Source organism: Tenrec ecaudatus, chromosome 17, assembly GCF_050624435.1.
Source record: "Tenrec ecaudatus isolate mTenEca1 chromosome 17, mTenEca1.hap1, whole genome shotgun sequence".
Classification (NCBI taxonomy): Eukaryota; Metazoa; Chordata; class Mammalia; order Afrosoricida; family Tenrecidae; genus Tenrec; species Tenrec ecaudatus.
The window spans coordinates 84730739-84874917 of record NC_134546.1 but is presented as its reverse complement, the minus strand read 5'-3'; positions in this window follow the sequence as shown (position 1 = coordinate 84874917).

The following is a 144179-nucleotide window of genomic DNA, read 5'->3' as shown; positions in this document are numbered from 1 at the left end:
TTAAGTATATTAAACATGTGTTGAGAGATCAGTCCATCGTAAAGGACATCATGCTTAATAAAGCAAAAGATCATTGGAAAAAGGATGACCTTCAACAAGATAGAACATCACAGTAACTGCAACTGAGAGCTCAAACTTCACAACTGTGAGAATGAAGCAGGACCCATATGTGTTTCATTCTTTTTTTTTCTAACACTTCTATGAGACTGACACGATTTAATTTGACTTAAACAGCAAAATGCAATGAAAATGACAAACGATTCGGTCAATGGTGAGTTAATTAAAGTTTTCCCTTTACATATTGGAACCCGATAAGGATACAATTTAATACCACTTTTATTTAATAATGTGCTGCAAGTCTTTGTGGCAGTTATTGATCAACAAGTGTCTAATAAAGGCCCAAAATGGTAGCAAAGATGTAAAACTATAACTGGAGATGGTATCACTCTAAACATGGACAATCCAAGGCCCTACAAGAAAATCATTGCATCTAAATGAAATGTTCAGCAATTTTACAGGGCATAGGTCAATATAGAAAATTCCATTTGGATTCTTTGTACCAACAGAGAACACTCTGGAAAGGAAATCAAGAAAATAATACCATTTACAAGAGCCACCTATAAGATAAAATGGAAAAAAAAAACCTGGGCAGAAAAACAAACATCTATACAAAGAAAACTTAGAAACAAAACAAAACACTACTACAAGATACCACATGACAGAAATAAAAAAAATTAGCCATGCTCTTGAATAGGGAATTTAACTTTGTGAAAATATCAAACACACCACAAGTGATCTATAATTATAATGCAATTCTGATTCAGATCCCAGCATCTTTCTGAAAAGACATGGGAAATTTGCTCACCAAGCTGAAAAAGAAAGGGAAGAGATCCTATACCTAGAAGTTCTGATGGTGTAGTGGATTATACAATGGGCTACTAACTGCAAGGTCTGCAGTTAAAAACTACCAGCCACTCTTTCGGAGTAAGATGATCCTCAAATATTTTACAATCTCAGAAATTCAAAAGGGCCAGTTAGGCCTTGTCCAATAAGCAGTGGTTCTCAGCCTTTCAAATGCCATGACCCTTTAATACAGTTTCTCATGTTGTGTTGTGGTGAACCCACACCATAAAAATATTTTCTTTGCTACTTCATAAATGTAATTTCACTACTCTTATCAATCTTAATGTAAGTATCTAATATGCAGGACGTATTTTCTTTGTTACAAATTGAACATAATGAAAGCATAGTGATTAATCACAAAACAATATGTAATTATATATTGTGACATATTTATTTCTAATTACAAAATAAATGAAATTTTGTCTTGAAGCATGGTGTAACATGGTTAACAGTCTTTAATATAATGACAATAAACTGCATTGCTACATTTTGCGACTGTATGCATAAAAAGCCAGCATTTGTGCAAATGTTGAGAAAGCTTCTTTCTCACCAGATCAGAAATTCTCAGTCTTGGCAAGAGCACAACAAAGTTTACTTCTGTATTTAGACTTGATAACCAAAAATCTGGAAACCCCTGTTTCACAGATATGTTGTTGGGAATGGAAGAAAAAGATGCAACACAGTCTCAGATAGGTATATGACTGCCAACACTTGATCCAGAATTTTGTAACTGGCATTGTAGCAAAATCATTTTGTGCTGCCTCACTGTTAATGAGTTCAATGAATACCTCTTGAACTGTCTCGGGAGCATCTTTAAATTTACTGTGAATGGGTGTCTATCAAGTGCAAATGGAGTGTCAGGTAGAGTTGGAAAGTACAATGAAATTCCTATGAAAGAACACTTGCAAGCATGTGCAAGTGTTCTTTCATAGGAATGATCATTGTCATTCATTTGTCTGGTTCAATGTCATGTTCCTAAAAAAAAAAAAGCAGATAAGGTAGGCAACATATAAATTTTATTTTCATCTTTTATTTGCCAAAGCTAAAGTTTCATTTGGAATGATCAGATATTTTCAGACAAATCAAGGCATTTTGCATTTGTCCCTCACAGTGATCAATTTAACTCACTCAAGATGGAAAAGGTGTCAACCAAGTAAGTTATTTTCTGCAGTTCACTGTAATCGCTAAAAAGTGCTTTGAACTGTGGTCTTGCCTTCTGATTTAAAAATGTTTTGAGTTCATCACAAAGCTCAAAAACACGTTTTAAAACATGTACTCTTAACCATCTCATTTCACAACTAACTCGTTCTGCAGTTGCAAACAGTCAACTGTTTAAAGTGCTCGCCTTTACAAAATTGACAGAACTTATGACACTTTTCATTACTTCTTGTAACTCTTGTGGCAGCATCTTCATTGCTATTATTTTCCGATGAAACATACAGTGAGTTATGTTGACTTTTGGTGACTCATTCAGTACCAAACGTTGAAATGCAGGTAGGCATCCTAGCATAGCTGGAGCACAATCTGAGTAAACACCACTAACTTTTCCCCAAGAGATCTTATGCTCTTTCAGAAATGAACCAACTGTGTCAAATACATCACCTGCAGTAGTTGTTGTTTCAAGATGTTTGCAAAAAAGAAACTCTTCGTTGTGTGAGCCCCTAATAAAATGTTTTAAAAAAAGAAAAAGCCGTTCTTCCCCCTGAGGGTAGAGGCTGCTGAAAAAAGAAAGAAAGAAAGAAAGAAAGAAAGAAAGAAAGAAAGAAAGAAAGAAAGAAAGAAAGAAAGAAAGAAACTCTTCTTTAAAGTTGCCATCATTAATAAACCTCAGGTAAACCAGTAACTGGGAACAGTTTGTAATGTCTGTAGATTCATCAAACTGCTAAATATTGGAAGTGGAGCAGATTTAATTTCCGGTTTGACCTGATCCAGGATATCAGCACACTTGTCACCTATTCTTCTGTGGACAGTATCATTAGATAAGGAAATTGAACTCAATTTCATAACAAATCTGTCTCCAATCATAACTTAAACAATGACTTTGGTCACTTGCAACAATAAATCCTCAGCAATGGTGTGAGGTTTCATAGATCTGGCAATTCTGAGTGCCACCAAATATGAAGCTTCATTGGCTGTTACATTTTCTTTGTGGTACTTGCCACCAGTGTCAAGTCTGGCTTTCTTGAATCCATGAACTTTGCTTCTAAAAGAGTTGGTATCCTTGTTGGAAAAGCTGAGATGCTTGCTAACAAAATGGCATTTTAGTTTCCTTGGCTTCATAGATTCAGCTGATAGAACTTCACAATAAATAACACATTGTGATTCCTCAATTCCTGCTGTAATTATTGAGATAAATACATACTGTAAAAAAATCCTCACTATATTTTCTTTTCTTAATGTTCTTCTCTACATGATTCATTGTCATGGCATGGTTTGCTAATGAAAATAATATATAAAAATTGCTTTAATAATACAAAAGGTAATACATGGCACAGTTCAGTCAATAGAGTTCATTAAAGTTTCCTATGATTTACCATTCTGTGGTTTGTTTGTTTTTTTTTTGCATACCTGTTACTCTCACAAGGGGGTAGTATTCATATCAACCACAGCTGAATATAGCAAGACCAATCAGCATCAGGATTAAGTTGCCATGGTACAGATATATACACATTTTTGCAGTACTTGATGATTTCACGGTAAATGATTTTATATTTACCCAATAATTATAATTCATGAAGTGTCGTTTTTTTACCTCCAATATTGCTGCTTTCAACAAAGCAGCTGCTCTCTACAGAGTAGCTGCTCTCTACACATGTGTTACTGGTCCACTTAAACACATTATGGTGCCAACACTTTTCACATACACTTGTATTTGTATGGGGTAGACACGATGATGTCATCACACCAGTTACCCATATGTGGGTGTATCTGCATGTGGGCGGACCCGCCTGGAGATGGATGGAGGAGTGGTATCTTGGTTCCTAAGACCATCAGAAATATGTGATTTCTGATGGTCTTAAGTGATCACTGTGAAAGGGTTGTGTTAGTCTGGGCACTTTAGAGAAACAAATCCACAGAAACTCATGTATAAGAGAGAGTTTTTATAAAGGTTAAGTGCACAAAAGAAAACATCCCAACCCAGTGCTACCCAAGCCCACAAGTCCAAGATTAACCCATATGTCTGACACCAATCCATAAAGTCCTCCTATATCTCACAAAAGACACACAATGACACTGACTGAAAGAGGAAAGCCAAATCAGTGAACGTGTAAGCATCTCAGCACTGATGGGGGTAGCCACACGGCTGCTCCCACTTCCAGGGCTGCACTGGGGTAGGTCCATGTGGCTTCTACTTTGGGATGTCTTGCAGGAAGTGAGCCTTGCCGGCTGAAGCAGGGAACTGGCCAAGGCACCCTTGTCCGACTATCACAAAGCAAGAGACCCAAGAACTAGAAAGGCAAAGATCTCTGAGCCATTTATCCTTCAGTCCCTCATTTAACCCCACATGTGTTTACCGGCCAGGTTGGCACAAGTAAATACCTCAAGGGTCATTTGGCCCCAAAGTGGTCTCGACCCATAGGTTTAGAGCCAGTGACTTATAGGGTTTCTATGATTCGTAAGTGACTGGACAGCAGTGAGTTGGGTGTTTGGGGTTCAGCCTGTATACCTGCAACTGAGATAGACCCAAGGTAACAAGGACAATCACAGTGAGTCATGTGATCAAGAGGAGCATGTCCACACTATCATGTCTGAATCATTAAGGCACTCTCCTCTGAAAACGTCTCCCAGAATAGACTCACTGTGTTTTGATTTTTCTAAATTTAAATCAACCAGGTATTAGGGAAGAGGCTGGAAAGGATTTATTTCTATATAAACCAATGGCCACACAACATAATATGCTTTATAAAGCAAAAGCAGGTGAACCACTCTAGAGAGATTTGAAAACAGTTTCCCCTTGCAAATTAATGGATTGAAACCTGAGAGCACAGGCTTGAATGACCCAGCAAACTGTAGTGAAGAGAAATCATTGTGCACTCCAATGAGGCGATCCCTACACTTTACCACTGGTCTTTCCAGTTTTCCACCTGACCACTTTTTTAGCACTTATTTTATGGAATATATTTGTTTTCCTCTTTTCACACTGTTTTACGTTACTCTACTATTTCCTTTCTAAAGCTTTACAGAAATCTTCACTACTACTACTACTACTTCTGCTTCATTTTCCTCTTTTAAATTCAGAGAATGGTTTCTACTGGAACTCCCACTAAATGTGTTGTGGAAATCCAAATTTTGTTTAAACAAAATAAACTAAAAAACACAGCCGACCATCCTATTCGTGCTCTCACCTGCACCTGCTCCTGGATCCTGGGCCTGTGCTATTTGGGCCTGAGCACACCCATTGCCCCGAATTCCCTTCAGTCCAATCCCAACCTGTGCTGCAGAGTGGTTTGTGTGGGAATTCACATTGATTTCCCTCACTGTGTCTTCTTGCACAGTCGTACACACCTGGGCCCTCAGTGGTCACAGAGCTAAGGGAGAACTGGTTCTTGGATGTGTCTGGGTTGCTGACCAGATGATCTCTGAGGTTTGGTGTGTACTCGCTAAACCACTCTGACCTGTAGAAGCTCCTTCCCATCCACTCACCGCCTCTCTCAGGGCTGCCTGATCTGCTCCCATGTAGCATTGGTACTGGAGACTGTCCGCAGTAATGGTGCAGGTGAGAGTGAGGTACTGTGGTAGTCTCACCACCTCAGGACCTGACTACTGAAGCTGCACCTGGGACAGGACACCAGGAGGCTTATGAAACATCGTTGAATATCCTATCTATCCTTGAATCTGCTGTGACCTACTACATCTCCCTGCCACTGACCCGATGGGAGACCTAGGACCATCAAAATGAGGAAGCGGATGGAGGCAGACATTTCTGTATGAAAGTCTCCCTGGCTCAGCAGGCTCGGGGATTCTTCTGTTTCCAGAGGGGAATCTTGAGCGGAGTGGAGGTGGGTGTTCATATCATTTAAAAAATAAACCACAGCAGGCTTTTGCTTGTGCTAATGGACAGGGATCACAGCTCCACAAGGAAGCTTCTCCAGAGCTGGTCCTTGAAGCAAGTTGGATGGCAGAAATATGTCAGAAATTGGAGTGAGGTGGCCCACAGGCATACACTGAATTTTTACCCAGCCCAGACACCAATATTTGCAATCACAAAATTATCAGGGTTCCATTATATATGAATTGTTTGATTTGAACATATGCATCCACTAATGTATGCATTACTGTATTCATTGTGAGTTCTGAGAGCTATGAAGACACCAGACAGTCTTCTGCACTGAGGGAAAATGAGTAAACCAAGCAACTGAGCTAGGAAACAAATGATCTCGTCCTCAAAAACTAAGCCCACTGCAAGTGCACCTATCCTGACTCATGGGAACCTTACAAGACTGATTAGAACTGCTCCTGAGAACTTCTCTAACTAAATATTTACAGGAAAAGACAACCTCATCTTACTCAGGAGGAACAGTGGGCTGGTTTGTGGTGAGCAACCCAATACATATCCCACTGCATCACCACATCTCTTTATATCTCTATACCAAGAAGCCCGTATAATGGGCTTTTTAAATGTAACATTGAGAAGCCAAGTGGTGATTTTTTATACTATTTTATGACTATGAGCTTGGGACTATGAATAAGGGGTGCCATATCCAAAATTATGGCCATTCATTTACCTTTTGGATAAGAATGTTGAAATCACCATGAACCGGGCTATCAATATAACAAACAGATCTGTTTTGAGGGAAATGTAGCCAAGGATTACCTTGAAGGAAGGATGATGAGACTTTGTTCCATGTACTTTGGACATGCGATCATGACACCCGTCTGTTGAGAAAGACATCATCCATGATAAAGCATGTGATCAGTGAAGAAGAAAGCGATGGCTTGACACAGTGACTGTAACAATAAGCTCAAAAATATTCATTATGGTTATGGTACTGAACTAGGCATGATTTAGTTCAGCTTTACATTGAATCACTGAGCATTGCAATTGACTCTGGTACTTTATATCATCAGAATAAACGAAAAGAGAGTATTCTTCCCAGATTGAATGACAATGCTGGGGGAATGGGTATATGTTTTATTTTCCTTATCAAAAGGAAATATGTAACAGAATACACTCTATAATTGTTCTTATGTTGAAGTTCACTGTGCCTTGGTTAGTTATTGGTTGCAAAAGTCTTGTCTACATATTTATAGAATATCAAGCATACAAGGTTGTTTGGGTGCAGGAACATAGATTTTCTGTAATAATGATGGGATAACCTTATCAGGTCTATAACCAACTGAATTGCCAAGGGCTTTGAATTGCCAATCTTTTGGCTAGAAGTTGAGCATTTAATCGTGCTCACATAGTTTTGTGGTCCAGGTTCACCGATGTACAATTTATGTGCATCTACTTTTACTTTCTACAGGTGAACATTTCTGTGCATGATGACTGGTCTTAAAATATTATGTAGAGTTCTTCAATGCAAGTGCTGTTACTATTATGTGTTCCTTGAGTATCTACTATGGGATTCTGTCCTAGGAATTGTGTGATTTTAATAGTAACCTTAGGCACTATCTTCTGTGCCAGAAACACCTCCCAGAGTGACTCCAATAATAGCCAAATACCCCATAAGACATATCAAGGAATTGGTGCATTTGGGATATGGTGTGGCAGTTTCATAATCTCTTGTCAACTTGGGAAGGGATGGAGTCTAGCCTGTCAATCAGGTCCCAGCTTAATAACTTCATTTGGAGGTGCAAAGGAGATAAGTAGCTCACAGGAAGCCAAACTCAGAATCTCTACTTGTTGAAATATTCCTGTTTACAAAGCAACATGGAGCTACACTGATGCATCCAGAACCCTGGAACTAGGGGAAATGTGGAGACTCATGCCAGTGCTGAGATGCTTCCACCACTACCAGATCCACAAGACTTTCCACCCATTAGCCTGTGATCTTTGTCACTGCAAGTGTTGCATGAGTTTGAAGAAGAAATTATAGATTGATATCAGACATATGGGCTAATATTGCTCTTATGGACATGATCTGGGTTGGGATGTTTTCTTAATATACAATTACTGTTTGATATAAATCTCTTTCTTATACACATGTGAGTGTCTCCCTGGATTTGTTTCTCTAGTCTGCCCGGACTAACACATAATGTTAGAGAATAATGTTAAATCTGCCATGGGGTGCCTGAAGTTCTGTCTTGGAGTAAGCACATCTTGTTTAATTCTTGTACGTTTTCAAGTAAGATTTTATCTCCCTTATTTGGGCATGACATCAGGGGGAACAAGAACCCAGAGAATGGTCTTGTGCTTGGTAAAGTAGACTGTCAACGAAAAAGAGAGACTTTCAAGGAGGTGGATTGTCACAAAGGCTGCAACGATGAGTCCACATAGAGCTACCATAGTGGTCAGCACAGCAGTTCTACCTGACCGGGCACTGCAGTCCTTATCCAGGCTCCCGTGCTCACCTCTTTCTTCACTTGGTCCAGAGTGGGTGGGTCCCTTAGCATCCCTGCAAGTCAGCCCGCCCCCTGAGGTTAGTTTGATGTCTGGACTCCCACCGACTCTCCCTCACTATAAAACACTTTGGACATAGAGAGTGATAGAAGATGCAAACACTCTGAATTGGTTGCAGTGAAAGGAAGTATGATTTATACATGTAGATATTTATATAGATATTGGTATTGAGATATACACCACAATAAAATACTGATCAAGAAAGAAATTTTCCTGAAAACCAATCAAAGTATTGAACACAGGTTAGGCTTCATTCTTTCCACAGGAAAAGGAAATGTACTTAAAGAAGATTTCTATTCAAATTAATTAAAGCAAGAGAATTGTAGAATTATTTATCCCATGTTAAGGAGGAAATTGCCAAGTCAGAATTCTTTTTTAGGGGTTTCTGTGACATGTGTGATAGGAAATTTTTCAGCTGTTGGTAATTGTTGAACACAGTGATAATCTAATTTTACTTGTGTTAGTCTGGATATATTAGAGAAACAAATCCACAGAAACTCGTGTGAAAAAGAGAAAGTTTTATATAAATGGTAAGTTTGCATCAAGAAAATATCACAACCAAGTACTACCCAAGCCCACAAGTCCAACACTAGCCCATATGTCCAACACTAATGCAAAAAGTCCTCCTCCATGTCACAAAACACATGTAATGAGGCAGACTGCAGGAGGAAAATGGAATCAGTGAGCAGTATAAGCATCTCAGCGCTGGCAGGGGTCTCCACACAGCTATTCCAGCACCCAGGGCTGCACTGGGATAGGTACATGCGGTGTGTCCTTGGGGATGTTCTTGCAGGAAATGAACCTTGTCAAATGAAGCATGGAACTGGGTAAGGCAGCTGCAACCCGGTCCAACTATCAGAAAGCAAGAGACCCGAGAACTAGAAAAGCAAGGCTCACCGAATCATTTATCCCTCCGCCCTTCAATTGACCCCACATGTATTTATCTACCAGGTTGGCACAGTAAATTACCTCCCTCTCCATTGAATTATGCATGAGAAGAATGTTAAATATTAGTTTGTTGTACATGTATGAGAAAAATAACATAAAACATGACATAGTTTTCTTTTTCAACCACAATCAGAAGCTGATGGAAAGTATTGCTGGTACAGCAACACTTCAAAAAACTAGCTAAAACATTGAACCTGAAAAGAGATTATGATATAAGCCCAAAATTTGAATTTGTAAAACGTGTTAGCAATGGAATAGTATTTATTTGATATTTTATTTATTTTCTCACTTTTTTTCCCTCCAAAACCATTTTTGGGAACAAATACAGGCGTCATATCCATGAGTGGTTCAAGTGCATCAAGCAGTATTGTACAATTGTTACCACAATTAGCTTCAAAGCATCATCTTCCTTCTTCAACTAATGGCATCAGCTCCCTTTTTTCCACCCCTCTCTGTAGTCCCAGAAACCCTTATTCTACTTGCTGTCTCTTTATGTTCATCAGTCTCTTTATGTTCATCAGTTCTGGCTTTCATCTGCCGTCAAACAGAAAACATATCGCAGAAATTCAAGAATGTTACACCACAAATGAGAAAAATACATCAGAGATAAACCCCAAAAGGAGTTGGAAATTGAGGAAGCAGGCAGCCCAAGTGCAGTCTGTTGCCCTTCCCCGGATTCCATAACAGACCTAGGTGTGATTCAGATGTGTCAGTCTGGCTACTGGAATGTGAGGATCTTGCCAGTTGACTGCCTTTCCCAGGATTTTCTGGATCCAAAAGCACTCTTTAGTAGCTGGTGTCCTACAATACACCTGTTCCTTATGCTGAATACGCAAACAGATTGTCAAGAACATGGTTGTCCCGTCCCGCGGGACATTCACCGTGGGTCCTGGAGGAGAGAGTGGGAATTGGGGGGGTACAAGAGGCACGGAGAATGAGGACAAGACAATATCCTGATCAAGTCCTATTTATTGAGTGGAAAGTTATAGCTTATATAGGCCAGGGAAAGGGAAACAAGCCGCAGGTGTTTCCCTGAGAACAATAGTGGGGGAAACAAAATGCAGATGTATATATATAATCATTACACACATGTTTACCCAAGGTTGGAGCAGAGTTCATACCGGGAATAGTGACTGCAGAACAGAATCGTGCAGACAGATAGACTTCCTTATCTATGCCTGGCAAGATAAGTATGTCAAACACAGCTGCAGTGCTGTAGGCTGGCTCAGGCTAATGAATTCCAAGTAATGACCGGGCCTCATGGCTCTGGGAAGGTCCTAATAAATTCCAAGTAATGTCTGGGCCTTATGGCTCTGGACACATGATATGGAATATACCAGGCAACGACTCAACTCAACCGACTCCCTGCCTTCCAGAAGACTTCAGCTCACAGCACAATCCTATTTCTCGATATTTGCTGTTCATGAGGGAACACTATTCTTCAACTGCAGCACAAAGGAGGGATGTTTGCAAACCTCCATCCCGGAACTGGCCGCAGAGTGAAACCATTGGCTGTGGGGACTGGTGCCCACTTCTGATGATGAGACTGTTCTGTCTCTTCTCTGTGTAAGCAAACTACTGTTGCACACAGAGCCTGTGTGTAAGCGTATATTTTGTAAGTGACTTATGACATTGGTTTAACAGAAATCGACAATTGTATTGTGTGAACTACACAAGCAGGGGAGTAATTCAACTTGAAGGGAGCATAAAGTTATTTTTATAAAATGTACCTTGTAACCTGAAGCACAACCAGGAAAATATATGTAAAAGGGAAACCATTAACATGTTAAGAAAGATTTTATAAATAAGATATGTCACAGAAAAAGATGATATAATTAAAATGAAAACACGGTGTCAAAAGTTCTATGGAGAACAGGATGATGGAAAAATAGAACAATTCCTGATAAGAATATCAAATATGTTAAACAGAATGCAGAATACACAGAAAACAAACTAATGGAGATAAGCAACCAAAATAAGATACAAATCCAGAAATTCGATAACTATAACCCATTGGCACCAAATGAATCACAGTGACCCCCTAGGACAGAGTACAAGTGTCTACGTAGGGTTTCAGACACTGTTAACCTTTTGGGGGAACAAACAGCCTTATCTTTCTCCGTAGGAGGAACTGGTAATTTCAAACTGAGGACCTTGAATTTTACATCCTAGTGTAAATTAGACCAAAAAAAGTTGGCAAAATGAAAAACTGTCCCAGGGGAGGCTGAGAGCTAAGTGAGAAAGCCCTGATTCCAACAGGAAATCCTCCCTGTCATTCATCTGTGTCTGCCTAGGGCTGCGTGTCTGTGCTCAGTGGTTCTTGCGCGCCCCCTGCTGACCAGTGTCTTCCCTGCAGGGGGGTTTGTGTCTGGGCTCACACTGACTTCTCCTCACTGTGCTCCTTGCACAGTAGTACACGGCCGTGTCCTCAGCAGTCACGGAGCTCAGCTGCAGGGAGAACTGATTCTTCGATGTATCTCTGGTAACGGAGAGTCGGCTTTGGAAGGACGGGTTATAATATGTATTACCACTAGCACATATCTCTCCCAACCACTGCAGCCCCTTCCCCGAGGTCTGGCGGATCCAGTCCCAGCAGTAACCACTGGTGATGGAGTAACCAGAGACAGTGCAGGTGAGCGACAGCTTCTGGGAGGGCTTCACCAGCCCTGGACCTGCCTCCTGAAGCTGCACCTGTGACAGGACACCTGCAAACAAAAGCAATTGTTCCCTGTCAGCCACTTGAAGTCATAGCCATCCCCTCGACCCAGGCCAGATATCTGAATCTCTCACCTTCGGGAACTGTCACCAAGCACAGGAGAACACACAGCAATAGCATCTTTAGACCACAGCTCTGCTTTCCTAAGAGACCCACCACCCTGTCTGAAGAGAATTGATAGCTTTCCCACCCCAAGGGTGAAATTTTAGCCTAGTGCCTGAAAGATAATTTGCATATGAGGGACTCCTGTCCTTATAAACAGAAAGTGACAGAGACCAGACCCTCTCTTCTTTTCTGAGCCCATGGTAGGGTAACTCTTTGTTGAACTCATATGCATGTTAGTCTATAATGGAAGAAGGCTTTCTCAAGAGGTGTGTGGGAGTTGTCAAAGAATGCCCAGAATTTCTGAGCCCAGTGTTCTCTCCTTCCAGCCCCTCATTGCCCCTGCCCTGCCTTGGGCTCCTGTATGTCCTGTGCCCCAGAGAGTGGCCAGGATATAGTTTGTTGAAATCCTCAATTGGACCCCAAGTCATCTTCAGACCTCACAATCTCCATGGTCCATTTTTTTTCCTGAACACCCTGACGCCTCTTAATTAACCCTCTCACAGTCCTTAGTAGTTTTCCTTGTGTGGGAGTAACATCTTTGAGATGCATGAATATCAGATTGGTCCCAAAGAGTTGTCCCAAACTCCAACTCTTCTATGAAGCCATTCAGTTCCAATTTCCACCCCTTCCGACCTTGAGGATATCCCCTTATGCTTCTGGGTTCCACGAATCAGTGCAAGGTCCAACAGAAATTCATGAAAGCTTGAGGAAATGAATCACATGATGGTTGGTCCTGCTCAGTCCAAATTCCGAAGGTCAGAAAAGGATAAACCAGGCGCTGGGTCCAAAGACACGATCCATTCCTAACTTTGCAGTTTATTTATGCACATCTGACCCGAAGCCTCTGGCAGAATGCTTCCAGTCGGCATTTTCCTGCTGCTAATCTTATGCAGCCAGGATTTTTTCTGACCTTGAGCCATGCTCATCACCACCACTCTTACAAGTAATACCCACACTACATCCCAGAGACTGATGACTGAGGTCAACCTCGGTATAATTAAAGACATTCAAGTGTCATACGGTTTCAGGGAAAAACGTGTCACATAGAAAGTTTGGGGCCCAGATAAGACAGTATTTTAATTCAGTAGCCTCGAAGAAATGCAAGATTCTGAATAGAGAACACCCTCCCTTGTTTTATAGAATATCCAGAACAGTAAAAAATCAGTCGAGTCTTGATTTCAAGTACAAAGATGCAGAAAAACAGTAAATGGAAAATAATCATTTAAGAAAAGGCTCAGAGTCAGAGTAAGAGTTAAGTACAATATTTTAGACTTTGAATCCACAGAGGTTTTCTTGACACCCACAAGGAACTCGTCATTAAAATTAGGTCCATCCATCCAACTTACCCTCGACATTTAGAGACTAAACATAGACACGCTTGTAAATGTCCCTTACCCTGGGGCCTCTGGTTCAATTGAAATGTGAGCATCTCCAACCAAAGACAGCCTCTCCATTTGTGCTCTGGGCACAGTCCCATCACAACTGCTCATGGATCTCACCTTAAATTTATTCCCTAAACTCAAAGATGGTTTAATTTTGGAAAATGGTTCATATTATTGGCCATAGAAGCTGTGACACTATATATAAAAATGCAGTTTTAATGCTCAAACCCCTTCAGATTCTTTCCTCATAAAGTTTAAAATATTTTCCCCAGACTTAGGGTTGACAACACTCATTTACTGATTAATTAGAGTATCTATATATCTCCAAATTAATATATATTTTTACAATGGGGAAATCCAAGCACTAGGTGTTGGTCACCTGGACTTCTTTCTGCCAGATTTTGCTGAAGGGAATAAGCAATTGCTTTGAAATGAAGACACGTTGATTTCACTACAATCCAGGGGTTCAAGCACAAGATACTCTAGAATTTTTCATTTGAAGATCTTTGAGTCAGTTCCCTTTTCATATGCACCTCGAATAGCATCACTTGATCCTGTTCATTTCACTAACCCCATTTCACCATCTACTCTTGGTGCTTGTCTGAGCAATTTAAGCTTGAGACCATGATGTAGCTTGTGTTAGTCTGGGTCGACTAGAAAAACAAATCCATGGACATACATATGTGTATAAGAAAGAGATTTATATACAAGAGCAATTGGACATTGAGAAAACACCCCAGCCCAGTCCAGATCAAGTCCATAAGTCCGATATGCGCCCATATTTCCGATATCAATCTATAAAGTCCTCTTCAGACTCACAAAACACATGCAATGATGCCAGATGCAGATCACAGACCAGTGGGTAGAAAGTCTTTGGATTGAGTATCATTGGAAATATCTCAGCGCTGGCAGGGGTCTCTCTGTGGCTTCTCTGGCTTCCAAGAACTGGTTGTGTCCATGTGGTTTGTCTGCTGCAATGTCTCCCAGGGAGTAGCACAGAGAGAGAGGCGTCTTCTTCCTCCAAGGAGGAAGTATCAGATTTCCCAGAATTTTCACGGGAAGGCCATGCCCACAGAAGTCTCATTGGCTATCTCCAGATTGACAGCCTAGACTACACCCCTACACATTCAGTTCTTAAATTGACACCAGATTAGGAGACTACCACATAGCTACACACTAGTTCAGGTCACTTCCGTGATCATCTCAGATAATTTCATAGCAGTGATTAGTAGGGGTCTTCTAAAGTGTAAACTCTATTACATTATCCATGTACACATCACTTTTCTAACAGGTTTGGTACACATGTTCTGAATGAGCTCCTGAGTGCTCCCTACACTCTGAAGAAGCAACACATCGAGCTCTTCTAGACTCAGGTGTGTGGGTTTCTTTTTCAGTCCCCCATCTCCTGGGGTTGGGCTTGGTCGGTCTCTTAATCAAGGTGCACTGCATCTCTCAAAATTCTGAAAGGTGGAAATGATAGAAAATATGGCTTAAGGAAAATGCAATCATATTTATTCCAGTTGTCTATTGTACATGGAATAGACATATATTAAAGCTTAAAATTACAAAGTGCTTTTTGTTTTTGATTTGTTGCTTGATTTTCCTTTTAACTCTTTTGATGCACATAAATGTATGATTTTTAGAAGGTCACTCTCATCTATGTTGTCTTCTTTGTGTGTGCTTCCTTTGCTGTGTTTGACAGCATATGAACGCCCTGCATTGGGGCAAGTACATGTGTCCCTGCTTCCTTATAGCAGGGTCACATAGCTCTGGGATTTACATTAGGTCCCTGATCATCTTCTGTTCATTTTTTGTACATGAGCTGAGGTTTTGGTTGTCTTTCATTCTTCTAAGGGTGGCGATTCAATTGTGTCAGTACCATTGTTGGAGAAAATGTCTCTCTCTTTTATGTCCCTTGGGCCTTTGATGAAGATCAGTTGCCTATATGTTGATGGATTATTTATTAGTCTTCTATTCTGTTCTATTGGTCAACATACCTATCATTGTACAAGTGCTAGGCTGTTTTGACTGCTGTGGCTGTGTAATAGTTTTGAGGTTGATTTGTGTGAAGTCCCCTAACTTGATCTCAATATTTTTGGGTCCCTTGACTATCCCAGGATTCTCCATGTTAAATTAGTAATTATTTTTTTCCCATTTCTTTAAAGGTTTACGTTGGCATTTGTATCAGGATTGCATTATACCCTGTCCCACTTCTGTTCAATATCATTTTGGAGGTTCTGGCTAACAACATAAGACAGCAGAAAGACATCAAAGGGATCCAAATGGGAGAGGAGGAGGTGAAACTATCGCTATTTGCAAATGACATGATCCTGTACATTGAAGACCCCAAAAGCTCCACAGCTGGAGTACTTACAGCGATAGATGAATACAGAAGAGTAGCAGGATACAAGATCAATAAACAGAAGTCAGTAGGTTTTCTATATACATCAAACAGGGCCAGGGAAGAAGTGATTAAGAGGGAAATACCCTTCACAGTAGCTAAGAACAAACTGAAATACCTAGGAATATATTTAACAAAAAATACTAAAGACCTATATAAGCATAATTATAAAACCCTATTACAGGAAACCAAAAGCGACCTCCACAAATGGATGACCCTCCCATGCTCATGGATTGGTAGGCTAAACATAGTAAAGATGGCAGTACTACTTAAAGCACTTTACAAGTTCAATGCTATACCAATTCAAATACCATCAACCTTTTTCAAAGAATTCAAAAATTGACTACCAATTTCATATGGAGAGGGAAGAAAACCAGAAGTTGCAGAGAACTCCTCAAGAAGAAGGACACAGTTGGAGGACTCACCCTACCTGATTTGAATGCCTATTAGACACGCTGATCAAAACAGCATGGTACTGGCACAACGACAGACACTGAAACCCGTGGAAAAGAATAGAAAGCCCAAGAGTAAAATCATCAGCATATAGACAACTGATCTTCAACATGGGTCCCAAAAACATCAAGTGGGAAGCGGATGCCCTCTTTAACAAGTGGTGCTGGAAACAATGGATATCCACATGTAGAAAGATGAAACAAGATGTTTACCTCAGACCATGCACAAGAATAAACTCAAGGCGAATCACAGACCTAGAAGTTAAACTCCAAACCATCAGGACCATCAAGGAGGGAATCAGCACTAACCTCAGAGCACTGGACCAGGGAGCTCATAGGCTCACTGAAATAGGGAAGGGTACACACATAGGTGAACTGGAAATTGACAAATGGGATCTAATAAGAATAAAGCACCTGTGCACCTTGAAAGATTTCACCAAGAGGGTGACAAGACAACCCACAGACTGGGAGAAGATTTTTAGTAATGACACATCGGACAAAGGGCTCATTACTAAAATCTGCAACACCATTGTGACCTCCAAAAAGAGAAAAACAGTTGACCCCCTAAGGAAATGGGCAAAAGAACTGAAAAGAACTTTCACTAGAGAGGAGATCCATACGGCCAATAAGCATATGAGAAAGTGTTCCCGGTACCTAGTCATAAGATAAATGCAAATCAAAACAACCATGAGATACCACCTAACACCCCTGAGGCTAGCCCAGATCAGCAAATCAGAGAGCAACAGTGTTGGAGTGGCTGTGGTGAAGTAGGAACCCTCCTCCACTGCTGGCGGTCATGTAGATTTGTACAGCCACTGTGGAAAGCAATCTGGCGATACTTAAAGAAAATGGAAATTGATCTGCCTTATGACCCAGCCATCCCTCTACTGGGCATATACCCAGTGGAAGCAGCAAATAAAACACAACAAGTCATATGCGCTCCAATGTTTATTGTGGCACAATTCACAATCGCAAAGACTTGGAAACAGCCTAAGTTTCCATTGATAGACGAGTGGATTAGTAAACTTTGGCACATGCATACAATGGAGTACTATGCAGCACAGAAAAGCACGGATGAGCACATGAAACACGTTATTTCATGGGAAGAGCTGGAAGGAATTATGTTAAGCGAGGCAAGCCAGACTCAAAGGGACAGGTATAACATGAGTCCGCTGAGGTAAGTACAATCAGCATGCCAGAAATAGAATAAACATCTATCTCGGAAGAAACGGATGGAAGCATAGATAGTTAGGGGAGGACAGGCCACACTGATGGAGGCACATGAGAGCTCAGCATAAAGCAGGGGAAGTGGGACAGGGGGAGGGAGAACCGGGATGGGGAGAAACTGAGTGGATGGTATGGGGGGGAACAGGGCACTAACCCACCCAGCGGAGAGTATTGGTTGTGTCCCCACAGAACTAGAACATGCATGCGGACCCCACCATGACACAGCAAACAAGGAGGGCAACATAAAGGACGGAGGACCTCACAAAGAGACTGGACCATACGCTGGCCCAATCCAGAATTTGCCCGACCCCCACAATCGAAGGGAGTACCACAGAAAATGAAAATAGATCGTCTGGTGTTGGAAAGGAACTGACCCACCACACCACACCAAGAAGGAAGCTGAAACAAAGGAAGGAGGAATTGCAGAGTGTGTAGTATACCTGGGCTCGTCAAGCTCAGAAGACGATAGCCCGGCTCGAAGGGCCCATCGTAGAGAGAGGACCATACAGCTGGCCACACCGAGAGATGCAACATCCCACACCGCCCATGGCCCTACATGGGACAGCACTTGAGACACAGGGGGGGATGTGAGACTGAGCTGACCCCACCACACTGAGGCAAACACTGGGGGCGTGCAATGGAGCAGCAGGAGAAGCAGAGCAAAGAGATCCCGAGGGAGTATAAAGGATGGACTTTGGGGCCAGGACATGGCACCCCACCAGACTCATCCTGAAAACACTCCTAAAGGTCAACAAACAGACTTCGAACTACTAAGAATTTTTTTTTCTTTTTTTGTTGTTTTTATTTTTTGTTTCGTCTTTTTTTTTAACCTCATAAATTTTGTATCTTAATGGCTGTTTTGCTTATCACCGTGTCGGTATTGGTACTGTCTAAGCCATGTTCTTATGTGCCACTTGGGTGCTATCAAAGCCATCTGCATTTGTATGCACATATTATTATATCAGCAGGTCCATCTAAATAAGATAGGCTGGACAAACAATGGGAGAAGAAAATAACAGGACCAACGGTCCCGGAGGCACATGAGAGCGTGGGAGGTAGGGGAAGGGAGGAGGTACTGGACAACACAGGGAAAGGGAAAAATGAGTGGTTCAAAACCAGTGGAGGGAGGGGATGGTAGGACTGGTAGGGAGTGACCAAGGGCATGGTAACTGAGAGGAATCACTGAAACCAGAATGAAGGCTGAACATGGTAATGGGACAGGAGGAAAGCGTAAGGAAATAGAGGAAAGGAGTAGGAGGCAAAGGACATACAGAGAAGCCTAAATACAAACATGTACCTATATAAATATATTTATGATTATGGGGGAAATAGACCTTTGTGCATATATTTATAGGTTCAGTAGCAGGGTAACAGGTGGATATTGGGCCTCCTCACCCACACTTCCTCAATACAATAGCACCTTTCCCAGCTAAACGGTCATTCCATGATACCCACCTTCCTGACATGATCACTGAAGAGAGATGTGTGTATAAGCAAATGTGGTGAAGAAAGCTGATGGTGCTCGGCTATCAATAAGATATAGCATCGGTGGTCTCAAAGGCCTGAAGGCACACAAGTGGCCATCTAGCTCAGAAGCAACAAGGCCCACAGAGAAGATGCACACAGCCTAGGCGAATATATGGTTTTGAACAGACCAGGTAACAGACACCAAGGAACAAAAGCCATCATTATGTGATCACCTTCCTCACATAAATGCTGAAGATGAATGTGTGCATAAGCAAGTGTGGTGAAGAAGGCTGATGGTGCCCGGTTATTGAGAGATATAGCATCTGGGGACTTAAAGGCTTGAAAGTAAACAAACAGCCATCTAGCCCAGAAGCAACAAAGCCCACATGGAAGCAGCACACCAACATGTGTGATCGTGAAGGGCAGAGGGGAATAGGTCTCAAACAACAAAGGCAGGGGGGGAAAATCACATCACCATGAATGAGGGACAGTTGGACATCCCTTGCAGAGGGGTAGTGGGGAGCAGATAAGTCAATCAATGAAACTCAAAACCTGCCCCTAGTTCTTGAACATGTCCTCCCCTCCCCTCCCAATTATCATGATCCCAATTCTACCTTGCGGACCTGGTTAGACCAGAGGACGCATAGTGGTGCAGTAGGGATCTGGAAACACAGGGAATCTAGGACGGATGAACCCATTGGGACCAGCGGTGGGAGTGGAGACACCGGGAGTGAAGGGGGTGTAGAAAGGGAGAACCAATCTTGGCGATCTATGTGTAACCTCCTCTCTAGGAGATGGACAACAGTAAGGTTTGTGAGGGGAGACACCGGGCAGTGTAAGATAGGATAAAATAATTACTTATAAACTATTAAGGTGGAAGGGGAACGGAGAGGGAGGGGGGAAGGAAATTTAGCTGATTCCAGGAACACAAGTGGAATGCAAATTTTGAGAATGATGAGGGCAATGAATGTATAAGGGTGCTTTACTGAATTGATGTATGTATGGATTGTGATAAGAGTTGTATGAGCCCCAATAAAAAGATTTATTAAATTGAAAGTAAATAAATAAAATCTGCAAAAAATAAATAATAAAGATAGCTTTGGGTAGTATTGACATTGAGCTTCCCTGTCCTTAAACATGGCATATTGAGAATGTGAACAGACTTGCGCTGGGAAGGATAAACATTACAGAATCATGTCACCTTGCTGAACAAGAGCGACAGAAAATAGATAAAGACACAAAGAGACTGTGGACCAGTGCTGAGTCCGACCTGCACACTTCCTACTGAAGATGAGAGCCACATTCACATGGGAGCCATATTCTGTTTTCATGTGGTTTGTTTCCTCACTTACCGCCTGCATAACTCTAGCCTGGAACTCAATGACATAGTCAAGGAATTCCATGGAAGCCTCTGCTCTCAGTCTGTCCTTTCAGAAGTACATCACCAAGTCTTTCTCTTTTGGAGACTGAATAACCTGTCTTTCTGATCAAATTCAAACATTCAACCTCCCACAACCCCCAATTGCTCCACCATCCCTCAATCTCATTAGATCTGAACCTCCAAGTCTCCCTGAGTTTCATCTGGACCCTTATCCTGAAGACCAACTGGCAGAATCATTTTCCTCCACAAAAAAACCCGGCTGACTGAAGAATGTTTTCTTGTTATAATACAATTTTTTAAATGTAGGAAAAATCAGGAATATCTATAGCATGGTAATTTATATAGAGAGATTCTCTGAGGGAAAATGAGAGATGGAGAAGAATTCCAGTATCACAACAAGAACGCAGACCTGAACCTCCATCTGCTCCTGCTCCTGGACCTGAGGTCTGTGTTCTGTGGTTCCGGCGTGTCCCCTGGGGTTCCATTTCCTCCTTGCAGGGGAGGTTTGTGCCCTGGTTCAATCGGCTATCTCCTGGCTGTGATGGTAACAACACAGAAATGCAAAGGAGTCTCCTCGATTGCAGGCTGCTCATATGCAGATACAGCATGTTCTTGGAGTTTTCTTTGGAGATAGTGAATCGACCCTTCACAGAGTCTTTATAGCATGTACCACCACCCCCGGGACTAATACTTGAGACACACTCCAGTGCCTTCCCCGAAACTGGTGGACCCAGATCATGGAATATCTACTGAAGGGCAATCTAGGGGATGCAATGGAGAGTCTCAGAGACCCCTCGGGCTGCCTCAAGTCACCCCCATACTCCACTAGCTACATCTCACTCTGGACATCTGCAAGCATAGATATCCTGGGTGGGAAAACCATTGGACATATTCACTGTGTCTCTCACTCAATGCCCAAGCACACAAACTTGCTCTTGATTTTTAAAAAAAATCACCTATTAAAATAGCAACAAGGACAAACCCCTTTCAGCACAGACTCCCTGCTGTCTGTGTTGTGCTCAGTCCTGATCACTGAGTGCGGACTCCTGAGAATCCAGGAGCACTTCCAGAGCTGCAGGGTTGGGGCTGCGTTGGCTTTCATGATCAGAGGGAGGAGTGGATTTGCATGCCCTCCTATTACATAGCAATAAATGAAGTTACATGACTTCTGAGATATGCGTGTTCTGTTCCTAGAACAGATCTGAGTGTTTTAGGTGTGTTGTGAAGAGTACAAGGATAATAACCTTAGAAACATGTTTTATGCGACTGTTCTATGTTAAATTATTATCACACATTTATTCATTTTATTGTTCTATTAACAAACAATACACGAGATTATAGTTTTATATATTTCTGTTTTATAGGAATAATACTACATATAGAAATGTAAAAATGGTTTTTATATCTATAAGGAATTCACAGAATTTCCTTCTCAATATCCTTTGAGATTTTGGAAGAGGTAAGATCTGGTTGTCCTCAGGACCAATAATGAGAGTAGACATACCAGGACGGCAAGGAGAAGGTGGGGGAGAAAGGAGAACCGATCACAATGATCTACATATAACTGCCCCACCGGGTGATGGACAACAGAAAAGTGGGTGAAAGGAGACATTGGACAGTGTAAGATATGACAAAATAATAATTTATAAATTATCAAGGGTTTGTGAGGGAAGGGGTAGTGGGAAGAGAGGGGGGAAATGAGGAGCTGATACAAGGGCTCAAGTAGAAAGAAAATGTTCTGAGAATGATGATGGCAATGAATGTACAAATGTGCTTGACAAAATGAATGTATGTATAGATTGTGATAAGAGTTGTACAAGCTCACAATAAAGTGATTTTAAAAAGATCAGTGTTGTAGGATGGATGAGCAAAAGTTTCCAAAGTAAATTCTCAGGACAGCTCTTGCTACCCTGAAGAATAAGCAGGTAAAAGTCATAAAGAGTGATTACTGAATCCAGAATTAAGGCTAAACATGGTAATGGGTCGGGAGGAAAGTGAAAGGGTATAGAGGAAAGGAGTAGGAGGCAAAGTGCATACAGAGAAGCCTAAATACAGACATGTACATATGTAAATATATTTATAATTATGGGGGAAATAGATTTATATGCATATATTTGTAGGTTCAGTTGTAGGGTAGCAGATGGACATTAGGCCTCCTCATGCATAATCCCACAATACAATAGCACCTCGTCCTGCTAAACAGCCATTGCAGGATACCCATCTTCCCGACATGATCACTGAAGACAGACGTGTGTGTAAGCAAATGTGGTGAAGAAAGCTGATGGTGACCGGCTATCAAAAAGATATAGCATCTGGGGTCTTAAAGGCTTGAAGGCAAATAAGCGGCCATCTAGCTCAGAAGCAACAAAGCCCACAGAGAAGAAGCACACGGCCTAAGCGAACACAAGGTGTTGAGTGGACCATGTAGCAGACACCAAGGAACAAAAACAATCATTGTGTGATCACCTTCCTCACATAATTGTTGAAGACGAAAGTGTACATGAGCAAGTGTGGTGAAGAAAGCTGATGGTGCCCGGCTACTGAGAGATATAGCATCTGGGGACTTAAAGGCTTGAAAGCAAACAAGCGGCCATCTAGCCCAGAAGCAACCGAGCCCACACGGAAGCAGCACACCAACATTGGTGACCATGAAGGACAGAGGAGACCAGGTCTCCAACAACAAAGGTGGGGTGGTGGTGAGAATCACATCACCGTGAAAGAGGGGGAGTGCATGATGGGGACCCAATGCCCATCTGTAGACAGCAGGACACCCCTTCCAGAGGGGTAGTGAGGAGGAAATGGGCCACTCAGGGTTCAGTGTAGCAACAATGAAACTCAAAACCTTCCTCTAGTTCCTGAACGCTTCCTCCCCTCCCAATCATCATGACCCCAATTCTACCTTGCCTTGCGGACCTGGTTATACCAGAGGATGTACAGCGGTGCAGTGGGGATCTGGAGGCACAGGAAATCTAGGACAGACGAACCCCTCAACACCAGCGGTGGGAGTGGCGACACCAGGAGGGAAGGGGGTGTAGAAAGGGAGAACCGATCTCGGAGATCTATGTGTAACCTCCTCTATGGGAGATGGGCAATGGGGAGGCGGGTTAGGGGAGACGCCGGGGAGTGTAAGATAAGATATAATAATTATTTATAAACTATCAAGGGACCAGGGGTGGGATCGGGGAGGGAGGGGGATGGGGGGAAAAAAGGGAAACCGAGCTGATTCCAGGAACCCAAGCGGAAGGTGAATTATGAGAGTGACGAGTGCAACGAATGTATAAGGGTGCTTTGCTCAATTGATGTATGTACAGATTGTGATAAGAGCCTTATGAGCCCCAATAAAAAGATTTTTAAAAAGTCATAAAGAGTGTAAAAACAGAACAAAGAAACGTGGCATAAATTCTTTGTCCTTTTTCTCACCTGTGCAGTTTTCCATTTTCTTAAAACATTTTCATATGAGCCCTGGTAATCACTCTGAAGCCTTTAAAATTTTCTACAGGATAGGGGTCCCGACAGGACGTAGACCAGTTATTGGGCAGTTAGAATGTCTTCTTCCCATTAAAGCATCATGTCCTGAATGAAGGCAGGGTTGGAGTTCTGGGTCATGTGGTTGTTGTGGATAGGAGCTATGGAGTCAGATCTGACCTACAGGGATCCTGTGCACAGCAGAACAAAACAGTGTCTGGTATTGCACTATCTGTGCTCAAGATCCTATGCTTGATCTGTCTGGGGGACAGATACTTAAGGACAAATGAGGAAGAAATTTCTTCATAAGTTCTGAGTGGAAAACCTGGCATTTTAAAATTTATTATCTAGGAGAAATGGCAGAAAAAGTACAAACAATATAATGAAGCATTTCAAAATATTTTTATTTGTTCTTTGTTTGTTTGCTATTTACTTCTTAGGAGCTCAGGTTTTGCTTCTGCTTCTGATAATTTGCAAAGGAATACTTGTGTAAAAGAGAACTTTATATCAAGAAGTTACTATTCATCAATAAAACATCCCAGCCAGTCCATATCGTGTATAAGTTCAATATTAGCCCATTTGTTGAATATTAGTCCATGACTTCCTCTTCAGATTTACACAACACACACAATGATGCTGAATGCAGGATGATCACAGGCATTTGCGTGGAAAGTCCTGTGGATCCAATGACAGTGGACGCATCTCCAGAGTTTTTGCTGCCATCACCGTGGCTTCATGTGGCTGGCTTGTCCACAGAATGGTGAGAGAGAGAGAGAGAGAGAGAGAGAGAGAGAGAGAGAGAGAGAGAGAGAGAGAGAGCAGCCTCTTCTAATGGCAGAATCAAGAAACAGTTCCAAGGAGCCTCATAAGACGGCCACACCCACGAGGAGGGATCACCAGGCTGTGACTTGATTGATAGGCTAGACTCAACCCCTTTAGGTTTTTATCAGGTTAACATGAGATCTTACATCTACCACAGCATAAAATCTACAAATGTATGAACAGTGCAATATCTGTGGGGTTTTGCAATAAATTTTAGGGAGAAGGCATTTGCACGGGAACTGAAACCCTAGTTGCTAATAGGATGGTCCTTGCTTTCATGCCTCCCCCATTGCTATGTCCCCAGAATTCTTGTCCCTGTCCTTTCCACAACCCAAGTTATCCCTATAGACCAATGGCATCGTCACATGGACGTTTGTGTTTGAGATGGTAGTGAGTCCTCTGTTTCTCAGCCATGTCCATGCCATTGAGCTCAGATGCAGGGAGAACAGCTTTTGTTTCTGGATATTTTTCTGGAACTTGAGCATCAGCTCCTTAGAGATCGGAGGTTGTTTTCTGCTATTGAAATATATTGCTCACAGCTGCTCCAACCTCTTGGGAAGGTTTTTCAGCTCCAGCTGCGGCAGCATGAAGCCATCAGAGACAACAAAGCCTACGGAGAGGATCTGTGACGATTCCTCCCTCTTGGACCCAAATTTTGGAAAACTAGGAACAGGGAAAATAATCACTACGACAAGTAACGGAAGCCTCAGTAAGCCAGCCCATTTTTGAAATCTTGACACTGCTAGAGAGAAGTAACGGCTAGGTAGAGGAATCTCCACAGGACACTGATGTCCTATGGAGAAGTCTATGGATCCTAGAGAACCCTGTCCATGATGAAATGATTTTCACAAGGTTTGAGAATGTTCCTGGAAATTGATGAGGTGCTCTGCATATTAGAAGCCCAGGAATAAAGCAAAGAAGTTCCCCATCTTCACAGAAACTGAAAGTCTGACCTCATCATCTTGTTTGTGCTAACACCACACTCACTGACATCAGTGGATTCCGACTCACAGAGACTCTATAAGACAGAGTATACTATTGTGTTGAAAAGCACACTCGGCGAAAGGAACTGTGTTACCAACAGGACTCCTGCTAGCAACAAACACAGGGCTGAACGACAGTGAAAGAGGTCCGATTTCGTTGGATCAAACAAGGACTGAGCAAGAAGATTCCCCAAGGAAATCTTCTGAAAAAAATGGTGACCACGGTTTAAAGTTTAAAAAAGTATACTAATAAGTAAATGTATAGGATTATGGGTGTGAAACATATGTCACAGGGATGGTCACGAATATGCATTAGGGTGAGGTTAAGATTCTTAACAAGACACAGCTCTTTGTCCTTTTTTGTTCCAAATGTCTTCTTATTTGACCTTTTTGGTGACTTTTGGTTCCTTGACCAAAATTCTGTTCCATGTGACCTGTGACAAGAAGGTTGAGAATGTCTTGGTGGACATATTTCCCTGGCCAGTTTGGGTCAGAATGGGTACTCATTTGGTGTAGTGGGATATTTATTTTGTGAGGAAAGGGCTCAACAGAGACAGGATACCAGAAAGGGAATTACAGAATAATTATGGGCAATAAATGAGGCACGCCAACATCAAGTGGCAACATCTCATATCCTAAGGAGAGGTTCCTTGGACAAGCTGTGGAATTTACACTCTGACACAACGTTAAGCAGGTTGGGGAATAATCTCAAGCAGAATGTCCAATGTTCATCTTAAAATGTACTCAGAGTCCCCTTAGCTACTATATTCACAACAAATATAATCTTGCCACAAGAGATGTTTTTGAACATAACTTGTTCCCAGAAATGGTAAGTCTATTGTCATTTATTGTTTGTTTTCTTTATTTATTAGGAAATTGGCAGTGATTGATAGACATAGTTTGGCAAGAAATGTATATATTATTTCCTTTTTTGTTCCTCCTTCCAAAGATCGAACTGGAGCTTCAGTTAAAAATTGAAGAGTTTATTAAGGAACAACACAATCCAGGAATGGACAATAATAATTGTAAGGATTCACAAAGTCCCACAGTAAAAGTAAATTTTCAGAGTTTAAATGCAAAGTATCCCTGAACTTAAAAGAATGTTCCAATCCCTTGATCTTTACTATGCTTGGCTCAAATGGACAAGGCAATATCAAGAACACTATACAAAGATCGAGTCATGTACCAATTTTTATTTCTTTTGCTTTGACTTTAGATATTGGGATAGTGAATGATCTTCCTGGCATCTTGTTGTGGGAGGAGCTATGCTGACTTTTGAAAGTCAGTTCAAAATAAACAGTAATCATAAACAACAGAATTGGAATCTGGCTGCTTTGTTTGGTCGTCTTTACATTGACTCAGATCCATAATGAGCTCTTCAATCCTTGATCATCATCAGCAAGTGTTTCAAGTCCTCATCACTTTCAGGAAGCAATATTGCATCACCTTCATATCACAGGTGGTTAATAAGCCTTTCTCCAGGCCTGATGCCATATTCTTCTTCATATAAGCCAGCTTCTCTGATTATTTGCTCATCATGCAGCTTGGACAAGTATGATGAGAGGGTACTACCTGACACACACTTTTCTTGATTTGAAGTATTCCTTTGTTCTGTTCACACAACTACTTCTTGATTCGTGTACACATTCCTCATGAGCACTAAAAAGTGTTCTGGAATTCCAGTTCTTTCCAAGGTTATACGTAGTTTATTAAGAATATTTTGCTTTAATTAACTTTTACAATGGCAAAAGTCCAAATTCTATAGAACTTACTGTTTTTCTTTAGTGAAAGTTTTGTTTGTATCTAAAAATCTCACATTCATACAGCATACACACAAACACTAATATAATGTCCATTATTTTATTTTAGAATATTTTTGACTTTGCATTTTGTTGTAACATCTAAACACTTTTATATATAATTTTTCTTAATAGGAATAAATTCTGAATAAAGTTTCTTTGTTTTACACCTTTTTGTACTATTGATTGAATAGATTATCATTCTTCAAATTAATTTTTAAACAGTCAAAGAACTTTCCCTTAGAGCTGGCCTTGAATTTGGACTTCTAGTCTCTAGATATTCAATAAAACATATTTCTATTCTTAAACACTCTCTACTTGTGATATAAAGTTGCAGTAACTTTCACAAACAGCATTTATTTAAAAAATCACTATATGAAAAAGAGTCACAGTTCTCTAATTAAATGTCAAAATAAAATTAAACTAAATTGGTTTTGCCTGCATCATGACAGTAAAAGTTTAGAAAGTCATTCAATTTTTAGGTCATGAGGATATAATATTGTTAATAGACACCCCCGTGTACAGTGAATAAACATATAATGAATCTGGTGAGAGCAAAGACCCAGTGGGGCTGCCTGACAACCCTACACCCTCAGCCCACTGGACTCACAAATTTTCCACCATTGACAGGGTATAAGTTTACCACTTTCCGATCTCTTATTTTGTGGGTGATATTTATATTTTACTTTTGTGACAAGTTTTCACCTTCATAAGGCACCAACTTGTAGTGCTTTTACTGTCTTACATCCCTTTGTTAAGAGACATTCTTTCTGTTAGAATTTAAGAGACGATAGTAAAGTACCTGAGGGGAGGATGTTGGATTTCAACCAAGTGACCTTGTGGTTAGAACCCCAATACTTAACTTTCAACATCACCACTCCTCTTTGTATCTCTGCCCCACGGGGCCTATTTCACTGGCTATCATGGTGGTACTTTCATGAAAACTCCAGGTTTGTTTATTTAAATCACTCGTATTTTCTATACTTTCAACTAACTAAGTTGAAACCAAGAAGTAAAATCGCAGATCACAGCAGAATTTTGCAAGACCAACCACTTCTATGCAAATACCTTTTACAGGGGTAGTTCAAACCTTTGGTTTGCAATCAATTATATGACAGTGAGAGTTTCTTTGTTACCATTAAGTAGACACTAGTACACTCCTTACAATTGTAAACAGAGTTTCCACTGAACCAGTTTGAGAGCTGTGAGAACAAAACCAACTGAAGACCCCCGCAAAAAGCCCCGCCTGTGCTCATCTCTGAACCTGTTCCTGGATCCTGGGCCTGCGCTGTTTGTCTTGAGCGCCATCTGCTGGTCGGAATGATCCATGCAGTTCAGCCCCAGAGCAGTCCTACCGATTGTTTATGTGAGGGCTACGCTGACTGCCCTGTCTGTGTCCACATGCACAGTAATACACAGACTTGTCCTCAGTGCTCACAGAGGTCAGGGATAGGGAGAACTGTTTTAGGTAAGCGTCAAGGTCAGCATTGCAGTGACTTATAGTAGGAGATCCCTGTATACCATGGCCTCTCCCTGGGTGCTGCCTGACTCTAATCAACCCAAAATACCCTTCCTTGACACTGACCTCATGGTAGGACCAGGATCTTCATGAGAAACATGGGGATAAAGGAGGTAGACATTTCTGAACCAAGGTCGTCCTGGCTCAGGAGGGTCCAGAGTCTCCTCCGGGGGGAGGCCACTTTTAACCAGGAAACAATACCAACAATTTTACTGAGTGTAACTGACTGGCTGGCACAAGGTCTGGGATCCATGAAAAGTTTGCCAATGCCACAGCGACACCACTCCACCAGGAGGTTTCTACAAAACTGTTTCCTGAATCAAGTTGAATGCAGGCAACTGAATCCAGTTAGAAAGGAACAATGATCATTTGGAATACTTATTAGGAACAAGTTCTAGTAATACTGGGAATGGTCTTGGTGAGGAAAATAATGAGCTAAGGAATTTCTTTCCTATTATGACAATGCACCTGCTCATTCTTCAAGGGAAGCGAGGACTGAGCTCTGAGGATATAATGAAGAAACCTTACATCATCTGCTCTATAGCCCTGCGGTTATTCAGAAGTGATAGAGTGTGCCACTTCAGAGAACCCTGATGCTATAGTTTATTGTGCCAGCCTGGCCGATAAACACAAGTAGGATTAACTGAAGGCCAGAGGGATAAATGGCTCAGTGAGCCTCACCTTGGTTGTTCTGTGCCTCAGTTTAAAGAGGTACACTACCTGTGGGATGCCTAGCCTGTGGACTGTGTTGCTGTAAGTTGAGGTCCCTTTTACCCCACATGATTGGAATGTTCATCTCTGGAGCTGGGGACTGACAGTTGATGACAGTTGGGTACCTGCCTTGCTGTTTGCTGCCTGGGAATATATAGCCCAGCTCTCTCTACAGAAAAAAACTGGCTACTGGCAGCTCTCAAAACTTGAAGGCCTGCTAGTGTCTCACTGCTTTATAATTTAACTGTTAATTTCTTGTATTATCTATCTGTATATTATTTAACGGTTTATTTCTTGAATTATATATCTATCTCTATAAATATATTTATATATAATTACTAGCAATCTGGTTTGTATCTCTAGAGAACACTGTCCAATACATCCAGTAAGAAGCATGAGTGCCACCACGTGGGAAGATGTCTCCCTGTCATATTAGTGGCCTGTGTTCTTGTTCTCACTTTCTATGAGACAGCAGACTGTGTCCTCTGGTGCTGGACTGAGACACGCCTCTGAGACTCCTGCTCTGCAGCTGCAGCTGCCCCTCACAGGAAGGGATTTCTCTCACTGTGTCCCTTGCACTGTAATACATGGCCACGTCTGAATCCTTCAGGCTGCTCCCCTGCAGGGACATGGTGCTGATGGAGTTGTCTGTGCAGATGGTGACTTTTCCTTGGAAGGATGGGTTGGACCTGGTGTCAGCATCACTAGGCTCAATCAATCCTATCCATTCCAAGCCCTTTTCAGGTGTCTGCCTAATCCAGCCAATCCAGCTTCCAGTAAAGCTGAACCCATATGTCTTACAGATCCTCAAATATTTTCCGGGTCTCTTCACCTCTGCCCGAGACTGCACCAACTGCACCTGAGCACAGACACCTGTGGAGGTAGGATTCAGAGATCAGAGATTTCCTACACACACACACACACACACACACACACACACACACACACCTCCATTCACCTCAAACCCTGTGGCGATCCTGTCCTGGGAGAAAAGCAATGAGGAGGGCTATGGGGGCAGACCCACCTTGCAAGGAGGATGGAAAGGAATCACACTGTGGTCCCCAGCTGGGTGATGAGGGTGCTTTGCCTCTGGAGGTGGCCTGTGGGTCTAAAATAGATGTCTTCCACTTTGCATATTTCTGCCCTGCCCTCCATGTCAGACTCCTCCAGCCTTATAACCCTGGAAAGCCAAGGCAGGGGGAGGTGCGGATCTTGAGACTGCTGGGAGGGACAGAACCTGATCCTAGTAACATCCTGCAACACACACACACAGGCACTGGTACTGGCAGCTTGATCACGGAGAGTACTGAATGGTGGCTCTCCACTCAGTGCATCTCTCAGTTCACACCCGGAGAGGAGTGGTTTCAAACCCAGTGTGAATCTGCAGCTCATGAAGCCTGGGTCCCTCACAGACGGTACCTTGTTAATGTCTCCGGGGAATTAATTATGCCCAAGACAGATAGCACCTCAGTTTACTTAGTGAAGACTTTGAAGAATCTGCTCTCCTGAATGGCCCCTTCTCAATAGACTCTCAGGTGTAACCTAGCGCCCAGGTCTGCCCTGTGCTTCTTGCTGCCTGCGGAGAGGAAACAAAACTCAGGGAATGTAAGTTTTACTCAGAGTTGTCAGACAAATATGTGCAGATTAAAGCCAAAGATGAGTGTATTACTCTCTCAATACTCATGGTCAACCTTACCCTTGTCACCATCTCTCTGACAGTGGAGCTCTGTTCAGAAGAGAAGTTAAAAGTCCAATATGGAGAACATTTCACCTCCATCAATTTCATAATCTGTCCTGAACATTTCTCTGATCTAAACTAAAGAAAACCATCAGTTTGTTAACTTTTTCTCTCTGAGGAGGAGGCCTTGGGGTTCAAGGAACACCAAGAACCGCTGACATAACAGCCCACAAAGACAATGTCCTACGTCTGGGTTTTGAGAATAGTGACTGGGGACTTTAAACCACATGAGGTGTAGCTTATTGTTTCCCCCTTCCAAGAGTGATGATCATAGAAGGCACATGGAAACCATTCATCCAATGCTGTAATGAATCATGGATATGAGTTTTCTGAACTCTATGACTAGAAGAAGTAGGTGGTGCCGTGATATCAGTACCCAATTCTTTGGAAATGATAGCATTAGAAGGTCTTGGGTAGAGTGGGATAAAAAGTGAAACAATACACCCACACACACAGAAAAGAAAAATACAAAGACTAGGCTTACTGGTTAGGTAGACTTGTGGAAGTCCTGAGACTATGGCTATCAGCATCCCTTCAGGTGTGGGACTGGACTCACCCCTTGGAAGAACTTCCAGCCAAATAATTGACAAGCCTACCAGGTAGCAATAGTCCTGGGGAGATACAATTCCCTTAGAATGATCAAACTTCTGCGTTTAAAAGGGCATCATTTATCCAGGGAAAAATTCAGAAGGTTTGACAAGAAAACGTAATTGTAACAGGAGTTTGTGTATTGTAGTCAATGAAATGAATCAAAAGTGTATGAATTGTTGAATGAACACTAATCTTCTTGGTATACCTTCACACAATCCACAAGGAAAAGTAAAGAGAAAATAACATTAGAACACTTTCCTCTCAGGTCTCCTCTGGTGGGCAGAGAGCACCTCGGGTTGTGGTGTGTGCACTCGGGGTCTCCCAGCAAGCCAGGACCCAGAGAAGATGCCCTACTTCCATGCCTCGTTCCCCACTTCTGTACTCTGGGGTTGACAGTTATGCTAAAAACATCTAAATCTTGGTTCTCAGAGGCAGGACAAGGACTAAAAACCAAGGCACAGGGGAAAATGGGATAGGGGAGGCTCCAAATGCTGCTAGGAAACCTGTATCTTGCTCCCCGTGCATTGAGTCTTGAATGAGGGTCATGTGCCTATTTGGCCAGAGACCCTGTGCCATAGATCCAACCTTCTCTCCGTGGTGGTTACAATCTGGTCTCACATCACTTCACTTACCTACTTTTGTCTGGATCACCACATGCATCAAATATGTGATATATCCCTGTTGTGGGGACTCAGGTACTTGAGATAATCTCCTGAAGAGTGAGTCATTGTTTTATAAACCCCATGTACAACACCTTACTCCCGATGAAACACCTCATGTTGTAGTTCGTACATTTATTCTCCAATTTATGTCACGATACACAAGAGTGTTGTCTGGACACCATCTTCCTGGACCCAGCCCAAAGTCTTGAACCTGAATATTCAATGACACTGGAGTCTGTTTAACAAGTTTTTCTTTCTCTCTCTCATCTATAAATATATTTTTTCCTAACTCTGCTATATATCTATCATAAATCTATTAATTGGTCTACCAATCTACTGAACTATCGATTTAGCTATCATCTATTTTCTCTATATATCCTGTCCATATCTTGTAGCTGATGTCTATCTGTATCTATCTATCTATTTTTCTGATTCTATTTCCATCTATTTCATGCTTAACTTTATTTCTGAAATAAACCCCATCTTAATGGTAGCAAATATGTTTTGTTCTTGGTGGAGTAGGCTATATATTGGTCACTGATTCTAGTTTGTTAGACTTATTTGTTTATTTATTTAATTCTTGATGTCCTTATGGATCTTCTATTTCAATGTAAAGTCTATAATTGAAAATGTTGGAGACTTCCGGGAAGATGGCGACGGAGTGACACATACCAGAGGGACTCCGCAGAATCCAGCCCAGAAGAGTTGCTCAGAGTGAAATTCAATGCCACTGGATTGCAGGAGGCGCATCATAAAGATAAGTAGGCACAGATCCATGGGGTTTTGAGGAGCTGGGGGCTTTTGGCTTACCTCAGTGGAAGCCGGCTTGGGCTCGACCCTAGCCCAGCTGCCGGATCTGCCCAGGATCTGCCCAAGCCGGGACCATTTGGAGCCTGTAGCAGGGCTTGGTCTCAGCACAGCCACAGTTTTCCCCTACCTGCCTCAGGGCAGGGACAGGACGCTTGTGGCCCCACTGGCAGGGATCGGGGTTCAGCTACATTGTTGCTTCTGTTTGCTTCTCTGCTCTATATTCCCACACAGCCTTGGAGGGCTGCGCAGGGGCTTTTGCAAGGCACAGCCACAGCCGCGCCTTGTGGTCTGAGCAGGGACTAAACCCAAACCCCCACAGCTCCATAGGCAGGGATCAAGCTTCAGCTACGCTGCAGCATCTGTTAACATCTCTGCTCTCTGTCCCCCCATTTCTCTGGGGGCTGCTCAGCAGCTTTCTTGCGACTCTTCTTGGGGCTCAGTTGCGGACTACTACTGGGGCTTGGGGCAGGGAGTAAGCCCTTGCAGGTCCACAGGCAGGGAGTGGGACTCAGCTACATAGTTTCTTTTGCTTCCCTCCCTTCCCTGTAACCCTGCACAGTCTAGTCTTACTTATTGATTTTTCTCCCCCATTTGTCCCTGCCCTGCTCTCTCACACTCCATTGCAGACTTACAGGGCACACCCATTGCCCTAGGGCTTTTGTGCCTGGGTCACACCCAGCTAGGTGAGCTCCATCCGGCATAGATAGCCCAAGGCTAGGGTAAGGCCTGCTTGCTCTCCAGGGGATACTCCTAAGACTTCTCACCAGGGAGTTCCTGCCTGTGTACCTGGGGACATAAGGCAGCTCAGCCAACACTTATCAGTATTCAAACCAATAGCAGGAACTTCAGCCCAGCCTCTGCAACACTGGGGCAGGCAGTCCACCTGCCATCTGGGGCACTCCCCTGATAGGGAAGCCCCAGGAAGATAAAGTGGTAGGTTAATCCTGTAGCAAAATCAGCTGTAGGAAGTTCGAAGAAGCATTCCTATAAGTCTTCCAGAGAGAGACTAGAAAATGGCACCTGGTCCCTGAAAAACAACTCAAAGCAAAAAGCCATCACCCCCAAGGACGTGAACGAAAAAACAGGAGAAACAAAAGACAAAGGCAGAAGATGTCCTGAACATAGCAACATACATAGAAGAAGCAGACATTGAGATGCCATACAAAGAAACTCTCAGAATGCTGCTTGGAGCCATGCAGGATATGAGGGAAACAATACAGAAAAAGGATGAAATGATAGAGGAGATAAAAACCATACGCCAAAGGGAAATACAGGAGCGTAAGGAGTAGTTTATGAAAAACACTAGCAGAATCATGTTCCTTGAGAATCGTTTGGAGGAATCAGAGAACAGCATCAGTGTCGTGGAGGACAGCCAAGTAGACTTTAATAAATGTGAACAAAAATCTAATAAGAGCATCAGAGAAGCTGAAGAAAACCTAAGAGCTATGTCTGATGCTATGAAGCAGAACAACATAATAATTATTGGCCTCCTGGAGGAAGACACGACAAAGAAGTCATGTACAACAATAGCGAGAGAATTCTTGGAGGAAAACTTCCCCAGCCTAATGAATGAAAACCAAGCAACCAACCATCCAGGAGGTTCAAAGAACACCAGCACGACGGGACCCCAAGAAGAAATCACCAAGGCACATAATAGTCAAACTATCCAACTTTGAGGAAAAGGAGAAAATCATGAGAGCAGCTAAGGAAAAGCAAGCAATCACATATAAAGGTTTCCACATAAGGATGTGCTCAGACCTATCAGCAGAAACTATTTAAAAAAGGAGAGAGTGGAGTAACATATTCCAAAAATTGAAAGAAAACAACGCAAATCCAAGAATACTCTACCCAGCCAAATTATCGATCAAGATCGATGGAGAAGTAAAAGTCTTCCCAGACAAGGAAAACCTCAAAAAATATGTTACAACAAACCCAGCCTTACAAAAGATCCTCGCCGACTCAGTATGGGCAGAGAACAACACTCACCAAGGACAAATAAGAGACCAACACATAGAACAACCTCACCCAGAGCACAACAAACAGAAAACAGACCCCAAGATAGCAATGGCTTAAGGATGGAAAGAAGTCAAGAATGATACACACACAAAACAGATACTAATGAGAAAGGAAAGTAGGAAAACTCCCAACACAAAAGGTAAAAATGGCATCACAGAGTCCGCACATGGAGATAATAACCCTGAATATCAATGGCCTGAACTGAGGCATTAATAGACTGAGACTAGCAGAATGGCTTAGAAAACACAACCCATCAATTTGCTGCCTACAGGAGGCATATCTCAAGGCTACAGACAAAAATAGGCTGAGAATCAAAGGTTGGAGAAGGACCTACCAAGCAAATAGCAATACAAAAAAGCAGGGGTTGCATTCCTTCTCTCTGATAAAATTGACCTCAAAGTGCAAACCATAAAAAGAAATAAGGAGGGACACTATATAATGCTCAAGGGAATCATAGACAATGAACCAGTTAAGCATTGTAAACATATATTCCCCGAATGAGAGACCAGCTCAATACATCAACCAAACACTTCAAAAGATTAAGAAAGAAATCACAGACTCGACAATTATAGTGGGCAACTTCAACACACCACTCACTGAGAAAGATAGATCACAGGGAAAGAAACTCAACAAGGAGACTAGAGAGCTAAACTCCACAATTAGACAATTAGACCTAATAGATATTTACAGAGCTTTTCATTCAAATATAAAAAAATTAACATTCTTTTCAAGTCCCCATGGCACATATTCGAAGATAGACCACATGCTGGGGCATATGGCAAATCTACATAAATTTGAGCACATTGAAATAATACAGACCTCTCTCTCTGACCACTGTGCCATAAGACTGGAAATCAACAAAAAGAAGACAAAGAAAATAAGAGCAAATAATTGGAGGATGAATAACTCTCTACTGCAAAAGGAGTGCATACTGGTGCAGATCAGAGACGAAATCAGGAAATTTCTAGAAACCAACGAAAATGAGCACACGACGTACCAAAACTTATGGGACACAGCAAAGGCAGTCATCAGAGGAAGGTTCATAGCAATACAAGCACACCTAAGAAAGGAAGAGAGACTCATGATGGAGACGCTGACACAAAATTTACAAAAACTAGAGCAGAGTCAGCAGGACAACCCTACTAATAGCAAAAGAAAAGAAATTATAAAAATCAGGGCTGAGATTCAGGAGAGGCAAAATTAAAAAAACAGTGGAAAAAATTAATATCGCTAAAAGTTGGTTCTTTGAAAGGATAAACAGGATCGATAGACCATTGGCAAATGTAACCAAAGAAAGGAGGGAACAAATCTCAATAGCAAGAATAAGGGATGAAAGAGGGGTCATTACAACAGACCCTAATGAAATCAAAGGATAGTTACACAATACTATGAAGGATTGTACTCCAATGAATTCAACAATTTGGAAGACATCGACAAATTCCTGGAAAAACAATCCCTCCCTTGACTAACTTCGGTGGACATCAAGAATCACAACAGACCCATAGCAATAGAAGAAATAGAAAAGGTTATAAAGGGATTACCAACAAAAACAATCCCCTGGATCAGATGGCTACACTGGAGAATTCTACCAAGCATTCAGGGGAGAACTAATACCAATCCTACACAAACTTTTCCAGAACATAGAAAAAGATGGCAAACTCCCAAACTCCTTCTATGAAGCTAGTATAACTCTGATACCCAAACCGGGCAAGGATCCCACATGAATCGAAAACTACAGACCAATATCCCTAATGAACATTGATGCAAAAATCCTTAACAAAATACTAGCCAACAGAATACAAAAGTATATAAAACAAATAATTCACCATGACCAAGTGGGATTCATACCAGGGATGCAGGGATGGTTCAATATACGAAAGACCATTAGTATTATTCGTCACATTGACATGAAAAAGTATAAGAATCACATGATAATATCAATAGATGCAGAAAAAGCATTAGACAACATCCAACACCAATTCCTGTTTAAGACACTAGCAAAGATAGGAATGGAAGGAAAGTTCCTCAAGACAATACAAGCTATATATGAAAAACCAACAGCCAAAATGGTAGTCAATGGAGAAAAGACTAAGACAATCCCACTGAAAAAGGGGACCAGACAAGGATGCCCCTTGTCCCCACTCCTACTTAATATCGTGCTGGAAGTTTTAGCTAACAGCATAAGGCAAAGAAGTGACATCAAAGGTATTCGTCTGGGGAAGGAAGAGGTGAAACTATCGTTATTTGCAGATGATATGATTTTATATATGGAAAATCCCAAAAGTTCCACTGGAAGCAATAGAGAAGTTTAGCAGAGTGTTAGGATACAAGATCAACAAACAGAAGTCCATCAGACTGTTATACACATCAGATAAGACCACAGAAGAAGAGATAAAAAAGGTGGTACCCTTCACAATAGCCAAACACAAATTGAAATATCTAGGGAGACACCTGACTGAAAAAACAAAAGATCTATATAGGGAAAATTAAAGAACACTATTACAAGAAACGAAGAGCGACCTTAACAAATGGAAGAATATTCCATGCTCTTTGATTGGGAGACTTGATAGAGTTAAGATGTCAGTTCTGCCAAAAGCACTATATAAGTTTAATGCCATCCCGATACAATTACCATCATCTTTCTTCAATGAAATGGAAAAACTGATTACCAACTTCATATGGAGAGGGAAGAAGCCAAGAATTAGCAGAGAACTCCTCAAGAAGAAGGACACCGTGGGAGGGCTTGCTTTACCTGACTTTGGCACATACTATGTAGCCACAGTTCTCAAAACTGCATGGTATTGGTACAAAGACAGATACTCAGACCAATGGAAAAGAATTGAAAACCCAGAAATAAAAGCATCAGCATACACACAGCTGAACTTTGATAAGGGCCCCAAATATATCAAATGCGAAGCCGATGCCCTCTTTAACAAGTGGTGCTGAAAAAAATGGATATGAACATGCAGAAAAATGAAGCAAGATCCTTATCTCACTCCATGCACAAGAATAAACTCAAGGTGGATCACAGACCTTGAAGTTAAACCCCAAACTATTAGGGCCATCAATGAGGGAATTCAGACCAACTTGAAAACTTTGGTACAGGGAATACAATGGCTATCAGAAATAGGGAAGGACACAAACACAGAGGAGGCACAGATTGACAAATGGGATATACTGAAGATAACACACTTGTGTACATCTAAAGATTTCACCAAGAGAGTAATAAGAGAGTCCACAGACTGGGAAAACATCTTTAGCAATGACATATCAGACAAAGGCCTTATTACTAAAATTTACAATACTCTGCTAGATTCCAAAAAGAAAAAAAAAACCAATAGCCCACTTGAAAGGTGGGCAAAAGACTTGAACAGAAATTTTACAGGGACAGAAATCTGAATGGCCAACAAACATATGAGAAAATGTTCCTGATCTTTAGCCATAGAGAAATGCAAATTAAAACAACAATGAGGTACCACCTGACACCCTGAAAGGTAGCCCAATTAAAAAAATCAGAAAGCAACAAGTGTTGGAGGGGCTGTGGGGAGACAGGAACTCTCATCCACTGCTGGTGTGACTGTAAGTACGTACAGCCACTATGGAAATCAATCTGGCGATACCTAAAACAGATGGAAATAGAGTTACCATATGACCCAGCAATCCCCCTACTGGGTATATACCCAGAAGAGGCAAGAAACAAACCAAGACCAGACATCTGTGCTCCAAAGTTCATTGCGGCACAGTTCACAATTGCAAGGAGTTGGAAGCAACCCAAATTTCCATCAACTGATGATTGGATTAAAAAACTGTGGTATATACATACAATGGAGTACTACGCATCACTAAAAAGCAGTGATGAACGTATGAGGCACATAGCAGCATGGGAAGAACTGGAGGAAATCATGCTAAGCGAAGTAAGTCAGGCACAAAAGGACAAGTACAACATGAGTCCGCTGAGGTAAGAATTTAAAAAAAATTTTAAGAGCAAAAATGGCATAGGGAAAAAAGCTACTGTATACAAACATTTTAGGGGTGAACACTGTGTATTATGGAAGAGACCAGACCAAAACCAGGGATGTACATGGTAGACAATGGTGGAGGAGGTGGGGAAAGGAAAACAAAAGGATGAATACAAGGAAGAAAAGGGTAGTGGGGTCATGGGCCTTTAATCCACCCAAGGGGAGGGTATTGTTTATATCTCCACAGGGAAAGTGGGACCAGACTTCAACCCAGTGTCGCAAGGTGTGAATGCAATATCCCGGCGTGGAGGAGGGAACCAGTGGAGAGGTCTGGGAGGCTGGCCCCAGCACCATAAATTAAGTGGATTCCTGCACCTCCCCCGAAAAGAATTTGCTACAAAGGATGACATTGACTCTGCAGCTCTGGGAGATGAACATATCTGATCAGAGCACACGGGAAAAGATGAAGGGGCAGGAGGAGAGAGTGGAGCACAGCCTGGCCCACCAGGCCGTGATGATGATGTTCCTGAGTAGAGCAGCCAGTCCACAGAGAGAACAACATGGCTGACCCCACTATGAGACATGATGCCCCTCAGTGACTAAGGGCAATACAGGGGACAGCACCGGAGACACAGTGTGGGAATTGCACCTGACCTGATCCCACCACACCGAGGCAAATCACTGGGGGAGTGCAGCGGAACAGCAAGGGAATGGAGTGGCAAGGTCCCCAGGGAATGCTGAAAGCGGACTTTGGGGCCAGGGCGTGGTGCCCCAACAGACTGGACTGGAAAACACTCCTAAGGGCCAGCAAACGATCCCTGAACTAACTACAAGCTTTTCTCTTGTGAACTGTTTTGTTCTGTTCTTTGTCAGTGGTTTGTTTTTGTTGTCTAGTTGTATACTGTTGCTTTGTTTTCCTCTGTCTTGTTTTCGTGCATGTTAGTGTCTCCACAGGTCTCTCTGAATAGGACAGGCTGGATGAACTATCTGGAGGAAAAACAACGGGACCGACAGTTCCGGGGGGACTTGGGGTGGGGGGTAGGGGGGGTAAGGAAGTGGTGTTAACAAACCCAGGGTCAAGGGAAAAACATGGGACCCCAAATGGTAGAGAAGGGGGAGTGGCAAGCCTGGTGGGAAATTATCAAGGGTAAGGTTGCTTAGAGAAGAGGTATACTCTAGCCCAGGTGGCGATGAAACATGGTAGTAGGGCAGGAGGAAAGTCAAGGGAGATGGAGGAAAGAGCTAGGAGTCAAAGGGCATTCATGGAGGTCTAGACAAAGACACATACATGCAAATATATATAGGAGGATGGGGAAATAGATCTGTGTCTATATTTATAGGTCAAGTATTAAGGTGGCGGAAGGACCTTGGGCCTCTACTCAAACACTCCCTCAATGCATGAATACCTTCTTTTATTAAATTGGAACTCTATGATGCTCACTCTCCCGACACAACGGCTGGAGCCAAAGTGGGTGAACAAGTAAATGTGGTGAAGAAAGCTGATGGTGCCTGGCTATCAAAAGAGATAGTGACTGGGGTCTTAAAGGCTTGAAGATAAACAAGCGGCCATCTAGCTCAGAAGCAACAAAGTCCACATGGAAAAACACACCAGCCTGTGTGATCGAGTGGTCCCAAAGGGATCAGTTACCAGGCATCAAAGAACAAAAAATCATATAATTGACTGCACACCTCCATGATAGAATCGCTGAAGACAAATGGGTGCATAAGCAAATGTGGTGAAGAAAGCTGATGGTGCCCGGCTATCAAAAGAGATAGTGTCTGGGGTCTTAAAGGCTTGAAGGTGAACAAGTGGCCATCTAGCTCAGAAGCAAAAAAGCCCACATGGAAGAAGCACACCGGCCAGTGCGATCACGAGGTGCCAAGGGAGCAGGTTTAAGGTATCATGCAAAAAAAAAACAACAACAACGATATAAGTGTGTGTATGTATGTATATATATGTGTATATGTATATGTATATATATACCATATTAAATGAAGGGGGAAGTGCAGAGTGGAGACCCAAGGCCCAAGTGTCGGCCAATGGAGATCCCCTCATAGAGGCGTTTAGGAGAGGAGAGGGGTCAATTAGGGTGCGAGGTAGTACCGATGAAGAACACAGCTTTCCCCCAGATCCTGGATGCTTCCTCCCCCCAACTACCATGATCCGAATTCTACCTTGCAGGGCTGGAAAGGACAGAGGCTGTACACTGGTACATATGAGGGTTGGAGGTACAGGGAATCCAGGGTGGATGATACCTTCAGGACCAAGGGTGTGAGGGACGATGCTGGGAGAGTGGAGGGTGAGTGGGTTGGAAAGGGGGAACTGATTACAAGGATCCACATGTGACCTCTTCCCTGGGAGAGGGACAGCAGAGAAGGGGGGAAGGGAGATTCCGGATAGGGCAAGATTTGACAAAATAACGATGTATAAATTACCAAGAGCACATGAGGGAGGGGGGAAAGGGGAGGGAGGGGAAAAAAAAAAGAGGACCTGATGCAAGGGGCTTAAGTGGAGAGCAAATGCCTTGAGAATGATTGGGGCAGGGAATGTATGGATGTGCTTTATACAATTGATGTATGTATATGTATGGATGGTGATAAGAGTTGTATGAGTCCCTAATAAAATGTATAAAAAGAAAAGAGGAGAAAAAAATGATTAGGGCAAACACTGTACAGATGTGCTTTATACAATTGATGTATGCATATGTATGAACTGTGATAAGAATTGTATGAGCCCCAATAAATTGTTAAAATTAAAAAAATATATTAGAAAGTGGGATTACACGAAGTAGCAGTCTGTACGTGAGGTTAGAATGGACCCAATTCTAAGCTCACTGTAAAAGATGTGCAAGGGCAAGGACTGTGTTCTTTTTTTTTTTGCTGTATGAAAACTGTATTTTTTTCTTTTAATATAAATCTATTGTCACTGCCACAAAATAGAACAAGTTTCTGATTATTGTACAACAGCGGGGAGAGAGGGACGGAGGCAGGAGGTGTGCGGGGTAGGGGTTTGTGTCTGAGGAAGTGTCCAGACCATAGTCTCCCCTCCCTGCCCTGCCTGCTCCTCAGCTCAGGTCTGCTGCTCTTCCATGAAATGTTGAGTACCAATATATGTGCAAATGCCCCTAGAACTTGAGAAAAGAAAAAGGATCTTTAAAAAACAGTCAAAGTTTCTTCATTTCATGCAAAGATTGTAGTTGAAGGGTTTCTGGTGGAGTATAAAAAACCCAGGCTTGGTGTGTGTATATTTTTGCATTGCGAGAGTCTTGGGCTGGGCAAACAGGTGGGTGGCGGTTGGCCGCCAGCCCTAGGGAATGGAGTTGGAGTGCAGCACAGGGCCCTGGTGGGGCTTGAGGGAGAGCTTCTCGGCCAAGGCTCCATCCTGCAGCAAGTCGGCATCGCCTTTGGGCTGTTTCGTTGCAAACTCAGTGATGCTGAAGACAAACTGCAGATAGCCCAGCTTGATGTAGCTGCCATGGTGCAGTAAGGCCGTGCCCTCCCAGCCGGCCCCACTGCCCCCAATCAAGCTCGAGCTGCTGGCTTTACAGCTGCAGGGCTTCCGGTGCGGTCCCTGGGCCTGGGAGCTCATCATGGCGGCCTCCTCACTTGGATCTTCATCCTGTTTCTGGTGCCGGTGGCGCCTGATGACGCTCTGCACTTTGGCAACAATACTGCTTGGGGGGGTTGGCGGGGTCTTCTCAGAGAAGTCACACGAATACAACACATTGTCCACCGTCGTCCTGTGCTCACTGTAGTTCAACAGCTCATAATATTTGGTATTCTCATCGTAGAATATGCAGGCGTGTTTCCCGGACACGTATTTGCAGTGACCATAGTTTGTAAGGCACACATCCATATCAGCTCCTGTTCCAATGTAGAGGGTTCGATAGCACATGTTCACGGCTCCTCCCAATCCTAAGAGGGGGTAGAACACAGCTCGGGCCTGGACTGCCTTTCTTTGCACTTCTGTGTGGTGCCCTCCGGAAGCCAGCGGATGCGCCCCAACACTGCCCGGAAGGACTGTGTTCTTATTCGTGTAATTATCCCTTTAATATATCAAGATATTGAGATTTTTGCCTTCAAGTTCTTCCTATTGAATTAAACGTTGATCCTTATCTGTTATCTACTCCAAGGAGTACTTGCTTTACATGTTCCACAGGACTAACACCCTGTCTCTTTCCCCAGCAGACGTAGCCCAAGGGAACGTAAAGAAGGAAATGGATGTTCAGCAGGCTTGCAAGAATGACCAGAGCAGTTTTTGTTTAACTAAGAATGGCTAACCGCAATACCCTGCTTCTGTGCTCTGCTTGCTTGCACACCTGCACATTGCAAAAGTATAAAAATCTTTGGAAAATTAGACTGGGTCCGCTCAGTCTCCTCTCATGAGAGCTGACGGTCCCTGTGCAGGAAATGAAACCTGTTCTGTTGAACTTGCCGGCGGTCTGGGTGGTTTTCTTTCTGGAAACGGACAGTAGCTACAACAGACACAGGTTGCGCCATTCTGCCTGGGAGTGGAGTCATGTGGCTGGGAAAATGAAGGCCGCAAGTTGCGGCCTAGCTGAAAGCCAGCCTGGAGCCTGCCTCCCAGTCTGAGTCCTGCCCAAACCAACAGGGTGGCTTGCCGGAGCTGCGGCACACCACTGTGTCCGGTGTTGGCACAACAGACTCCATTTTGAGTCCTACAAGTCCATCTTAGCTCTCATGGCTGACCCCTAACCGACCTCCCTCCCCTGCTCAACCCCAAATTCCTGGAACCAGCTCGTCCCTACACCAGAATGTTTTCTGAAGATATGGTCACTCCACCCGTCCCTGACTTATAGATAAGATTAAGGAACTTCTCCCTTCTGAAGCACCTGTGTGCGCAGATCCTCCCCAGCTGTTCCTGCCAGCAGTTGGCATAAAAACGCTGCCGGGATGTTTCCCCTGGCGTGGCTTCAGTATCTCAATATCCTGAGTTGCTGAACCTGCCTGCAAGCTTCTCAATAAAGCCTGCTTCTAATACTTCGTTAATTCGCTCTTTGATTCTGCTTTCACATCCAAATAAACCTTATATTTTGGTGACAAAAACCTGGGATAGGTGTGTGGCTCCCCTCTTCTTTTGGGGTCCCCTGAGAGCCACCTCTCTTCCCCAAATCTCCAGGACCTTTAGGCACGGTGCTTGCCTTCAGCACTTGGACGCGTTCAAAAGCAGTCTACAGCTGCCCTGGTGAGTCTCTCCTTCTCCCACATTCCCTCTCCTTCTCTCCCTCTTACTCAGACCTTGCTAAAGAAAAGACTTGCTTTTCTCTCCCAAGTTGTCTGGCCCCAGTCTCAGCTTAACAACCAGGCACATTGGCCTCCGACTGGCACTTTCGATTTCAATGTTCTACAAGACCTGGACAATTTCTGCAGGAGAACTGATAAGGATTCTGAAGTCCCCTATGGGCAGGCTTTTTGGGACTTGCGTTCCAGCCCTGGCCTCTGTAGCCATAGTTCCACCTGCCAAATACTGTTAGCGCAATCCCCTCAGCAGAAGGAACCTGCCATTCAACCCCCTGAAGAGCCAGCTGAGCTCCTCAGAGAGCTGATCCTGCCGCCCTATCAGTCTCCCCCGCCCGTTCTCCCCTGTCCTCACCGGTTGCCTCTCATACCCACTCCCACAATCCTCCCACTGCTCTTTGTCCATTAAGAGAGATTGCAAGCCTATAGGGAATCGTTCGAGTCCACATCCCTTTTTCCTTACAGGACCCGTCACAGATAGAGACCCGCCTGGGCTCTTTCTCGGCAGACCCCTCTAAGTTTATTAAAGAATTTACCTACATTTCCCACACGTATGATTTAACCTGGCATGACATCCAAGTGATCCTTGCTTCCACCCTCACCTCCGAGGAAGGTACATGGACAAAGACGATGCTATCGACCCAAATGTCCCCTTGGGGGCGCATGCCATCCAAATAGAGGACCCCGGTTGGAATTATCAGCCCAGCCGGGGGCCTGATCTTCCTCATAGAAACCTCATGCTCAGGTACCTCATTAGAGGTCTGGAAACAGTCTCCAACAAGGTTGTCAACTATGAAAAACTTAGAGAAGTTACTCGAAAGGCAAATGAGAACCCTGCTCTTTTTCTTAACCGCCTCCAGGAGGCACTCACAAAGCACACTCGTTTAGACCCAGGGTCTAAAAAGCGGGGCCTCTACTTTGGCCTCTCACTTCACCTCCCAGTCAGCCCCTGACATCAGAAACAAAGCTAAAGAAGGCTGAGGAGGGCCATGAAACCCCTATACAGGATGTGGTAAAAATGGCATTTAAAGTTTTCAATGCTTGGGAGGAGCTGGCTGAGGCCACTCACCAGGCGAGGGTCCAACAGATGATTAGCCTCCATTCCCAAGCCCTGGTAGCAGCCCTAAGGCTGGAAGGTAATCCCATCGATCACCGCGCTCCCCAGTGGAGCCAGCACCTACCGCCAGGAGCCTGCTTTCAAATGTGGCTGGGTCAGCCACTGGGCAAAAGTTTTCCCAATCCCAAGCATCCTACCAAGCCCTGCCCGCAGGGCAGACAGCTGGGCCACTGGAAGTCGAACTGCCCAACCCTGGCTCTGCCCCCGGCTCCGCAAAGCCGAGGTGCAGAGATCCAGGTAACTCTAGGCAGAGTTGCAAGGTATAGAGCTGCTGGGGTTCATGGACTGAAGAGGCCCTGGATCCTCGACAATGGTAACCCTCCCCGATCCCAGGTTTGTGCTCCAGTTAGCGACTACCTTCTCCATTTCACCCTCTCACTCGGGTCCTACTACCCCTTCCCAGGTCTCGGTTATGGGAATAAATGGCCCCCCCCTCCACTCTGCAGATCCTGTTACTGACTTAGCCCAACAACTTTCCCACTCCTAGCTCAGTATGCTTTTAATCTCCCACTTACACTCCAACTTACACTGATCAGGAAAACACCCATTACTGCTCTCTTCCTCAACGAAAAGGGTGGGCATACAAATATAACTTACTCATTCTCCCAAAGTTACAACAGGAAACAATCATCACCAATATTCACAATTCTCTACACATCGGGCCAAATGCTCTCTACAAGTTTCTAACCCCATATTTCACCCTACTGGACTAGGGAGCACTACCAACACAGTACAGGCAAAAATGCAGCATTTTACCCTGCCCAATAGCTAGGGAGCTCAACACCCTCGTAAACAGCTCCACCAGATGTGAGGGCACCTCTGGGACAGGGCTGTCAGATAGACTTGACCCACATGCCAAAGCATAAGCGGTTTAAATATCTCCTCACTATGGTTGAAAATTTTCAGGATGGATCAAAGCCTTTCCCACCTCCTCTGAGAGTGCAAGTATTGTCACCACTCACCTTCTTCAAGACATCATTCCTCATTTTGGCCAGCCTGCTTCACTTCAGTCAGACAACGGCCCAGACTTCATATCCAAGGTGCAGCAGGCAGTTAGCGCCTCATTGGGCATCTGCTGGTAACTCAACGCAGCCTACCACCCCCAGTCTTCTGGTAAGGTTGAGCGAGCTAACAGTCTCATAAAACAACAGCTCACCAAACTCTCCCTAGAACTGCAACTTTCTTGGCCTCAACTATTACCTTTTGTTCTTACTTGCCTTCACGCAGCCACTCAGGAGCCGTCCAGCCGTTTCAAAATACTCTATGGACAACCTTTCCTTTCTCGCGTCTTCCTGAAACTGATTGCCCTCAGCTAGCTTCATACCTTCTATACTTCTCTTTGCTCCGCAAAACACGCCAACTCCGCCATCCCTGAACCCTCTCTGACCTCTGCTGATCACCAAAAACCAGTGCATCCTGGAGATGCTGTGTTAATTAAATCCCTAGCACCCAAACCCTTAGCACCCGGGTGGAAAGGCCCTTACAAGGTCATACTTACCACTCCCTCAGCAATCAAGGTTCTTAGAATAGATTTCTGGGTACATTTGTCCCAAGTCCAGACAGCAGTAAACTCTGACCATGGCTCCCAGTGGTCTGCTCAGTCTGCTGGTCCTATGTCTCTCCGCCTCACTCACCTCACCAAGCCAGCCAGCTAAACCTAGTACAGTTTCCCCTATTGCCTGGCGATTTTACTTGACTAAAAACTATACTAATTATGTCCGCACTAAGCGTTATGATTATTTGCTGACTACCACTAACTGCCCACCCACAAGATGCAGAACACCCATATACTTAAATCTCACTGATTTTAACCGGCATCCAAAAAATGCTGATCCCATCATTTGCTTCCTGTATGACCAGAAGCCAACTACCCAATGTGCAAAAAAGTGAATACAGAAAAATGTAGGGTGTCCTTGGTCTGACTGCCAGATACATTATCTTTCCCTTCATTCCCAGGGAAGATTCTACTGCCATCAATCTAAATACACTCTCACGACCCCAGGCCCCTTTGATAGCCGGTGGACGTCTCCGGTTCCAGGAGCCTGGTATACCACTCACCGGAAAACAATTTTCTGGACGCCAAACTATATGTATGGAGGTCGCTAGTACAGGTCCAATCCACCATCCACCGTAATATTCAAATCCAAGAACTTCAACTCACTAACCAAATTTCTAAACCATCCGAGTCTCCCTTCTCCTGGCTCACCCTGCTACAGCAGGGACTGGCCAGCGCCAACTTTGCTGGACTAGGCAACCTCTCCACCTGCTTCATGTGTGTGGCCCTATAACACCCTCCTCTGGTAGCAGTACCAGCTCCTGCCCTGTCATTTTCATCCAATGTCAATACCACAAAACCCATAACCATCCCCAATGTCCCTCTGTACATCCAAACAGAAAACTCTCAAGTGCCCTTTTGCTACTCCAATCGGCACAGGACACAGGACATGTAATGTCACCCGAATCCCCTCCAAACCACTCACAGCACCAGAAAAAAATTTCTTTGGGTGCAACCATACACTCACTAAGCACTTAAACATCAGTTCTACCTCTACCCTTTTGTTCCTGCTTGTCACTCTGGTTCCACAGCTCACTATATACACTCTGGCTGCGTTCCAGGACAAATACATCCAGGTACACAGTCGCCAAACTAAAAGAGCAGGTTTTCTCCCGTTAGCAGTGAGAATCTCCTTAGTCTCAACAGCAGTTGCAGTAGGACTCAGTGGCGGGGCCCTTAGACACTCTATCATCACAGCAGACAAGTTATCCGCACGCTTCCATCTGGCAGTCGATGCCTCTGCCAAGTCTCTAGCCCCCTTGCAAAGACAAATAACCTCTGTTGCCTAAGTTGCCTTGCAGAACTGCAGTGCTTTAGACCTCATCACGGCTGACAAAGAAGGAACATGCCTCTTCCTCCAGGAGGAATGCTGTTATTACATCAATAAGCTGGGAATTGTGGAAACTAGAGCCCAGACCCTCAACAAGCTAAACCGTGAGCTGCAAAACAACAGATTCAGAACAGACGGATCCTCTGCCTGGTGGAACTGTTCTCTGTACTCCTTCCTCGCCCCCATACTAGGCCCATAATTTTAATTATAATTTTGCTCTTAATTGCTCTTTGTCTCATCCAGCTCCTGCAAAGTCGACTCCGCGAAATCACCCGTGTAGCAGTTCACCAGCAATACCAACCTCTCCACCCTGTACCCAGCCGGAACACCCAGTACTCTGCCTGAAAAACCCCCTCCCCTTGCTCTTCACCCACTACCCACAGGAAGCAGTTACAGAAATGGACTAACATCATCCCTTTTCCCTATAGGGCCGAGTCTGATATATCCGGTCTTGGCACAACTACTCCATTTTGAGTCCTGCACCTCCATCTTAGCTCTCAAGAATGACCCCTATCCGACCTCCCCTTCCCTGCTCAACCCCAAATTCCTGGAACCAGTTCATCCCAACGCCAGAATGTTTTCTGAAAATATGGTCACTTCATGCGTCCCTGGCATATAGGTAATATTAATGACCTTCTCCCTTCTGAAGCACCTGTTTGCACAGATCCGCCCCAGCTATGATCCTCCCCAGCTGTGCCTGCCAGCAGTGGGCATAAAAACATGGCCAGGATTTTTTCCTGCCGCGGCTTCAATAGCTCAATACCCTGATTTGCTGAAATTTCCCGCAAGTTCGCAATAAAGCCCGCTTCTAAAACCTCGTTAATTGGGTCTTTGATTCTGTTTTTGCGTCCAAATAAACTTTATACACTGACCCTTGAGAAAGCTTTGGAAGTCGAAATCTCCCAGCCTCCAGGCAGCAGCATCCCAGGTTCCTCCCAAATGCAGCCTGGGAAGGCAGGCAAATTCCCGTAACAGCAAGCACAGAGAGGCATGTCAAGTCCGCACACCAGCAAGGAACGGCGCAAAGACAGACATCAAAGGCTGTGGCAATACGCTATGAGCATCCCCAGGGGCCTCCACCGTGTTGGGTGGGTGCGGCACTTGGATTGGATCACCTAGGCCAGGTGAATTCGACCCAAGAATTCTCCCAAGGGTGGTGAGGTGAAAGGAGCCCAGAGGGGCCCCAAACCCGTGAAACCAGCATGGGAGGGCCCACTCCTGGGGCCAGCTTACCTCATAGCTCCGAGTCACACAGCACTGCTTCTGTTAGACCTCTCCGGGGACAGGTATGCCTCGGTCCTTGGCTCCACGTGAGAAACAGCTCACGCCAAGGCCTGTTTTGGGATCCCTGTGAGTTTTAAGAGCATTAGGGAGGCATGGTCAATGACGTACGTCGACCCCATTGGCTGAATTGTTGAATTGTATTCATCTGGCTTAGGTGAGCCAATGCAGGTGCAGTGCCCACCCAGGCGTATCTTCACCTCCTGATTGGAAACCTGAACTTCTGAGCATGCAGTGAGCCACTACTTCCTGAGCCAGTAGCTCGGACCTCTGAGCATGTGTAATAGGCCTGCCAGTCCCTATGCTAACTCCCTAACAGGTTTTCCAGCCAAAGGTCTGCCTTCTGGAGCTTTTCTACAGAAAGCACTTAGTTCCTGACCCATACACATGTGGGGTGATGGATGCCCTTGCTTTTGTGCTTGCTTCTATGTAATTCTGGAATGGTCCTTGTTTCACAAGGTCGGCGAGGTCAGGAATTCTGGGTTGGTTGGCTACCAGGCACAAAATAAATAGCCAACAGATTGAAATCTCAACCCCTATATTGTTTTATTATGGACCACACAAACGTGTCTTCTGGAACTTCCCTACTGAATTTCTGAATCCTTGAACTCCTTGCCACATGTACGTGGAAAGCAAGGATTCCAAACTCTGATCACCACATCTGACTGCTCCCCCAGTCCCTCTGTGGCCCCCCTTGTCTTCCAGAGGTGCACTATCAACCAGCAAAGTTGGGCCTCTCTGTTTCTCAGAAGCTGCAGATTGTTATGTGAAAGCACCTTGTGTTTAAATGTTAGTGATTATGCTATTAAAAAACAAATCTGTGAGCCAACTGGGGGCATACAAAACATTTCAAACACCAGCTCTGTCTCCTATAAGGGCTCATGTACAACTGCTACAACACAGCAGTGGGTCCTGCTGGGTCCCCATTAGCATCTTGGAGGAAGGCTATTTATTACAGGGAATCCTACCATGGTCCCTTGTTGTAAATTGCAGACTCACTAGGTGACGGATGGTATCTGACATGCACCACATTTCCCACAGCAAACACCAACACTTTGTTAAACTCTGTTTTGTATTGCTCCATCCCTCCATCATTCTCCCTATCGACAAAAATAATTAACACATTCATATAAAAGCACAGGATAAGGAGAGCTTTAATTTATTCATCTATTTCAGGGTCATCCCTGTTATCAATATATGACAAGTTAATGAGACTTAATTAAAAAAGCAGCAGTAAAGCAATTTAGGAAACTAAGGGATTGTCACGAGTCCTGGTTGTGACAGCATGTTTTGTGCATCATGGAAGATAACAGATTTGCCTTCTGTGGTATCTTATATCCATCATCCCCAAACTACCTGCTCTTAGGGGTAGAGAGAGCGAGATTTTCTTTGCAAAAAGTGCCTGGGTTTGGTAGCTGCTCAGAGGATAGCAGGTGTAACGTATTATGGGAACTTAATAAGGCTCTGAGAAGATGGTTATTGGAAGGTCTGGCTGGAGGGCAAGGTCATGACTCCTGAAGAATTCAGGATCCAAAAGTCAAGTCAGAAGTGGATGCCAGAGATTTTCTCAATCCAGCCCTGTTTGCTCCTCTCCCAAGGCCAACACATTTCTAATGGTTATGCCTCTTTCCCAAACCCAGGACCCTCTTCACCACTATTGGTTAGATCTGCTCACCACTTGCCTTATATATAAAAATATGGGTTTATTGTGAGTCTGGGTCTGTTAGGTTTCTCGGGTGGGAAATATCTCAGTCCTTGGCTACACACTAGGAACAAGTTCACAGTGAAGCCTGGTTGGTGATCCAAGTGGGTTTATATGCAGGAGAGAAGGAGGTTCCGGTGTTACAGTAAACTGAACACGGGCACCCTCATGACACTGTACACCAGCCCTGCTGAATGGAAGGCAGAGAATCAGCTGAAGGGAAGGGGTAGTGGTCTCCAGGTTCCAGCCTTTTAAGGGTTTTCAGCTGGGAGGCGTCAATTAAGCTCTCCTGGCTTGGGTTTGAATTGGTGCATGCCCCTTAGCCTGCATTGGTTTCCAACCTCCTGTAGGGGGCCTGCTAAGCATGGAGAGGAACACCCCTTGCCTTGCTACCTAACAGGTCTACATTCCCATATGGCTACATTGAGATGGAACTAGCCCCTTTAGACCGCCTGTGTGGTTCACCAGGAGCCACAGGCCCCAGCGTTCCCTGTTACAACCTTAAACTACTGTTGGAGTTTATATTACCTGTGTGGGTCTATGGGCATGGGATGTTTCCATGCTAGAGACCTGAAGTTGCACAAATAGGCATCCAGAACAGAATTCATACAGGCTCTAACAAGATGCTCAGATGCTTCTCGCTAGGATGAGAATTCATCGAAGTGCGTGAGCAGTTCAGATCTTGTAAGGGCGAAAAGGTCAGTAGTGTATCCAGAGAAGAGAGCAAAGGTCAGAGGAAAGGGAGGAGGCCCGCACACATCTGTGCTCTGTGTTTGGCCACAAGACAAGAAACCAGGTCTCCCTGCAAAAGAAAGCAGAACAGCAAGTCCCTCGGAACTAGGACATCTTTAAACAGACCTATAAAATACTCGGCTCAGGGAGGCACCTTGGAAAGCCATTAAAGCCAGAAAAGAGGGACAAGGAGGAAGCCCAAGTCTTTGGTTTTCCCTGCTGTGCTTTCAGTGTTGAAATGCCTGTGCATGGAGCCTTTGAAATTTCTGAATCAGAGAGTGGATTCACAAGTCAAGCTCCTGCTTGATTCTTCCATGTATTTTAGCCCAACTCCTCCTGGTGACACATGTAACAGAAATTCTGGATGTAGGAGCCACTTGGTCCTTGGACACTAGGAGATTTCAATGGAATCTGAAACAGGGCTCCAACAACCGGCTGGACTGGCCTAGGAAGCCCAAATATCCAGTCTCCCAAACACCAGCCTCCCATTGCTCTTCTTCTGCCTCTACCTTGTTCAGTTTTAGTTGTCCATGGAAGCGTTTGGCACCCACCTGATGCTTCGGAACCCAGAAAGGAGGAAAGGTAAAACTTGGATTCAAATGAAACAGACTTAAGCAGGACCATAGCCAAGAAGTGCTAGGGGTCCTCTCGGGATTTGTTGCCTTCATTCCCTCTTCGGACTCAGACGTGGCAAGGTTCAGAAACAAGCTTTACCAGAAAGAACAGCTGTGAACCCAGCCTGCTTCCAAGTGAGAAAAAGCCCTTTACAAATGAGTTCCTGAGGTCAGCCCAGCCCTGTGCGCCCCCACCCCTCCCAGAGTCGTCTGCTCTCTGGCGAAGCATTAAAGCAAGTCAAAGTAGAGATTTGCTCAGAATAAAAAATCACTTTTCACAATAGCGTGGCACATTCTCGATGGCAATCACGGCTGCACAAACCATATCCGTCCCCCAGCCATAATGTTGGCACTTCCGTGACCACACACATACATTGTGTGGTGAGATTCAGAGTCTATTCCATTTGTGATCAATTGTTTCCTCCCTTTCTATACTTTGCACTTATGAGACATGCTCTCTGGAGGTGGTTGAATCTTGTCTTGTCACCAAAAATCATCTCCAATGCCTTCCTTTCCAGACACTAATTTGATGTCTTCACTCAAAGAAATGCCAATAAGTTGAGGTTTCGGAGGAGAGCTCCTTGAGCTCCCCAGACAACAAGGAAGCCAAGTGTCACCATCATTATCCTGAGCTGGGAAGGAGCACTAGTGTTCCAGAGACTGGGAATCCATCACTGCCTGCCCACCGCACAGCCAGGGAAGGTGATGGTTATAATTGCTTCTAGACGTCCTACCATGGTCAGTTGAAAGGCAAACCCTTAAACACTGCCCGACTACAATAAAACGGGAGTACACAGACATTTCTGGATCATTGCTGGGTGAAAATATACTGAATGGAGTTGGATGAGATGGCAACAAGTGCTTAAGGAGGGGGTGCTGTGGGAATACCAACAAGATGGTTGTCAGTCTCCGTTTCCTTCTCTCGTCTGCTTTTTTTTTTTCTTTTTCTTTCAGGACCAAAAGACATGACAAATATGTAAGGAAACAAATTTGTCCATTTCCAGAGGATTTTCCCACCCATCCACCCCCATCCACCCCCGGATTCCTTTGAGCAAGTCAGTAGAAGTTTTTTGTTTTTTGTTTTTTAAACCTGGCTTCTACTGTGGCAATTTCCAGAGCTGCTATGTGTGTCTGTGTTCAAAAATCTCCTTTGGGATCCAGAGTGCAATCCGAGTCACAGACGCATCCACCCAGTCCCAAATAGCATGCGGCCTCATTTCAGAAGGTTGTTCTTGTTTCCATAGACGCAGAATGGAGCTCAAGCTGTTGATCTTGACCATAGTTGTTGAGTCAGCCTCTCATGGGCACCTCATGGGCAGCGGAGAAAACTGTGGCTGTCTGTGCTACCACAAGGGCTAGGAGGGGAAGCCAACCGTGGTGGGCCATAGGTCGATATGTGGATGGAGATGATCAGGTATTTCTTCCTTATTCTATTTCAGTCTGGAAATATCACTGAAGCCTGCTCGGTGTTGTAGCAACACACAAATCTTCACTGACAATCTGGGGCACTTAGGCTGCAAATCGAACCTGGGTCTTCCCGGTGAAAGACGATAAGAGATCTACCACTGAAGCACTGTGGCCCTCACCTCAAACCAGGGCAGTCATTTCCCACAGATCTACCGGAGCTCAAACCAGACCACAATGCAGAATGACGGAGATTGCCACCAGAATCTGATACTGATGCAGAAAAAAACCTAACTACCACTTTATTGACTCCAACTCATACTGACCCAATAGGACAAAGAAATGCCCATTTGGGGTTTTGAGACTTTAAATCTTTACAGCAGTGGTTCTCTACCTGTGGGTTGCGACCCCTTTGGGGATCAAATAACCCTTTCACAGGGGTCACCCAATTCATAACAATAGCAAAATTACAGTTATGAATTAGCATTGAAAATGATTTTATGGTTGCAGGTGACTACAACATGAACTGTATTAAAGGGTGGTGGCATTCAGAAGGTTGAGAACCAGTGCCTTACAGAAATAGACAACCTGATATTTCTCCCACGGTGGGGCTAGTCAGTTCAAACCCCTGACATTACGATTAGCACCTTGATGCATAGTCCACTACACCACCTGGGCTCCTAATGATATAATAAGAGATACTGTTGTTAGATCTCTCGTGGGAGAGATATACCTCAGCCCTAGACTTCGCGCGAGAAAGAATTCACTCTGAAGCCTGGATTGTGATCCAAGTGAGTTTTTTGAGACAAGTTTCAGATTTACACCGGCACCTCACGGCCTCTCAACCCCCCCCCCCCGCCTTCTCCCTCCCCCCACCCCCCAAGCCTGCCTAGAAGCTGCTGGAGAGAAAGTCACTCAGTTGGCTCCGGGATCCTGCCTTTTCTTTTTTTCTTTAGTCGTTTTATTAGGGGCTCATACTACTCTTATCACAATCCATATATATGCATTAATTGTGTAAAGCACATTTGTACATTCATTGACCTCATTATTCTCAAAACATTAGCTCTCCACTTAAGCCCCTGGCATCAAGTCCTCATTTTCCCCTCCCTCCCCGCTCCCCCATTCCACATGAACCCTTGATAATTTGTGAGTGGTGATACTGGGAGGGAAGAGGGAGGGTGGATTGGAAAGAGGGAACCAATTACAAGTATCTACATGTGACCTCCTCCCTGGGGGACAGACAACAGAAAAGTGGGTGAAAGGAGACATTGGAGAGGTCAAGATCCTGCCTTTTCAATTCCTCCATAGGGAGGCATGGTTGGCTGGATTGAATTAACCTGGCCCAGATGGGCCAATCCAGGTGTAACGCTCACCTAGGTGTACCACCCCTTCCTGGCTGGAAGTTTGAAGCTGAGCATATGTAATGCATGACCCAGTCCCTATGCTAAGCTACCTAACAGTATTTGCAAGATGCCAAGCACTGTTCTAAGCTTTCTGTATATAATAATGCAATAATTCCACTCAACAAGCCTATGTGTGGAGTCTATTCTTGCCTCATTTTGCAGATGAGAAATCAGTGGCCCAGGATGATAAAGTCATGAGCCTATGACCACACAGTGAGGAAGTGGAAAGGAGAGATTTGAACCCAGGCTGCAGAGCCCATGCCTTGAGTGACTGCATCTGCCACACAGGACACAGAAAAGCATGTAGCAGACTCGGCATCAGACATTAGGGAGTTGGGAGGACGGTAGCATACATGCATGTGCTAGGACTGCATGAGAGTAGCTGCTGCTCAGATCTAGAAGAGAATACAAGCCTTTTGCAAACATTATTTTTGCCAAGAGAGGGTTGAAATCTGCATCTTGTGTGAAATCCCCCAACCTGCACATGTGCATAGCTACTTCATAAGGTTCCAAACAATGTGTGCTGTGCGGCAAAGCAAACTGAGCTCAGGTGGAGCTGTTCTGTGGGTTATGTTAGCCAGAAGGTGAGCAGTTTGAACTCACCAGCCACCACTCCAAGGGAGAAAGAAGAGGCTTTCTGCTCCCATGGAATTACAGTGTTCAAAGTGCCAGGGAGCAGTTGCATGCGGCCTATGATCAGGATCTCGGAGGGTGGATGGAGTTGGTTGAGACCTGGTTTTTAGGGCATTTCCCAGAAGGGCTTCCTCCAGTAGCTCTGCCTCCATGAATGTCTGATGATCCCGAGGGCAGCAAAGTCCTAAACACACTCAGGCAGTAGTTCTCAACCTTCCAAATACAGATTCTCTTGTGGTGGTGACCCCCCAGCCATTAAATTATTTTATTGCTACTTCATCACTGTAATTTTGCTACAGTTATGAATTGGGTGAGCCCTGTGAAAGGGTCATATGACTCCCAAAGGGGTCGCAACCCACAGGTTGAGAACCACTGCACTCAGGGTTCCCCTTCCGGGCAGCTCTACAAGTGTTTGGTGTGCATAGTTCTGTGAGGTGAAAGAGAAAGAGAGAAATTAACTTAGTGTCTGCTTCTGGTGACAGTTGATGTGGGTGGGCTTTCTCCCTATGTCAAGTCCCTCTCAAGCCATTTGTCACCACTACAGAGAGAGCCACGCACATAAAGCAAAAAGAGGAGGCAGCACAGCAGGACAGTAAGCAGAACAAAGATTGAATATGCACAATTCACTTCAATCATGAATCGGGTCCCCTTGAGATTTGAGGAGGACTCCAGTCTAGTGACATTAGATCAGGTTTAGGGGTTGAGTGAAGGGACCCTCTCGGCTCCCCTCAGTCACTCCCCAGATCAGACTCAGCGACATACGGTAGTGTGCACATCCCAATGAAGGTCCCGCTCATGCTCTCACAGGCCCTCCTGCAACTCCAGCTCCATGAATTGATCTGTCTTCAGTCACAGTTTTGTGACAAAGTTGTTTGTTTTCCATGTCTTATTTAAGCTTTCAGGAGCCCAGGTGGTAACAGCAAGGTTGAGTCAGAGTCACCAGGACAGAATGGGTGTCACTTTATTTAAGTAACTGTGGCTGTGGGTCCTTCTGACACCATTGGGGCCTCATGTGGATGCTCTCCTTCATCTAGATCATCGGTTTTTGCCTTTTTCATGTGTAAAACTTAGCAAAGTAGGTCCTAATAAAATATAGTTGAATTGGGAGTCTTTTTCCCCTTAAAAAAAAGTCAATACATAAATAGAAATGAGACAATGGTGCTAATAACCAGTTGGAGAGTTGAACTCTCAATCCTGATAGAAACCCATTGTGACTTTCAGCACCTGCTCAAGGTCATCCACAACCTATGAGGTTGAGTTGAGTCAGACACAAAAGAGACACAAATCTGGCTAGATCAGAGGATATACACTGGTACAGATAGAAACTGGAAAGACAGGGAATCCAGGACAGATGACTCCTTCAGGACCAGTGGTGAGAGTGGTGATGGCTGGAGGGTAGAGAGAATGTGGGGTAGAAAGGGGGAGCTGATTACAAGAATCTACGTATAGCCTCCTCCCTGGGGGATGGATAGCAGAGAAAAAGGCGGTGGGAGACATCAGACAGTGTAATATATGACAAAATAAGAATAATTTATGAATTATGAAGGGTTCATGAGGTAGGGGGCAGTGGGGAGGAAGGGGGAAAATGAGCAGCAGATATTAAAGGCTCAAATAGAAAGCAAATGTTTTGAGAATGATGATGACAACAAATGTACACATGTTCTTGACACAATGTATGTATGTATGGATGGATTGTGATAAGAATTGTATAAGCCCCTAATAAAATGATTAAATAAAAAAAGTTTTCAAAAGAAATAAAACGCTATATTTTCTGTTATCAGTCTACATATAGAAAACACCAAAATTCATGCAAGAAAATCATTGTATCTAATCGAAAGGTTAAGCAATTTCACGGGGTATAATGTCCATATAGAAAAATCAGTTTGGATCCTGTGTACCAACAGAGAAAGCTCTGAAAAGTAAATCAAGAAAGCAATACTATTTACCATAGCTACATATATGAGAAAATAAATTGGAATAAACTGAATCAGACAAACAAAAGTCTCGCACAAAGAAAACTATTAAAAAAAACTACTATGAGATAACAGAAGACACACATCAAAAGAAGGATAGGTCATACTGGTGAATAGGAAATTTTAAGTTTGTGAAAATATCAAACTACCCAAAGTGATCTATAATTAAAATGCAAATTCTGATCCACCTCACAGCATCTTTCTGTAAAGGCAAGGGGAAAATTACTGAACAGATTTTAAAAGAAAGGAAAGAGATGGAGAATAAGAAAGACAGAAACTGCCACTCAGTAGAAGCTCTGTTGGTGTAATGGATTATACAATGGACTACTAACTGTAAAGTCTGTAGTTCAAAATTACCAGGCACTTCTCTGGAGAAAGATGAAGCTTTCTGATCTTGGAGAACTTTACAGTCTCAGAACTCCAAAAAGACTGTTATGCTTTGTCCCAAAGGGTTTCTTTGAGTCTGAATTGACTCGACAGCAGTGAGTTGGGTGTTTGAGGGTCCAGCCCCTATAGCTGCACCTGAGATAGACCCAAGGAACAAAGACAATCACAATGAGCCATGTGTTCAAGTGAAACATCTCCACACTTTCATGTCTCAATCCCTAAGACACTCTTTCTGGAAACATCCACCAGAAAAGAATCAGTGTGTTTCATGTTTTCTAACTGTGAATCAACCAGTTTTTAGGGAAGAGACTGAACTGGATTTATTTATATATAAAGTCAATTGTCACACAACAGATTACGTTTCAGTAATCAAAGGCAGATGAACCACTCAAGAGAGAATTTAAAAAACAGTTCCTTTGCAAATTAATGGATTGAAACCCAAGGACACAGGCTTGTGTGACCATGAAACTATAGTGAAGGGAAGTCAATGTGAACCCCAATGGGGTTACCCCTACTTTCCGCACTGGGTCTTGCCATTTTTACACCTGACCACTTCTTTTTATCATTTATTTTGGTGAAATACATTTCTGTTTTCCTTTTGTGACAACTTTGTGCCTTACCCAAATATATCATTTCTAAATTTTTACAGCACTTTATTTTCTTCTTTTTTAAATTAGAAGAAAATAGAGAAGTTCCTACTGGAAATACCTTTAAATCTGTTGCCTAACAGTTCAAAGAAAATCAACTAAAAAGAGCAGTAAACCTGTTGGTGCTCCCAACTGCACCTGCTCCTGGATCCTGGGCCTGTGCTATTTGGGCCTGAGCTCCCTCTGCTGGTCCAAACTCTTCTCTGTCCAGCCACTCCAGCTGTTCTGTGGGAAGGTTTGTGTGGTGACCTGTGCTGACTTCTCTTCAGAGTGTTTCTTGCACAGTAATACACAACAATGTTATCTGTACTCACAGAGCTTACCTGCAGGGAGAGCTGGTTCTTAGATGTGTCTGGGTTGATGACTAGATAATCTCTGAGAGATGGTGTATATCTGCTAAACCCATCTTGCCTGACCCAATCCATTCCTGGCCTCTCACTGGGTGCTGTCTGACTCAAACACATGGAGTCTCTCTCTGACCCTGACCCCATGGGAAGGCAGGCACCATCAGGAGAAGGAGGAAGAGGAGGGAGGTAGCTATTTTGGTTCTAAGGTCACCCTTGCACAGCAGGCTCTGGAGCTTCCTCATGGAATGGCCATATTTAAACAGGGAACTATGCCAAGAATGTTCCTTCCAGTGTCACTGGCTCATAAAGTAGCACCTTGTTAACAGAGTGCCCAAACTCCATCAGACTATTTCTCTCGAATTGTTTTCAGGAGCATGTCAAATTTTGCAGGTGAACCAAGCCAGTCAGCTGGCAAGTAAGGAAAGACACAAACACACACACACACACACACACACAAAATAGAACCCTAAGTCATTGATTCTATTCAGACTGAAAGCCACCCTATATTGCTCAATAGAATTGGTCCTTGGGGTTTCTGGAACTTTTATGTACAAGAGAAATAATGTCATCTTTATTTTAATGACAGGTTGACCTTGTGGGTAGAAACCCAATCTTTAGCTTACACTATCCCAAGGCTCTTTATATTTCTGCCCATGGGGCCTTTATGACAGTTGTTGTGATGTTACTTTACTTTGGTCTTCAGCTTTGTTTATAGCATGTGCACTATATTTTCCATGTACTTTTACTTCTTCCTTGTTTTCAACAACAAAAAATTGGAGATCCCATTACACAATTTTGCAATACTACCCAAATGTTTGCAAATAGCCTTTTCAACAACATAACAGCAACAGTGGATTTTGCACATAGAATTTATAGAATATAATTGCCCGTATTCGTGGGAGGTATTGATGGAGAGGCTCATTACCAGGAACCCCCAAAAGGTAGATACTGACTATGGAATAGACCATAAATTGATCACATGCAAGTTCACATTGAAGTTGGAGAAAATTAAAACATGTTCATGAGATCCAACATATGACATTGAGAATAATTTACTTGAATTTGGAGAAAACGTCGAGAACAGATTTGACTCTTTGAACACTAATAACAGGAGACCTATAGGTTGACATAAAGAATCTCATATTTGGGCAACACTGAAGCTTCAGCACAGGGAGAGGGACATGTCTGATTGGAGCACACAGGAGCAAATGAAAGGAGAGGAAGAGAGAGTGAAACACATTCTGGCCCACCAAGCCCTGAGGACGATATTCCTGCTCATAACAGCCAGTGCACAAAGAGGACCCTAGGGCCATCCCCACTACAAAACATGACATCTCTCACTGACCCATACCGCTATGGGGGACAACATTGTAGACACAGTGTGGGAATTTCATCTGAATCTGGCCCCAGCACACCGAGGCAAATCACTAAGGGCTTGCAAAAAAACAGCAAGGGGAGCAGAGCGAGGAAGTCCCAGGGAATATAAAAAAATATAGGCTTGTTTTTCTTTCATTTTTTGTTGTTGCTTTGTTTTCTTTGCTTTGTTTTGCTCTGTCTTATTTTTTGTGCATATTATTATCTCTGCAGATCTATGCAGATAAGATAGGCGAGACATACAACCTGGAGGAGAAAACTACAGGACCAACAGTTCTAAGGTGGGGACATGTGAGAGGGAGAGGCATGGGAAAGGAAGTGGGTGTTAACAAACCCATGGACAAGGGCAAAACAAGTGATCCAAAATTGATGGCAAGGAGGCTGTAGGATGCCTGGTAGGAATTGATAAAGGGCAACATAACCAAGAGGAATTACTGAAACCCAAATGAAGGCTGAACATGATAGTGGGGCAAGAAGAAAGTAAAAGGATATAGAGGAAAGAACTAGGAGGTGAAGGACATTTATACACCTGTAAATACAGGCATGAAATATGTAAATATATTTTTATATGATGTTGGGGAAATAGCTCTATGTGCATATATTTATAGGTCTAGTATTAAGTTAGCAGATGGACATTGGGCCCCTCCCCCAGTACTCCTTCAATTTAAGAACACTTTGTTCTATTAAACTGACATTCCATGATGCTCACCTTCCCGACACAATTGCTGAACACAAAGTGGGTGCATAAACAAATGTGGTGAATAAAGCTGATAGTACCCAGCTGTCAAAAATATAGTGTCTGGGGTTTTAAAGGCTTGAAGATAAACAAGTGGCCATATAGCTGATAAGCAACAAAGCCCACATGGAAGAAACACACCAATCTGTGTGATCATGAGGTTTTGAAAGGACAAGGTATCAGGCATCAAACCCAGAACAAAAAAATCATATCATTGTGAATGAGGGGACCCAAAGTCCATCTACACACAACTGGGTTGTTGGGAGGAGATGAGGCAGTCAGAGTGCAGTATAGCACTGATGGAATGTACAACATTCCTCTCGTTCTTTAATGCTTCCTCCTCACCACCCACCCCAACTATCATGATCCTAATTCTACCTTACAAATCTGACTACACCAGAGAATGTACACAGGTACAGATAAGAGCTGAAAATGCAGGGAATCCAGAACAGATAAACACCTCAGGACCAATAATGAGAGTAGCAATACCAGGAGGGGAAGGTGAAGGTGGGGTAGAATGGGGGAACCGACCACAATGATCTATTATAACCCTGACCCTGGGGGATAGACAACAGAAAATTGGGTGGAGGGAGATATAGGACCATGTAAGACATGAAAAAAAGTATAAATTAGCAAGAGTTCATGACCAAGGGAGGGTGGGGGAAGGAGGGGGAAATGAGCTGATACCATGGGCTGAAGTAGAAAGAAAATGTTTTGAGAATGATGATGGCAACAAATATACAAATGTGCTTGACACACTGGATATATGTATATATTGTGATAAGAGTTGTATGAGCCCCTAATAAAATGATCAAAAATAAATATCATATTTGTGGAAAATGTTATTAAAGAGATAGAAAAGATAGTAAATATCAAAGTGGACATTAGGAGAGACTCTAAAGTTTGCTCTTGATCATTTAATGGCAAAAGAAATTAGAGGAAATGATAATGTACAAAAGCAGAATAGAAAAAATAAGCACAAATATCAGCTAGCTAAAAAACCCCTGATGTTTTCCATCACTCTATGAGCAGTATTAAAGCTAGTAAAGATGATTTTATGGAATGAATTATAATTGGAATTGAGTCTAGAATTTTCCATTATAATGTAAAGCAAAAAAAAATCCAATAAAAGAGTGACTTTCAAGGGAATATTAAGTGAAAATTAAATTTAAGAAACACAGATCAGCTGAGAAGTTACCTTGATAGATATTCTGTAAGGATATAGAATAATCATGGATACTTATTAGGAAGAATTTTTAAGAATATTGGAAATTACATTGTTGAGAAAAAGGCCAAAGAAGCAGGTTCTTACCCCCATTTCACTCCCTATTACAGCAACACACCTGCTGTTTCTCATAGGGTATCAAGGGATGAACGATTAGTATTTCATTAAAAAACAAAACAAAAACAAAAAAACTGTTTCCTCATATATCCTACAGCCCTGCTCTTTTTCAGAAAACACAGAGTGGGAATTGTGCCCAATATGACCCCAACACACCGAGGTGTAACACTAAGGATGTGCAAAAGAACAGAAAGGGGAGCAGAGCAACACAGGCCTAGGGAATACCAAATATAGACTTTGGGGTCAGGGCATGGCATCTCATCAGACTCCACCAAAAAAACACTCCTAAAGGTCAACAGACAGACTTTGAACTATTTATGGCCTTTTCTTTCTTCTTTTTTATTCCTTTGGTTTTTGTGGTTGTTTTGTTGCCTTGTTTTCCTCTGTCTTGTTTTTGTGCATATTATTATCTCTGCAGGTCTATCTGGACAAGATCGGTGGGATAAACAATCTGGAGGAGAAAACAACAGGACCAATGGTTCCAGGGGAATATGGGAGAGGGGGATACAGGTGAAAGGAAGTGAGTGTTAACAAACCCAGGGAAAGGGAACAACAAGTGATCTGAAATCAATGGCGAGGAGGGTGTGGGAGGCCTGGTAGGGCTTGATCAAGGGCAATGTAACTGAGAGAAAGTACTGAAACCGAAATGAAGGCTGAACATGATGGTGGGACAAGAAGAAAGTAAAAGGAAATAGAAGAGAGAAGAAGGAGGTGGAGGGCATTTATAGAAGTCTAAGCACATGTTTATACATATGGAAATATATTTATATATGACAATGAGGAAATAGATCTATGTACAAATATTTATAGGTTTAGTGTTAAGGTAGCTGATGAACATTAGGCCTCGAGATAGTTAAGGTTTATTCAGCCACCACTATTACTATAAACTCAATGCTTCTTTAGCAAAAACTCTTTGTCCTTCACCCAGAGGAACTATTGGTCAAATTGATTGTTTTCTTTTTTAAAAGTAGTTTTCTTGATATAAAATTCACATATCATACCCTTTCATAGTTAAATCACTTTTAAAGATAGTTATATTTACGTCATCACAAATCAGTTCTAGTGCTCTCCGCCCCCTCCCTCATTCAGTTTTTACTCACCAATAACCACACATTCCCCACCCTCTGTCCCTGATAATCCATTTCATCAGCTATTGTCTGTACATGACCCCTTCTTCTAGAAACTAATAATTATATAAAGATGAACGTTAAATGTAAGAAATCCAAATCTTGCAACAATATTTTAAAAAAACAGAAAAGGATTTACTCTCGTGGAAAATTTTTAAAAATATTTAACCCTAGAGAAAATTCAGGTTGGGTCAAGAGGGAGGTAAACTGACCTCATATCATATTTTTCAATGATTCAATCAAGTATAATCAAGTTTACAATAGTCTATGTGTGATACTAAAGCTGAAACTATTTATTCAGGGATAAGAAATCAAATTAAGGAAATTTTAACATTATTCATTATTTTAATTGCCTTAAAGATAACTGATATTTAAAACAATAACAAATGTGTATACTTATCTATTGTATTGAAGTGTTTTTATTTTAAAAGGGAGAGAAGATAGGGACGGAAGTATTGGAAATATGTTATTGAAATATCCTTATGCTCAATGGAAAGAATGTATTATTGTCTAAATGTAAAATAAGATTACTAAAATTTCATGTTATAAAGCATATGATAGCTAGGTAAAAGTTCATGCAAGAAGAATTTAATAATTCAATTAATGTAATTAATATTTCTAAAATACTAATTCAAGGCAAGAAGTAGAAGAAAAAACTAAATCCAATAAACAGAAAACTACTAGTAACAATATAACTTCTACTAATGTATTCAGCTTTAATGCAAAAAAGTTCCATATGTTATTAATTTAAGTCTGAGTACTAATTTGAGTTGGAGACATTTCCTTTGAGGTAAATACCTGTTGCTCCCGCATGGGAACCATGTGAGATTGTCATAGGAGAGGGACACATGTGGGTAAAGTTCAATCCAGTGTGAGGGGAAAGAAAGTACATTTGACACACAGTATAAATTATTTTTTTTTCTTTTTAAGAAATTCTCTCAATCACAGAGCTGATGAGAGCCCTCAGGTTTATCAGAGGTAAAGGTCGCATGCCATGTAGGTAAAAGGTCTAAGAACAGTCACTCTGAAACTCACTGATGGCATCCAGGCAATTCCAACTCACAGTGACCCAATAAGACAGAGTAAAACTACCCCACAGTGCTTTAGAGACAGTGAATATGTGTGGAAGCAGACAGCCTCATCACTCTCCTGCAAAGTGGCTGGTGGGTTTGAACCAACAATTTAGCCATTAGCATTGCACCACCATGGCTACTAAGAATGTTTTTAGTTAATGGAAAATTCTCATCTGTATACAGAAAATATCACTTCCTCCTTCTAAAACTACACTAGTGATCAATGAAAGGCACAAAGAAAACACAAATTAAAAAGTGCCCTTGGGGACAACTGACAAAAAGGGGAACAGAAGAAAAATCAAGATAATATTTTTGCGCATATATCTGAATGTGCAAATTAAATAGGCAAAATTAAAAAGAAAAACAAGCTATCACTTCCTCATGTACAAGCATCAGAAAACCAAAAACTGAAACCAGATACCAAATATTACAGCAACATATTAGTGAGGATATGATAAAATGTTACATGTCTTTGCCATTAGGGAATTGTAAAGTATTAACAGTGAGATACCATAATTTTGAAATGAATGAATCAAGGAAACAATAAAGGACAAACTGATAATGCCTTATGTTGTTTAGAGTTTTGATAGTTGTATAAAATACATAAATTTATAAAGTTGTTCTCTAAAATCTGGTCAGGAATATGCATCAGCTGTTCTAATTTTAGTTTTGTGTTTTAATGCACGATGGTCTTAATAAATGGTAATATTGGTTTGATGATTTCCAAAGTATCTGTTGAGGACTGTTATAGTTAGGTTTTGTGTCAACTTGGCTGGGATAGTGTTTTTAGTGGTTTGATAGTTGGCACCTAGTATTTCCTCATCATGTGAAATGAACACAATTTAGTCAATTCCATAATGGGATCTGCTGTGAGTAGCCAAGCAGTTGTATGATTAGGGTGGAGTGTAACTCCCTTACTCAAAACACAGGTCTGAAGCAACTGAAAGAAAAGACTCCGCGTGTGTTTGGCCTACTTCCTTTATAAACAGACTGGTAGGGAAACTTGCTAGTTTCCTTCTGGGTTTGGATCCTGAATCTGGGCTCTTCAGACTCTAGTTATTCAAATTGACCAAGCACTTGAAATATCCCCCGCCTATTCTGAGAGTCCACACGTGATCTGACCTTGGAGTAATGTACCTCTTCAATAACAAGTATAACTTGCTGATTTTTATTCACCTGCCTTTGAAACTACCATCAAGTTACATTAATTTAGGTTTATCAGCCCCTGAAACAAAATAAATCTGGAAAAACCTAAATGAGACTTAAGGACTTAGAATTAGAATGAATGTACCCACTTCTACAACTGCATGAGCAATTCTCTTTATCTATCTATCTGAGAGAGTTAAGGTTTATTGTGCCAACCTGGCTGATAAACACATGTGGAATTAATTGAAGGGCGGAGAAATAAAAGGTTTGGTGAGCCTCACCGTTTTGGTTCTCCGGTCTCTTTTTCTCTGATGGTCGGACCAGTGTGAGGCTGCTTTATTTGGAAAGGCTCACTTCCTGCAAGACATCCCTGAGGAGAAGCCACATGGACTTACCCTGATGCAGCCCTGGGTGCTGGAGAAGTCACGTGGAGACCCTGCCAGCGCTGAGATGCTTATACCGCCATGGGATTCAAAGACTTTCTACCCACTGGCCTGTGATCCTCCTGCATTCGGCGTCATTGTGTGTGTTTTGTGATTTGAGGAGGACTTTGTAGATCGGTTTCAGAGGTATGGAATAAGTCAGAATTATGAGCTAGGACTGGACTAGGTTGAGATGCTTTCTGAATAAAAACTTACAGTATATATAAAACTGTCATATGTATGCATATATAAATGTGTATATATACACACATATATGCATTTCTGTGCATTTGTTTCTCTAGTTAACTGAGACTAGCACACTATCTATCTCTGGTTTTATTTTTCTAGTGCACTTATCCTTACTTAGATGTTTAATGTTATCACATTGGATTTATCTTTCAGTTTTAGAGATGGCAAGATTTAGAATCACTGAGTTTTACAATAAATATCATGACATGCTCCTCCATTTATTTCAGTTATATTCCATTTACCTCAATAATATTTTTAATTTTTATATGGAATTTTAAATATTTATATTGTATCCTTTCTTATGCATTTCAATTTTTGAAAAATGCCATCTTGCTTTTTATTTTTTCAAAAACCATTTTTGAGGCACTAATGCAGATATCATATCATTCCATAGTTCAATCACATCAAGTGTTCATTTGCTACCAAAATCAGTTTCAAAACAACTTTCTTCCTTCCTAAACTCTTTGATATCAGCTCCGCTATACTATACCCCCACCACCACACACCTGTACCCTTCAGGAACACTTTTTTTGTTGTTTTTAACTCTTATTATACTTGCTGTCTCTGTAGGGTTTCAATCCTGTGTTTCATATACTGACAAACAGAAAACTATATATCATGAATTCAGTAGGCTTACCACCAGTGACAAAATACATCTGAGCATACCCGATATGAAAGAGAGAGACAGAGAGAGAGAGAGAGAGAGAGAGAGAGAGAGAGAGAGAGAGAGAGAGAGAGAGAGAGAGAGAGAATGTTGAAAACCAGATCAGGCCCAACCTGCATCAGCAGGGGTTAATTGAAAAAGTTTTAACCATTTAAATCAGGTTTTTCATTTTGATCTAGTAGTCATCTCTCCAATGCAATCTGAGTAGTAACCAGGTGATTCCCATTCCTCTATTATGGCCAGAGGGAAATCACCTGAGGTTTATTTCCTCTGTATTTCTCACAAATCTATCTTGCCTTTAGACATGTATCTTATATTCTTCCTAAAGTTTAGAAAAATATTATTACTTATTTCCTTTGGATCATATGAACTTAGAAAGGGAAAATGCTATTTCTACTTTTTTTTACTTCTGTGAACACAATGATGTCCCATCAGAATAATGAGGGTTTTGTTGCTCCTTCCTCAGATATATTAATGTATTTCCTTACTACATTGAAACTTGACTTGTATTCATGCTAAAAGCTGCTATGGTCTCAGTTAAAAATGCTAAGGGAAGCTTTAAACATATGCCATGAAGTGTGATCATTTTATTTTATTTACCTTTCCTCAGATATACTATAATTTATTTCCTTAATATTTGAAAGCTGGTGTGGATTATTGCTAAAAGGTATTCTTGTCTTATTTATAATCACAAAGGTAAGCTTTAATCATTGTGTTAGTGTGAGTCAATGAGAGAAGCAAATTCATAGATGCCTACATGTGTATAAGAGAGAGATTTATATAAAGGGTAATTGTACATTAAGAATGCATCCCAACCCAATCCAGTCCAAGCCCATAAGTTTGATATTAGCCCATATGTCCAATACCAATCTATAACATCTGCATCAGACTCACAAAACACATGCAATGACACCGAATGCAAGATGATCGGAGGCCAGTGGGTAGAAAGTCCTTGGATCCAATGCCGTTGTAAACATCTCAGCGCTGCCAGAGGTCTCTGTGTGGCTTCTCCAATTCTGAGGACTGCATCAGGGTAAATCCATGTGGCTTCTCCTCAGGACTGTCTCACAGGAAGTGACCCTTGTCATTAGAGTGTCTCCAAGGAAGAAAACCCTGATTTCCCAGAATTCTCAGGAGAAACCCATGCCAACACAGAGGCCTTGTTGGCTATGATCTGATTGACAGACTAAACTCCACCCCTTCACTCTTAATCCTCTCAAGTCCCAAATTGACACCAGATTATGTAACTACTGCAATCATATCCCATGAATTGTGATGATCTTACTTGTATATAGTCTTTATTATTTATCTATTACACGTTTTCTGGTTATTAATAACTAGCTTTTATTTTAAAAGTGTGATTTTTGTTTATTGAATTTGTTGGGTAAGGAACTGATGAAATCCAACTTTAGTCATCAAAATGCTCTGATCCATCAGACACACACTAGGACAGTGGTTCTCAATCTTCCTAATGCTGTGACCCTTTAATACATTTCCCCATGTTGTGGTGATCCCCAACTATAAAACTATTTTTGTTGCTACTTCATAACTGTAATTTTGCTACTGTTATGAATTAGGTGACCCATTTGTGACCCACAGGTTGAGAACTGCTGTACTAGCAAGTGACCCATTGAAAGGCTAGTGGCAGCTCCCAGATGTCCTTGAAGCAATGGGAGCCCAGAGATGCAAAATTTCACTGTCCTGCTGAGCAGAATCACGGACGTGGTGTCTGAGAGGAGTACTAAAGGCTGTCTGCTAAGAAATGATATCTCTGTCCACTTCCATAAGTGAATCCTCATTGCTGTTGACAGACAGCATGGAGTCTGCCATTCCCTGCTTTTGCTTAAGGATCCTCCAGATGCCCACCCAATAAATATTCCAGGTATACTGTCAATCTCTTACTGAATCTGTTCTAGACCATGTGTTCCACGGGGTGGAAGCTCTTCTTAGTTCTTCCTTGTGATCTATTATATCAGGCACAGATAGCAAAACATCAACCCTGAAGGTGCCAACATAAATTGGGAACAAGAAGGGGATCTATAATTAAAAAATATAAAATATTGGAAACAAGAACTTTATTGTAAAACCTCATCCAGTAAGGAATAAAAAAAAACATATCTCTCTTTATTTAAAAACAATGCAGGGAGAAAAGGTAAGCATCAGATATAACCAATAAGCGACATTGCTAAAAAGCAAGCAAAACCAGACAAGATGTATCACCAGAAAAGTCATACATATGGGGAGAAACATGTGATAAGATCCTCAGCATTACTTGTCATTATAATGTAAGGTTAAACAATGAGATACCATCACATACTGTTTGAAAATAATACACACACACACACACAAAACAACAACCCCATTCTAAAACAGGCAATTGAGAAGTAGATGCAAAAAAGGCAGATCATAACTAATGTTACTTACTGCATTTATAGTTGTCTGAAGGCCATAAACACAATGTTGTACTTCAAATATTGTACAAAGTATATACATTAGCTATAGTTATTGTTTATTTTTAAATTTTATTTTATTGGGGGTTCTTACAGCTCTTATCACAATCCATCATAATGATCGATGTATGGCCCCATCCCATGGGGATGGACAGCAGAAAAGTGGGTGTAATGAGACAGCAGTCAATGTAAGACATGAAAAAAAAAGAATTTATAAATTATCAAGGGGGAAAGGGGGATGGAGGGCAGGAAATGAGGAGCTGATGCCAGGGGCTCAAGTAGAAAAAAAATGGGTTTTTTAATATGATAACATCATATGTACAGATGTGTTTGCCAAAATTGATATGTATAGGGATTTTGATAAGAGATGTAAGAGCTCCCAATAAAATATTTTTAATCTAAAATCACCCCAACTAAATTGTAATGTCATTCTGATTATTTCTGAAAATTTTTGTCACAAAATTGGTAATTGATTCAATTATAACAAAACTTTAAAAGGTGAAATGTTTGCAAATATTTTTTCACTAATATCTAGAAAACAAATATGCTTATAACACTTGGATCAGTGATCTTAGCACAGTACGAATTTTGTGTCACTGTTTACTTAGTTTTTTTTTTAATTAATTAATTTATTTTTTTACATTTTATCAGGGGCTCATACAACTCTTATCACAATCCATACATATACATATACATACATCAATTGTATAAAGCACATCCGTACATTCTTTGCCCTAATCATTTTCTTTTTTTTTCTTAATCTTTTTATTGGGGCTCATAATGCTCTTATCACAATCTGTACATACATCAATTGAGCAAAGCACCCTTATACATTCTTGCACTCGTCACTCTCATTATTCACCTTCCACTTGGGTTCCTGGAATCAGCTCGGTTTCCCTTTTTTCCCCCCCATCCCCCTCCCTCCCCGATCCCACCCCTGGTCCCTTGATAGTTTATAAATAATTATTATATCTTATCTTACACTCCCCGGCGTCTCCCCTCACCCTCCTCCCCCTTGCCAGTCTCCCAGAGAGGAGGTTACACATAGATCTCCGAGATCGGTTCTCCCTTTCTACATGCCCTTCCCTCCTGGTGTCGCCACTCCCACCGCTGGTGTTGAAGGGTTCGTCTGTCCTAGATTCCCTGTGCCTCCAGATCCCCACTGCACCGCTGTACATCCTCTGGTACAACCAGGTCCGCAAGGCAAGGTAGGATGGGGGTCATGATGATTGGGAGGGGAGGAAGCGTTCAGGAACTAGAGGAAGGTTTTGAGTTTCATTGTTGTTACACTGAACCCTGTGTGGCCCATCTCCTCCTCACTACCCCTCTGGAAGGGGTGTTCAGCTCTCTACAGATGGGCATTGGGTCCCCATCATGCACTCCCCCTCTTTCACGGTGATGTGATTCTCACCACCACCCCACCTTTGATGTTGGAGACCTGGTCTCCACTGTCCTCATGGTCACCTATGTTGGTGTGCTGCTTCTGTGTGGGCTCGGTTGCTTCTGGGCTAGATGGCCGCTTGTTTGCTTTCAAGCCTTTAAGTCCCCAGACGCTATATCTCTCAGTAGCCGGGCACCATCCGCCTTCTTCACCACACTTGCTTATGCACACTTTCGTCTTCAGCCATTATGTGAGGAAGGTGATCACACAATGATTGTTTTTGTTCCTTTGTATCTGCTACATGGTCCATTCAACACCTTGTATTCGCTTAGGCCGTGTGCTTCCTCTCTGTGGGCTTTGTTGCTTCTGAGCTAGATGGCCGCTTATTTGCCTTCAAGCCTTTAAGACCCCAGATGCTATATCTTTTTTTGATAGCCGGGCACCATCAGCTTTCTTCACCACATTTGCTTACACACACATCTGTCTTCAGTGATCATGTCGGGAAGATGGGTATCCTGCAATGGCTGCTTAGCAGGGCGAGGTGCTATTGTATTGGGGGATTATGCATGAGGAGGCCCAATGTCCATCTGCTACCCTACTACTGAACCTATAAATATATGCATATAAATCTATTGCCCCCATAATCATAAATATATTTACATATGTACATGTCTGTATTTAGGCTTCTCTGTATGCACTTTGCCTCCTACTCCTTTCCTCTATTTCCTTTCGCTTTCCTCCCGACCCATTACCATGTTTGGCCTTCATTCTGGATTCAGTAGTTCCTCTCAGTTACTTTGGCTTGGTCACTCCCTTCCAGTCCTCCCCTCCCCTCCCTCCTCTGGTTTTGAACCACTCGCTGTTCCCTTGTTCCTGTGTTGGGCGACACCTCCTCCCTTCCCCTACCTCCCACGCTCTCATGTCCCTCCAGGATCGTTGGTCCTGTTGTTTTCTTCTCTCATTATTTGTCCAGCCTATCTTGTGTAGGTGGACCTGCTGACATAGTAATATGTGCATACAAATGGATATGACTTTGACTGCGCCCAAGTGGCCCATAAGAACATGGCTTTGACAGAAGCAACATCGACATGCTGATAAGCAGAAAAGCCACTAACATACAAAATTTACAAGGTAAAAAACAAAACAAGTTAAAAGAAGACTAAGCAAAAAGATAGCAAATATTAAAAGAAAAATTGCTAGTAGTTCAAGGTCCTTTCGTTGGCCTTTAGACCATCCTTTATACTCCCTCAGGCTCCCTTTGCTCTGCTTCCTCCGCTGCTCCATTGCACGCCCCCAGTGTTTGCCTCAGCGTGGCGGGGTCAGCTCAGTCGCCCATCCCCCATTGTGTCTCAGGTGCTATCCCATGTAGGGCCATGTGTTGGTGCAGGATGTCGTTTCTCGTAGTGTGGTCAGCTGAATGGTACTCTCTCTATGACGGGCCCTTCTAGCTGGTCTATCAACTTTGGGCTTGGTGGACCCAAGTGTACTCCACTACGTCCTTTCTCCTTCTTTTGTTTCAGCTTCCTTCTGGATGTGGTGTGGTAGGTCAGTTCCTTTCCCACTCCAGACGATCTATTTTTGTTTTCTGTGGTATTCCCTTCGAGTGTGGGGGTCGGCCTAATTCTGGTTTGGGCCGGCTTGTTGTCCAGCCTCTTTGTGTAGACCTCTGTACTTTGCGTTGCCCTCCTTGTTTGGTGTGTCGTGTTGGGGTCCGTATGCATGTTCCAGATCTGTGGGGACACAACCGATACTCTCCCCCGGGTGGGTTAGTACCCTGCCCCCCCCCATACCATCCATTCAGATTCTCCCCCTCCCGGTTCTGCCTCTCCCTACCCCACTACTCCTTCTTTATGCTGGGCTCTCATGTACCTCCCTAGGTGTGGCCTGTCCTCCCTCCAACTATCTATGCTTCCTCCCGTTTATTGTGGGATGGATGTTGATTCTTCTATTTCTGTCATGCTGATTGTACTTACCTCAGGGGACTCATGTTGTACCTGTCCCTTTGGGTCTGGCTTCCCTCGCTTAACATAATTCCTTCCAGCTCTTCCCATGAAATAATGTGTTTCATGTGCTCATCGGTGCTTTTCAGTGCTGCATAATACTCCATTGTGTGTATGTGCCAAAGTTTGCTAATCCATTCGTCTATCGATGGAAACTTAGGCTGTTTCGAAGTTTTTGCTATTGTGAATTGTGCCACAATAAACATTGGAGCGCATATGACTGGTCGTGTTTTATTTGCTGCTTCAACCGGGTATATGCCCAGTAGAGGGATGGCTGGGTCGTAAGGTAGATCAATTTCCATTTTCTTTAGGTATCGCCAGATTGCTTTCCACAGTGACTGTACAAATCTGCACGACCACCAGCAGTGGAGGAGGGTTCCTACGTCACCACAGCCCCTCCAACACTTGTTGCTCTCTGATTTACTGATTGGGCTAGCCTCAGGGGTGTTAGGTGGTATCTCATGGTTGTTTTGATTTGCATTTCTCTTATGGCAAGGATCTTCGAGCACTTTCCCATATATTTATTGGCCATATTGATCTCCTCTCTAGTGAAAGTTCTTCTCATTTCTTTTGCCCACTTCCTTAGGGGGTTAACTGTTTTCCTCTTTTTCTAGGTCACGATGGTGTTGTAGATTTTAGTAATGAGCCCTTTGTCTGATGTGTCATTACTAAAAATCTTCTCCCAGTCTGTGGGTTGCCTTGTCACCCTCTTGGCAAAGTCTTTCGAGGTGCACAGGTGTTTTATTCTTATTAGATCCCATTTGTCGATTTCCAGATCACCTGTGTGTGTCCCCTTCCCTGTTGCAGTGAGCCTATGTGCTCCCTGGGCCAGTGCTCTGAGATTAGTCCCGATTCCCTCCTTAATGGTCCTGATGGTTTGGGGTTTGACTTCTAGATCTGTGATCCACCTTGAGTGTATTCTTGTGCATGGGGTGAGGTAGACGTCTTGTTTCAACTTTCTACATGTGGATATCCATTGTTTCCAGCACCACTTATTAAAGAGGGCATCTGCTTCCCACTTGACATTTTTGGGACCCTTGTCGAACATCAGTTGTCTATATGCTGATGATTTTACTCCTGGGCTTTCTATTCTTTTCCACTGGTGAGTGTCTATCATTGTGCCAGTACCATGCTGTTTTGACCACTGTAGCTGTGTAGTAGGCATTAAAATCAGGTAGGGCGAGTCCTCCAATTGTGTCCTTCTTCTTGAGGAGTTCTCTGCTAATTCTGGGTTTCTTCCCTCTCCATATGAAGTTGGTGGTCAGTTTTTCCAATTCTTTGAAGAAGGTTGATGGTAATTGGATTGGTATAGCATTGAACTTGTAGAGTGCTTTAGGAAGAACTGTCATCTTTACTATGTTCAGCCTACCTAACCTTGAGCAGGGGAGGGTCATCCATTTGTGAAGGTCACTTTTGGTTTCCTGTAATAGGGTTTTATAATTATGCTTATAAAGGTCTTTAGTATTTTTTGTTAAATATATTCCTAGGTATTTCAGTTTGTTCTCGGCTACTGTGAAGGGTACTTCCCTCTTAATCGCCTCTTCCATGGCCCTGTCCGATGTGTATAGAAACCCTACCGACTTCTGTTTATTGATCTTGTATCCTGCTACTCTTCCGTATTCCTCTATTGCTGTAAGTATTCCAACTGTGGAGTTTTGGGGGTCTTCAATGTATAGGATAATGTCATCTGCAAATAACGATAGTTTCACCTCCTCCTCTCCCAACTGGATCCCTTTGATGTCCTTCCGCTGTCTTATGTTGTTAGCCAGAACCTCCAAAACAATATTGAATAGAAGAGGGGACAGGGGGCATCCTTGTCTTGTACCCTTTTTCAGTGGGATTGTTCTTGTCTTTTCTCCATTGACTATGATGTTGGCTGTTGGTCTTTCATAGATAGCTTGTATGAGCTTGAGGAACTTACCTTCCAATCCTATCGTCATGAGTGTTTTGATTAGGAATGGGTGCTGGATGTTGTCAAATGCTTTTTCTGCATCTATGGATATTATCATATGGTTTTTATCCTTTTTCTTCTCTATGTGGTGTATGATATTGATGGATTTTCGGATGTTAAACCATCCCTGCATCGCTGGGATGAATCCTACTTGGTCGTGGTGAATGATATGTTTGAGGTTCCTTTGTATTCTATTGGCCAATATTTTGTTAAGGATTTTTGCATCTATGTTCATTAGAGATATTGGTCTATAATTCTCTACACCTGTGGTTTCTTTTCCCTGTTTGGGTATCAAAGTAATGCTGGCTTCGTAAAATGAGTTTGGGAGCTTACCGTTCTTTTCTATGTTATGGAATACTTTGTGGAGGATCGGTGTCAGCTCTTCCCTGAATGTTTGGTAAAATTCTGCTGTGTAGCCATCTGGCCCTGGGGTCTTTTTTCTTGGTAGGTTTTTGATGACGCTCTCTATTTCTTCCTTCTCTATGGGTTTGTTGAGGTTCTTGATATCTGTCTCAGATAATCTAGGGATAGATTGTTTTTCTAAATATTTATCCATGTCTTCCAGGTTTCTAAATTCATTAGAATACAAACCTTCTGGATAGGACAGAGGCTGTACACTGGTACATATGAGGGTTGGAGGTACAGGGAATCCAGGGTGGATGATACCTTCAGGACCAAGGGCGTGAGGGACGATGCTGGGAGAGTGGAGGGTGAGTGGGTTGGAAAGGGGGAACTGATTACAAGGAGCCACATGTGACCTCTTCCCTGGGAGAGGGACAGCAGAGAAGGGGGGAAGGGAGACCCCGAATAGGGCAAGATATGACAAAATAACGAGGTATAAATTACCAAGGGCATATGAGGGAGGGGGGAAAGGGGAGGGAGGGGGGGAAAAAAAGAGGACCTGATGCAAGGGGCTTAAGTGGAGAGCAAATGCCTTGAGAATGATTGGGGCAGGGAATGTATGGATGTGCTTTATACAATTGATGTATGTATATGTATGGATTGTGGTAAGAGTTGTTGGAGTCCCTAATAAAATGTAAAAGAAGAAAAGAGAAAAAAATGATTAGGGCAAAGACTGTACAGATGTGCTTTATACAGTTGATGTATGTATATGTATGAACTGTGAAAAGAATTGTATCAGCCCCAATAAATTTAAAAAAAAAAGAAAAGAATACAAACCTTCATAGTACTTTGTGATTATCCTTTTTATCTCATTGGGGTCTGTTGTTATTGCCCCCGATTCATCCCTCATCCTGGCTATTGATGATTGCTCCTTTCTATCTTTGGTAAGCTTTGCCAGGGGAGTGTCAATTTTATTAATTCATTCATAAAACCAGCTTCTAGTTACGTTAATCCTTTGCATTGTTCTTTTGTCTTCCCACTGGTTTAACTCCTCCCTGATTTTTATTATTTCTTTTCTCTTGCTATTGGAGGGGTAGTTCTGTTGACTCTGTTCTAGTTGTTGGAGGTTTTGTGTTAACATATCTGTCATACGCCTTTCTTCTTTTTTCATATATGCATTCAGTGATATCAAGCTACCTCTGATAACTGCCTTTGCAGTGTCCCATAAGTTTTGATATGTTGTATGCTCGTTCTCATTAGTTTCTAGAAATATCCTGATATCCTCTCTGATCTGGATCTTAACCCATTCATGTCGCAGGAGATCGTTGTTTATTCTCCAGTTGGTGGCCCTTGCTTTTCTGGGAGCCCTCCTATTAATCTCCAGCTTTATGGCATGGTGGTCTGAGAAAGACATCTGGATAATATCTATGTGTTTGAATTTACTCAGGCTGGCCTTGTGTCCCAGCATGTGATCTATTCTTGAGAAAGATCCGTGTGGATTGGAGAAGAATGTGAAACCTTTTGCTTTTGGATGGAAGGCTCTATAGATGTCTATCAGGCCCTGTTGCCTAATTACATTGTTTAGCTCTCTGGCCTCTTTGCTGAGCTTCTTTCCCTGTGACCTGTCTTTCTCTGATAGTGGAGTGTTGAAGTCCCCCACTATTATTGTTGTTTCCGTGATTTCTTCTGTCATTTTTTTAATAGTTTGATGAAATTTGCCGCGCCATTATTAGGTGCGTAAATATTCAGTATGCTAAGTGCTTCCTGGTTTACTGAGCCTTTGAGCATTACGTAATGTCACTCTTTGTCTCTTTTTTATGTTTTGTATCTTGAGATCCATTTTGTCGGAGATTAAGATAGACACTCCTGCCTCCTTGGAGTTACCATTTGCTTGGTAAACTTTCTGCCAGCCCTTTATTCTCAGCATATGCTTGTCTGCTTGCTTAAGGTGTGTCTCTTGCAGGCAGCAGATTGATGGGTTATGTTTTCTAATCCAATCCTCCAGCCTCTTTCTTTTAACATATGAATTGAGCCCATTTATATTCAGAGTGATTATTACAATCTCTGGCTTCATGGTTGCCATATTCTGTTTTGTGTTTTGGGTCTTTGCCTATCTTCCTTCATATCAGTGTACTGCGTTTGAGTGGAGGGTTTCTATCCTGTCCTCTTTTCCATCTGAGACCGTGTTGTCCTGGTACGTGTTGCTGGCATGTTGGCTTCTAGATGGAGATGGGCTATATGGTGGTCTCCTGGTGGTTCTAGTTGGAGCTTGATCTTCTGGCCATAGTGAGTCAGCCAGTATGTTCTGCAGGGTCGGGTGACTTGCAGTATATTTTTTGAGTTCTTCGTTGTCCTGGAAGACCCTTATCTTACCCTCTATCTTAATGGATAACTTGGCAGGGTATAGGATTCTGGGGGAGGCATTTTTATCTTTCAGTTTTTGAAAGATGTTGCTCCATTCTCTCCTCCTCTTCATGGTTTCTTCTGATAAGTCTGAGCATATTCTTACCTGCGCTCCTTTGTATGTGACTGTCTTCCTTTCTCTTGATGCTCGTAAAATTTTCTCTTTTTCCTCTAAGTTGGATAATTTTACAATTATATGTCTTGGCGTGTTCTTCTTGGTGTTTAGCTTAGCCGGCGTCCTCTCTGCTTCCTGTATGAGAGTCAGATTCTCCTTTGTTAGGTTGGGGAAATTTTCTTCCAGAAATTCCTTTGCTATCTTGGCAGTCGATTTGTGTGTTATGTTGTGTTCCGGTAGACCGATTATTCGAATATTATTCCTCTTCATAGCATCTGTCATTGATCTCAGGCTGTCTTCTGTTTCTTTAATTTTCCTATCTGATTGTTTTTCTCGCTTGCTTCGTTTGGTTTGAGTGTCCTCGAGTTCACTGATACGGTTCTCAGCCTCCTCAAGCCTAGATATAGCTTCTGTGACCTTTTGTGTGGCCTCTGCTACCTCCTCTGTTCGTTTCTGCAGTTCCTTTTGGTGGATAGTATTCATCCCCTCTATTGTGGACTTCATCCCCTCTATTGTGCATTTCATCCCCTCTATCGTTGCATCCTTATTTTGGTTTGCTTCTCTTAGCTCCTGTATTACTGCAAGCAGAGTTCTGCAGATTTCCTTTTGTGGCTGATCTATATCTGTTTCTTCTATGAGTGACGTTAGGTCTGTTAAAGTGCCTCGTTTCTCTGATTTTTTTTGTTGGGAGTGATGTGGTCTGTTGATTTTTCCTTGATCCTTTCATAGGCCCCATGCTTCTGGGAGACAGGAGTAACCTTATTGTGTGGAGGCTCAGGCCACTGTGCCGTCTCCTGGGGTGGCTGGGGTGGGCTGCGGCAGGCTTAGGGCTGGCACTGGGGACCCCACAGGGCCCCCAGGTGGTGAGAGCTGGCTGGAGCTCACTGACGGCTACTCAGGGACTGCAAAGCTGAGTCCCAGGCTCCACTGCAGGTGGAATGTTTGATCTGCCCGGGCTGTGAGCGGGCGCGGGGAGGCCCCTCGGACAGCTGCGCAGACAGTGGAGCGACACTGCAGGGAACAATGGTGTTCGCCCTCCGCTCTGCTCTGAGCTCAGAACCCCGCGGACCGTAGTGGCTTGGCGCAAAACCGCAGGGGGTAATGGCGCAAGCAAAGGAGGCTTGGCGCAAAACCGCAGGGGGCAATGGCGCCCTTCCTCCGCTCAGGCTCAGAGTCGCGGCCGCCGGGGTCCCCGCAGCACCCTGGGGAGGGCACCTACTCTTGTGCCTTGTGCAGGGAGGGGCCCTTGGCGGGCAGTCTCAGCAGTGCGGGCCAAGGCGCTCCGCGGAAGCTCAGGGTCCGGGACAGGCGCGGGTTGGGCTATGGCTCCTGTTGGTGGCAAGTGCTCAGCTCAGGGTCCCGGCCAGGAGTGGAGCTGGTGCTAGGCTGCCAGGGGTGGGCGGGGGTGGGAGGCCAGCGCACGGAGGGCAGGTGGAGAGATCCGCGGCAGCGGAAGGGGTGGATGGTCCCCCGTGGGGGTCGCCAGACAACCCGCGGGTCCGCTCCCCTGAGCTTGGATGAATGGAGGGAGGGACGCGGGCCCGAGGGCAGATCGCTGCCCTGCGGGGAGAGGGGAACCGCGGGAGAGGAAAGCTTCTCTCCCAGTGGGGATCCGCGAGTGGGACACTGGTGTAGGGGAGCGTGACCTGCTGCGCCTGTCTAGGCTGGGCAGGCAAGCGGCTCTGGGCTGGGGTCCGGTTTGGGGATGGAGCCTAGGCCGGTCGCCAGTGAGCTCACGGCAGCTTAGTGACCAGAGATGTCCCACGAGTCCGGTCCTCTTTCACCTAGACCCCTGCTCAGGACAACTACGTGGGGTGGGACTGGGGTGCTGTCCCAGGGGGATATTTCACTCACCAGACTCTTACTATTCAGCTACCTGGTCGCCAATCCCGCTTTGTTTGGAGGAGCTCTCAGAGTATGCGGGTGTCCCTGTCGGCCATATTCCCGGACTCTCTTAGTTAGTTTTTAATTTGAAAATTCAACGATATCTTACAAGGATCATAAGAGTTATATGTGTATTCCTCTAATGCAAATTCATATGTTTTTACGTTACATGGGAATTTTTGTTGGCTTCAATAAGGGATTAATTTATTATTTACCATTATTTATAGCAAACTCCCAACTCCCTGCCCTTGAGTCCATTCTGTCATCACAGTCCTGTAGGGTCCTGTGGGTTGTGAGGATTTAGTACTCTACTACCTGCTGAACCTGCAGTTAGCAACACGACCTGAAATTCACTGTGTCAACATGGCTCCTTGTTTTATTACAGTCATTATTATTTATTTCTTACACTTGTCCTCGGTTTTGTGTTATGCCTAAGGTTTTATAATAATTGGAAATAGCAGTTGTATTGAATTTTAAATCATTTTAACACTTCTAAATAAAATAAAAACAATATTCTCCACGATAGTATATTGTTAATTTAGGAAATTACATTTACTTCCAAAGTTATTTCAGTTTTCTGCCCCTCACTCATTAGAGATGTTGGTAGGTGCTCTTGAGTCCGTGCTTACTCATGGAGACTCTGTATAAAACAGAACAATAACAATGATCCCCAGGTCCTGCACCTTCCTCACACTTCTCCCATGTGTGAGACCATTTTAGCACCACTGACTATTCACCTGATCGAGGGTGCTCCTCTTGTTGCTGACGCTCCAGTGCAATGGGACATTCTTCCCTAGGGACTTGCCTCCCTGAGGACATGCTCAAACTAGAGGAGAAGTGTCATCATCTCCACTTCTAACCAGCATTCTGAGACACTCATTTGAAATGTCCTGCTCTTGTAACACACTTGCCATTTTAGAAGGATCAAATTGTCCTTCTAATGAGTGTTCCCTTCAATGAATGATCTCAGAAAGAAGTCCTCCAGTCACTCCAGGCCATTCCATTTGACCTTGTCTCTCAAGTCAGGGCTCTCCCTATGTCCAGAACTCTTATTTCTGCACAGATGGAGACAATGGGGAGCATCATTACGGCATGGCACAACGTCATGGCCAGAAGTCACAATTACTTTCTGAGACAGAGTTAATCAGTCACTCCTCACAGAGACAGGAACAATGCAGAGAAACAGCTCAGAGGACCTGACCCTGCACTTTGAGATCAATGCACTGCCTGAGCTCAGGATATTTAAAACCATGCCCTGTACCCATGAGTGTGCACATGCCTTTTTTTCTATATTAATATCAACAGTTTTCCAGTGACAATTAGGATGACAATGTCTATTGTGTTCTGTCTGTCAAGAAAGAAAAATATGTAATAAAGAAGATAGTAAAGTATCATGTAATTTTTATATTTCGATTTCAAACAGAGAATATTAGCTGCTCCTTTCAAGCCTGCATTGTGCTGGAGAAAATTTAGACAGAAAAAAATGAAAAGGCAAAATTGTCCTTGGTGATGCTGAGAGCTAAGAGGAAGTCTTAATTTCAACAGGACATCCTGACATTCATCTGTGCCTGTCTAGGGCTGGCTGGTTGTGCTCTGTGGGTCCTGCACAACCCTGCTGCCCACTGTCTTCCCTGCAGGGGAGGTTTGTGTCTGGGCTCACACTGACTTCCCCTCACTGTGCCCCTTGCACAGTAATACATGGCTGTGTCCTCAGCAGTCAGGGAGCTCAGCTGCAGGGAGAACTGATTCTTCGATGTGTCTCTGGTGACAGAGAGTCGGCTTTGGAAGGACGGGTTATAATTTGTACCACCACCATTATTTATGTATCCCATCCACTGTAGCCCCTTCCCGGAAGTCTGTCGTATCCAGTTCCAATAGTATCCACTGTTTGTGATGGAGAAACCAGAGACAGTGCAGGTGAGGGCCAGCTTCTGGGAGGGTTTCACCAGTCCTGGACCTGACTCCTGAAGTTGCGCCTGAGACAGGACCCCTGCAAATAAAGGTAATTGGTCTCAGTTAGTCACTCACAGTCACAACAACCCCCAGATTCCACTCTAATATCAGAGATCCTCACCTTGGGGAACTGTCACCAGGCACAGGAGAACACACAGCAATGGCATCTTTAGACCACAGCTGTGCTTTCCCAAGTGACCCACAATCCTGTCAGAAGAGAACCGATAGCCTTCAGTGCCCAAGGCTGGTATTTTAACCTAGTGCCTGAAGAATGATTTGCATAGGAGGGAGCCCTGTTCTTACAATAGAGGCTCCTTTGTTTCCTCTGAGGCCATGGTAGGGGAATTCTTCTTTTGAACTCATCTCTGTGTTAGTCTGCAGTGAGAGATCATTTTTCCTAGGATTTCTGAGCCCCGTATTTTCTCCCTCCAGCTCTTATTGCTCCTGCCCTGACTGAGGCGCCCGTATATCCTGTGTGTCAGAGACTGGGCAGTACAGAGTTCCTTAAAACCATCAACTCCGGGGAAGGGAGACTCCGGATAGGGCAAGATATAACAAAACAACGATGTATAAATTACCAAGGGCATATGAGGGAGAGGTGAATGGGGAGGGAGGGGGGAAAAAAAAGAGGACCTGATGCAAGGGGCTTAAGTGGAGAGCAAATGCCTTGAGATTGATTGGGGCAGGGAATGTATGGATGTGCTTTATACAGTTGATGTATGTATATGTATGGATTTTGGCAAGAGTTGTATGAGTCCCTAATAAAATGTAAAAGAAGAAAAGAGAAAAAAATGATTAGGGCAAAGACTGTACAGATGTGCTTTATACAATTGATGTATATATATGCATGAACTGTGAAAAGAATTGTATGAGCCCCAATAAATTGTTAAAATTAAAAAAAAAAAAGAAATCTAAAAAAAATAAAATAAATAAAGTACACAAGTAGAAAGGAATTAGTCATCTGGTGGCACTGCTTTCTAAATTACATCTTTTATTAAGATTTTCACCAAAGTGCAGTGCAATGGGGGGAAAAGTAAGTTAAACGGGGTGACTTTTCATAATATTATATAGTTTCTAATACGTTTTATCCTACTTTTTGGTATTTAAATTCCCAGCAGTGCTTCACATGAAGTTGTGGTTTAATGGGTGAAAATTTTCTGAGTATATGCTTTTTTTTTGTATATGCTTTTAAAATCAAACTTATTTGGAAAAGTTAAAATTGATAGTTTTATCTCAGTCATCTAACTTCATTTTATTTTAATAAATTAAAATAAGCTTATTATTTTAATTTATTAAAATCAGTGATTTTATTATTAGCTATTTGATATTATAAATAATTAATTTAAATAATTAGTAATTAAAATAGATTTTATTCCTCATGAAATCTAAAAGTTTGGGAACCACTACTCTAAGGTTTGCCAAAGCATAATTTTCAAAATATTAAAAGTGTGATTCTCATATAGTATACAAATGTCAGAGATTTTTTTTGAACGTATTAATGAAAGTACTGGCAAGATACGGAACCTGATTCAAAGGAGGATATGAGAGATTGAAAAAGAATGATTGAAAGGAAGAATGTTGAAATAAGATTGCTAATTTAGATACATGGCAATTAAACCATGACCTTTGAGGGTTATCTTCTCTATATAACAAAAATCATTTGATTCCCTACCGGGAAAAAAAATGTAATTTTCCCCCAAACTTCCACAAGTTATCATGTAACTTCATAAACTGTAGACCTCACGCAATATTAAATAGTAAACCAAACAAAGTTCTCTTTCCTTACAGTGGATAACAGAAGTCAGCTTGTCAGAAAGTCTCAAATATGTATTTGGAAGGACACAATGAAAACATTCTGCTTTATTTTTAAGCTTTGAATAATTTTAAGAGGAACCTGCCTCGAATATTTGAGTGAAGGTTTAGAGATATGTATCCAAAATCACAAGACCAAACTCACTGTCATTGAGTCCATTCTAACTCATTGCGGCCCTAGTGGACAGGGCCTGTGCATATCCAAGCTGTCACCCTTATGGGAGTAGAAAGCCTCTTCTTTTCCTCAGGGGGTGGCAGTTAGCAGTCTGACACATGACCATGCCACCAGAACTCCTCTCAGATGCATGTGTGTGCATATAAATGAATATGATTGTGATGGTTCATTTTATCTGCCAGTTTGGCAGGCTATGATGCCAACATGCTTGGCAAACACTAGGCTAGACATTGCTGCAAATGCATTCAGATGTTATTAATATTAGTTACTTGTAAGTAAAGAGGGTAATCCTACACATTATGTGGAGGTGGGGGTGTGGAGGGCCTTATACAGTAAACCGAAGACCTTCAGAGTATACAGTAAACCGAAGGCCTTCAGAGTATACAGTAAACCGAAGGCCTTCAGAGTATACAATAAACTGAAGGCCTTCAGAGTAAAACTTGGGTTTTCCCAGTTGGAGAAGGAAGAAGGATTCTGCCTTAAGAAGGTAACAAAATTCCAGTTGGAGATTGCAATACTAAATGCAAGGTTAATGGTTCAAGCCCATCAGCTGTTCCAAGAGGGAAAGAAGAAGGTGTCGGCTCTCATAGCTTCATAAATCCTAAGAGACTGTTCTTCCCTGTTTTATAGTGTTGCGATGATTCAGAATCTATGTTATGGCAATTTTTGCCATTCTTCACATTCAGATGAGGCAATTCTTTAAAACGAAATCTCTCTTCTCTCTCTGTTTCTCTGTGTATTTTAATTGGTTCTGTTTCTCTGGAGCACCCTAATACACGTACATCTGAAACTGGGTGAGGACTAAAAATTTTAAAAACTTAAAAAAAATTAGAACTAAAAAAATTATCACTGTATCATCACTTGAAAAATACCATTATGAGTAATTTTTCCTTGTAATTCCCCTCACTTTCTAAACTTCCAGGAAAAATAAAAACCAACTCTCATTTTCAAAAAAACAAAAAACCATCAGCTCCACCCCACAGTGTCTCCATTACCTCACACCCTCCAAAATACATTTCTTTTTTATACACTGAAGCCACTTAATCAGCCTCCTCAAAGTCCTTGGTCATTTTCATTTGTGGGAAATATATGTTTTAGAAGAATTAATACCAGGCCGGTTCTAATGAGTTCGGGATTGCTGATGCCTCGAATATCCACCTCTTCCATGATGCAATTCAGTGCCCTTTTTCACCCCCTCCTCCTTTGACTATATTTCCTCATGTTTCTGGGCTCTGTGAATTGTTGAATTGTCCAACAGAAACTCATGAGTGCTTGAGGAAATGGCTCACGTGGTGGTGGGTGCACTTCAGACCATATTCCTCAGGTCAGGCAGTGGTAAGCTGGGACCGGAGGCTGTCCTTCAATTCTGTACCCATATTTTATTAATGCACAGATTCCCTGAGGCCTCTGGCAGGATGTCTGCAGTCGGCATTGACCTCCTACTAGTGTTCATCAACAGGTCTTTCCCCACCTTGGCCAACTTCCTCACAAACCCCACTGCTCTTACAAACAACACCATCACTGTATCCCAGTGCCTGATGGTAAGGAAAACCTCAGTGTAAGTCAAGTGATTCAAGTGCCATCGTCTTTCAGGGAAAAAGTTGCCAACTAGAAAAGTTGGGTCCCCAGACAAGGCAAGGCTTTATCTCTGTGGCCTCTAAGAAATGCAAGACTCTGAAGAGAGACCCTTTGTTTGGCAGAGAACTTTCAGAAGAGTGCAGACCAGTCAGGTGTCATGACTTCACGTGTAGAGATACAGCAGAACAGGGAGGGGGAAAGAGATGTTTAATAGACAGGGCAACGTAAAAGTAAGACCCCAAAACAATATTTCAGACCCTGAACCAAAATACACTCGTTTGAGACACAAAGACACTCTGGATTAAATGAGGACCATTCAGGTCCTTAAATTTTAGGAAAGACTATAGAGTGTTTTAACTATTCTTTACCCAGGGGACTCTGGCTCACCTGGATTTTGAACATTTACAACCAAAGTCTTTCTGCCTCTCTGATTGTGCTTTAGGTGTGACCCCTTGATAACTGCAGGGATCTCACCCTTGAATTTATTATGCAACTCACAGATTGTCTGATTTTGGAGTCCTTTGCATATTATTGACCATGAACTCAGTAGCACTATCTTTAAACATGCATTTTTAATGTTCAATTCCATTAAGATTTTTTTCTCATTTATATTCATTTTCTCAAGTATTACAGCATTTTCTCCAGTCTTGCAGTTGACACCACTCATTTACTGAATGATGAAACTCTCTGTATGTCTCTAAATTAATATTTCTTTTACCAATGTGGAAATCCAAGCACAAGGTGGTGGTCACCTGGGCTTTTCTGAGCCAGAATTTGCTGAAGAGAATAAGCAAATGCTTTGGAAAAAAATAATGTGGTTCACTAAAATTCAGGGTTTCAAGTAAATTATACGATGGTATTTTTCAGTTGAAGATTTTTGGAGTCCTTCAGTTTCCACATACAGACTAGTATGGCCTTACGTGAACCTGGTCATTCTAGCACACACTCATCTCATAACATCTGTTGCGGCTGGTTGGCAGGACAAGTTAAGGATCACACTGTGATGTACCTGCACACTAGTCCAGGTCACCTCCATCTCTGAATGTGAATCTCATGATTGTGTAAGCTCATCCTATGACATGGATTAGTATGAACCTTCTTAAGTATAAATCTGATGAAATTATGTGCACATAAATTTCACACTAATTATGCTACCCATATGCTGAATGAGCTCATAAATTCTCTCTCAATCTTTACAGTATAAAACTTTGTAGCTTAAAAATTAACCACTTATTTTAGTTTTGTTTTTCTGATATTATGAGTGACAAATAGCATGAACGAGAACGTCTCATCCCTGAACCCATGTAGTTCCTGCTTGAAAAGCTTCATGGATGGATGGTGACCCTTCTTCCAAGAAGGCACTTTCATAGGTCTGACAACCTGCCTCTGGCTGGAAGTTTCAAATGCATCTAGGGCTGAGGGTCAAGCACTTGTTCCAGCACCTTGATCTCTCCTTCAACTCAGCTTCCTCCCAGGATGGTGCATAGGTGTCTCCTGAAAGCTGAAATAAAAATAAAGTTAAATTTAAATTATATTAATTATTGAAATACATTTGTATTCAAATTGAATAATTAAATTCAACTATTTAAATTAATATGCACCTATAAAATTCTGACACATGTACATTTTCAAATGTTAGTGAGGGGTGGGGACAATTTGCAATCAAAACACAAGGCAAACAGTAGACAAGAGGTTTGCTCAAGTGAAGCACCTCTCCTTACTCTACACAAGGTAGCACGATGCTCCAGGTCCTCAAATGTGTTCCTTGAAACCCATCACCTGTTTTATCCTGATTCCCAGCAGTGTCTGAGGATGTCAAAGGGATGAACGCAATCCGGTTTTTGAGATACACAGGACAGCTCCGATGTACAACTATGGCTTGAGGACACTGTGATATTCTTGCTGGTTCTTTCTGGACTGAGCTAACTTTAGGGAAACCCCAGCCATCCTCGCCTTCCAATACCCCTACTGAGGACAGATTTGCAATATGGCTGAGAGATATCTCATCTTTGCCTTGTCCCTCTGTGTGTATCAGACTCAATATGTGTCCTTCTGCTCTTTGAAAATGGGAGATTGTTTCCTCCCCTTTCAATGCAAAGTTTCTAATTCAGTGATTGACACAAACCCTCACATCGAGAGAAGCTCCAATGGAAGCAATAAAATGGAGAGGAACCAAGACACTGACAGGAAGCCAGCTCTTAACTCCCCTCCACACTCTCTGCCAGAACTGAGCCCTGTGGCTCAGAGTCCTGAGCAATCCCTGAAGTCCATACCTCCCTTTAGCGAGGTTTGTGTACAGACTCTTACACATTCCCTTTTCCGTGTCTCCATTATTGAAATAGAAGGTTGTGTTATCAATGTTGAGGCTGTCCATTTGAAGATGCAAAATGTTCTTGGTTTTATCTCTGGTGACTGTCAATCAGGTATTCAGAGTGCATAGGTAGGATATGGAATAACTATTACCCACTTCAGGCCCTTCGTGGAATTGGCTGATGACATCCATGCCATCACTGTTGATGATGGGTCCACAGGTTGATAGGAGAATCTCAGAGGTGCCCTAGTCTGCCTCAAGTCTCTCAGAACCCACCAACTGCATTGGAGGCATGCAAACACAAAGACATCCTGATCAGGTAAACCATCACACAGCTTCAATCTCTTGTTCAACATGTTTTCTTTTCCTTTTTAATACTGCCACAAGGGAATCTAAGGTCAGCAAAAATTTTACTGTGACTTATGTATAATTATACCTTTCCAGTGAATGGGGAGACCTCAGCATCCTATGGGGTGTGTCCTCTCTCCTAGAGTTGAAGGGCTGGGCTAGTCTGGTTTTCATCAGCAGAATAACATGCCATTGTGTGTATCATTTACTATGAAGATAACTGAAGGGCAGATATGAGTGTCCTGGGGGAAGTAGCTGGTAACTTAAAATATAAAAAATAATTTATTATTATGCCAGTTTACTGTATTGGTTAAACCACATAGACACCAAGAGGAACAGAGGACACCATATGACTTTCCCCCCCCCCCCCGAAATATAACCCCTTTCATCCATAAGATATAAATGCGTAGATGTATGAGCTAAAGGCTCCAAAACAGGAAGTTTTGGTCACATGTGATAAACTACAGCAACTGAGGGGCAAATGTATGAAGTAAAAAAGAGAAGTTCTATCCTGTAAGGGGGTCAGGAATTTCCCCCGGTCCCATATTGCCCCTGAGGGAGAAATGCAGATGCTTGTAAGGACACACTTCAGACCTAGGTTCACAATGTTTCCTTGGCCCACCAGGCCCTGAGGACAATGTTCCTGAGTAGAGCAGCCAGTCCACAGAGAGAACAACATGGCTGGCCCCACTATGAGAAATGAAGCCCCTCAGTGACTAAGAGCGATACAGGGGACAGCACCGGAGACACAGTGTGGGAATTGCACCTGACTTGATCCCACCACACCGAGGCAAAGCACTGAGGGAGTGCAGCGGAACAGCAAGGGAATGGAGTGGCAAGGTCCCCAGGGAATGCTGAAAGTGGACTTTAGGGCCAGGGCGTGGTGCCCCAACAGTCTGGACTGGAAAACGCTCCTAAGGGCCAGCAAACAATCCCTGAACTAACTACAAGCTTTTCTTTGTGAAGTGTTTTGTTTTGTTCTTTGTCAGTGGTTTGTTTTTGTTGTTTTGTTGTCTGGTTGTATACTGTTGCTTTGTTTGTCCCAGTGAACATATATGTACCACCCACCCGGGAATCCTGAGACCTGATGCTCAGGGCGACTCTGCTTGTTGTTCTGTGGACCACATGAGAGCAGAAGAGCAGTGCTTGTCCCCAAAACTAGGTATAGAAGGCAGACGGGCAAGAATGAAGGGCAAATGGGAACAGGGCATGCAAAGAGGAAATGGAAAGATAAGGGTGAACGTAAATCCAGAGGCCTCGCAGGACAAGCTCAGACAACTCCCAGGGTGTGTGACTGCTCCATCATTGACTTGTCAACAAGAGAGAGAATGTGGACACTGGCTGGGTACTTCCATCGTATCAGTACAGATCACCGAAACTCTAGTAAGAGTGCCATAGACAAAATGGACAAACAACTGCAGTCTGTGCCTCAGTTAAGGCTGTAAGCTATTGTCTAAATGTGTTGTGTTAATGAAAGGAAATCCGCTGTGTACGAAGCTAGGGCTGCACTAGCTGATCTTGTCATGAAAAGCAGACCTTCCTTCAGAGACCTCTCTATGCTACTTCCTGTGCATTGCAAGAAGAGATTGAAAATGGTCTTGGTATCCAAAGCAGACTTTTACTCAATCCTGCTATCACCTGGGAATATGTATATATATTTCATTAAAGTGAGATCCTGTGAACAACAGGCACAGATGTCTCGGGTTACAAGGGATTACAGGAGAAGAATTGAAATCAAAGGATACAGTGATTGAGGAAGTAAATGAGATGAAGAGAATTCAACCTAGATGTAGGAATTATGAAAGAATATAGGAACTTTAGGAGATTAAAGATGAAAAATAGAAGCTAAATTCAAAATCATCCTTTCATTACAGGGAGGTTGGTCTGGGTGAAAAAAATCACCATTTCCCTGAGGGAGACTGAGATGGAGAAGAATCTCTAGACACCACAGGAAGCCAGTGGTGAAACTCCACCTGCACCTGCTCCTGGGTCTGAGTCCTGTGCTGTGTTGGGTCTGAGAGCCCCCTGAATCCCAGCCCCTCCAACTAGGGGACATTTGTGCCTGGGTTAACCTCCAGTTCCCCTCACTGTGCATCTTTTTCAGAGTCATACATGGCTGTGTCCTTGATTTTCAGGTTGTCCATTTGATATCATATGTTCTTTCTGTTGTCTCTAGAGATGGTGAATTGACGCTTCACAGTCTGTGTGGGATGTCCTACCAACACTATAAATGTGTGAAACCCACTGCAGCCCCTCTCTGGATCTAGGCAGACCCAGTACATTTACAGCTACAGATAGTGAATGCAGAGACTGCAGAGGAGAGTCACAGAGAAGCCTCGGACTGCCTCAAGTCTCCCTCAGATTCCACCAGCTACACCTCTCACTAGACACCTGCAAACAGACATCCTGGTTACCAAAACTGTAACACATATTCACTGTCTCTCACTCATGCCTACTTACACACACTTGCTATCTATCAGATCATCCCTTTTAAAATTCCAATAAGTAAAAGTCATCTCAATACAGACTCCACGGTGACTTAATGTGTCAAGTCCTTAATGGGGACACCTCAAAATTCCAGCACCGTGGCACCTCTGCAAGACTTTCAGAATTGGGTCTGGGTAGTTCTCATCAGCACAGAGGAGCATTTATTTGCATACCCTCTGTCTATATATCCATAAACGAAGTTGAATGACTTCTAAGAGGGTCACTCCAAGAGGAGATAAGAATGTTCTAGGTATCTTGGAGAGCCCTGTGGGTTTGGTTCATTACTCAGTGGACTGCTAAAAGAAAGGTCTGTCAATCTAAATCATCAATTGCTCTGCAAGAAAGATATAATGCTCTATATTCCTGTTAAGGTGTACAGACTCAGAGATCTACAATGGAAGCCCTACTGTGTTCTAGATGGTCCTTATGAGAAAGAATTGACTTATTGGAAATGTCAAACCCAGTTAGAGACCCTCCCTAAAAATGCAGGCCCCATCTTCATCCCTTTAAGTGTGGTCCTCGTTCTTTTATTGAACCAGTTACATAATCCTGGTAGAATTAGATATTTAATTTGACACAGCATTCCTTGTCTAATGCTGTTTTAAATTAACTTTTGGAAAAGGAAAATCCAGATGCTAAAAGGAAAACCCTCCCCATCCTTCGCAGGACCTGCCCTTAAGTGTCCCCTTGAGTTGGATATGACAGTGGCTCTCACGTTTTCCTCATGGCCTGCAGGTATATTGTGCCTTGACTCAAGTTACCTTCCCTTCACAAGGCCTCTGCACACCAAGCCTTAGAAGGTACCGAGTTAACCTTAGAAGGTCTATAGATGCTGGAGCTCTCTGCATCCTCCAGAGAAGCCAATACTCTTTGTGAATTTGCATAACACATTGGGAAGCTTCCAGGGAGTCTCCCATGTTTGAGCAGTTGATTGTGTTCTCCAAATCTAGGTACTATGCTTTCTGATGCCCATGAGGTTCTTTGATGCTTTATTCAGAATCTCAAAACTTCAGTTTCTCCAACTTTCAAAATGATAGACAATTATCAATTATTTCAGGATTTGTGAAAACATGTTTTGTATTGTGTTGTTTACAAGAGACATTTGTGCTGGGATGTACACACATACAGTTTCAAACTACTGGCATTTGGGGGAAAATATAAGGATGGAGAGAAACGGAATGTGTCGAAAGAAGCACAGTGAGGTCAGAATTTAATGGCACAGAGAGACCACTGGTCTTTCTGGGATTGGTTTCAACTTATCCTAAGTTTGACGTGTTTCTCCCCTGTCTTCTTAGAAAGAATAACAGATTTCTATTTTCAGGATCTTCCCGGCAGGAAAATAAGAGATATTTGAACTGCTGTTCCTGAGGAGTCCCTGGAGAGGCTCTCGACTTGGGTAAATTGGGAAAGTCTAGGCAAAAGAGGAAACAAGCACTCAGCACACTTGTACCTGCTCCCATGGCAAAAACTGTGCCGCGTGTACCCTGAGCTCCCTCTGCTGCCCTCTTGGTCTCCTGATTCTTGAGATGTTTGTCCACTTCCCCTTCTCTGTGTCTCCTGGTTCTTTCCCACATAACCCATAGCAATGTCCCCAGGTTTCAGATTGTTCAGTTAAAACACACTCAGCTAGATGAACTATGGTGGTTGCAGTGTTGATTTGTGAAGACGGGGTTGTTGCTAAAACTGTCATCACTAGGCTTCTTTGGCACACAAGACAGGCTTTGTTTCCCAGAGACTGGTAGATCTAGAAACTTGCTATCGGCAGACATGGCAGAGAAAGCTTTCCCTCGGAGTAAGCTTTCCCAAACCATGACTGGTCTGTAGCACCTATACCTGCACTATCACACCTAGGAATATGGGAGGGGGTCTAATTAAAAATAGTTCTAAGGTGAAAAGCACTGTTTTTGACATTGAAGGTGCTCACGGGGTAGGGCATCCATGACACCAAGAAGAATCCAGAAGGGTGTCATCTCCACTGCCATCTGTGATCAACATGGGAACAATTAAAGCCCAAGAAGCCTGACCTTCACATGTGAGTTGGAGTTCTGCTGCCATATCTTACACTGCAGGAGATTCCCGTGTGCTCTGTTTGTGGAAGTGGAAGGAAGATGGCTCTGAGTAGGAGCAGCTGCGTAATGACCCCTGGAGGGGATGTTCCTGACCCGTGTTCTGCGATTCAGACTCTCTCCTGCATCATTTGCACTGACCGTGTACAAACAAGTCCTCCCTCAAAACCATTGGCAGTTTGGTAGAAATGCACATGGTTGGCCTGAGCTGTGAGCCACAATGAAGGAAATTCCCGAGGATGCCATTTTCCTTGGAATGTTCTACCTTCTCTCTGGGCAGCTCAGGCCTATCCTAAGGACAAGGATAGTATATGAGAAATTCAGGCTGTTGGCTTAAAGTGAGGGTAAAATGATGAAGATTTCTGAGCATCCAATTCTCTTTTAATATATAAACACCACATTTTATTGACATTTTATACACATATTATACATCTCAATATTTTCTCCCCTATAATCATTATTATTTATGTAATATTTTCACATTTTGCAAAAATATACACAACAAAGCATTAACCAATTCAACAACTTTTATATGTGTGATACAGTGTTCTTGACCATTATTTTTCTGTTGTACATGCATTATTTTTATCCTTCTGTGAATTGTTCCACAACCATTAAAATGAATTCACTGCCTCCTAACCAAAACCTCTTACTCCATCACCCATAGTAAAAAGTTTGGTTTCTTTAAAAAAAATTCTTGATATACTACTAACACTTCCATAGTTAAAACACCTCTGAAAAGCATTCCATATGCAGCGTCATAATCAGATCTAATGCTCCCTCCTGCCTCCCGCACCCAATGATCACTCTCTCAATTACCCTCCCCGTCCCCTTTCAGATAAACCATTGCCTCAGTGATTGTCTCTATGCATCCACTTCTTCTGTGCTTCCAAACAGGAGAATATAAGAAACAGCAAACAAAACCAGAAATAAATAATAATAATAATAACATAAACATACAAATAAAATAAAGAATATTAAAAAAAAGAGAGCACTCCTACCTCTCTTCTCAATTCCTCCTTCTCATCTGCCTCGGTGGTTGTGGAGTCTCACCCATCACTTTCCAGGTACTAGGGAGAAGAGCCCATGGTTTGTGATAAAATTTAACTGATCAGTTATCTAGGTGATCATATTCTGGGTACAGGATCTTATAACATGGCTCTGCACAGTCCTCGCCTTCATGAGGAGATCACTGAAGATAAGGGCATTAGAGCAAAGTGTGGTGAAGAAAGCAAATGGCGCGAGGCTATCCATTGTCTTGGGACTTAAAGTTTTGTCTTCAAACAAGCAGCCATCTCATGAGGCATCAAGTAAGTCCACACTGAAGAAGCACATCAGCCTGTGTGATCCAAAGTTAGTGACAACAAAATCCAAATATGATGAAGGGAAAAGTTTCAGAGCTCCAATTGTTAACCTCCTAATTTGTTGAAGGCTAAGTGGACAGTGGGAACTCAAAGTCCATCTGGAGAATATCTAGTCATATTAGGCCTTTGGCAGATCCCCTTGACAAGCTTTACTATCAGACAGATAATTGTGAACTTGATCATGGTGGATCAGACCATGGCATAATATGATACTTGGGCAGTTGACCTACCTCTTGACCCAACCTGAAATTTCTCTAGGGTCAAATATTTTTCACTTGTTCCACAACATATTATTTTTCTCTGAACTTTAAAAGGGTGACCTCTTCTTTATTACTCTTTATTTTCATTTTTATATTACTATTTTCTTCTTGCTGTTTTATTTCATTTATGTGTTTTATTGTTTCTATTGGGTTTCCAAATTTGTGAAGCACAGACGGAGTGGATGCATAGAGACAATAACTGATGCAATGGTCTGGGGCACAAGGGGAGTAGAGGAGTCAGGAGGGTGAGGGCATTGGGGAATAAACAATGAATGCAGGAGGGAGAGGGAAAATAAGAATTTGTTATGATGATACATATGTGTATAAAGATATATATATACTTACAACACTTTTTAAAAGCAATTTCACTATGTAAGTGTATGATATGTGAATATTATATTAAAAACCCCTACATTAAATAAAGAAACAAAGCTTGGCCAATGGTTACCATGGGTGAAAGAGAAAGGGTTGTTGCTTAGGGGGCATTTGGTTTATATTAATGGTGTCGGGAGAATTTGGAAAAGGATATCAATAATGGTTGTAAAAGTAGTATATGCAGAGTATAATCAAAGGCACTGAATTATACATGTAATAATTGTTGAATTGGGGAATGTTTTGTTGTGTATATCTTGCCCAATTAAAAATGTAATGATATGAATAACAATGAGTGCAAATAAGAAGAAACATTTTTTGAATCTGTAGTGACAATGATTGTATGCCTCTTTTTTGGCCAATAGACCCCTTTATTAATATAGTTTTTATTTGTCTTCCCTCTGTCAAACCCCGAGCCAAAAACTTTCCCCAGGCTGGCTGGGGTGGTGCAGGGAAAGGAACGTATTTGGAAGACAGACGTGGGACAGAGAACTGTTGGGGGGTGGATATGGCTCCTTCACATAGCAAAGAGGATGAGGAAGGCCACCATCAGGCAGAAAAGCCCCATGGCCTCTGAGAAGGCAAATCCCAGGATGGTGCAAGAGAAGAGCTGCTGCTTCAGAGAAGGATTCCTGGCATAACCCAGGATGAGGCTCCCAAACCCAGTCCCAGTGCCGGCTCCAGAGGCCGCCACTCCAACTGTGGCAGCCCCAGCCCCAATGAACTTGGCGGCTGTGCCAATGTCCCGTGAGATGGTGCTGGTTTAGAAAATCTGTCTAGAGGCCAGGGAAGACAGAGAACATGGGGCTGTCAAGCTGCTGAAGTGCTCATCTGTCAGTGTCTCTGGCTCTTTCTGCACCAACACAGACAATGACCCGGTCAACAACAGTGCTCCTGACCAGGGAAAGGGTGGCGACAAACTTGGGTAGGCATACATTTTTAGGAGATGAGGATCAGTGTCAGGGGAGCTGCTCCTAGTGCAGAGAAGACAGACAGTTGTGTGCCTCTTCTTGATATGATTGATTATTGAATTGTATCATATGTGCATGAAATTCTAATAAAACGGATTTGCTTTTTAAAAAACACACAAGATCATCTGTTACTTACACAGACCTTCAGTGTAGTGCTTTGGCTAACAGGCTCATGGCCCAGTGTCTGACTTTGTTAATAAAATTCTATTAACACACACCTATGCCTTCTCTACTGTCTGATGTTTTCACACTCAATCAAGAGGGTGGAATAATTGTCTCCAAGACTATATGAACAATGGAATCATAAATTATGGTTTTTAGGACTTTTTGTAAAACTAAATTAGCTGACCCTTTATCTAGGGGAAGAGTCTGGAAGAAAAAGAGCAAGGCTTCCTGAGATACTTAATTCTAAGCCATAATGATTGTCTGACAGGATATAATATTTTTAAAATTTCATCTGGATGGATAGGATAGAACTAGGTACCCTGGTTGCACAGTGGTGACTTGCCCAGCTGTTAAAATAAAAGTGTACCACTCAGACCCACCAACTGTTCTGTGGGAGAAATTTGTGGTAGAATAATCTCATAAGGAAATACAGGCTTGGAAATATTATAGGAGCAGTTCTAGTTTGTCCTACAGGATTACTATGAGTTGGAACTGATCAGGGTCAACAGAATTTTAGTCAGGGTGAAAAGCAACTTTTTTCAATATATTGTACTTGAATAAATGACACCAAGTTTCAAACCACCAACTTTACAGCCATTAGTTGAGTCGTAACAGTTAGCACCACCCAGAGACTCCACGGAGTCTACCTGTAAGTTCATGTGGCAGTTGCATGATCTCCTGTCAACTTGCAAAGGAATGCAATCTAACCTGTCAATCAGGTCACAGCTTAATGACCTCATTCAAATGTGTGAAAGAGATAAATAGCTCACTGGAGGCCAGACACACTCTATCTGCTAGGCATTCCTGTTGACAAGTCACATAGAACTATGCAAATGTCAGCCAGAGCCTTGGAGCTGGGGGAGCCATGTGTAGAAGAAGCTTGCCAGTGCTAAGATGCTTCCAATGCCACTGGATCCATAAGACTTTCCACACACAAGCCTGTGAACATCCTGCACTCAGCGTTGTTGCATGTATTGCATGAGTCTGAAGAAGAATCTACAGACTGGGATCTGACATATGAGTTGATATCGGATTTATGGGCTTGATCTGGAATGGGCTGGTATTTTTCCTCAATTTCCAATTGCTCTTTATATAAAGCTCTTTCCATACACATAGGATTGTCTATGAATTTGTTTCTTTAGTCCACTAGGAATAACACACTGACCTTCCGAAAACATATGCTGATCACCTCTGGCAAAGTTATATACACTCCCTATGAAACAACATCATTTGTTTGTCTCTCCAAGAGCATGTTTTCTCTTTTTACAACTTTGCATTCAGATATTAAAGGGGGAAGCACTGAAGCATAAAATAAATAGATTCCAAGTGGGAAACTGAAATGAAGAACCCTGGATTGAAATTAGAAACAGACTTGAAACTCCCCCTCCAACTGCTCCAGAATTCTTCCTTCTTTTCAGGAACTTACAGTGCCCTGCAACACAGCTCCCTCCCTGCATGGGTGGTTCGTATCTGTACTCACATTGACTTCCCTCAGTGTGTCTTCCCCACCGTAATACATGGACATGTGATTGACTTTTAGACCGTCCATTTGCTGATACAGTGTATTGTTGGCAATGTTTCTGGAGATAGTACACCAGCCAGCCTTCACGGAATCTGTTTAATATGTGATAGGAACAGTACTAATATATGAGACTCTCTGTAGGCCTGGAGCATAGCTGATACAAGTCATGGCAGTGCTACTAAAAGTGAATCCAGAGATTGTACAAGAGAATTACAAAGACATTTCCATGCTCACTCAAGTCCCCATCAGACTCAACCAGTTGCACAATAGTTTTGACACTTGAAAACACAGTATATGGTGGTCATTAAGACTATACACATTTCCAGTCTCCTACTTCTACCCATTCACTCACACTAGCTCTCAATAAAATTACTTGTTAAATAGATGCCCGGAAACCCCAGCTTAATACAGACTCCATGATGACTCTGTGTTCATACAAACTACTGAATGGGGATACCTGGGACTATGATACTGAGGATCTTCTCCCAGAGCTGTATGGTTGGGAATGGTGTGGATTTTATTAGCAGAAGGGGGGGGGCTCTCTTTGGATATCTTCCTATTATTGAGTGGCAATTATGGCTGGATATTTCAGGAATGCACATGGTCCCACTGTACACGTAAATGGGTATCCTAGAAGGATTCAATGGGAATAGGAATTGGTAATGATTTCTTGTTACGTAATTGTGTTACACAGAATACAGTCCTGTTCTTATTACTTCATACACAATAAGGGATTTATAAATAGATGATCTAAGACAGTATGTATGCTCATTTGCTTAGCTTATTCACTCAATTTATTTCATTTATATGGAAATAAACCCATAAGTTTATATCTAGCTAGCATGAATTGATTTTAATGCTCAACATCTTAGAGCAGGAACACGTGTATACCACAATTTATTTATCTCTTTCCAGACATTTAGGTTGCTTCTCTGTCGGAGCCAGCCGACGAGTTGACCAGTTCTGAAAGGGGTAGTGAGGATTAAGGAAAAAAGTGAGACAGAAAGTATTGTAAGGGCAACAGTGAATACTGAAGCTCTGAATTCATGTTACATACTCCTTTTATCCATGTATAAACAACCCGGGGTTAATTATCTCATCGGTAAGCAAGCACATTTGATACACATAGCAACTCTATCTTCTGTCAAGCCAGACATCCTTGAGAAAATTAAACAACCTGTTTACCCAGAACTTTCATACCTCCTTGTTTTTGTTTTTAACAGTCTGTTCAAAACATTAAGCCACAGAAGAAATCAGCAAACACTGACACATAGGTCATGAGAATTCTCAGCAGTTTCAATGTACGCCAACATCTCCCCCCTTTTTATTTACTGAAGACGTCTTTACACAAAATGTCGGCAGATGATTGTGCCTGTCTTAAGTTGTCAATCCTGAAAAAGCCCTTACCCATCATCAGTCACAGTCCTCCAGGCAAATATGACTTGTCTTAGGTTGGGAGACTCACACTTGATCTTACCCATCTCTGAATAACCACCCTCTGCCTTACACCCCTGTTTGGGGAGAGGGCAAAGTGAGCAGGTGCACTTCATGAAGCTTTGTTCCTAAGGCTAGTAATTCAACCATATCCTTGCACAGTATCATAGGGAGTATGCAGAAGATCAAATATACACTCACTCCCACTGTGACTAGAGACATAAGCATGTGAGGTAGGCCTCCGAGATTTCCTAATGAAGGGAAAGCATCTCGAAAATGCTGAAGCCAATCCTCAGCAACCTTAGCGGCATCAAAATCAAGAGACTTAGCATCTTGTATGGCTATTATTTCTTGATGGTGTTGTATTAAATCTAAAGACTCATTAGCACTGTGCCAAATACTTTGAGGATGATCCTTCACTTTAATCCAGCAATGCTGACTGATGTTGTACTGTTTAGGTGTCACACAGATCCATGTATATACAGCATGGCACTGTAGACTAGACCTGGCCTTAAGCCCCTGTACCTCATCTCCTAAATACAAGACCATGTCATGAGCAGCATTTACTTTTTGTTCTAACTTCCCATCTCTTAACTTCTTGAGTACACAACACATTAGTCACATTTTTGGATAATTCATTTACAAAATGGGCAGTTTGTATGTCTTGTGAAAGTACAATTGCTGCAGTAGTAGCAGTAGCAACTAAACTTAATATAGCTAAAATAATTGCTATAAGCAAACCTACAAAGCGCTTAGGTCTGGTTAATGCTTTTTCAATCTCTTCTAATACCTGTAACCTTCTTTCTGAATATCAAGGCCCAGTAATATTCACTGGCAGCATAAAAAAGAAGGTTGATACAAAATGGTGATGAAAATACCTTCAGGGGTCCAGGTAATACAATTAGACAAATTACAATTACAAGACATGTTAAACTTAGAATCACCATAATATATAGGAATATTCCCTGCCCAAAGTACATAAGGCAATGGTATGCAGGTAGTAACGTTTGACTGCGGTCTGGAGGAATGGCCCATAAGCTTCATGTCCTCCAAAGAAGCCCCTATTTTCCACCATTGAGTTTGTTGAAAACCCGAGTCTGACCACCAAAGTCCTTCAGACAGCCCCTTTCCCCATTTGGCAGTGTGTATATATGTGTGTGTGTGTGTGTGTGTGTGTGTGTGTGTGTGTGTGTGTGTGTGTGTAGTATTGTCCTGGTTGCTGGACCAATTGATGATATATTTCTCTTTTGGGATGTTGTATCGGATGGGCTTGTCCATGACACATGATCTTCACAACATGTTTTTATTATGCTTTTGAGTCTCTAGTCCACAAGGGGAAAAAGACTGCGGAGTAGATTAGATTACATTTCCTTCACTTTGTACAGGGAGGGCGTGAATTATTGACCCACACCATGATTTCCGTACCTTCCCAGACAGCAGGATGTATGAGGGGTGGATCAAGAACATAAGCCCAGTTGTGAGATGTTCCCAGAAGCACTCTGAGGCAAATTACTATCTGCATGGTTTGCAAACCGCACCAACCGTTTTGGCAGCCACCATGCTCCATCAGCAATCTGCTGAAAAACACAAACATGCCCTCATGCCCAAATTAATACCGGGTCGGGGCCATGCCTTGAGGCAAAACAAGCCAATGATATCTCTTCATAGGTTCTTTGAAGTTGGTGGAAGGAACACCAAAGGCAAATCTTTTACAATCATTTGGATCCAAGGGTATGGTATAAAAACAATCTTTTAAGTCTAAAATGATCCTATATGTATTGGCTGGAATAGTAGGGGGGGAGGGAGCCCAGACTGCAGGGCTCCCATAAGTTCCATGGTATCATTAACCCTCCTTTACTGTTTTTCCTTGCAAAGCAGCTGCTATAGCAAGCCCCTGACTAAAGGAAGGTCCAATGTCCGAACACAGTCTAATATCATTGGACAGGTTGCCCTTTTTTCTAAAATGTCTCAGCGCTGCTTGACAAGCAGTATTTGCATTTTTGAAAACCAATTGTTTCCATTCTGTGGGGGAAAGCACCACAACAGAAATTGTATCTAATAAAGATTGAGTAAAAGGGGTGGTCGGGACATATTGGGCACAAGCAACCTTGAGTTCTTTTAGCTGTTTGAAAGGAATTGGACTATGATCTCTAACCAGATTACCCTGGTTATCCTGATGCTCAATCACAGGGAACAGCATACTGAACTCCCCTACATCCTTTCCTTGTTCTGCTGCAGCATATACGGCAGCACTAAGCATAGATCCTTTCCTGGAGCCCTAGTCACAGACGAGGCTAGAACTGGCAAGTCTTCTAGCAAAGCATTCTTTTCGCAGAATACACTCTGAGGTCTCTGAAATAACTTGGCCCCAGTAAATTTTGACACCCATTCCTGGGACTCTATCGGAGAGTGCTTTTCTATTAACTTGAGTCACATCTCCCTCACTTTTGCTGCTAATGATGTATAAGCTTCCTCCCAGCCTACCACCTTTGTTTCATCTGGGCAGGACTCCTGAGTCTTTTGCACCGGCTTATGATTCTCAGGTTGAGGCGCCTCCAAGATGGCAAAAATTCCTAAGTCCTCATCAAGATAATGTGCTGCCTCATCTTCTAACTGCTTCACATCTCCAAGATCAAGGGATTCCTTCTCCTCGCTTTCAAAGTCCTCAAGGTTAGTTTTCAGTGGCTTCAGTGATGGAGGGGGAGGAGGCAGAGGCGTAGAAGGAAGTTTACATTCACTTTTGCTTGCACATGCAAATGGGTTGTTTTCAGGTCAGAGTCCCTCATGCCTAGGGTCCAGGCTGTCCCTAACTAAATTTCATGAGCTAAACGTGTCTATGGGAACCTTACTAGGTCCATTAGTGGTATAATGATCTTTTAACTGTTTCCCTCCTTTTTGCCAAGTTTCAATATTTACAGTCCCATCCTCGGGAAACCAAGGACATACTTTAAACACAAAATCTAAAAACTTCTCTACTCTTTGGTAGCTTACATTTGTTCCTCTAGCTTTTAACATATTTACAAAACTCTGTTTGCTATTTCCTTGCCCCATTTTTCTCCCAATAGCTCCTCACGGCACCACCAATCTCTTTGTGTACATCTTTGTAATCTTCGGTGTCCTTTACTTTGTCCCCCATTTTCAGTGTCCATGTTTTGGGTGCCACTCTTGTTGGAGCCAGTCAATGAGTTCAACAGTCCTGAAAATGGGAGTGAGAATTAAGGAAAAAAGAAAGACAGAAAATATTCGGAGTGTAACAGTGAATAATGAAACTCCGAATATATGTTACATGGTCCTTTTATCCATGCAGAAACAACTCGGGATTAATTATTTCATTGATAAGCAAGCACATTTGATACACATAGCTACTCTATCTTCAGCCAAGCCAGATATCCTTGAAAAAAATTAAACAACCTGTTCTTTGTAGAACTTTCATACCTCCTTGTTTTTGTTCTTAACAGTATGATCAAAACATTAAGTCACAGAAGAAACCAGCAAACACTGACTCATAGGTCATGAGAATTCTCAGACATTTCAAGGCTGAGTCTTAATGGCCTTCAACATTTCTCGTTTCTGCTTTTTATACCAAAAGCTACTATTTGGGTTGAAATGAAAAGGAGATGAGGAAAGAAATTCCCATTCTTATTATTAGAAATCACAGTAACAATCATGATCATACTGCAAACTTTTCTTCAACACAATTATAAAATTAGTAATATTAAAAATAACAATAAATCTCACATTTTTAGTGAGCGAGTTCCCATTAGGACAGAAACAGACAAAAGTCTCAACTTTGCTAGAGTTGATGTCTTGGATAACATTTAAAGTGCATAAAGGTTTTCCTAAAATATTTAATACTGTGAAGTTTCTTGTGTAAAAGTGAGTAGGATCACCCAGAAGCACAGACTTATGAAAGTACTTGTTTTATTGCAGAACATTCCCTTAAGATGTAGATAATAAACAAAAGTCTTATCCCTTGATGGTGGCTAGGGTAGCAGGAGAGTACTCACTGATAATATGCAACCAAACTTACCTCGCCTGACCCTTAGCCGAACAAAATCGCTGAAAGCCTAGGTATAAATTCAACTGGCAAAGGCCAGAACAAATCTGAAATTATGTCCAGAAGCAACTCTAGTCAGTTTGTTTATGTATGAAGCCTTCAATCTGAAGGGGAGGAACATAAAAATTTGTAGCTGAAAATCTTTTTCAGGAAGGGAAAAAGGAAAGGGAAGGTATAGCTTCCAGACCAGTAAAACCTTTGCAGGAGGAAAGAAACCATGAGGAATCGTATCTCAGATCCAGGTTCAGGATGCCTGCCTAGGAAAGAGGCTCAGTCAAAAGAGCAGAGAAATGCCCTGTGGCCCAAACACTGCCACAACTGTTACCATTGGCAAGTAAAAAAGCAAGTAAAAATAAAAGCAAGGGGCATCAGGGAAGTTGAAAATCAAGATACTCTCTACGGAGGGTGCAAGTGAAGACAAAACCAAACATAAAACTAAAAATGAGGCTGATAGAGAAATTTGAGAACTTGAGTAGTTTTAGGAAAACATAACTTTAACATAACATTGTATATAGTTAATTAGTAATGGAGCTCTCTATATATTTTCATAAACCACGACAATCCAAGTCTAGCAGCAGTTAGGTCATACTCATTCCACAAGGGAAAGCATCATATATACACAATATGCTGATATGGATGGTCCTATTGAACATATTCATCTGTCCACAAAAAGTGATGGGTAACACAAGAGTAAGAAAATAGACATTATTGATACAACATCAACATCGGATTCACCCTTGACACAGAAATGGATACTAGAGAGTTACATATGACACTCAAACTAAATGTGATGATTATATTAAAAGATCTAAAGGAAAATGTCAATGAATGTGTTATAAATAGTATTTCAAGCAAAGACACAAAGAAGGTGACCAATAAAAAGAAAAACATCACAAGGAAATTTATTTTATTTTTTGAGACAAATCTAATAGAAAAATAAAGAATATTTTTAGAAAATAATGTAAAACATGTTAAAGGAAAACAAAGAATCCACAGGAAAGAAGACAATGGAGCTCAGTGCAGCTCAGACCCCTTCATTTAACTGGACTCCTGGAATCACACTGACTTCCCCTCACCTCGTTTCACTGTGATATGTACATGGTAATGGCCTGGGAAGCAATGGAGGTCAGCGTTAAATGAATTTGACAATGAAAGGGCTCACTGGTGACATGTACTGAAGACATCAGAGTAGAAGCATAGTCTGTGCTCTCACCACTCCATAGCATACCAACCCACGGCTGATTTCAGAGAATCTAGAGACAGAAAAGGTGAGTCACAAACCTTCATGTTTCAATCCCTGAGCCACTCACTTCAGACCATTTCCCCCAAGAAAAGGAAGAAATCCGTGATTCCCAGGTGTGTTTATGATCCGGATTGAGTTAGATGTAATCTAAGTAATACATTATGAGACTATCTGATGGACTATGTGGAGATTTGCATGTAATAGTAGTTTTGTAATAAAGTTAAAACGGGGTTCATCTGAAATGAGAATGTTGACTGTTTCTTCAGAGAGCACAGGTCTGTCCATGACTTCTCCGTTCACCAAGACCAAGGTCCAGTTTTTCCAGGCCACAGAAAGTGATGAGGAAGATCGTTGAGGAGGGAGACATGATGTGGACTGAGAATGAGTTTGATAATAAAGGCAGTGATCCTCTACTCTCAGGGAGTTATATATTTATAAGACACAGAGAAAATCCTAGGACATTTAAATTGTCAGATACGTATTTTTTGCATTAGATTATGGAAATGTTGTTACATATTCAAAAATTTGAAGATCAGCTAAATCTAGCAATCTCATTAAATTGAGCCCTAAGTGGCTCCCATTCAATGTGTGCTGTAAACAGGAAAGGCTTTAGTGAGTCACTACACAAGGAGAGCTTTTCTTTGACAATACACTGCTAGGTCTACTCAAGAGACATTGCAGTGTAGACAGAGAATGTGTGACCCTAAAGCAGTTTACTTTTGACATGGGAAGTTATTATTTATCCAGAAAACCATCATTAATAATGTTATTCACACCTAATCTTCAGTCTTGTATGGAATGCTGTGCTGAAATATCAGAAATTCCTGACCTAAGGTTGTGTGTCACTAGATAATATAAATGTTACTGATATCATACAGTAAATTCATAGCGAAGCCACCAGAAATAGGGTGAGGATATTAACAGGACAGAAGTGGAACTCTGGGTGAAAGCAGAAACAGTGGCTCACATTCTGTAGGACTGAGAAGGTGAAGATACAACATGTGACATGAAGAACTGAATGATGCCATTCGGCCACAGAGATCTCCCTGAATCCTGAATTTGCACAGACAAGTTAGTTTCTGTCTTGAACATCATGGTCTAAAGGTTCTGGAGGATAGACAGATACAAAATATTAGCACCAAGGTAATAAAAGACAATTGGCGAGTTTATGATTTTGCAGCTGGGATTAAAGAAATAACAAAATAAATACCAGGACACCATGGTTAGGAAAAACAACCACATTAAACAACAAAACCAAAAATGTGTGTCGTTTGAAGAAGCAATTCAATAAAAATAGGCTGACCGGCTACATTTTAACCAAATATTGTCCTCACAAAGCGTGATGGAAGAAGATACTGTCAAACATTCAGCCAGTCATCCAACACTGAGTAGCTCCCTTTACCGTCACCGTGAGGCTGATCAGAGAGTGTTTACTGAGTGTCATCCGAACTCTGATGAAGTGTTCCGTGACAGACACATTTCCTATCCTTAAGGCAAGGGTGTTTGTTACTATAGACAAACTATATTCTCCCGTTTAAATATAACTGTTGAATTCACAGAAATCAAAATTAGGCTCAACATTGTTATTTTTAAGTTAGAGTGATTTCCTAGGGTAACTGAGATGAGAAGAATCCGCAGATCACCACAGGAAACCAGCCTTGAAGCTTCAGGTGCACCTGCTCTTGGCTCTGAGTTCTGCGCTCTGTGGGTTCTCAGCGTCCCCTGGAGTCCAGTCTCACCCCTGCATGGGAAGCTTGTGTCTGGGCTCTCACTGACTTCCCCTCACTGTGTCTCTTGCACAGTAATACGTGGCCGTGTCCTCGGATTTCAGGCTGTCCATTTGAAGATAGAGAGTGTTTTTGGAGTTGTCTCGGGAGATGGTGAATCGGCCCTTTACGGAGTCTGTGTAGTATGTGCTACCACCAGCCTCACTAATGCTTGCGACCCACAGCAGGCCCTTCCCTGGAGCCTGGCGGATCCATCCCATGTAATAATCACTGAAGGTGAACCCAGAGGCTGCACAGGAGAGTCTCAGAGACCCCCCAGGCTTTCTCAGACCACCCCCAGACTCCAACAGCTGCATATCACACTGGGCACCTACAAACACAAAGGCAATGTCATTAGGCGGAACACATACAAACTAAGGCACTCAAAATTACATACATACACAGCATGGTCTACAATGATTACCATGTAAAATGGCCAAAATAAAAGCCAAGGTTGGTACAAAATTCATGACGTTTCCTGTGGACCAGCTCCTGAGCACAAATGGAAACAGCAGAGATCCCAGAGACTAGAACTGTCCTCTGAGATCTCCCACATCAGGGACTGTGGCAGGTTTATGAGCAGGCAGAGAGCTGCATTTGCATGTCCTCTGATATTTAGAAGCAGAGGAGTAGAAAATATGGGCAGGAGTTCTCCCTCAGACTCAGAGAAATGCAAGCACTCTCACAGGAAAACAGAGCTCTTAAAGAGGTTCTTTATCAAGCATTGCTTTAATTGCTATATATTATCAACATATAAAAAAGTAGTTTTCGACTTATAAACTTTACATTACATACAACAACCTTTGTGATATTGTAGCTCATAATGCATCCCCTCTAGTCCCACTAAAGGTGTGAATACACACGATGACAGGGGACGGCTTTATTATCCATTTCTTGTTTAGGAATATTATTGGGTTTCTTGCCTTCCAAGGAATTTCCACATTTCACTGATGTTTTAAAACTGTGGACATGCAGTTGTTCATAGTGCATGTCCAGAAAACACGCACAATGGTGTCTCCTCTGATTTCTGGTCACGAGATTCCAGTTCTCCTTCTTTTGCTATGGTCAGGAAAACTAGATATTCATCACTTTGCTTCATCTTCTCAAACAGTTTTCCTTGAAATGACTTACTTATTGTACTCATGCTATTTTTTATTTGTCTCTATTCATGATTTTCCTCTACTGATCTATTATATGACAGACTTATGTTTTTCTAGTTTCATTAGGTAGAACCTGAGGTAATTGATTTCAGAAATAGTTGACTCTGATATAAAAAAAAAAGGACCCAATCCTGCTGTCACCTGGGAACAGGTTACTTGAATGACATACACAAATGGTAGCATGTTGCTGATAATGCGTATGGGGTCACAGCAAAAGGGGTCATTAGTGTTTGTAGTTTCCATGGCCATAGTCTGTCATACTGGACATGACATCTGTCAACACCACCAGCACACACACTTCAGTTACAACAAAATAGTGGTTTAGTTGTTTCTATCCTCATTTACATTCTCTTTTTTTGCTCAAGTCAACAAATGGAGCATCAGAGGAGATACTCACGGGGTTTCCTGAGTGGTGCTCATCCATGTCATCCATATATGGGCCGTGTTCTACTTGTTAGAAAATAAGTTGTGGTGAGAACACTCTACTTTCAGTTTGCTTAATACTATTACCCAATGAAGACCTAGCTGATCTCTCCAGGATCAGGATTTTGAGAGATTGTGTAGATTGGTCAAACAGGGATGAGAACTCTGTGTGGTCAATTGTGTGAGGCACACAGGTGTGCACACACAGAGAGGATTAACTGTGGTTTACCCATGAGCTGTGCATTACATGTGTTAATTCCCAGTGTGGTCATTAGAAAAAATAAAACTGGAACACAGAGTTATCAAACAAATTATTGTAGACACAGCTTTCATTCTGAACTGTAAAAACAATTGTAAAACACTAAGGAACTTTCTTTATTCATGTCCCAAGGGAACACATAGGATAAAATACTGATGTTAGCTGATGAGACAGTTCTGATTTCTAGAGATCCTAAATACAACAACAGTATGAAACATCGCCCAGTCTGAGACAGTCTCACACTTGTTCTTATATTTGGGGCTAAGGTTGCAACCCCTGTGCCTATCTGTCTTTTCTAGAATCTTCCTGTTTGAGTACATAAAACACCTGTAGCAAAATACACACATATTAATGCATACATATTATCAAATACATAATCACATACTGTCCCGGCCCGCGGGACGTTCACTGTGGGTCCTGGGGGAGAGAGTGGGAATTGGGGGTTACAAGAGGCACGGAGAATGAGGACAAGACAATATCCTGATCAAGTCCTGTTTTAATGAACAAAGAGTCACAGCTTATAAGGGCCAGCCAAGGGGGCAGCCTCAGCTGCACATGCAGATTAGGCTACCTTGACAACAGGCCAATCAGGGAGTTCAGGGGAGCGTGCCCTGCCCATGAGTCAGTAAGGGCTTACAGTCTTCAATTAGGTACGCAGAGGAGTGGCATGTACATGCAAATCAAGCATAGGGGAAGACGATCTTTTGCCCAATCAAGGGGATGCAGGACACAGTGCTTATCTAAAGAGCATCACCCCTTGTTTGCTCAAGCTTTACAGCTGCAGTGCTCTGTCACATAGGCTGGGGTAGAAGAATGCCCAGAGCTCAGGCTAATAAATTCCAAGTAATGGACAGGCCTCACGGCTCCAGGCAAGTCCTAATAAATTCCAAGCAATGGCCGGGCCTCATGGCTCTGGACAACATACATGCAAAATGGAAACACACTGACAGGCAACTCATAATGACATTTGTATTCTAACAGCCATATTAACATATATATGCATACTCTGAACAAAGAACATAAATTAGATCTAACAAACCTTCCTAAATACTCTCTCAGATAAATAAATACACATGCATTTACTTAAGAAAAAAACAAAGACACACACTAAAATATACTAGAATAACAATAATGAAATAAATGCAGACCAGACTACAAGTTCTGTCACATAATATAACATATCAAGGCAAATAGTAGTTCATGCGTACTAGCACACACAAAAACACAGACATAAAGTGCATACAAGATCATACACACACTGAGCTACAAGAATGTGGAGGTCTGTAGCAGAGATATTTTCTGTGCAGGTGGGGGAAATAGGTACCTAATTTAACTAATCCTTCTTAGGCTCCTCTGCACTTTACCACCAAGGGGCCATGTTATCTGTGGGCTTTGAGTGACCCCTGAGCCCAGCCCTCTCCCTGTATGGGTGTTTGTGTCTATGTTCCCACAGCCTTTCCCCCTGTTTGTGTCTGACTCAGAAAGACGCAATCATAACTACAGCAGCCATAGTGCCAATTGAGGGAAAATCAGTCCGCAGACATGTCGCTAGAAAAGGATATTCTGATCACAATAATATGTCAAGGCATAGCCACCCACAGAACTTGCAGAGAACGTGTGGGTGTCCTGTACAGAACAGGATGTTTACAACAATTGCACAAGGGGACACAGGGCAGGAAGGGCAATGAGTTCTGTGGAGGCATATTGTGACTAAGCATAAAAGGTGTCTGTTACCCTTTTCCCAGCCTTGTATCAATATTCACAACGACTAAGTTCAACAAACAGCCTTTGGAGAAAAAGACTAACTCTCAAATTAGTCTGTGGTGGACAAGGGCAGACAGGAACTGTGAATTAAGAAAACCTCCAATTGGATGAATGAAGATAGGTAACTTGATCTAGGATTGGGCTACTGGTGATGAGTTCTTATAGTGTGTTGTCTGGAAAAAAAATATATATATACAATGATAATAAAGTGAGATCCTCTGCACAGCAGGGACTGTTGTCTCAAGGAAGGAGGGAATACAGGAGGGGTATTGAAAGCAAGGGATAAAGTGTTTGATGAAGCAAATGATGTGAAGAGAATTCATCCTAGATGTAGGAGTTACCAATTACATGGGAAATTTGGGGCGATTCAAGGGGAAAACAGAAAAGAAACTAAGTTCAAAGTCATCCTATCATCATAGGGAGACTGAGTGAGTGTTTCAGAAAGGAGTGCAGAGATGCACTGATTCCCTGAGGGAGACTGAGATAAAGAAGAATCTCCAGACACAACTGGAATCCAGTATGAAGCTCCACCTGCACCATTTCCTGGGTCTAAGACCTGTGCTTTGTGGGTGCTGAGAGACTCCCTACAATATAACCTCTTCCACTAGGGGCCGTTCATGTCTGCATTAACTCTGACTTCCTCTCATTGTGTGTGTGTCTGTGTAGACCAGAAAAACAAATCCATAGACACACGCATATTGTGTATAAGAGAGATTTTTATATAAAGGGCAATTATACATTAAGAAAGCATCTCCAATGGGCTTAAGTGGAGAGCAAATGCTTTGAGAATGATTGGGGCAGGGGATGTATGGATGTGCTTTATACAATTGATGTATGTGTATGTATGGATTGTGATTAGAGTTGCATGAGTCCCTAATAAAATGTAAAAATAGAAAAGGAAAAAAAAGAAAAGAAAATGATTACGGCAAAGAATGTACAGATGTGCTTTATACAATTGATGTATGTATATATATATGGATTGTGATAAGAGTTGTATGAGCCCCTAATAAAACGTTAAAAAAAAAGAAAGCATCTCAATCCAGTCAGGTCCAAGCCCATAAGTCCAGTATTAGCCCATATGTCAGATACTAATCTATAAAGTTCTCTTCAGATTCATGAAATACATGCAATGATGCTGAATGCAAGATGATCACAGGCCAGTGGGTAGAAAGTCTTTGGATCCAGTGGCATTGTAAGCTTCTCAGCGCTGACAGGGGTCTCTACATGCCTTCTCCAGCACCCAGGGCTGCATCAGGGTAGGTCCATGTGACTTCTATTCAGGGATGTATGATAGGGAGTCACCCATGTCAGTAGGTTGTCTCCCAGGGATTAGAGAGAGTGTCTTCCACCTCCAAGAGGGAATACGAGATTTCCCAGAATTCGCAGGAGAAGGCATGCCCACACAGAGGCTTTATTGGTTATGATCCAATTGATGAATTAGATTCAAACCCTTCCTTCTTTATCCTCTCATGTCCCAAATTTACACCAGATTATGTAACTACCATACTCTGCATCGTTTGAACAAAAATACAAAACTGTGTCCTTGAATTTGAGGTTGTCCATTTGAAGTTATAGTATGCTCTTACCATTGTCTCTGGAGATGGTGAATTGACTATTCGGAGAGTCTGTATGTCTTGTCATACCAACAGTAGTAATATATGAAACCCACTGCTGCCCCTTTTAGGGGGTTAAGCAGCTAAGCAGACCCTGTGCATATTATAAATACAGACAGTGAATGCAGAGACTGCAGGGGAGAGTCTCAGAGAAGCTTCAGGCTGCCTCAAGCCTCCCTCAGATTCCATAGCTCCACCTCACACTGGACACCTGCAAACACACAGACAACCTGATCATGAAAATCATAACATATTCACTGCCTCTCACTCATGTCTCCTCATACACACTTTCTCTCCATCAAAACACCTTTTGAAATTTCAAAAAGGAAAATTGAGCTCAATAGAGATTCCATGGTGACTTAATGTGTTCAGTAATGAATGGGGTCACCTGGGAATTCCAGAGTTGGAGCACCTCTCCAAGAGCTTCAGAGTTGAGAATTGGATGGTTTTCATCAGCAGGGGAGGGGTCTATTTGCATACATTCTGCCTATATAGTCATAAGTGATGTTGAATGACTTCTAAGAGAGTTACTCCAAGAGTAGATAAGAATGTTCTAGATATATTGGAGAGCACTGTGTGTGGGGTTAATTATGCAGTGGGCTGCTAATGCAAGATCAGTCATTCTAAGTCACCAATGACTGCAGGTCAGAGAATGCTCTCTACTCCCATGAAGGTTTATAAACTCAGAAGCCTACAAGGGCAGTCCTATTCTGTCCTATAGGGTTGTCATGAGAAAGAATTGACAGTTAGAGACACTTCCTTGAAATGTGCCCCCCTCCTCCCTACCCCTTAAGTGTGGTGCTTATTCTGTTCTTGATTCAGTTAAATATTCCCCGTAGAAATATATATTTAATCTGACACAAGCTTCCCTTGTCTAATTCTGTTTTTAATTATCTTTTGGAGAAGGAAATTCATATGCTAAAAGGAAAAGCTTCCTCAACTCCCTCTGAACCTGCCCTTAATTGTCCCCTTGAACTGGAAACGACAGTGGCTCCTGAGTCTCGCTCCTTCCCTGCAGGTATGTATTGCCTTGAATTAAGCTTGCCTTCCCTTCGCAAGGCTTTTGCATACCAAGAATTTAAAGTACTGATTTAAACTTAGAAGTTCTATAGATACTGAAGGTCTCTACATCTCCCAAAGAAGCCAATGCTGTCTGTGAATTTGCGTAACACATCGGCACGTTTCCAGGGCATCTTCCAAAAACTAGAAGGAACTCTCTCATGTTTGAGGAGTTTATTGTGCTCTCCAAATCTAGGTATTATGTTTTACAATACAAATGATTTCTTTTTTATAAAATACTTTTACTGGGGGTCGTTATAGCTTTTATCACAATCCATGCATTCATCCATTGTCAACCTCATTTGTACATATGCTGTCACCATCATGTTCAAAGTGTTTTCTTTCTACTTGAGCCCTTGATATCACCTCCTCATTTTTCCCCTCCCTCTCCTAAGCTTCCTAGCTCATGAACCTTGATAAATTATAAATTATTGTTGTCATATCTTACATTAGCTGCTGTTGTTTGTCCCACTGGGAGGGAGTTATATGCCAAACCTTGTGATCAATTTCCCTTTTCTACTCCCACCTTCCCATTACCCTCTTGGTATCTCTATTCTCATTATTGGTCCTGAGGGGTTTATCTGTCATGGATTCCCTGTGTTGCAAGATCTTATTTGTAGCAGTGTACATATTCTGGTCTAGTCAGATTTGTAGGTAGAATTGAGGTCATGATAGTGGGGGGAGAAGCATTAAAGGACTAAAGGAAAGTTGTTTGTTTTATCAGTGCTATAGTGCAACCTGACTGGCTCTTCTCTTTTTTGTGACCCTTCTGTAAGGGATGTCCAATTGTATAGAGATGGGCTTTGGGTCTCCACTGCACACTCTTCTTCGTTCACATTGATATGATTTTTTTTTGTGTTGGGTCTTTGGACACTTGTGTGCTTCTTCCATGTGAGCTTTTTTCTTCTCAGGTAGATGGCTGTTTGTTTTTCTTCAAGGCTTTAAGACCCCAGACACTATATCTTTTGATAGCCATACACCATTAGCTTTCTTCACCACATTTGCTTATGCACCCAATTTGTCTACCACCATTGTGTTAAGAAAGTGATCATCAGAGAATGGTAAGTTATTAGAACAAAGTGTTCCTGCGTTTGGGGAGTACTTGAGTTGAGGCCAAGTTTCCATCTTCAACCTCAATACATAACATATAAATATCAGTGCACAGTTCTATTTCCCTACCATTACATATAAATATATTTACATTGGTACATATCTGTATTTAGACCTCTATAAATGCCCTTTGCCTCCTAGTTTTTTTTTCCTCTATTTCCTTTTACTTTGCTCTTGTCCCACTACCATGTTCAGCCTTCATTTGGGTTTCAGTAATTTCTCGCTCTTACTTTGCCCTTGATTAATCCCCACTAGGCATCCTATGCCTTCTCTCTATCAATTTTAGTTCATTTGTTGTTCACTTGTCCTTGGGCTGGTTGGCCTCCCCTTCTTTTTCCCAACCTCTCCTTCTCCCGTGTCCCCCCAGAACCACTGGTCCTGTTTTTTCCTTCTCTGAATTGTTTATCCCATCTTTAATTTAGATGGATATGCAGAGACATTAATAAGCACAAAAACAAGGCAAAGCCAAATAAAACAACAAAGAAAGACAAAACCAACCAAACAAAAATAACAACAAAAAGATAGCAAATGACAAAAACAGGAAAAGCCTATAAAGAGTTCCAGCTCCTTTTTTTTTTTTTTTTTTTTTTTTTTTTTTACTTTTAGGAATGTTTCCAGTCTAATTTGAAGGGGTGCTATGCCACACTCTGTCCCCAAAGTCTAATTTTGGTGTTCCCCGGAGACTTCATTGCTTTGATTCCCTTGCTGTTGCATGCCCTTAGTGTCTTGCCCCAATGTCATGGGGCAGATCAGACACAAGTCCCACACTCAGTTTCCAGTGTTGTCCCCCGTACCGATATGGTTTAATTAGGGACATCGTGTCTTCTGGTGGGACCAGCCCTGTTGTCCTCTCTGTGCATTGTCTGCTCTGAGCAGCAATATCATCCTCGGGGATTGGTGGGTCAGGATGTGTTCACTCTCCTATCCCTTTTGCCTCTCCTCTGAGCTCTAATCAGACATGCCCCTCTCCCAAAGCTTTAGCTTCAGTGCTGTCCTTTGAAGTGCCTTCTTCGGGTGGGGAGGGAGGAGGAGAGTCCACATAGTTGGGATTGTGGTCAGCCCCATTATATGATTTATAATGACTATGAGACACTTTGATGCTTTATTAAGAATCTAAAAATGTCAGTTTCTCCAAGTTTCAATATAATATACAACGGTCAATTATTTCAGAAATGGTCAAATCAGGTTTTGTTTTGTTTTCTCTTCACAGGATATATTTGGGCTGGGATTCACACACATACAGTTTCAACTTACAGTAATTTTAAAAAAAGAATTGGGATAGAGAGAAACTGTGTTGAGAGAAGAACATGGAAGTCAGAATTTAACGGCATAGAGAGACTACCGCTCCTTTTGGGATTGATTTCAACGTGTACCAAGTGTAATTTCTTTCTCCCCTGTCTTCTCAGGAAGAACATGGGCTTTTAATGTTTAGGATCTTCCCTTCAAGAAAATAAGAGACATGGAGAACTGTAGTTGCTGAAGTGTCCTTGAAGAGGTTCTTCACGTGAGTGAATTGGGAAACTCCAGACACAAGAGCAAACAAACACATGGCATCCCCTGCACCTGCTCCTGTGGAAAAGACTGTGTTCCATGTACCCTGAGCTCCCTTTGCTGCCCAGTTAGTGTTGTGATGCTTGAGATGTTTGACGATTTAGCCTTCATTGTGTCTCCTGGTACATTTCCTACATTTTATATGTCAGTGTCCTCAGGTTTCAGATTGTTCAGTTAAAACACACGCAGCTGGCTGAGCTGTCATGGTTGCAATGCATCAATAAGTGAAGACCGAGTGGTTGCTACGACTCTCATCACAAGGCTTCTGTGCCACCTAACACAGGTTGTTTTTCAAAGAGACTTTTAGATCTAGACACTTTATATTTGCATGTTAGACATAGCTCTTTGAGACATAGCACATAACTTTCCCAACTCATGACTGCTCTGTAGCAGCTCTACCTGCATGATCACACCTAGGAATATGGGGGAAATCCAATTAAAAACCATTCTAAGATGAAAAGCACTGTTTTTGACATGAAGGTGCTCACAGGGTAGGACATTTGTGTCACCAAGAAGGATCCAGAAGAGTGTCACTTTCACAGGCATCTCTGATCAACATGGTAAGGATGAAGGCCTAAGATACCTGACTTTCATGTGTGACTTGGAGCTCTGCTGCCACATTTTACTGAAGGTGATTCACGTGTGCTGTGCTTGTGGAAGCAGAAGGAGGACGACTCTGAGTAGGAGCAGCTGAGTATTGGCCTCTAGAGGGGATTTTCCTGACCTGTGTTCTGTGAGGTCAATCTTTACCCTTCATCATTTGCACTGACTGTGGACAAACAAATCCTTCCTGAAAACCATGTGTAGATTTGTAGAAATGCAGGCAGTTGGCCTGAGGTGTGAGCCATAATGAAGGGAATTCCTGGGGATACTATTTTCCTAGGAATGTTCCACTTTCTCTCTGGGCAGCCCAGGTCTAATCTTAGGTCAAGGGTAACCCATGAGATGTGCAGGCTGTAGGTTTAAAATGGAAGGTAAAATGATGAACATTTATGAGCATCCACTTCTCTTAAATATTAAGAAAATCTTTATTGTCACTTTTCCACTTGTCGTATAATTCAATACTTCAACAATATCAAGAAGAGTTGTACAATTTTTACCACAGTCAATTATAGAACAATTTCTCCCCTCCATAATCATTATTCATGTAATATATTTCACATACTTGCAAAAATGTATGCAATAAAACTTTCACCAGTTCAACAACTTCTACATCTGTAATTCAGTGCCATTTAGTATACTTTTCATGTTGTACAACCATTATTTTTATGCCCCTGCATATTGTTCCACCACCATTAAAATTAATTCACTGCCACCTAAGCAAAAAATCTTCCCCCTTCACACTTGGTAACCGTAGATCAAGTTTGGTTTCTTTCTTTCTCTTTCTTTCTTTCTTTCTTTCTTTCTTTCTTTCTTTCTTTCTTTCTTTCTTTCTTTCTTTCTTTCTTTCATAATGTTCCTGACATAGCATTCACTTTTCCATACTTAAAACACTTCTAAAAAAAGAGTTGTATATCCATCATCATAATAAGCTTAATGCTCCCTCCTGCCTCACAGATCCACTGATTACCCCCCAATTCCCCTCCTCCTTCCTTATAAACCATTATCTCAGTTATTGTCCCTATGCATCCACTTCTTTGCTTCCAAAGAGCGAGACAATAATAAAAAAAAATTAAAAACAAAGATAAAATGAAACATAAAGAAAACTAATAATAACATAAAGATACAAATAAAAGTAGAGTACAAAACAAATAGAGAAGGCACCTACTTCTCTTTTCTTGTCCTCCTTTTCATCTGCCTACATGGTTGTTGTGATAGTTGCATAATCTGTTGTCACTTTGAGACTTAAGAGTGAAGGGGTGGAGTGTAGTCTGTCAATCTGGGTGCTGTTTGATGACATCATTTGGAGGCGCTGAGGAAATACATAGCTCACTGGAGGCAGGACACAGGCTCACGCCCTGTGAGACATTCCTGTGAACAAGATACATGGAGCTACACTAGAGCCCTGGAGCTGAAGGAGCCATATGGAAACCCCTGATAGCGTTGAGATGTTTCCACCTCCACTAGATCCACAAGAATTTCCACTCACTGGCATGTGGCCTTCCTGCATTCGGCATCATTGCATATGTTGCATGAGTCTGAATAGAAATTTGTAGACTGATATTAGATATATGGGCTAATATCAGACTTAGGAACTTGAATTGGACTGGGCTGGTATGCTTTCTTAATGTATAATTGCTCTTTGATATAAAGTTCTCTCTTATACACATATGAATGCCTATGAATTTGTTTCTCTAGTCCACCCAGAATAATACATGTGGAGTTTCACATGTTCACTTTCCAGGCACTAGGTAGAGGTGCCCATGGTTTATGACAAGATTTAGTTAGATCCATCCTCTAGGTGATCATATTCTGTGTACGGAATCTTAACATGGCTCTGCTCAATACTTACTTTCATTGAAAAATCAATGAAGATAAGGGCATTAAAGCAAAGTGTGGTGCAGAAAGCAGATGGTGCCAGGCTATCAGTGATCTGGGGTCTTAAAGGCTTGTCTTCAAACAAGCAGCCATCTAAGTGAGGTGTCAAGGAAGTCCACAATGAAGAAGCACACCAGCATATGTGACCCAAAGATAGTGACAATTAAATTCAAATGTGATGAAGGAAAAAGCTTCAGAGCTCAAATTATGAACATCCAATTTGTTGAAGGCTAAGTGGACAGTGAGAACTCAAAATCCATCTGAAGAATATCTAGTCATATTAAACCTCTGGCAGATCCTCTTGAAAAGCTTTACTATCAGACAGAGATGATTGTGAACTTGATCATGGTGGATTGGACCATGGCATAATATGATAATTGGTCAATTGACCTACCTTTCGATCCAACCTGAATTTGCTCTAAGGTAAAATATTTCTCACTTGTTCCATGACAGGATTACTTTTTTGTTGAACTTTAAAATATTGATGGTACTCTTTCCTTTCTTATTCTTTATTTTCATTTTTATCTTTATATTTTTATTTTCTTCTTGCTGTTTTTTAATAAAAAATATTTTATTGGGGCTCATACTACTCTTATCACAATCCATACATACATCAATTGAGCAAAGCACCCTTATACATTCGTTGCACTCATCATTCGCAAAATTCATCTTCCACTTGGGTTCCTGGAATCAGCTCGGTTTCCCTTTTTTTCCCTCTCCCCCTCCCTCCCAGCTCCCCCTTTCCCCCTGGTCCCTTAATAGTTTAAAAATAATTATGATATCTTATCTTATACTGCCCGGTGTCTCCCCTCACCCATCCTCCCATTGCCCATCCCCAAAAGAGGAGGTCACACATAAATCTCCAAGATCGGTTCTCCCTTTCTACACCCCATTCCCTCCCGGTGTCGCCACTCCTACCGCTGGTGTTGAGAGGTTCGTCCGCCCTAGATTCCCTGTGTCTCCAGATCCCTACTACACCACTGTGCATCCTCTGGTATAAACAGGTCCACAAGGTAGAATTGGGGTCATGATATTGGGAGGGAGGAGGCGTTCAGGAACTAGAGGAAGGTTTTGAGTTTCATTGTTGCCACACTGAACCCTGAGTGACTCATCTCCTCCCCACTACCCGTTTGGAAAGGATGTCCAGCTGTCTACAGATGGGCATTGGGTCCCCATCACACACTCCCCGTCATTCACGGTGATGTGATTCCCACCCCCCGTCCCCGCCTTTGTTGTTTGAGTCCCGGCCTCCTCTGCCCTTCACGATCACCCATGGCTTCTTGCTGTTTTATTTTGGTTTTGTTTTTATTGTTTCTATTGGGTTTCCATGTTTGTAAAGCAAAGAAGGTGTGGATTCGTAGAGACAATAACTGATGCACTGGTCTATGGGGCATTTGGGGAGTAGAGGAGTAGGAAGGGTGAGAAAATTTGGGGAGCAAATAATGAGTGTGGAAAGGAACATAAGAATTTGTTATGATATATGTGTATATATACATATATATTACAACACTTTAAAAGTTATTTAACTGTGTGAATATGTGATATGTGAATGTTATATACATCTATTTTGAAAACTTCGTAAAAAAGAAACAAAAGTTGACCAATGGTTACTATGGGTGAAGGAGAAAGGGTTGTTGCTTAGGGGATATTCAGTTTATATTAATGGTGGCGGGATAATTTTGTAAAGGATATTAATAATGGTTGTAAACATGAAGAGTATAATAAAAAAAACACTCAATTGTACATGTAATAGTGGTTGAATTGGAGAATAACTTGCTGTGTACATTTTGCAACAATAAAAATGTAATGATATGAACATGGAGGAAGAAATCATTTTAATTGATAGTGATAATGACTGTATGCCCCCCACTTAAAAAAAAAGAAACATCTTTATTAATACTGTATTTATTTGTCATTCCTCTGTCAAACCCTGAGCCAATTATTTTCCCCAGGCTTCCCAGGGAGATGCAGGGAAAGGAATATATTGGGCATACAGACGTGGGACAAAGAAATATGGAGGGTGGAGTTGGCTCCCTCACATGGCAAAAAGATGAAGAAGGCCACCATCAGGCAGAAAAGCCCGAGGGCCTTTGAGGAGGCAAAGCCCAGGATGGCTTAGGAGAAGAGTCGCTGCTTCAGAGAAGGGTTCCTGGCATAACCCAGGATGAGGCTCCCAAACCCAGTCCCAATGCCGGCTCCGGAGATACCACTCCAACTGTGGCAGCCGCAGTCAAAATGAACTTGGCTGCTGTGTCAATTGTCCCTTTGTGCTAGAATAATCTTATAAGGAAATACAGGTTTGGAAATCATATAGGAGCAGTTCTAGTCTGCCCTCTAGGTTTACTATGAGTTGGAACTGATCAATGTCAACAAAATTTTAGTTTGGGTGAAAAGCAACTTTTTACAACATATTGTACTTGAATCAATGACAGCAAGTTTCAAACCGCCAACTTTACAGTCATTAGTTGAGCCCTTAACAGTTAGCACTACCCAGGCACTCCACTGAGTCTGCCTGAAAGATATTCTGACTGTGGCAGTTACATGATCTCCTGTGAACTTGCGAAGGGGTAGAGTTTAGCCTGTCAATCAGGTCACACCTTAATGACCTCATTTGGAGGTGTGAAGGAGATAAATAGCTCACTGAAGGCCAGAAACACTCTCTCCCTGTGAGACATTGCTGTTGACAAGCCACATGGACCTATCCTAATGGCAGTCAGAAGCTTGGAGCTGGAGGAGCCATGTAGAGACCCACACCAGCACTAAGATGCTGCGAAGGCCACTGGATCCACAAGACTTTCCACCCACTAGCCTGTGATCTTCTTGCATTCAGCATTTCATAATGTGTTGCATTAGTCTGAAGAGGAATTTACAGAATTGTATCAGCCGTATGGGCTAATATTGGACTTATAGGCTTGATCTGGACTGGACTGGTATGCTTTCTCAATATACCATTGCTTTTTATGTAAAGCTTTTTCCTATACACATAGGAGTGTCTATGAATTTGTTTCTCCAGTCCACCAAGACTAACACGGACCTTCTCAAAATATATGCTGATCACCTCTGGCAAATTTCTACTCCATATTGAACAAGTTCATTTTTGTTGGCTGTTTTTCTCTCTCTGAGGATGTTTTCTCTTCGAAACAATACAACTTTGAATTCACAGATATTAAGGGTAGGCACTGAATCATAAAAAAACCCACAAATTCCTAGGGGGGAACTGTGAGATGAGGAACCCTGGATCACAATAGAAACCCAGACTAGAAACTCCTTCTCCAGATGCTCCTGAGTCAGAACCCTTTCTTCTTTTCATGCCCTCACAGAGCCTGCAACACTGCTCCCTCCCTGCATAGGAGGTTTGTGTCTGTACTCACTCTGACTTCTCTCCATGTGTCTTCCCCACCATTATGCATGGACTTGTGATTCACTTTTAGATTGTCCTTTCACTGATACAGTGTGTTCTTGGCAATGTCTCTGGAGATGGTAAACCAGCTTTCATAGAATCTGTATAATATGGGATATCAACAGTACTAATAAGACCCACTGCAGGCCTGTAACATGACTGATACAGGTCATGGAAGAGCTACGGAAAGTGAATCCAGAGTTTGCACAGTAGAATCTCAAAGATGTCTTATGCTCCCTCAAGTCTCCTTCAGACTCAACCAGTTGCTCAATACAGTTGACATTTGCAAACAGTATATGGCGGGCATGAAAACCATCACACATGTCAAATCCCTGCCACTCATACCCACTCACACACATTGTTCTCAATAACATTCCTTATTAAAATAGCTGCCTGAAAAACCCAGCTTAGTACAGACTCCATGATGATTCTGTGTTCATACAAATTTCAGAATGGGGACACTTGTAGATTATGGTACTGAGGATCTTCCCCAAGAACTGTATTGTTGGGATTGGGGTGGTTTTATCAGCAGAAGGAGGCCCTCTATTTGCATATTCTGCTCCTGGAGAGAATGAACCAGGTTCACAGATAAAGCAGTCACAAAACCTCATGTTTCAATCCCTGAGCGTTTCACCTCTGAGAGTTGCCCCCAAGAAGAAGAAGAAACTGACATATTGGGAACGAGGCCTATTATTCCAGGTATATTAGTCAGAGTGAGTAAGACATAAATTTGAATAAATACATCAGGAGCATATATGTGATGGACTATGTGGAGATTTGCATGTGAGTAGTAACTTTGTAATAAAGTTTAAAATGGTTCTATCTGGGATGAGTACATTTGCTGCTTCCTCAGAGAACACATTCCCTTCCATGATTTCTCCATTTTCCAAGACCAAGCTCCTGTTCTTCCAGGCCACAGAAAGTGATGAAGAAGATGGTTGAGGAAGGAGACATGACAAGATTGAGGATGACTTTAGGAATAAAGGAAGTGATCCTTTACTCTCAGGGACTTACACTCTGAACAAGACCAAGAATACTTAAAATATAAGATACACATTTTCTCTTCTGCAATAGATTATGGAAAATTATTAGATATTTAAAAGTTTGAAGGCCAGTTAAATCTAGTAATCTCATTGAATTCAGCCAAAAGTGGCTCCCATTCAAAAGTGTGCTGTAAGTAGGAATGGCTATTGTAAGTCACTAAGAAGGAAGAGCTTTTCATTGACAACTACACTCCTACATCTACTCTAGAGTCGTTCTTGTGTGGAAAGAGTACATGTAACACTAAAAAAATTACCTTTGACACAGGAAGACATGTATTATACACATAGTCATCATTAATAAAATTATTCACACCTAACCCTGCATTTTATACAGGATCTTATCCCAAACTATCTGAAATTCCTCACTTAAGATTGTGTGTCAATGGATACTTGGAATGTTACCGGTATCAAACAACAAATTACTAGCAAAGCCACCAGTAGGAGGATGAGCTAATTAACAGGACAAATGTGGACTCTCTGGGTGAAGCCAGAAAGAGTGGCCGCCATTCTGTGGGGCTGTGAAGGTGAAGATACAACACCTGGCATGAAGAACTGAATGATCCCATTTGGCCCTAGAGCTCTCCCCGAATCCTGAATTTTCACAAAAAGTTAGTGTGTTTCCTGGACTATCATGGACTGCAGGTTCTGAAGGATAGACTGAGCTTAATGATTCCCTTTACTGTGATTCAAGGTTTGTCCTTGACTTTGAGCCTGATAATTTGAATATGGGGTAGGTTCTTGTCATTGTTTCTGGGGACTGCAATTCAGCTATGCATCAAGTGTATGTAAGATTTAGTATCAGTAACTGAGAGGCACTGCAGGCCTTTCCCTGGCACTGGCCAATACAATCCATGTCATCATTGATGCTGGGGAGTGCAAAGACAGCTCAGAAGATTCTGAGAGAGGCCCTCATCTGCCTCAAGTCACCCCCAGACTCTACCAGCTGCACTTTGCCCTGGATATCTGCAAATGCAAAGACATCCTGCCATAACACCTATCCATTGTTTATCTGTTTTGTTTATCAGCTTCTTTCATTTTTAAAATTGAAAACAGGGAATCTCAAGCCAGTAAACTCCAATGGGACTTGTGTATAATCATAACTGTTAAGTGAATGGGGAGACCTGGGCAGCCCATGGCTGGGACTTCTCTCCTAGAGCTGAAGGGTTGGCTTAGGCTGTTTTTCATCAGCAGAGCAATGTGCCCTGTTGTGTATCCTTTTATTAGAAAGATAACTAAGGGCAGATATGGCTGTCCTGAGGGAAGTAGTAGGCAATTATAATATTTGGAAATATGTATGATTTCCTATTATACAAGTTTACCCGTGAGACCTCACAGAGACTAAGAGGAATATGGGAAACCATAAGGATTTTTACCAGAATATAATCTCTCTTATCCATAGGAGAGAAATGCCTAAGTGCACAAGCAAAAGACACCAACACAGAAAGTTATGGTCACATGTGGTTAACTACTGCAGCTGGGGGTGTGTGGTGGCAACTGGGGACTGAATAACAGGGTTAAGAAAATTGAGAGAGAAAAACTATATCCTAGAAGGGAGTCATACATTTTTCCTGGGTCCATTATTATGCCTGAGGGAGAAACATGGATGCTTGCAAGATCACACCTCAGAAATAGATTCAAAAAGCCCCCTTAAGTAGGATGCCAAGTCAGAAAATTAGACTAATCATCTCTCCCTTTAACAAAGCTCCGTTCCATAAGAAACAATAATCAAATATAATAACCCCTAGATTTCATTTGAGAGCGTGGAAACATCAGGTGAAGTGTTTTTTTTTTTGCTTTGGGCCGTGGCAGGTGGGTGGACTAGAGAGTCCAAAGCCAAGAAAAGCCAAGGGAGACCTTCAACACTGATAGTCACACAATTGAACCTCTAATACCATTCTCTCTGATACTCTGAGCTTTACCATTTGAAATCCTTGGCTCATACTCTGAAGCTTGTGACTTTGGAATAGCAGTCACCTGCACCTCCCATGCAGGGAGTTTCAGCTTTTAGTTCAATGGAAGAATTCAGTTCCTTTAATATTAGCATTGTAGGAGACTCTCTTTTAAGTTGGGGTAACCCTGAGATGCTGCTGAGTGGCTGGAGCTATTCGGTCTTTAACATAACTGCTTAGTGAGAAAATGTCCCCATCTGAGGTGGAGCATCAACTAAAGAGGTGGTATTTCTTTTAAGATGTATAACTGAGCAAGGGATAAATAGTATATTATCATTAACAAGTCATGTCACAATAAATCCTGGGGTATGTAATCATACTAAATGATTGCATCATCTGAGAACAGGTGTCAGGCTCTGCCTTTTTGTCTTTGCTGATAGTGATGTCATCCAATATTTGCTCTTTTGAGATTGACCACTTTCACTCAGCATGAGGTTCTCTAGGTCTCTGTCATGATGAGTTTTGTGGTTTCTCCAATGGTTTTAGACATGTATAGAGTACATATAAATGACTGTCCTGGAAGGACTTGATGGGAATAATATTAGAAACCCTGGTGCCATGGTGGGTAGGGCATGAACTGCCTGAAATCCAGATTCTAAGAAGAATGGTTAAAGGGTCTGCCTCCTAAGGATTTACAATCCAGACCCTACAGTGCCCCTGTGAGTAGGAATTGACTCGGTGACTGTGTTTATGGCCCAGTTGTCTGATTTGAGTCAAAGAGCACGTTCCCCACATTTTGTGGAGCTGGTTTAACAGCCCCAAACTGAAAATATTTCACAGAAATGAAAGCTTCCTTTTTTCACTAAGCTTTAACCACTAATAGTAAGAATTTAAAAGGAAGGATAGCAAGCACATTGTCAAAGTTATTCCCTCTCTCGCGCCCAACTTCCTTCTGCCTGGGTGTCTGACATTTTCAGGATGTGGGTTTTCACTGGGTTTCCCGCATAGTCATAGGTGGCAGAGTCCGCAGACTGCAGGCTGATCACCTGCAGAGATGCTGGGCTGACTGAAATGACTATGGAGAAGACGCTTCCTTCTGTATAGTCCTCTAGAGGACAGCTTGATACAGTGACTGCAGCATCAGGCTCAAACCTAGCAGATACCGTTATGATGAGGCTGTGTAATTGTCCAGTGCCCTGTACTCAGGTCGGATTCACTGTGAGCCTGCATACAGTAGAAGTAAATAGTGACAAGGTGATGCCTTCCTCACCAAGGTTCTATTTGAGCCCATTACTTCAGTCATGTGTCAGTGCATCTCCTTGAGAGTCTCACTCAATTTGTTTTCTGAAGGATGGTGTAGGACTAGGTGATATTTGCTTCTATTTTACATATGATTGTTCTACAACAGCAATGGGAGGGTTTAGCTTGTACTGATCTACAGTGACAAAGTTAAAACACTAAAAATGTTGTAAGTTTCATGGTAGACTTTTCCATTTTCGAAGTCTTTTAGAAACATTTAATTATTTTACTCTTCTAATACTATTTGCTCTATAACTTAGAAATATCACAATTACATTTCACTATTTCTTCACCATTTTCTCCTGGTTGGTTTTATCATCTCCCTTATGGTTTTCATAGATTTCGTGTAGTCAGGTAGATTTACAATATAATATAAAATATTACTCACACTCTCACCACCCCACCACTGACTCAAACATAAAATTTGGCATGCAGACAATATATATTTATCTGATACCAAGGACTCAATAGAAATGAAATGTTTAGAAAATAATGATGACAACATATGTACAAATATATTTGATACAATTGATTATGAATTGTTATAAGAGCTGTAAGAGTCAATAAAATGATCTTTTAATAAAAAGAAAATATTTATTTATTAAATAATTGTTTAATTTAATCCCTGGTATAACCGAAGTTGTTTTATAATGTCCTTAGTAAAATTACCTTCCAAAATACAGTTCGTTGAAGGTGCTTTACTGAATGAAGTCTACATGAAATCATTATAACTATGCTTCAAATTTCTCCATCTTTCTTCACATGTCAACCTTTAGAACTTTGTACTTGAGAAGATGGTGAGCTTTGCAAATGATTGATTATTCTGATTACATACTTCTCGAGTATTATCCGTCATCTTACAGATCTCCTTTGTTTAGCTGAAAATTTAGCCAATGAGGTGAGTTCCTTTCCACACCTGAAGGCTGACTAAGAGCTCTAATCTCTGGGGTTCCGTGAGTCTATTTACAACCAGTGCACCTGTCCTTTTAATGCTTGTGTGTGTTGTTCCACATATTTTCAAAATCTGTGTAGCCCTGCACTCAAAGGTAAAGTTATATCATTGTCTTTATCAATTGGGTTATGCCAACAGACTCTAGTGGTATCGAGTCTATAGTCCCAACCCCCCAGATTCAAAGTCTTTGATTATAGATAAGTTTATGTAACAACATTATTTTTATTGAAGTTTCTCATTTAATCATGCAACCTCAGTATATTAAGCTCTCAAAGGCTTTGGTGCATTCATGTCATAAGACTGACTGTATTTTGAGGGTTCTTGTGTGTGTGTGTGTGTGTGTGTGTGTGCGTGCACACATGCATGTATAGATTTATGAAGTTCTATCCTGCATAGGAATGCCAGATCTAACTTTTCAGCAATAGGTTGTCCTCCACAGGGGAACTAACAAGCTCCACACCCATGTCATTTGCAAGGGACTAGATATAAGGATGAGCAGGGAGATTATTGCGATGGAAATAATTCCCAGGACTATTTTTCAAAATATAAAATCACCATTGTATTATTTTTTTTCTTTAAACTACTCCACACAGGGTTCAGTGTAACAACAATGAAACTCAAAACCTTCCTCTAGTTCCTGAACGCTTCCTCCCCTCCCAACCATCATGACCCCAATCCTACCTTGCCCTGTGGACCTGGTTGTACCAGAGGATGTACAGCGGTGCAGTGGGGGTCTGGAGGCACAGGGAATCTAGGACAGACGAACCCTTCAACACCAGCGGTGGGAGTGGCGACACCAGGAGGGAAGAGCATGTAGAAAGGGAGAACCGATCTCGGAGATCTATGTGTAACCTCCTCTCTGGGAGATTGTCAAGGGGGAGGTGGGTGAGGGGAGACGCCAGGGAGTGTAAGATAAGATATAATAATTATTTATAAACTATCAAAGGACCAGGGGTGGGATCGGGGAGGGAGGGGAATGGGGGGAAAAAAAAGGGAAAACGAGCTGATTCCAGGAACCCAAGTGGAAGGTGAATTATGAGAGTGACGAGTGCAACGAATGTATAAGGGTGCTTTGCTCATGTGATGTATGTACAGATTGTGATAAGAGCCTTATGAGCCCCAATAAAAAGATTTTTAAAAAAAGAAAGAAAATGATTAGGGCAAAGCATGTACGGATGTGCTTTATACAATTGATGTATGTATATGTTTATGTATGGATTGTGATAAGAGTTGTATGAGCCCCTAATAAAATGTAAATTAAAAAAAACTACTCCATAACTAGACATGATGTTTGTGCTGCTTGCTAAGAGAAGACCTATCAGGTTTACTTCTTTGGCCTCAAAAATAACAATCTTCATAACTTCCTTAAATCTAATTATTCTGACATATCCCCTCGCCACTGTTTAGATTGGAATTTTAATTTAAAGTCACCTTAAGAGACTGAAATTAGTGTATGATTGAGATAACTTGTCTACAGCCACCCAATGATCTCAGACATATTTAAATACATCAGTTGGAATAGCGCTAGAGAGGTATGAACTATAGAAACCCTAGTACCCAGACTTTTCACACACTAATTCCTGCTGAGCCAGGCACTCAATGGGCTGCTAATTTCAACCTACCACTAGTTTATGGGGAGAATGATAAGTCTGTCTCCTCTGGTAAATATTCACAACCTAACAAGCCTTAGGGAGCAATTCTACCTTGCCCAACAGGGTCACTAAGATTAAGAGTTGACTTGATGGAAGTTGGGCTGAGTTTGAGAGCTAGGTCCAGAAAATGCATCTGAGAGAAAATAGGAAAATATTGGTGAGTTTATTAAGTATGATCTTTTGAGTAAACATGTGAACATCAGTAGTCTCTGGCCTTATGAAACAGTGAATTAAAAGAACTATTGGCTGATGAATCTTGATTCAATAGCATCTCCCTTTCATACCTCTTGTTGCCATTTACAACCTAAAGCAGTCAACACTCACAGCCATTTCCAGACTCCATTCAGGAGCTCCAAGCTGCACAGCTTTGAAGGTTTGTCAGTAAGAGGGGACATAAAGGGCAAGTGAGAGAAAAGCCTCTAGGTCTAAAGTGATATTTTTGCCACTTAGTTCAATGATTCCAACTGTGTTAGGCCGGGTTCACTAGAGAAACCAATTTATAGACACCCATTTATTGTAAGAAAGAGCTTTATATCAAATAGTAATTGTATATCGAGAAAAAAATCCCAGCCCAGTCCAGATCAAATTCTTAAGTCTGATGTTAGCCTTTCAGTCCATAATTAGTCCATACATCTCTCTTCAGACACATGCAGCCACATGCAATGATGCAGAAATACCACATGTTGCTGGGTGAAAAGTCTTGTGGATCCCATGGCAGTGGAAGCATCACAGGGCTGGCCCAGGTCTCCACCATTGGCTCACTCAGGTCTCAGCGTGGCCCAACATGCTTTGTCAACAGGAAGGTGCAGTAGAGAGAGTGTGTGGCCCACTTATAGGGAGAAGTAGAGGAAGTGTCCGGAATCTTCCTGTGCAGGCCACACCCAGAACGAGGCATCATCAGGCTGTGACTTGAGAGGCAAGTTAGTTTCCGCCCCTACACATATTTATCAAGTTGATGCAAGATTATGTCATCATCACCCAACTAGACCCAGATTTAATCTTCTCTGTAGAAAATTCGGTAAATAAGATTGTTGGAGCCTTTTCCAGTTCCCTGAGTTTTGCTTGTGAGGAACCCATGTATTACAAATTCTCTAAATGAATATCATTGACTATATGCCTGTGTTGTTCATTTTCTTGAGGAAATCTAAAGGATCCTTTCTACCACCAAGGTTGCACTTGCCAGCTGCTGATTCTTTGCTATCGATATTTATATAGCACTCACAAGTAATTTCTAATGAAACTTAATAGCACATATATGTTAGGCTGGGTGGACTAGAGAAACGACTCCAGTGACACGTATGTATAAGAAAGGCTTTATATAAAGGACTGAATTTATGTCAGCAAAACATCCACGCAAAGTCCAATACTAATCCATAAGTCCCTCCGCAGACTCATGAAGCAACATGCAATGACTCAGAATACAGGAATGTCACAGTCCTGTTGCTGCAATAACCTGTGCATCCAACAGTGCAGGTGCATCTCCAGTACTCTGGTAGCAATCAACGTCTGAACGCAGGAAGCTGAAGGAAGAATGTGGGGTATGGAGAGCTTCCCCGAGCCCTACTTATGAGAATGCCGTGCCCACAAGGAGGTGCCATCATGCTGTAACCAGACTGATGGGATAGACTCCACCCCTACACTTTTATGTATCTTCAAGTTGACATGAAACTATCCAACGACTACAACACATGATCAACTTTAGGTGCTGGCAGTTCATAGAAATCCATTATTTTCTTCATTTTTTTAATTCATTGTTAGTATTTAAAGTTCAATAAAAGTCATTTTGTCTAGTCGTTCGTGGAGGTTTATGCTTACTAAAGTAACAATGACTGCATTGTGCTAAAGGATTGATCATGAAATGTTCTTTTAGATGAAAAATACAAAGCTATCTTATAAAGCTACATAAAATGATTAACTGCATTAAACTCATAACCTAAAATCCTCACACAATGAGAAATACATAATCAGAATAAGCAGTAAATGATTTCTCAAAACATCTAGGATCATGACCACATAGTTAAGAATTAGCAGCAGTACTTTTCAAATTACTCCGAAAAAGAAAAAGCATCCTAGAGAATTCTCTGATACAAATCATAGAATTAATGAGCCACAAAATTAGTATCTTGCAAATACTAAAACAGAGAAACTAGAATGGGCATTACATACCCATAAACTGCTGATCATGTAGGTAGGTGCTTTCAAGTGTGTTCTGACTCGTTGTGACCCTGCTTACCTCAGAATGAACTGCCTTGTGACTGCTCCATCCTCGCAAGTTCCTATGATGGAGACTGCATTACTCTGGGTACTTTAGAGAAACAAATCCACAGAAACTTATATGTATAAGAGTTTTATATAAAGGGTAAGTGCACATCAAGAAAACATCCCAAAGCAGTACTGCCCAAACCAAGTCCAACATTAGCCCATTTGTCCGACACCAATCAACACAGTCCTCCTCCATCTCACAAAACACACACAATGATACTGACTGCAGGAGGAAAGCTGAATCAGTGAACATGTAAGCATCTCAGCACTGGGAGGGGCCTCCACATGGTTGTTCCAGCACCCAGGGCTGCATGAGGACAGGACCATGTGACTTCTCCTCAGTGATGTCTTGCAGGAAGTGAACCTTGCCAGCTGGAACAGGGAACAGGCTAAGGCAGCTGTACCATGGTCTAATCATCAGAAAGTAAGAGACCCAAGAACTCGAAAGGTGAGGCTCACAGAGCCATTTATCTCTCCACCCTTCAGATAACCCCACATGTGTTTATCGGCCAGGTTGGCACAATAAACATTAACTATCTCAGAGCCCATTGTTGCAGGCACTAGATCAGTCATATTGCTGAGGCCCTGCTCTTTTGTGCTCACCCTGTACTTTATCAAGCATGATGTCCTTCTCTAGGTCTGCTCTCTCTTCATAAAATGTCCATAATATGTGAGATGAGGTCTTTCCTACATCTAAGGAACATTCTAGGTGTACTTCATCCAAAATAGATGTTTGTTATTGTAGCAGTCCATCATGCTTCCAATATTCTTCACTAGGTAAAAACTGCATCAATTTTTCTTTGATCTTCTTTATTAGATGTCCAATTTTCACATCATATACAGGGGTTCAAAATACCATGGCTTGGATGAAGCCCACCTTAGTCATCAAAATAACGTCTTGCTTTTCAACACTTCAAAACAGTCTTGTGCTATAGATTTAAGCAGTGAACTGGGTTATTAGATCTGTGCTCACATCTGCACATGCTCCAGGATCCTGGGCCTGTGCTGTTTATGCATCCTCGCCCCCTGCTGGTCTGAACGCCCTGCATCTCCCTTCTTCCAGCTGTTCTTCAGGGAGGTTTATGTGAGGGCCCACACAAACGTTCCCTCACTGTGTCTCTTGCACAGAAAAACACAGCCGTGTCCTCTGTGGTCACAGCACTCAGCTGCAGAGAGAATTGGTTCTTGGATGTGTCTGGGTTGATGATTAGACGACCTTTTAGAGATGGCGCATAATCTCTGTACCACTTTGATCTGTAGTAAGTCCTTCCCACCCACTCAAGGCCACTTCCAGAGTGCTGCCTGATCCAATGCCAAGTAGCACTGGTGCTGGAAACAGAATCCCCCGTGATGGTGCAGCTGAGAGTGAGGGTCTGTGAAGGCTTCACCATTTGAGGACCAGATTCCTGCAGCTGCACCTGCGCCAGGCCACCTGGAGATATAGGAAATAAACATTGAACATCCTATCTGCTGCAAATCTGCTGTAAAGGACTTCATATCCCCCAACACTGACCCGATGGGAGACCCAGCACCATGAGGATAAGAAGGAAGGAAGCCGACATTTCTGGAGCAAAGTCACCCTGATTCAGCAGCCGCATGTGTCCCCTGATGGGGAGGCAGCATTTAAACAGGAAATCACGTGAGTGATTTGCCTATGAGTGTCAGTGGCTGGATAAGGTCTGGAGACTGTGAACAGCTCATGGGCACATAGGTCCTGCCGCTCCAAAAGCAATTTTCTCTAAGACTGACTCCTGTTGCATGCTGAACCAAGGCAGCTTGCAGACATGGATGTTATTGGATACCTAAGCATAGGCTCAATTTAGCATCTTCCCAGATTGAAGTATTTGCTATTTAAATTAACCAGAGTCCAGGTTTATCTGTATTCTTTGATGTGAACACATCAAATTTTCATTCATTTATTCATTCCTTCTTTCATATTTTCATTGTGAGATCTGAGAGCTATTGACACACCAGGACTCTTCTCCACTGAGGACAAATCTTTGAATCAAGCAAGCAAGTCAACAGGCAAGCAAACAAATAATATTTGCTCAAAGACCAAACTGTCATTGAGTTTTTTTCTGACTCATAGAGACCCTATATGGTTAATAGAACTGTCAGGAATTTTGGTAGTCTCACATTTTATAAATACACTCTGAGTCAGATGACCTCATATTTCTGACAAGGACTAACTGATTATTTTAAATCCTTGGACTTTCATTTAACAATTAGATACATCTCTTCCCTAGGGATATAAATTACATGGCACTATGATGACATGATGATGATTAAAGAAACCATGACAACAGCCACGGGTCAGGGTTTTTAATCACATTATATGCATGTCTGGAGAAGTTCTTGGTGGACCTTGATGATAGTGTAGGTTAAGAATATTGAAAATACCACAGGGTGTCATAACAATAAACTGATCTGTCTTAGAGGAAGTACAACCAGAGAATTTCTTGGAAGCAAGGATGGTGATACTTCACCTCACACACTTTGGTCATGCTATGAGGAGAGAGCAGTACCTGGTAAAAGACAAGATGCTTAGTAAAGTTGAGGATCAGTGAAGAAGAGAAAGCTCCTCAATGGCATGGATTGATACAACAGGTATAGCCATGATCAAGCATAACAAGTGTGATGGTGGCACAACATTAGACCATGCTCTGTTCTGTTGGACACAGGGTTGGTATAAATTGGAGCAGATGCAAAGATAAAATTTTTTTAAATATGTCAAAACATACAACAGTACTCCTCACAGGCCCTACCAAAATAATCGTTCGGACAGAGGGGCGCAGCAGGGAAGGGGCAGATGGAGATGAATATGTAATGTTTGAATAAACACACAGCAAGAGGAACTGTGTCCCAGGTTACCAATCCAACTCCTGCTGAGAAACAAAGATAGGGGGCTACATACAAATGAGACAGGGAAGCTCTACTTGGAACAAGCAAGGAGTGAGCCAGAAGAATCTCCAAGGCCAGCTCCTCAAGGAAAAACAGTGGAAAAGGGAAGTTTATAGTGTTAGTCACGTGCAAGATGAAGGATATGTAGGTGTTAATGGATATGCACCAATTTCACAGCAACAGTCATGAGTGTGCATCAGGGTGGGGATGTGACTTTTGACAAGAGATGGCTTTTTCATAATTCTTCCTTATAAATGTCTTCTGGTTTGATGTGGCGATGTCTTTCTAGCGCATTCTAGATCCTTGATCAAAGTCCTTCGGTTCCATGGTGACCTGAGGTTGGGAATGTCCTTTCTCTGCATGTTTGCCCAGCATATTTAGACATAGCTGATAGTAGGTTGGTTGAATGGTATACTTTTCCAGAAAGAATGTGTCAACAGAGTATAGTGAAGGAAAATACAGAATAATTATCAGCACTATATGAGGTATATATATTTCACCATCGTGTGTCAATATGCCATATTCCAGGGGAGGTCCCTTGGCAAGTGTGAAATTTACAGTGTTACAGGGTTAAGCAGGTTGGACAGTGGTCTCACACAGAATGCCCATTAACTTCATTGTTCTTATTCTGGAATCTGATTCCTCTTGGCTAATTTATTTGTGGTAAATACATCCTTGTCACCAGTGATTAGCTACTAGATTAATAAAAATAAAATTTCCTTAAGATGGAAGCTCTATTTCCATGAATTTTTGCTTCTTTATTACTCTCCCTCCCATCTATCATCCTTCAACCTTCTTTCTTTCCTTCCTTTCAGGATGTAGCAGTTATTGATAGACAGTCATGAGAAAAAATATTCATACCAATTTATCTTCCATCATTCCTATCAAAGAGCATACTGGGGTTTCTGTTAAAAATTAAAGAATTTATTTGAGTACCAAAACCACCCAGGGGTTGGCAGTAGTACCTCTAAGGATTCACAAAGTACTAACATGAAAATAAATTTTCAGAGAGTATAAATACAGAGGGATCCAGGATCTTACAAGAGCATTCTGATTGCTTAGCTATTTATAAAATTTGAGTAACTGCACAATCATGTGTGTGTGTATATATATATATATATATATATATATATAATGCATACTGTTCCTGGTACTGTGTTGTGAGAGGAAGTAAATAATTTTCTTGAAGTCTTCTTGAACTATGATTAGTCTCGAAGGTCAGTTAAAAAAACACACTAAATATCAACAACAACAATAACTGAGGTCAGGACTTCATTTTGGCAGAAAGCCTCTTCTTATGCCGAACATGTAGTTCTTTTGACCTTTAAAGAATTCAAAAGAAACAGATAACGATAGGCAGATCAATTAAACACAATCAAATGTGGGTCTCCAGGAGCAGGGAAAGGAATGGACCCTGACTGGGAGAGATGCACTGCTGTCAAACGGAGAAGCATACAAAATTGGGTCAGAACCCTCAGATGTCCAAGTACCTTCTTTATTGAAAGGCTGTCTCTCCCTGCATTGGCTAGGGGACTGTCAGCAACCTTGCTCTGTCTGACACTCCTTACATTGCTTTACACTGCAAGTCAGTAATCAGAAATAACTCAGTAGAGGCTGACTCTATGTGGAGATAGAAGCTGAGTTTAGCTGAGTATTTTTTAAATACTTTTATACATGACTCTTACATCACTTATTACAATCCATACATTCATCCATGTGTCAAGCACTTTTACACATATGTTGCCATCATCATTTAAAAAGCATTCTCTTTGATATCAGTTCCCCATTTCTTGCCCCTTCCTCCCCTGCCCACCCTCCCACACGAACACTTGATAAGTTATGAATTATTATTTTTATATCTAACATCTTCCTCCATATCCCCTCACCCACTTTTCTGTTCGTCCTCCTGAGAAGGGGTTCTAGGTTGATCCTTGTGATCGATTCCCCCTTTTCCCTCCCTAATCCGTCTGGTATTTCTAATCTCATTGTTGGCCCTGAGGGGTTTATCTATCCTGGATTCCCTGTGTTGCAGGCTCTTATCTGTAGTAGTGTGCATGCTCTGATCTAATCTGATTTCTAAGGTAGTACTGAGGTCATGATAGTGGGGTGAAAGAAGCACCAAAGAAATAGAGGAAAGTTGTGTGGTTCATCAGAGCTTTACTGCACCCTGACTGGCTCATCTCTTCCCTGTGAGCCTTCTGTGAGGGTTGTCCAATTGTCTACAGATGTTCATTGGGTCTCCACTCCATGCCCCCCATCCCCATTCCCATTGGGTATGATTTTGTTATGGGTCTTGGCTGAGTCTTAACTTCACTGAAAGCCCCATGTGAGGCTCTTTGCTTGTCAAGGATGCTGAAAGTACCATGAACTCTATAGAGAGGATCTTGAAGAATCTATCTACTGTTGTTTTGGTAGAAATATAAACTAGTTAGGAGAATGTTATACTCTGTTTAGCTTTAATTTAGCAATAAATTCAATTCTCCATAACTCCAACCCAAGCTAACCCCCTCTACCTTGCCTCACTGATTCTCCTGGCTGTGTACAGGAACGAGTTATTATGGGTACTAGCTAAGTCAAAAACTTATCTCAGTGCATAAAGCTTTCTCTCTCCTCTTGGCATTATCTGGGGCCCGTATACCCGGTCTGTCTCATTGGCATTTAGGGCCTTAAGAATGGAAGCTCTGAAACAAGAACTTACTTAAAAGAAAATAATTTTCACAGTGTGTACCTATCATTCCAAGATTTTCGTCGGTCTGAAAAATTGTTTCACTCAGTGTGTGTGTGTGTGTGTGTGTGTGTGTGTGTGTGTGTGTGTTAGGCCAGGGTGACCATATAATTAAACCTAGTGACACTCATATATTTCTAAGAAAGAGCTGTATATCGAGGAGTGATAATATATCAAACAAAAATTTCAACCCAGTCCAGATCAAGTCCATAAGTCCAATATTTTATTAGTCCACAAATCCCTCTTGAGACTCACACAGCCAGAAGCAATGATGCAGAGTGCAGGAAGCACAGCCTGGAGACTACAGATTTCTGTTGATCCAATGCTGGTAGATGCATTTCTAGGGCTTTGGCAGGACGCCTAGTGGCTCCTCAACAGGAAGGTGAAAATAGAGAGAGGACGTTCCAAAGATCATCCTTGCTAATCTCCCCCTCTTCATTTCTATATCTTCAAGTTGACACGACATTGTGTGTGTGTGTAATCACTTTTAGTCAGTTGGACACTAAACTGTGTTAAATATTACGTGGCATGGATGAGTACGTGCTTCCATTGTCTCATCTGCTTGTTGAAGCAATTCACTTCGTATTCCACAGTTCCCTGGGCCTACTTTTTTGACTGATGCTCTTAGAGTACTTTTAACTTGTTCCTTGAGTAATAGTGGTTCTTGCTCATATGCTACCGCTTCAAGGGAAACATCTGCATGTCTTTGCCCTTTGTTTTGTATCCTTGAACAGTTTCAAATCTGTAAATGTGAACTTTCATGTATTTTAGTCTAAAGATTTTCTTATACACGTTTAGATTCTTTACCATTGGCAAAATTAACATTGTTTTAAAAATACCAAATATCCCATAGAGGTTTATTTATAATAAATCTGATAAAGCTGCCTCTGAAAGCTCACCCTGGCTAAGAAGGTTCTGGAGTTCCCGTGTGGAAAAGCTGCATTTAAACATGCCAGGTATTTGTATATTAGTGTCACTGAATGGTATAAAACATGGGGACCATGAACAGCTTGATAAATTCATGGATCACATGGAGCTGGTTCTTGGTAAGTTGCATGCAGGCAGGTGTAAGACATAGACGTTTCCCGGGGCTCTCAATATTTATGGAACACATAACTTAATCTTTATCTCAGGGAGTAGCTGCTGGGTTTGAACCCCTAGCCTTGTGGTTGGCAACAAATACTTAGTCTACTGCACCATTGAGTGTTTTTATAACCATCTACCTCAGGGAACCTATATTATAGGGCAGTGCAATTTCACTTTGAGAATCAATGTCTCATATGCCTGTGAAACCTGGACAATGAGTAAGGAAGACTGCAGGAAAATTGATGACCAAAATTACGGTTTTGGGGGAGGATATTGAAAGGACCATTGACTGGAAGTAAGAAAACTTTATTTCATCCACTCTGTATCCCTAATATTCTCCTTCAGTTTTATTTTTGTTCCCCAAATGCAAAGGACATTTAAAAGAATGCGATTGGAGTCCTGCAGAAAGTGTTTGAAAAAGGGAAAACACTGACTTGAGCATTAAAAGACATAAATGGACACTATCAGGAAATAGCTTTTTATTTAAGATTTCTGTTTTCAGCAGTAATAAATCTGGTGTATATGTACAAGGGACCCTCAAAGTGTCATATGTATTTATTTCCACATACATACTCATGCTTTGAATATATTGAGTATATATTCAAATAATACATTACAAATATATTGAATATATTTTTATTTTATATAATACTTGTATTTAATTATTTGCTTTAACATATATTTACTCATATTGATATTCACAGTCATGTTCATATTCATATTCTTATTTATGCTCACATTCATGTTTATATTCATAGGTATATTTAAATTTAGATTTGCATTTACATTACATGCATATTCATATTCACACAGATTGTTATTCATGTTTTTATTTTCAATTATGTTTACATTAATATTCATGTTCCTATTTGTATTCACATTAATATCTCTACTTCCATACATATTCATGTTTATAATTGTATTCATATTTAGGCCATATTTGAGTCAAACCAATCAACAACCAATGATAACTGTTTTCCAGTGCAGTTATAGAGGTCTAGTCTTTTTAGAGCTTGAACATTTTTTACAGTGTATGATTTAATTCTTATTTTTTATGCATCAGTTGACATTTTGACATCAGACTTTGTTAACTTAGATAGGTAGTGTTGAGGGGCTGTGCCCAATCCCAACTACATGGTAGGCTCCCATCCCACCAAAATAATTTACTTCAGAGGACAGCACTGAAGCTACAGGTCAGGGAGAGGAACATGTCTGATCAAAGCACACGGGAGCAATGAAGGGGGAGGAAGAGAGTGTGGAACACATCCTGACCCACCAAGCCTTGAGAACGATATCCCTGTTCAGAGCAGCCAAAGCACAGAGAGAACCATATGGCCAGCCCCACTAAGAGACATGACATCCCTCACTGGTCCAGAGCCCTACAAGGAACAACACTGGAGACTCAGTGTGGACATTGTGGTCTATCTGACCCCACCACACCAAGGCAAAACACTAAGGGCATGCAACAGAACAGCAAGGGGAGCAGAGCAAGGAAGTCCCGAGGGAATACCACAAAGAGACTTTGGGGCCAGGGGTGACACCCCATCAGACTCAACCAGAAAACACTCCTTAAGGCAAACAAACAGACCTTGAACTATTTACATGTTTTTCTATATTTGTCCTTGTTTTGTGGTTTTTGTCATTTTCTTTTGTTGCTTTGTCTTTCTCTGTCTTGTTTTTTGTGCATATTATTATTTCTGCAGATCTATCTTGATAAGGTTGGCTAGATAAACAATCTGGAGAAGAAAACAACGTGACCAATGGTCTAGGGGGGCAAAAGAGGGGGGGCAGGGGAAAGGAAGTGGTGTTAACAAACCTATGGACAAGGGAACAAAAAGGGATCCAAAATCAGTGGCAAGGAGGATGTAAGAAACCTGATAGGGATTGATCAAGCACAATGTAACTGAGAGGAATTACTGAAACCCAAATGAAGGCTGAGCATGATGGTGGGACAAAAGGGAAGTAAAAGGAAATAGAGGAAAGAACTAGGAGGCAAATGACATTTATAGAGTTCTAAAAACAGGCATGCACATATGTAAATATATTTACATATGATGATGTGGAAATAAGTCTATGAGCATATATTTATAAGTTTAGTATTCAGGTAGCAGATGGACATTGAACCTCCACTCAAGTACTCCCTCAATGCAAGGACACTTTGCTCTATTAACGTGGCATTCCATGATGCTCACCTTCCCTACACTATCGCTGAAGACAAATGGGTGCATAAGCAAATGTGGCGAAGAAAGCTGATGATGCCCAGCTATCAAAAGATACAACATCCGGGGTCTTAAAGGCTTGACGGTAACCAAGCAGCCATCTAGCTCCGAAGCAACAAAGCCCACATGGAAGAAGCCCACCAGCCTGAATGATCACAAGGTGTCGAAGGGATCAGGTACCAAGCATCAAAGAACAAAAATATCATAGAATTGTGAATGAGAGGAAGTGCAGAATGGGGAGCCAAAGCCCAAATGCAGGCAACTGGACATCCTCCTTCAGAAGGGGAGGAAATGAACCAGTCAGAGGACAGTGTAGCAACAATGAAACATACAACTGTCCTGTAGATCTTAACCCCCCCCCCCCTGCTCCAACTATCATGATCCCAATACTACCTTACAAATCCGACCAGACGAGAGGATGTAATCTGGTACAGATAGGAACTGGAAACACAGGGAATCCAGGACAGATGATCACTTCAGGACCAGTGGAGAGAGTGGTGAAACCAGGAGGGTGGGAAGAAGGTGTGGTGGAAAAGGGGAACCAATTACAAGGATCTACACATAACCTTATCCCTGGGTGTGGACAACAGAAAAGTGGGTGAAGGGAGATGTTGGACAGTGTAAGATATGACAAAATAATAATAATTTGTAAATTATCAATGGTTCATGAGGGAGGCGGGAGTCGGGGGGAAATGAGGAGCTGATACAAAGGGCTCAAATAGAAAGCAAATGTTTTGAGAATGATGATGACAACAAATGTACAAATGTATTTGACACAATGGATGGATGAATAGATCTTGATAAGAGTTGTATGAGCCCACAATAACATGATTTTTTTAAAAATATAGGTAGTGTTTACCTAGAAACATGTCCACTTATTCTAAATTTTCAAATTGACTGTTGTGATCTTCATAGTTTTGGTTCTGTGGTGATATTGACCTTTTCATTTCTTATTTTGAATATTTTTTTTCCTATTCCATTTACTTTAATACGTTTACCAGTAGTTTCTCAAAATTTGTAAATAATTTTGAAAAATTAACTTCTTGTTTTACTGATTATTTCCTTGTTTCATTTTCATTTATTTCTGCTCCATTCTTTAATATTTATTGTCTTTTGGTGACTGATGTTTTACTTTGCTCTTTTTGTTCTAATTGTTGAAGGTGTTATGTTAACATGCTGACTTCTGTTTCCTTTTTTGATATCTTCATGCATTGTTCATAACATGTGTCCTTAGTACTGCTTCTGCTGTGTACCAAGGCTTTTTGTATGCTTATTTTCATTTTTGTAATGAATTTAAAATTTTAATCCCTTAATCCTACCATTTCTATGTATCTTCCTATTGTTCATATCTAATTTCATAATGTTGTGAAGTAAAAATTTTATTTGTAATATCACAATTTTTAAATGTATTAATGCTAGCATTGTAGCCTAAAGTATGCTCTGTCCTGAAGAATGGTACATATGAACTTGAGAAGAAGGCTCACTGAGGTTTTCCTGGATAGTATGTTTCCTATATGTCTAAGAGACCAGTAAATTGTGTTAATTAGTTCTTCTGTTACTGTGCTGATTTATTATCCAGTCGATCCTTTGAGTTGTTTTATAAAACCAAGTGTGGTTTATTTAACTCTATTACTGTAAAATTATGTATTTCTATATTTAAGACTATGAAGTTTGAATTAATATATTTTGAAGGTCTGACATTGAATGCATATGTGTTTATTATTTCTCTTCTTGCTCTTTTGTTCCTTCTTTCATATAATGCCCTTATTTATCTCCTATTAAGATTTGGCATTGAAATCTATTTTATTATTAATTTGTATATCCAGTACCGCATTTTAAAATTGTCATTGGTTAATATTGTTACCCTTGCTTTTTTATTGCCATTTTCTTGATATATTTTCTTCTATATTTCATTTTTAGATTATATTTGACTTTATGGCTCAAAATGTATTTATTGTAAGCACAGATTTATGCATCCAATTCCTTATCCATAATGTTTCTCTCTGCCTCTTGAGAAGTGCATTGAATCCATTTATATTCAATGTCATTATTCATGTGTACTCATTTATTGCTCTCATTATGCATTCGGTTGTCTTTCTGCTTTCCCACCCTTTGTGGAGTTACTTTTTTCCTTCCATTTTTCTGCTCTGAGTTCATTTTATATGTTTTCTCTTAATTTTTGTTATTTTTTGTCAGTCTTTATACTTTGCACTTGTTGTTTTTCTTTTGGATTAGCTTTACTTTTTTTCTTCATTCTTTGCATTTTCCTTGACAATCTTGTTAATAATTATATGATTCCAAACAATAATATTGGCATAGAAAATGTTTTCTTGGTTATTCTAAGGGAAAATTATTGAATAAGTATACATTTCTGAGTATTCATTAAAATGAAAAGCTCAAAATACATTGGAGGGTGTGAAGAAAATATACATTCAAACAGAATTTTTTTGCAATAACATTTCTAACTTTGACAACAAATGGCACTAGTAAGTATCCTGTAGTATAAACTGAGATCTCATTAATATCTATCATTCTGATGTCTGTCTTTGGATAGATAGTGAAAGACAGACAAAGACAAAGCCCATTCCAATGAAGAAAAGGCAGGTTCCAATGCAGGAAGTTTCCCAAGAATCACTGTGCACAGTGTCCCTAGAGAGGGGCTGACAAGGTGGGGAAACCACAGCTTCTGAGAGGAAAGCCTCACTGACTTCATTCCCTGGCATCTGCTGAAAACAGGGCCTAAAGAACATTCTGAGAAATTAGCTTTCATTTCCTCCTCTTGTGACACATTTACTACCTTTTGAAATAAAAGATGTACTTCCAATGAGTGCTCCCTTCATTGTGACTCCAATTAGTAATCTTACTAATGACTCCGCCCACCAGACAGGTCAGTCCAGTTCACCCGTTCCCAGTGTCAGGGGCCTCTCTATGCCTGGAACACTGTTTCTGCATAAAGGGAGACAATGGGTAAGCAAGCATCACTAAGGACGCATCACAAATTTAGCCCCAGAAGTCACCACCATTATTTTCTCAGACACAGAGATCACTAGTCATTCGTTGACAATATTACACTAGGAACAATGCAGAAAGAAACCTTCAGAGACCTGACCCTGGACGGTAGTATGTCACTGAGCTCAGTAAATTTAAAACCTTACATTGCTCGCATGAATCTGGACATGCCTGTATTTTATTGTCAACCTTTTTTTGAGTAATGGATAGGGTGAGAATTACCATGATAACCTGTTTTTCAAGAAGGCAAATGGATTCTATAAGATGACAATGAAGTATTAGAGTCACTTCAGTGTTTGTACTGTGAACAGAAAATACTAGTTCCTCCTTTTAAGTCCGCAGTGAGGAGAAAATTTAGAGTAAGAAAACCTCTTCATGGAGCCTGATTCCAACTGGTAGTCCTTCCTGTCATTGATCTGTGCCTGTCTAGCTAGTGCTGGGTGTCTGTGCTCAGTGGGTCCTGCGCGCCCCCTGCTGCCCAATGTCTTCCCTGCAGGGGAGGTTTGTGTCTGGGCTCACACTGACTTCCCCTCACTGTGCTCCTTGTACAGTAATACATGGCCGTGTCCTCAGCAGTCATGGAGCTCAGCTGCAGGGAGAACTGGTTCTTGGATGTGTCTGGGTTGATGACTAGACGATCTTTTAGAGATGGCGCGTAATCTCTGTACCACTTTGATCTGTAGTAAGTCCTTCCCATCCACTCAAGGCCACTTCCTGGCGCTGCCAGATCCAATCCCAAGTAGTACTAGTGCTGGAAACAGAGTCCCCAGTGATGGTGCAGGTGAGAGTGAGGGTCTGTGAAGGTCTCACCATCTGAGGACCAGACTCCTGCAGCTGCACCTGTGCCAGGCCACCTAGAAATATATAAAATAAACATTAAACACCCTACCTCTCTGTGAATATGCCTTGTAGAATTCCATCTTCCCCCAACACTGACCCGATGGGAGACCAAGCACCATGAGGAGAAGGAGGAAGAAAGCAGACATTTTGAATCAAGGTAACCCCGATTCAGCAGTCACTTGAGTCCCCTGGTGGGGAAACAGCATTTAAACAGGAAATCACATGAGGGATTTGCCTATGAGCACTGTTGGCTGGATAAGGTCTGGAGACTATGGCTAGTCCATGGGCACCTAGGTCCTGCCACTCATAAAGGCTCAAAGACTGGCTGTAAGAATAAATGGATCTTAGAGGATGTACAGCCACAGAATTTCCTAGAAGCAAGGATCGTGGCACTTCACCTCACACGCTTTGGTCCTGCTATCAGTACCGAGCAGTACCTGGAAGACTCCATGCTTAGTAAAGTCGAGAATCAGTGAAGAAGTGGATGATCCCTAGTGGCATGGATTGATACAATAGCTGTAGCAATGAGATCAAGCATAACAAGTGTGATGATGGTGGAACATCAGACAGTGTTCTGTTCTGTGTAAGATTGGTATCAGTTGGAACAGACTCAAAGGTACCTAAAATAAGCAAAACTGTCGAAACACACAACAGTATTCTACACAGGCCATGGTAGAATGATAGTTAGTTTGGGGAAGGAGGGTGGAGATGAATATGTAGTGTCTTGTTGAAAATGCACAGCACCGAGGGCTCAAGTAGAAAAATATTTTGAAAATGGTGACAGCAACACATGTACAGATGTGCTAGACGAAATGGATAGATGTATGGATTGTGATATGAGCTGTAGGAGCCCTATTAAAATGATTTTTTAAACTTAAAAAATAAAGAAAAGAAAAACACACATCACAAGGAAATGTGTTCCAAGTTTCCAACAGAA